The sequence below is a fragment of the Myxine glutinosa genome, chromosome 6 (genome assembly GCF_964187855.1).
Source record: "Myxine glutinosa chromosome 6, kmMyxGlut1.1, whole genome shotgun sequence".
NCBI lineage: Eukaryota > Metazoa > Chordata > Myxini > Myxiniformes > Myxinidae > Myxine > Myxine glutinosa.
Window position 1 is genome coordinate 28891719 of NC_136266.1, and position 144179 is coordinate 29035897.

The 144179-nt window shown below is 43.9% G+C and overlaps 1 long non-coding RNA gene across 1 annotated transcript; it reads left to right on the forward strand.

Moving 5' to 3' along the window:
* Window positions 1-13578: 13578 nt before the first annotated feature.
* Window positions 13579-108186, forward strand: LOC144892498 (uncharacterized). The gene is made up of 2 exons (XR_013623704.1): window positions 13579-13916; window positions 108088-108186. It is a non-coding gene; the product is annotated as an uncharacterized LOC144892498 (long non-coding RNA).
* Window positions 108187-144179: the final 35993 nt, after the last annotated feature.

Genomic DNA, 144179 nt, shown 5'->3' on the forward strand with positions numbered 1-144179 from the left:
CGTGGGTGTGAAATTGTGCTTTGTTGTTCCATCTCTTTGTCCTTATGAGGATTGATGACGAATTGGGTGATGGCAAATTTTGGATAGAGGGATTGTGGAGACGAATTTGGTGTAGAAGGGAAATATGGGGAAGACGTGACAGTAGCGACGAATTTGTAAATGTGTAGATTTTGTAAATATGGGGTAAGGGCAAGGGTAGTGTAGGTGACAGGGGGGGGTGACGTACGGTAGGGACGAGCTTTCTCATTTCGCCCTCCGTACGCATTTCGCCTTGCATTGCCTTATTGATGTGTACCCTTGTGACCTTACCCCTCGCTCATTTGTCTCTTTTGTCTCCCACATGACCTGTGCGCCATTGGGCGCCGAGGGGAGCGTGCGTGAGTCCTCCATTGTGCGCCCGAAATTCCCAGAACCAGCTGTCTGCATCGATGCACCACATTATGGACCACATGCCTGTGGCCGAGCACCACGTATGGACCCCATGGGTTGGGGCATGGCCCCTCTGCTGGAACCGGCCATGAGGACCCGAAATCTTGCTGGCGGACCTTGGCCACAGGGCACCGATGCCCCACAGGTGAACCACACTAGTCGGCCCTGTGGGCCATAAATAAATAAAAATGGACACGTTGGGTGCATTTCATTTTATGCTCAAATAGGCCGCCAGTAAGAAAATGAAAGAATGACAACAACTGGAAGAGATAATAATAGCCAGCAGAGGGAGCCGAAGAGCAAGAGATCACCTGCAGGGTTAGGGGTTGTTGATTTATTTTTATTATTGAACATGCATTGAACACTGATGAACTGTGGTGACTGCACCGATTGGTGCTTAAGGGTGTGTTGGTGCGTTATGGGTGCTTTCATGGTGCGTCGATGCAGAGCAGACTGTCTCCCCCCCAGAAAGAACAATTACAGGTCCTGGGTTAGTTTTGTAAATAAAAGCAGAGTCATTGTAAATAATGCTCCCCACCGTCAGTGTGTAGTTTGAAGACCATTCCGCAATTCGGTTAACTGTGGGCGTAAGTCTGTTAGGCAGGGTGCAATGGAGCAGCGGGACACATTTATTTATGTTTTAAAAACTGTCGCACTCAGGGTCAGGTTAAAAGTAGAGGGAACTACACCTACATGTCACACTAAATAAAAGTTGTAGGCCCGGGATGTGCCTAAGAGGAGGAGGGTGCAGTGTTGCGGATATGAGGACTGTATTTTTTTTATTGTGTGTATTATTATTATTGTTATTCTGCGCCTCCTGCCTCCGGAGCTGTGTAAAGGTCAAAGGGCGTCCCATAATTAGTCCATAAAGCATCCACACCACAGCTAATCATAGAATACCCCTGTTCGATAGCTTATATCTTATTATGTGTTTTAGGGTAAGGCTGTGTCTCCCATTAATTGAAATACTCCATTGCACCAGTGAAAGAGATAGATTCCCTTCATTCCCATTCCCAAAACCTCCATTCCCCCTTTTCATCAATTGCCATTCGCATTGCCAACTGCATTTTGGGCGGTTTTCTCTTCATCTGCCATTGACCACGAGGCAGGGTTGGGGAAGAAAGGCGGGTCCCCACCTCGTCATAGAGGGGAGGAGTGAGTCAGCCCCACTCAACCAACCACGAACAAGGGGTTGGACTTGGAGAGGGTGTGGAAAGAAAGATCGAGGAGGTTCGCGAAGGTTGAGGGGCGGGGCCTATATAACCCGCAGGCAGGGCGTTTCCCAAGTGCAGAAGGGAGATGAGCTTTGACACAGAAACGAGAGGGAGTCCAAGGAGTTGAGTCCGAGAGAAGTCCAGAGTTGAGTTGCAGATCGAGCCACCGAAACTGGACTTGCTGCAGCTGGAGCCACCGAAACTGCAGCCACAGCAGCGTGAGGCCTGGACGGCAGTTTGGAGCAGGGCCGCGAAGGAGCGGCGGCTGCCCACGAGTCGATCGGCTGCAGGACCAGTTGGACCTCCCTATCCCGCCATCCATCCATCTCCCGCCAGTCCTATCATCATTCCCCGCGTGAGTCTGTCCTTGTTGTTCTGTCCCTGGGTTAATTAAGACTGTAGGTAAGCTAGCGTTGCACTGTGTATCTAATCTCGTCTGTAAATAAACGTGACTGCTTTCTTCCTACTTATATGTGTAAATAATAAATCCAATTACCCTTTTCTCGTCTTATTCCTTTTCCTCTTTGCATTCGGTCGCTTTAGAGTTTTCCCGATTGAATAGCGGTGGCGCGATCCGGCCAAAGTTTGGGGCAAATCGGGTATTAGTCGGGGAATAACTGTTCGGTCGCGGTAATACCACCGCTCGGTCAAAATAACATCTTAACCGCGTCCGTAACAATATATATACAGACTTGGCATTTAATATGGAATATTTTTTTTGTTTGTGTTCGTGCAGTTCGTGTATATATATATATATATATATATATATATATATATATATATATATATATATATATATATATATATATTTATATATTTATATACAGAGCGTATCAGAAAAAAGGTAATCCGAATTCAAAGGGTTAATATGCAAAAGTTATTTCGTTTGACAATTTACATGTGGTTTACCAATTATGAGGAGGTCACAATCCCTGGTGTTGGACTAGCGGCTAGGGTGCCAGCTTAGGATCCTAGGATCCTGGGTTCGAATCCCGGTCGATCGCTGAATTAACGCCAGGGGGGTTGACTCAGCCTGTCATCCTTCCGAGGTCGGCTAATGGAGTACCAGTTCATTGGTAAATCCCTGTTTGTCGTAAAAAGGCGACAAAAAGGGTTGGCGGCAGGAAGGGCATCCGGCCGTAAAACATTGCTTCAAAAAGGGGACCAAAAAACAACAACAACCACGGTCCCCGAAAAAGGCCAACCCCCGCTTGCGGGGGAAAATGGCCTCTGAAGGTTTTTTTTGTTTGTTTTTTTTTTTTTTTACCAATTATGAGGAGATCCTCAGCTTTCCATTGATGCCTTTCATGCATCATTGCTTTCACAAATGACCGAGTACATGTTCATTGAAAATGACAAGTTCAAATCGCATTTTTACAAGTTTGGCTAATCGGTGCAAGACAGTTTTAAATGGACGCATTACTTGTCGACTGCCAAGTTGATTATGTAAAATTGTTAAGCTGGTCTGGTAATCGTCGGTTGCGTCATCCTTTGTTTAAGATGGGTATTTAAGATGGGCCTACAGTGTATGGGTTTAGAGACAGTCTGAGTCATTGAAAAGATGGTTCAACTTACGACTGAACAGCGGACCTTCGTGGTGACAACCTTTCACCAAACTGGAAGTTTGCAGCGAACTCGTGATGCGTTCAGGGAACGTTTCCCAGAACGGGAGCCTCCAGCAGCCAAAACAATCTGGGCGAATGTTAGAAAATACCAAGAGCATGGCACGAGCCTCAACCGCAACAAGGGGAATTCTGGTAGGAGGCGCACTGGGCGATCGGAAATGAACATTGCAGCAGTAAGGCAGCATGTTTTGGAGCATTCTAGGGATACCAGCGCAAGCCGAAATAGGACGGGATTGCCTTCAGCAACATTCAACTGAACCACAAGACTGGACCTCCACCAACATCCATATCGGATTCACATCCGGCATCAACTTACACCAGGGGATTTTGCCAGGAGGCTGGTGCTTGCCAGATGGTTGATAGCACGTTGCGAAGCAGATGTCAATTTCCTGCGGTATCTCGTTATCGGTGACGAAGCTGCTTTCGCCATGGATGGAAAGATCAATACCCATAATGTTCTTGAATATGCACCGACAAGACAACCCCCGGAATTTAATTTTGACACCAACATGAATCGACAAAAGTGGACTGTTTGGTTGGGACTTTGTGGAAGTGGTCAGGTGATCAGACCATTTTTCTTTCAAAGGAATGTCATTGGTAAGAGGTATCTGCAGATGATCAATGATGAAGTTTTGCCGCAGCTGGAGGAGAACTTTGAGCGTCAGGTTCGTGGTGTCTTCAGATATCTCTGGTGGGCCCAAGACGGCGCCCCAGCACATCGTCTTATCGCTGTCCGAGATCGACTGAGGGAACTCTTTGGAGACCGAGTCATCGCCCTCAACCATGCAGTGGAATGGCCGCCAAGATCACCTGACCTCACACCAAGTGATTATTTCCTTTGGGGACATTCAAAGAACAAGGTGTTTGTAACTTCTCCCCGTGATCTTGACGAATTGCAGGGCCGTATTCGACATGAAGTGGATGCTTTGTGCAATGACCCGGCTATGGCGAGTCGAGCAGTTCAGGGCATGCTCCGCCGCTGTGAGCTTTGTGTTGAAAGGGGAGGTCGACATGTTGAAGGTGTGGGTGCATAAAGGCCAATCATTCCTGAGAAAAGTTCACATCTGACGTTCATTTTGCACCAATTATCCTGACTTGCATCAATTAGCCAAACTTGTAAAAATGCGATTTGAACTTGTCATTTTCAATGAACATGTACTCGGTCATGTGTGACAGCAATGATGCATGGGAGGTATTAATGGAAAGCTGAGGATCTCCTCTTAATTAGTAAACCACATGTAAATTGTCAAAATAAATAACCTTTGCATATTAACCACTTGAATTAGGATTACCTTTTTTTTGATATGCACTGTATATATATATATATATTTTTTTTTTTGGCCGTTATCACTCAATGGTGAAGAACCACTTAAAAATCTCATATCTGGATCTGAATTCGGATCTTCACCAAAATCTAATCAATTCTTCCTTTTCACACACCCAACCTGTCCACCACGTTTCTTCCGAATCCGTCCATAACTTTTTTGAGATAACCTGCTCACAGACAGACAAATAAACGAATATACAGGGGTGAAAACATAACTTCCATCCACTTTCAGTGGCGGAGTTAAATATAGAAAGATTCATTGCAGACTTCAGGTAGAAATTTTGGTTCTGAAGTTAATTTTTTGAAAGAGAGAATGTATTCAAAGCTGGGATTTGAAATGGCAACATAAGGAAACCTCTATAATTAGAGATGTTCATGTTTGGTATTTATAAATATATAAATATATAAATATTATGAAGAAGTGGAGCAAATATTGTTATACTCTTTCTCAGTAAGCCATCTTTTTCTCATCTTTAATCCATGTGCCTGATGTATCCAACAGGACAATGACCTGAAGAAAACAAGCGAGGAAAGCAATAGGATTCAGCAAACCTATGGCCACTACTTTGACGTTACCATTGTCAACGAAGGCCTTGACGAGACCTTCAAGAAGCTGCTGCAGGTGTTGAATCATCTCACCGTGGATTACCAGTGGGTTCCTGTGAGCTGGGTTTACTGAAACAGGAAAAAGAGGAACAGAACATTTCTTTCTACATTTGTCCACGAGAACGTTTCCTGCCATTGGACCAGACACAAAGACACAAAGCTGGGTGAAGAACACCGATACCCCGACATGCTCTTGTGATGGGAATATCCTGTTTCCTCTTCATCAGCAAGCACGTTGCACCAAATATGCATTTTTATTTATTTATTTATTTTCCTCCTGCGCCATCTTGTGCTGATGCTGATGATGACAGTTAGACGAAAGTCAGGGCCCAATCTGCTTTGCTAGTTTTTTACGGTGAAACCATAGCTGTGAGATGATACGCCAACTGGAAATGAACACTTTCCGATCAGCAGACAATTGGAATCCAGGAATCCAGAATGGATATCGTGGATATATATATATATATATATATATATATATATATATATATATATATATATATATATATATATATATCCACGATATCCATTTTTCCGTTCTCCAACCTATAGCTTTGTCTTTAAAAACTCAACGTTTCGGCCAGCAACCCAGCGTGCGCCGAGCCTCCACTAGCCTTCATCAAGAGAAGTTCCCTTGTTCACCTCCTCCCAGATATATCTGGGGGGAGGGGTGGGCCTATTCTATCAACCAATCACAAAGCTGCGTTGCGAGACCTCGTGACCATGGACCCATGCTCGGCTTATGTTGCAAGTGTTTTGTGCGTGTTTGAGCGGTGTATTGTGTTTTGTTGTCCGTGTTGCCTTTGTCGGCTATGTCCCACTTTGTCTTTGTCCTCCTCCACGCATCGGTATGTCTCTGGTGTATTTATGCATGAGAGGTCCGTATGCCTGTGGTAACGCCACAGTCTCCTCTGTCAATGGTGCCCGCGTTTGGCCAGTGTGCCAGACCTCCAGTATTCGCCTCCTGGCCCGGTTCGGGGATGCTGCCAGCACGTTCACATTGTCCCATAGAGGAACATGGCCCGCCCTTATTCCATGCTTGGAATGAACAAGGGAACTTCTCTTGATGAAGGCTAGTGGAGGCTCGGCGCACGCTGGGTTGCTGGCCGAAACGTTGAGTTTTTAAAGACAAAGCTATAGGTTGGAGAACGGAAAAATGGATATCGTGGATATAATTCCCAACCGCCGTTCATTACTTGATATATATATATATATATATATATATATATGTATATATATATATATATCTATCTATATATATCTATATATATCTATATCTATATATATATATATATATATATATATATATATATATATATATATATATATATATATATATATATATATATATATATATATCTATATATATCTATATATATATATATCTATATATATCTATATATATCTATATCTATATATATATATATATATATATATATATATATATATCTCTATATATATATATACTGTATATATATATATATATATATATATATATATATATAATGTTGCGAATATGGAATTTGGCCTCCATATCCGCTTGTAAATATTCCCCTATTTTCTCCGATACTCCCCAACTCTCCCTTACCCCATTCCCTAGTCCCATTGTCTGTAAACAACACCCATTAGAGCCGATCTTCCCCTTCATCCCCCCATTAAATGTCGTGCCCAGGTCCCCCGCACCACACGTAGACAATTATAGGACATCTTGCTAGTTATTCTTAATCTATGTCAGTTAAGGACTTGTTTCCATTAATTATGACTCTTCGTTGCACCAGAATGTGATTATATGGCACCTGTTAGGAAGTTTAGGACCTCCCCATACCTCTCCGCATCTCTTCCCCATGAAGAAGCGCCAACTACAACAACAACAACAAAAGAGGGGGGCGGCGCGGTGACGGCATGGGGAGTGGGCGTCCTCCTTCCGGCTCGGTTAGCCACCATTGACCACGCGCTCCACGGGGTTACCACGAAGGGGCTCCCTGTCGGCCCCTCGTCAAGGGCGGAGCCGGTAACCCCCGCACCCAATGAGAAGCCATGGGCCGATGCCATCTGGGGCGGCGCTAACGAGCCGAGGGCGTGTCACTCCCCGCCGGATATACGCGGCCCCGCGCCGGATGTGACGTCAGATGCGCCCCCAGCTTGAGACGACAAGACGCCACCTCGAGCGCTGAGAGACCTCCTGCATCTGTTGGGCCGCGCCATCCTGTCCCTGAGCACAAGGTGCACCTTGTGCTGGCCATCGAATACCCGCTTTCCTAGCCATCAATCCCCGTGTGAGTCAGTTTTTGTCCTGTTTCTCTGTGGTCTGTCGGGAATAATATAAGGTTGTGTCTAAGTGCCCACCTTCCTATGTTTCCCTCTTGTCCCTGTAATCTAACCTTCCGCCTTAATATAACCTCCTCCGGAGGTCTTGAGAACTGAACCCCTGGTGTCGTATTGTGTCATTATAACCCAGCCGGGTGTCTTCTTTTTCCTTCATTGGTCTAGCATAGCGCGATTAGTCAACCCCGGGTGCAATCGGGGTAACTTGTACGGATACGGCGGCCATCCCGCTCGGCCCACCATACCATCAAAGTCGTATCTGTAACAATTGGTGTCAGGAGTGGGATTGGACCCGGAGCGCGTTTACGCGCTCGAAATTATAACAGCGAAATTTGATTGTGTTTTACAAAAAAAAATAAAAATAAAAACCCGAATTTTGAAAGTCGCGCTATGGCGGGTCAAGACGGCTGGGGTCCGGTAGGGGAGAGTGAAGCAGGGTCGATCCAGGACCAAAATGAGGGACAGGAGGAGAGCGAAGCAGTGAGGGCGGCAGGTTCGCAAAATAGCGCCGTCACGCACGAAGAAGCGGGCGCGCAAAATGGCGCCTCGCTGATCACCGCGCCAGCGACCGTGGCAGCGCCCCCGGTGGATTGGAATTTGTTTTTTATGCAAATGAAGGCCCTTATGGACAAGAATAATGAAGAAATGGAAAGCAGAATAATGATGGGAATGAGGGCTGATAGGGAACAAATGGGGAACCGGATGGATGCTCAGAGTGAGCAATTGGGGGTAATGAGGGACGAAGCGAGGGGTACCAGTGAGGGGTTAGACAATAATTTTGAGGAGTTAGACAAGAAATTTGGGAAGATAGACAATAATTTTGAGGGGTTAGACAACGGGATAAAAGAAGTGAAAAATGGGTTAATGGGGGTAGAAAATAGAATGGCTGCCCAGGAGAATCAGATAGAGGGAGTGAAAAATGGGTTAGAGGGGTTAGAAAACAGTATGGAAGGCAAATTGAGGGACATGAGGGACCAAGCGGAAAGGGAAGTTAAACAAATGGAGCAGCAGATAGAGGGGGTCAGAATGGGGGTAGAAACCAAACTGGATGCTCACAGGGAGGAAATGGAGCAGATGAGGGTGGCATCTGGGCAGGAGATGCAAGTGATGGGAGAGGAGATCAGAAGAGGAGTGAGTGAGGAGGTCGGAGGAGTGCGCGAGGAGGTGAGGCACTGTAAGGAGCGCATGGAGAAAGAGGTGAGAAAGGGGACTGTAAAATTGCAAGGTGGTATAGAGGAGTTGACGCTGGGAGTAGAACAACTGACAGTGGGACAAAAGGAGTTGGAGGACCAGGTAAAGAAGAACACAGCGGTAATAGAGGGTTTAAAATCGACACAGAAGGAGATGAAAAAGGACGTAGGGGTAATTAAAAAAGAGTGTCAGACGGTACATGAGGACCTGACGAGGAAAATGGACAAGGTGGTAGAGGTAATGGAGGTTAAAGAGCGGGAGGTGCGGGAGCACATAGAAAAAAATAAAGTGGAGTTAGAGGAAGAACTTAAAGGGGCGCACGAAGAGATGAAGGAGATGAAGCAAAAATTAGAAGAAGTGGAAGAAGGGGTGAGCGAAATTAAAAAGCGACGGAGAGAGGATAAGAAAGAGATAAAAGAGGAGGTAAAAGAATTGGTCCAGAGTCTGTGTTCGGATCGTGATGATGTGCTCATTAACCGGATGAGGGATTCGCAGGTGATGGAGGAGAAGCGAAGAGGAAGAGGACCCGGTGTAAGTGGTGACCAATATGGTCGTGCGTATGATGCGCCAGGGGATTTAAGAAGCTTGGGGGTCGAGATGGACCCGGGTGTTCGTGAGAGGCCTTTGGTGAAGTGTGCGACAGGTCTGGTGTGCGAAAAAGGAGGTCAGCGAGAAAGTCCGACTCTGGGGTGTGTGAGGAAAAAGTGCGTGCCAAGGAGTGAGTGTGCTGGCGAGAGTGAGTCGGTCGTAGCGCGTGTGCGAGGGAGCACATGGAAGCGCGGTGTGGTGAGTGTTACAGAGGGTGTAACGGGAGAGTGTGCGCGAGAAAGGGGTGTGACCGACAGGTGCATGAGGAAAGAGTGCGCTGTCAGAAGTAAGGAAGAGTGTCCACCTGTGGTGAGTGTTACAGAGGGTGTAACGGGAGAGTGTGCGCGAGAAAGGTGTGTGACGGACAGGTGCATGAGGAAAGAGTGCGCTGTCAAGAGTAAGGGTGAGTGCGCTGTCAGGAATGGAGGTGAAAGTAGTGAGAGTGACATGGAGCGTGAGGTAGTTGTGACAGGTGAGCGAGGATGTACACCTGGGATGGAAGGATGCACACCTGGAATGGTAGAGCGTGAGTGGGAATGCACGCTGGAATTGGTGGTGAGGCACGTGGTTGGGTGTGCGAATGAGAGCACACCTGTGATTGTCACAGAGGAGGTGACTGAGGAGGGGGCGCGAAGAGGTGTTTTGGTGAGGTGTGCGAGCAACGAATGTGTGCCAAGGTGTTCGGTGGTCAGGTGTGTGACCAAGGCTGTGAGTGGAATGAGAGTACCGAGGTGTGTAAGGAAAGGTACGACGAGGAGCATGGAGACGGCTGGATGTGTGAGCAAGGAACGGGCTGCGGGGTGTAAGCATGCAGGTGAAGCATCGACGTTAGACGGGGTAGAGTTTAGAACGACTTATAGCCGAATCGGGCCCTCGGTGCGTGCTGGGCCTCGCTTTGAACGGCCGCGTCCGTGCTCCACCAGGCGGAGCGGGCGGCAGGATAGGAAGGGTCGTCATGGCGACCACGTTTTGTGGAGACGTGCCGGCAGGTCGAGATCGGGACAGTGGATGGCTCCACGCCGAAGTGGTGCGTGGGATCTCGGCCCGGGTAAGCCCCCGTCCCTGCACCGAGTGCCGGACGCATCCAGCCGCTGGCACAAAACAACCAGCATCCATTGCTTGGCTTCACGAAGCCGGGCTTTGGACAGGGATTGGCGCACCGAGAGGTATTAGTGAGTCGACTGGGTGATGAGGTTAGTGTTTTGGACCCAAAATTAGAGAAAAACAAAATTTGATGATTGGCAAGGGATTGGCAGTAGTGATTGGCAGATGATGGGCAGTGATTGGCAAATTTTTAATTTGTTGCAATTTGATGTGCGAAATTGGTAGTGAGAGACCCCCGATGTGGTGGGATGGCAAATCCACCATCCTTCCCATATGGGGGGGCAAAGGAGCACTAGATTATGGGGTGTATGGCAGTGAAAACTAGCCCGGGTGGGTTAGGATATGGCGTGTAGGGATCTAGCGAGGATTGACATTAGGTAACGTTAAGATTAGTTAGTGACTGATACCTGTAGTGGGGACGCAGGTAGATTAGTATGGATGATAATGACGAGGGAGCGCAATAGTTTAAAGGGACGACTGGGAAGCGCAAGTTTCAGAAGGGAGTAGTTAGCTGAGATGATGCTGTGTGTGTGAGAATTGAACAGGTGTGATTGCACAGGTGTGCAACTGGACAGGTGTGTGGAGCAGTGTATGAGTAGTGAGTGTGTGGATCAGCGCGAATGCGCTTGGGGAGAGAAGGGTGCAGGTGGCACCAGGTGTGAGAGCACAGGTGTGCAGGTACAGGTGTGTGGAGAGAGTTGGAGTAAGTGGTACGGAGTGGTGTGCATGGTGCGAAGGTGTGGATGGGGGAAGAGTGGACCCCTATCACGGATACCCGGGGCGGGTAGTGTAAGTGTTAGGTAGAGGGTGCAGGTAAATTGTGGTTGGATATTGGCATTTGTGGTGCGGTTGCAGAATGGTGTTGTGAATGGGTGCATTAGTGTTGTGGAAATGGCTGGGCGTGTAGCCTGTTAGTGTGTGTAGTTGGTTGGGCACTCCACCACTGTGAGGATGTCGGCCAGGTGAGGCCGCAGGTGGGCTCTGGGAGCCGGTAGTTGTGAGTGGGTGCCTGAGGATCCCGGGTGTGGATCGGGCAGCCCAGTGCCAGAGAGGGCACGGAGTGGGGAGAGAGCCAGAGGGCCTTCCCCAGGTAGTTAGGTTAGGGTGAGGAGCAGGTAAGCTCGGAGGCAACTGCAGTGGTGGAGGTGTGCAGGTGGGTAGACCCACTGGGAGAGGTACACGCCACAGCCCAGAAATTGTGCGAGGGCACCGGGAGATGAATCGGGGGAGTGAGACCCCAAATTGAAGAGCACCACAGTTTGGCCAATGGGAATTGGTTTTTAGAACCCATAGTGTAAGAGGGCCAATGGTTTGGCCGGAGAGAGACCCCGGGTAGTGTAAAGTTGTTAAAGTCATTTAGGAAATAGTTAGGATTAATGAACCTGTCGCACCATACGCAGCCACTTACCTGTGGTGATGATGATGACTCCACACCTGTGTTTTCTTTGTTTTGTGCAGGAAATGAGAATTGCTGTGAGGATTTGTGAGACGCATCACGACGTGGATGAGACATTGGGGTGATTCCATCTCTCCCTCCCTAGGAGGGACTGATGATGAATTGGTAATGGCAAATTATGATGTTGAGTTGGAGATGGCAAATTTTGATGAGAGTTGAAAATGGCAAATTTGATTGGTTAGGAGGGAGAGAAGACGAATTTGGTTTATGGGAGGAACGGGGAAGACAGTAGGGATGTTTGTTGATTTGTAAAGTAGATGTTTATGAGTAGTGTTGTGTTTTGTGGATACAGTAAGGGGTAAGGGAGGGGCCATGTAGGTTACCTGGTGGGGGGGGCGTACGATAGGGACGTACCTGTCTCACCTGGTTCCCATGTGCCCCCAGTGTGCATCACCTTACATTGCGTGCACTTTTGCGCCCTTACCACCTTACTCACTTGTTTCTTCTTTTGTCTCCCACCTCCGAGGATCTGGCTTTGGGGTAGAGAGAGAGGAGAGAGAGGTGCTGGCTGCGCAGTTGTGGGCCTGCACTTTCGCTGTTTGCTGCCGGGATCGATACACCATATGGACCGCAATGTTTGTGGCCACCCACAATGGACCGCAGTTCGTTTGCGGCCAAGCACCACCCGGGGATGGACCTATGGGTCAACGTGGCACCTATGCCATAAAGGTGAACCACTGTTAATTAACACCAAGTGCACCACAAGAAGAGCAAGAGACACCTGCAGGGTTAGGGGTTGTCGAATTTATTTTTATACCAATGAACAATGGTGACTGCACCGGATGGTGCTGACTGTGTGGTGGGGTGGTGCTTTTGATGCTGGGAAAGGGTGCTCTGCACGTTATTAAAGGCCGTCGGCCACAGAGCACTCGTGGGTTGGTGTATCGATGTTGGCAAGCGCGCTCTCTCTATGCATAACATCTGCATGTGTTCCTCCAAAAACAGGTCCTGGATCGTAGTGTAAATAGCAGCGTAGTCTTGTAAATAATGCTCCCTACCGGCTGTATGTTTAGTTTGAGAATTCTTTCCGGATTCGGTTATCCTGTGGGTGTGTTTCTGTGAGGAGAAGGGTGCAACGTCGCAGGGGGACATATTTACTCATTTGTGAATATCTGTAAAACTGTCGCACTCAGGGTAGAGTTAATAGTAGAGGGAACTACATTGCGTGCCACACTAAAGTAGGTAAAAATTTATCGGGTCGGGACGCCCCGAGGGTAGAGAAGGGTGCAATGTTGCGAATATGGAATTTGGCCTCCATATCCGCTTGTAAATATTCCCCTATTTTCTCCGATACTCCCCAACTCTCCCTTACCCCATTCCCTAGTCCCATTGTCTGTAAACAACACCCATTAGAGCCGATCTTCCCCTTCATCCCCCCATTAAATGTCGTGCCCAGGTCCCCCGCACCACACGTAGACAATTATAGGACATCTTGCTAGTTATTCTTAATCTATGTCAGTTAAGGACTTGTTTCCATTAATTATGACTCTTCGTTGCACCAGAATGTGATTATATGGCACCTGTTAGGAAGTTTAGGACCTCCCCATACCTCTCCGCATCTCTTCCCCATGAAGAAGCGCCAACTACAACAACAACAACAAAAGAGGGGGGCGGCGCGGTGACGGCATGGGGAGTGGGCGTCCTCCTTCCGGCTCGGTTAGCCACCATTGACCACGCGCTCCACGGGGTTACCACGAAGGGGCTCCCTGTCGGCCCCTCGTCAAGGGCGGAGCCGGTAACCCCCGCACCCAATGAGAAGCCATGGGCCGATGCCATCTGGGGCGGCGCTAACGAGCCGAGGGCGTGTCACTCCCCGCCGGATATACGCGGCCCCGCGCCGGATGTGACGTCAGATGCGCCCCCAGCTTGAGACGACAAGACGCCACCTCGAGCGCTGAGAGACCTCCTGCATCTGTTGGGCCGCGCCATCCTGTCCCTGAGCACAAGGTGCACCTTGTGCTGGCCATCGAATACCCGCTTTCCTAGCCATCAATCCCCGTGTGAGTCAGTTTTTGTCCTGTTTCTCTGTGGTCTGTCGGGAATAATATAAGGTTGTGTCTAAGTGCCCACCTTCCTATGTTTCCCTCTTGTCCCTGTAATCTAACCTTCCGCCTTAATATAACCTCCTCCGGAGGTCTTGAGAACTGAACCCCTGGTGTCGTATTGTGTCATTATAACCCAGCCGGGTGTCTTCTTTTTCCTTCATTGGTCTAGCATAGCGCGATTAGTCAACCCCGGGTGCAATCGGGGTAACTTGTACGGATACGGCGGCCATCCCGCTCGGCCCACCATACCATCAAAGTCGTATCTGTAACAATATATATATATATATATATATATATATATATGTATATATATATATTTTTTTTTTTTTTTTTTTTTTTATAGATATATATATATATATATAGATATATATATATATATATATATATATATATATATATATATATATATATTTTATATATATGTATATGTTTGACTCTGGCCTTGCTCCTCCTGGCCTATTCAATATTCAACCTCTCCACTCCTGAAGCCACACCAGGTATCACACACATTCCTCGAGAAACCTTCCCAAAGTCCAGACTGATTCCCCACCTGCATTAATTTGTTTAAATATTGTTACGTGTGTGGGGGTAGGTAATGAAATACCTTAGTCGAGAGAGAACTGTATACAGTCACGTGAAAAAGTAAGTGCACCCCATGTAAAGTTTTGACTTTTTCAACATATTTCAACATACAGCTATTTGATCTTCATTTCAACAATATTGATAGATAAAGGTGATATAATATAACAAATAGCATGAAACATTTACATTTTGTAGTCCGTTGTATAATTTAAATAAACATAAATGCAAATTTCGCATGTGGAAAAAGTAAGTACACCCTTGGCTCTAATAGGTGGTATTGCCCCCTTTGGCAGAAACAACCTCAAGTAGGCGTTTCTTATAACTGTCTGCCATTCTCTGACATCGACTGGGAGAAATTTTTGCCCACTCCTCCATGCAGAATTCTTTCAGCTGTGCGATGTTTGAGGGGTTTCTTGCATGCACAGCTCGTTTCAACCCCCCCCCCCCCCCCCCCCCCCCACAACAAATGTGATTTAGATCCAGGCTTTGACTTGGCCATTCCAGAACTCTCCATTTCTTTCTTTTCAGCCATTCCTTGGTGGATTTACTGGTATGTTTAGGGTCATTGTCATGTTGCAAGGTCTACCTTCGGTTGAGCTTCAACTTTCCGACAGATGGCCTCACATTATCCTCAAGCACCCTCTGGTACAATGAAGAATTCATAGTGGATTCTATGATGGTGAGCTGCCCAGGCCCTGATGCAGCAAAGCTGCCCCAAACCATAATATTTCCACGACCATGCTTTACAGTTGGTATCAGGTTCTTGTGGTCAAATGCTGTCTTTGGTTTTCACCAAACATGTCTTCTGGTACTGTGGCCAAATAGCTCTACCTTTGATTCATCTGTCCAGAGCACATTGTTCCAGAAGTGCTGGTCTTTGCCTCGGTGCTCATTGGCAAACTTTTGTCTTGCCCTGATGTTCTTTCTGGACAGTAAAGGTTTCCTCCTGGCACACCTCCCATGTAGATCAAATTTGTGCAGCCTCTTTCTAATGGTAGACTCGTGCACTTTGACATCAACAGTGGCAAGAGCTACCTGTAGGTCCCGTGATGAGATTCTGGGGTTCTTATAGACTTCTTTCAGCATCTTGCGGTCTGCTCTCGGGCTGATCTTGCTGGGGCGGCCTGGCCTGAACAAGTTGGCAGGTGTTTGGAATCTTCTCCACTTGTAGATGATCTTCCGGACAGTCGAATGATTGATTTCAAATTGTTTGGAGATCTTTTTAAATCCCTTCCCAGACTCGTAGGCATCTATAACCTTCTTTCTGAAGGCCTCAGAGAGCTCTTTTGATCTAGGCATGGTGACGCCGCACACTTCAACAACAAAGAGCAAACCAAACTAAATGTCTGAGGTTTAAATAAGACAGGTTCCTCCAAGATCCTCTCCAACGATGTTCTAATCATTTGCACCTGAGCTGGTGCACCTGATTCTAATTTTAGGTATTTGAAGTAGTGATAAATGTTGGGGTGTACTTACTTTTTCCACATGCGAAATTTGCATTTATGTTTATTTAAATTATACAATGGACTACAAAATGTAAATGTTTCATGATATTTGTTATATTGTATCACCTTTATCTATCAATGTTGTTGAAATGAAGATCAAATAGCTGTATGTTGAAATATGTTGAAAAAGTCAAAACTTTACATGGGGTGTACTTACTTTTTCACGTGACTGTATACTTTTCCAAAATAAATAATAAATCTCTGTTTTTTACTGAGCAATTTCCAGCTTGGTATTGACAGCTTTGTCTAATGATGGCAGCCATAAACACTTCAAAGATAGACATCTTGTCCAAATATCTAAGAGTATTTATTTGAGGATTTTTGCTGTCTTTATTTGTCATACATTAGAGTATGTCATAATATTTCATAATTGTCAAAATATCTCACACTTTAAGAAAAGAATATTTAATAATTCAGAAAGTGAGAAACTGTCACTGAAGTCATGTGAAGATGGTAATAATTACACCTTAGGGTATAATCAGAACATTTTAGATGAAGAGATGGAAACGGTTTGATAATAGTGTGAAGATCCGGTGATTGATATATAAGAATTGAAACTTACCATCACGGGAGAAGCTGACGTTTATCACAAACATACAATTTGTGAACAGCAGCTGTACTTTCACGTGTATTACTTATTGCTTGTGTTAAATATTTTTGAAAATTTTTTGTCCTGTTCTTCTTCTTTGTTCGTATGCTGCACAAGGCTGCGGGGTGGCATCATTGGCTGAGGGCGCAGCTGGGTCGCTGATGCAATGCTCTCTGCTGGTTACTCTTTGCAAAGGACATCATGAGATATTTAACGTCCACCAACTAATGCCGGCAGACAGACGCCCAGTTTAACATCCAACGGCACACCCATTGATGAATCACCCTGCCTGTGAAACACCAGGATAAAGATTTATAGCTGGGTCAGGATTCGAACCCAAGCTAGACAACTTAGAGGAGAGTGTACATAGCTCTAGGCCATCCTGTCAGCCCAGTCCTTGTCTGAAAATGTCTCTCAAACATGCACAGTTCATTTCCTGTGTTTATTCACTTGTGTAAATATCAAGAATATTTAACTAAGGGTTGGTTGTTGCTGTCTTTTATTTGTCATACTTAGAGCATGTCATAAGACATAAATAGTATAATTGTAAAAATATGTCATAAAGTTGAAGTAAATAATATTTAATACTGAAGTCATGTGGCGAGGGTATAAATTACACCTTCGGGTATAAATCACAACATTTGAGATGAAGAGATGAATAGTAAAGATAAATATCCTGTAACTAATTTCAAGTCACAGTGGAGCCATTGAATCATCTATGGTTTCCTTAAGTTCCTCTAGTCTAGAAGACCTCTCTGACTGTATATTGGTTGCCAGGGGCAACCCAAATTTTTTTTAAGGGGGGTTCACTTGAGGTTAAGATGTTCATAGATCACAAAATCTACCCAAAGCCTTATTCAAGTGAATGTATTTACAACAACGATGTAAATACACAAAATGTTTCCGATACAAATCAATAAAAACATTGAGCGGACATGCACAAAATGCAGCAAAAAGAACCCGAGCACCAAAATTAAACTCGCCATCATCAGAGCGTCATAATAAACGAGTCAATTGTCCAATGATAGCTCACAGGGCAGACGAGAACGGATACCTCCGCAAAGATGAACAGTCTAGGTTTTGTGCACCACTGATAGGCCGGATCTGGATTCCGACTTTAACCAAAAGTTAATCGGCTTCTTCTTGTCACCTAACCAACTCATTCACCAAGTTTTGTCATAAGTCATCCACAACTTTTTGAAATATCATGATATATATCATTTTTGGCCCCATCTCTCAATTTTTAAGAATCACATAAAAATTTTAAAAAATCCTCGTATCTGTATCTGGATTCGGATATTCACCAAAATTTAATCACTTTGTCCTCGTCACACACACAACCTCTCCACCAAGTTTCGACCGAATCCGTCCACAACTCTTTGAAATATCTTGCTATGCATGGTATTTTTTTTTTGGCCAAATAGAAGCCTGGTGTTGGCTTAGCGGTTGGGGTGCCGGCTTGGGATCCTAGGATCCTGGGTACGAATCCCGATCGAATCACTGAATTAATGCAAGGTGGGTTGACTCAGCCTGTCATCCTTCTGAGGTCGGCAAATTGAGTACCAGTTCACTGGTAGTTCTCTGTGTGTCGCTCTCGCAAGAGGCGACTAACAGGGTTGGCATCAGGAAGGGCATCCGGCCATAAAACGTTGCTTCAAAAAGGGGGCCATGGTGCCCGACAAAGGCCAACCCCTGCTCTGCGGGGAAAAATGGCCTCTAAAGGTGGTTGTGTCGTTTTCACCAAATCACACTCAAAGTGAAGAATCGTTTTTAAAATTCTTGTATCTATCTCGTATTTCGTATCCGGATTCGGATCTTCACCAAAATCGAATCAATTCTTCTTTGGCACACACTCAACCCTTCCACCAAATTAAATCCAAATCCATCAAGAACTTTTTAAAAGATATCCTGCACACAAACAAACTGACAGGGTTGAACACTTTACCTCCGTCCATTTTGAGATGGTGGAAGTAAAATGGTAGCGGTGGAGGGAGGGTGAGGTGAGGATTGAGGATGGAGAGGGGGTCAGGTGCACCCAGTGAATCCTCACCACTGGATCCTCCCCTACATTCCATCACCAAAACACTGACCCTTACATCCGCCGATTCCGTCGAATTTACCTTCAAAAGAAACATTTAACTTCACTCCTCTCAAAACTTGAATACCATATATTTTATTGTGGCTAAAATATTTCCCCGAATTCTCAACAGCTACTGAATCCAGGCCTTAAATTTCCCCATCTGTATTTTTTAATTTGGTGTACAAGTACTGCACAAGAATAAACATCCCAGTGACCCTCTCGGAATACCCACATTGCATAAGTCCCAAGAGCATAAATGAAAACTCGCAATTGTTTGTCGGGCAATATGGCATGTTTCTTTTTCCCCCATGAAGGTACATGACATTGGGAAAGTAAGTACCATTTTTTTTAGCCTATAAGTCGATGTGGAGTATAAGTCGAATTGGCTAATTTTCCCATTTTTATTTCCTTCGTTCATAGATAAGTCCATTTGGAGTACAAGACAAAGAGAGATCAACTGCAGAAGTTAGCAAAATAGTCAGTTGGAACAAGAGATGTTATTTCCTACCTGTCATGGTCACAAAGCATTGCTGCCGACAATACTTCCAGGGTCATGAATATTAATGAGCTGTTTTGTGCATGTTATTTCTGTTTTGTTTATTCCTGTGCAGCTGTTATTATATGTGCAGTACCTGTCATTCTCTTTGGCCTGAATGCAAAGTGCTACATCTGGAGGAAACTGAGCACAGCTCATTACCCATCTAACATCATCCCTACCATGAAGCATGGTGGTGGCAGCATCATGCTATGGGGATGATTTTCAGCGGCCAGGACTGGGAGACATGTAAGGCTAGAGGGAACAAAGAATGGAGCCAAATACAGGCAAATCCTTGAAGAGAACCTAAGCTTGGTGTTGGCTTATCAGTTAGGGTGCCAGCTTGGGATCCTAGGATCCTGGGTTTGAATCCCGGTCAATCTCTGAATTAACGCCAGGGGGGTTGACTCAGCCTGTCATCCTTCCACGGTCGGCAAATGAGTACCAGCTTACTCGGATGAATGTGCCATTTAGTATCCTGCTTCGGATTGCCGACCGTCCAGGATTGTGCCCAATGGCCTAGAAACTGCTTCGGCAGCTCGATGCATCTGAATATGCACAAAGGAGTGGTCATCATCATTTCCCCGATGCTCTGATGGCACCCTCTTGCGGCACATCAGTGTCGACTTCTCCGCTCCGGATTCACCGTGGCCCATTTTTAGCTATATCAAAGATTTCTCGATTCCAAAGCCCCCAATATAACACTACGTCTATGGGAAATTAACATCTCGTAACGTCGTTTTGTTTAATGTCGCACTTTCTCGGAACGCATCCATGATGTTAAGTGGAAACTTGCCGTTGTGTGTTTTGAAGAAATAATTATAGAATTTATTTCAGAAAATATCACACTTTGCATTTTTTTATGCCTCCGCCGACAAAGTCGTGGAGGCATTATGTTTTTGGGTTGTCCGTCCGTCTGTCCATCCGTACAGGCTAAACCGCGTTTTTCTCAGCAACCATATATCCGATTGAAACAAAACGTTCAGGGTAGGAGTGACACCCATGCAGAATGATTTTATAATACTTGTGACATCATAGGTCACGTGGTATGGCAGCCATCTTGGATTAAAAGCAGATAATTTTAAAAATATTTTTCGGAAACCGCTGAATGGAAAAATTTGAAACTTGGCACATTGTCAAGTGCTCCCAATGCAGAACGAAAGCATTATAATGATGACATCATAGGTGAAGTGGTATACCAGCCAAAATGTTTATTTTTAAAAATCCCTTCTCTGAAACTGCTTCACTGATCGATGTGAAACCTGTCATGGCTGGTGAAAATGTGAGATTTGAAAACAGCTGAAGGGATTTAAATCAAACTTTTTTATTTTTAGGACAGCGAATGATGGCATCCACCCATTGTGGGACTATGTGTTGGCATGTTGGCGACACAGTCGCATTGTTCTCGTTTTCATTTATGCAATTCAATTTCTTAAACCACAGATAAGTCGATTCTGAGTACAAGTCGAGTTCCAGAGTTCTGGGAAAAAAGAGTGATATGCCTAAAAAGAAGGTACTTAACTGGAGCATGACGTGACTTTTTGGAGCATGACGGATCTACAAATACCAGAGGATCTCTAACATCTACAGTGCAAACAACACAGTCAGCTTAAAGTTCCTTCAGAATAACATCATCACATTTATCAGACAACAGTTTTAAGTGAGATTTAATTATTTAGCAGGAAACGTCTCGACTCAACATAGGTGCACGTATATATTACCTTCATAAGGGGCACGTATATGTTATGATGATCCAGTAATTGCATGAGATTGGCAATTTTTCATCCTCTTATGTTTTAACTCATTAACGTGTTCCGAAATTATCCCTGGAGGAGCAACCAGGTAACTTTGTTGTAAAGCCTCACAAATGTTGATTGTATGCTAGTATACTCGTGGTACACAGAAAACTAATATCTTACTAAACATGGGCAATGTTGGTGACTCCAATTTTCTGTCGACAGTTGCAATATGATCCACCAGAATATCTGCAAGTGATGTGAGAGTAGTCGACCATCTCAAAATACTGCAGCTCAACCAGCAGGACTGCCTACAACCAGCAGCTCAGTGCTTTCCTACAGTCAAATACATCAGGTTAGTCCAATAGATAACAAGCAATTTAATATCCTTACACCATGTGACCATTTACATCAAATCAAAATTAAGCATATAATAGAAGGTCAGGCTTTATGTTCAAGGAGGCAGCTAAGACCTGGGACACTCTTCACTTATTACATTTGAAACACAACTTTAACTACAACGACACTCGGTTGAGCGGATATCTCCGCCAGGCTGAACAATGTATGTTTTGTATCCCACTGATAGGCCGAATCTGGATTCGGACCTGAACCAAAATCGAATCGGCTTGTTCTTGTCACCTATCCAACTCATCCACCAAGTTTTGTCATAACCTGTCCATAACTTTGTAACATATCATGCTACATATAGTTTTTGACCCTATCACTCAATTGTGAAGAATCACTTAAAAAATGATCATATCAGGATCCAGATTCGGATCTTAACCAACATGGAACCGATTTGTCCTTGTCACACACACACACCCTGTGCACCAAGTTTCATCCGAATCCGTCCATAAGTTTTTGAGATATCGTTTTATTTATATATATATATATATATATATATATATATATATATATATATATATATATATATCGGTTTTAGAAATATCACTCAATTGTGAAGAATCACTTAAGAAAGTCTCAGATCCAGATCCGAATCCGGATCTTCACCAAGTTTTAATCATTTCATCCTTGTCACATACCCGACCTCTCCACCAAATTTCGTCCAAATCCGTCCATAACTGGTTTCACAAACAAACAGACAGGGGTGAAAACATAACCTTCGGTTTGTGGAGGTCAAAATGAAAGACCTACACTTTAATTAATAAATCAGCAATTATTTATCCAGTCACTCATCCTGCTATTATTCTGTAGGCGACCCCTTTGGGGTGGCATGTATAATTTTGTTGTTGACAAATGCTTGCCATCCAACAACACGGACCCAGAGGGGCTAGTAGTCTTTGGCACATGTTTGCTCTGGAATTACCACAATCACCCCCGCAAGTAATGTCTGAGTGTGCAAAGAGACGACTGATTTAATGGGACATTCTCAGTCTGAAATAATTTGTCTGTTCATATTTACACATACATGACATGTCAGTCTTTGTGGCAAGCATATAGATGCTAGCAGGATCAACAAAGGAGCAAAGAGGGGCAAATGTACTCATAGACCATGCTCTCCCAGTAATGATGGAAAGCAACAGCCATGTGATACTCACAAATGGATCAATAACGGAGAATAAGAGAACTGGCAGACAAGGAGGGGAAAAATTGGACATGGAATTAACGTGATGGAAATATAACGAGGGACCTATGGACATTATAAGGGAACAGGCAGGAAACTGAAAAAGTGTGAGTAAAAGTGGAAAGGTAGGGATAAGCTCAAGAGGAAAGTTAAAGGAATAGGGGATGTCAAGAGATTGCAATGGTGAGACATCTTCAAGGAGAAGAAGAGGAGTGAAGAACATGTCTGGACAGACTCCGGAAGACAATTTCACCGTAGGACAAATATGGACAAAATAGTAAGCAGTTAGCTGAGATTTTGGGAAAGCAACACCATTTGGATTTCTGGCTGAGCGAGAGTGAACTGATGGGGCTTAAGGATGAAAAAGGCTGAGATGGCAAGTGAGACAAGACCAGATATGAGGCGATAGAAAACTACTAGTCCACAAACTTGTCTGTGATCAGAATGGAGCAGGCCTCTCACTTCAGCCCCCATGCCAGGTCATTCCAATTACCCACCGGACCTTGGATTTCACCGTTCCCATGGGCACAAGGTGGGATCTAGCCGGCACCAGCCCACAGAAGTGAGTCACACTCCATGGTAATGCAGTTGAATGCAGCTTGCCATCTCACACTCCATGGCAATGCAGTTTGGGACTTCCGCGTCCGGTCTTGCCGGCGAGGTTACGTTTTTTCGCAGCTGTCCATGCTCTCCACGCTATCGAAGTTAAGTAATTGTTCCCATTTGTATTTTCGTCAAAACTGTATTTATTTTATGGTGTGTGTACCTACAGTGGGTCCCTAGGAAAATTATCGGTGTAAATCTTTCATACCTGTATAGAAAATCGTGTTAATTCATGTCGTGTCTTTTGAGGCCTTGTACCGTGTCCTACCTTGAGGCTTTGTTTTTCTGTCAGCGGTCCGTCGTTTGTGCTCCAATAACTTTCGTTCTCTGTTCTTCCCAGTCTTTTCACCCCATAGCCTACTTCCTTGTTTAAAATCTCAACTCAAAAAAACAACAACAAAAAAAAAACATTTCCTTCTCTGTTCTTATTCGTTGTCCTTATTCGTTTATTCGTTGTTCTTATTCATTCGTTCGTTCTTCGACCACGTGTTTCTCCCCCATTTCCCCAGATAGTTTTCACTGTTAAACTTTAAAATGTTTAAGCTTTCCCCTGAAGTACTGTATTCTGTCGTATATTATAACACGTTTTTCTTCTTCTTCTTTAAAAGGTTGCTTTCGACTTGCTCACCAAATCTATTCATCCCAAAAAAAAATTCCATCTCTTACAGTGCCTCTTTCATACATTCCCTAAACTCTCCTGCAGTCCACCCCCCTCCCCCCTCCAGCATCCTTAAACGTATTTTTAACTCGAAGGTTACAAGAAACTCATTTTGCAAAAAATGTTCGTTTCCCATTAATCGTACACTTTCCAAAATCCAATCTGACCCCTCCCCTCCAAATCTTCCCCATCACCCCTCCCCTCCAAAACTTCCCCATCACCCCTCCCCTCCAAATCTTCCCCATCACCCATCCCTTTCAAACCTTCCCCCTTGCCCCTCCCTTCCAAATCCTCCCCATCACCCATCCCTTTCAAATCTCCCCCCTTGCCCCTTCCCTCCTAAACTCCCCCCACACCCCTCCCCTCCGAGACTCCCCCTCACCCCTCCCCTCCTAGACTCCCCCTCACCCCTCCCCTCCTAGACTCCCCCTCACCCCTCCCCTCCTAGGCTCCCCCCTCACCCCTCCCCTCCAAATCTCCCCCATCTCCCATCCCTTTCAAATCCCTCCCCTTGTCTCTTCCCTCCTAAACTTCCCCCTAACCCCTCCCCTCATAAACTCCCCCCTCGCCCCTCCCCTTCAAATCTCCCCACCCTCATTTCTTCTCCATTTCCCCCCTCTCACCCCTCCTCCCCAAATGGGTTATGGGCCCCGCTTCTTCCCCCTTCCAACTCTCACCTCCATCTCCCCCATCCTTCTGCATCGCTCCTCCCCCTCCTCAAATAACACCTCATTGTGCCTCACCCAATCACCATCAAACCTTTTGTCCACCCCATCCTTCCCTTTCTCCGAGCTATTCTGAAATCTCTGACACACCTTCAACAACTCTCCCTACCTCTTCCTCCTCTTCCACATCTTACCCAACCCCTCCTCCCCCCTGTTCTGTATCCGATGCTCCCCCTTCCTCTTCATTAACGGTATGGACCTCAAACATCCGGGGCCTTTGTTCAAACTTCACTGATCTCTCCATACAGGTTGCTTCTGACAAACCAGACATGATCTGCTTAACAGAAACTTTCCTCCTTCATGATGTCTCTGATTTCTTAGTATCTCTCCTGGGTTACTCCCTCCTCCGGTATGATAGACCTGAGCCTCGTCCTGGAGGTGGGGTTGCTATCTTTATCAAAAACTCTCTTTCTCACTCGCCCTGCACTGCCCTCTCTCCACCTCATCCCCAGGAATACCTCTGGCTACGGCTTCCCCTTCGCTCCCACCTCTTGTTCATATGTGTGTTGTACCGTCCACCAAACAGTGATAACTCCATCTACATCTCGCTGTCTAATAATATGGACCAACTTCTATCGACTCATCCCAACTCTCTCTTCCTCATATGTGGTGATTTCAATTGTCACCATGCCAGTTGGCTGGGTGTGGGTACCTCTCTCACGAGCCATGGCTCCTCAGCAAAGGACTTCTGCGACTCACTGGGACTGACACAATCTGTCAATTTTCCGACCTGGATCTCAGTCAACGGAGCATCTTCTCTTCTGGACTTGGTTATGACTAACTTCCCTGAAAATGTCTGCTGCTCTTCTTCTGCTCCAATCGGCTCATCTGATCATGTGCTTGTTAAAGTGGACATCTCTCTGACCATTCTCAGGGAGCCTCCTCAGCATCGACGAGTCTGGCATTTCACTCAGGCCAACTGTCACGGTCTTCAAGCAGCCATCATTCATCTGGACAGGTCTCCCATCTCTACCACCTCTGACATCAGCTCATCCTGGGAATTCTTCCAAAGTAAATTGCTCTCTCTCATGCACAGATTTATCCCATCTCGTCTTCAGTTGTCATACCCTTCCTCCCGTCCATGGTACACGGAATCTTGTGTTGAGGCTGTTGCCCCGAAACAACTTGCCTTCGTCTCCTGGAAAGCAAATCCAACGGAAGGAAATCTCATTTCCTTTCACAAAGCCCGAAACAAGTGTGTGTCCACACTCAGGAGAGCCAGGAAACAATATCTCTCCGTTCTCAAGTCCGAACTCTCTTATCTGTCTCCCTCTTCCAAATCCTGGTGGCGTCTGGTCAAATCTGTTTCTGGTGTTTGTTCCCCCTCCATCCCCTCCCTTACCTCAAATGGCTACACTGCTGACTCCGCACATGAAAAAGCTGAATGCCTCAACTCTGTGTTTGCCTCTAAATCTTGTGTCCCAAACCCATCCCTCTCTGTACCCACCGTACCTAGTCGTACCCAGCTACTCCTGGACTCTGTGTCCTTTCCTCCTGACAAGGTGGAAAAGTTTCTGTCAACCCTCGACTCTGATTCTGCAACTGGACCTGACGGCATCAACCCACGGGTCCTAAAATCCTGTTCTTCCGCTCTTTCACTCCCTCTCTCTGTTCTCTTCACCCTCTCTTTTGCTCAAGGTCATCTGCCATCTGCTTGGAAATCAGCCAACATCACCGCTTTACACAAAAAGGTGCAAAAACAGATCCTAGCAACTACAGACCAATCAGCCTTCTCCCAATTATCAGCAAAGTCATGGAATCCATCATTGCTTCGGATATGAAATCTTTCCTCTTCTCCAATGGCTTGATCTCTGATCATCAATTTGGTTTCAGACCAGGTCACTCTACTCTGGACATGTTGCTTCTGCTGTCTCAACAATGGATGGAGGTCCTCAATGCCAAACAGGAAATTAGAGCTGTCTCCCTCGACATATCACGTGCCTTCGATACGGTCTGGCACCCCGGTCTGCTCACCAAACTCTCCTCCTTTGGTATCCATGGAAATCTCCACGTATGGCTGGCGGACTTCCTCTCTAGTCCTAGTCAACGTGTGGCCCTGAATGGGTTTCTCTCATCTCCTCTTCCTGTTCAGGCTGGAGTTCCCCAAGGCAGTGTTATGGGCCCTGTGCCTTTTCTGGTCTTCATCAATGATCTCTCCGACTCTCTTGAAAATCCTCTCTATCTCTTTGCTGATGACTCCACTCTCTGCCGCTCCATTCCTCATCCCTCAGATCGGCAGTCTGCAGCCTCTTCACTCTCTGCAGACCTTGCCAAAATCACTGACTGGGCAAACAAGTGGAACATGTCTTTCAATCCTGACAAATCTCACACTCTTACGATGTCTCTCCGAAAAGACCGACTGGATAACCCTCCCATCCACTTTCTGAATAATCCTCTCCAAGAAGTTCTGTCACTCAAGCTTTTGGGTCTCACTATCTGCCATGATCTTTCCTGGGAAAACCACATTTAAAATCTGGCCTCCAAAGCCAGTCGCCGACTGGGCATCCTCCGTCGTGCGAAGTCCTTCCTTGGCACACCTGAGCTCCTCACCACATACAAGGCTTTCATCTGCAGCTCAATGGAATACTGCTCTCCCCTCTGGGCTGGTGCTCCTGCCTCACACCTAGCTCGTCTTCACGCTGTTGAAACCAAAGCGTTCAGAATCATTGGAATCTCCCGTGATGAAGCTACCTCCGAGGGCCTTTCACTTTCTCACCGCAGGCAGGTTGGTGGTCTTTCTGTCTTCTCACGACTCCTCTCCGGCTTTGCTCCTCCAGCTCTCTTTGGGCTATGTCCCCCAAATATTCCTTCAGGTCGCACAAGATCTGCCTGCAACCTTCTTATGGTTAAACTGCCAAAATCAAGACTCTCTGCTCACCTTCACTCCTTCATTCCTCTTTTCTCCCGCCTCTGGAACAAACTCCCTCACTCTCTTCAATCCCACTCCTCCCTCCAGGTCTTTAAAACAGCTGTTCACCACCATCTCTTATCTTCCCCCATCCAAAACCTTGATCTTTTCTACCACCGCTAATTTCACCCCAAATCCACTTTTTTGAAATACCAACTTCTTTCCTGGAAGTCCTTGGTGTCCTTGTGTTTATACTTCCACCCCCCCCCCCCTTCCCACGCCACCTCCCCCCAAGCCCTCTCCCTCCCACACATTCCCGATGTCCCTGCTCTCAAATGTTGTGTTAATGTGCTTCCCCTTCTCTCCCCATCTTGTCTATCATTCCCCTTTTTATATACTTTGTTTGTTTGTCTGTTTGATTTGTTTGTGTGATAAATGTTAGCTCTTTCACGAGCCTCGATTCTGTATACAAAAAAAAAAAAAAAAAGTCGTTGTGCACGCTTTTAGAAGCTTAGAACAGACTATTAATTATTTTGCTTTGTGAAGAGTTATTTGATGCGTCCTTGCCCAGGATGCAACATGAAAGCTAGGCCCAGGAAAGATCATGGAAGCTTGTTTTTAGCTAGGAGCTGCAAAGCGTGCACTTCTGCCAGAGGTTGATTGGAGTCATAAATTGGAGGGTTTGCCATGTACTCCATATGCAGAAAAAGATTGATGTGTGAGAATTGGAGGCATTATTGAATGATATAATCCAATGTGATTGACCAGGTTCTTGTCTTCTCCAGGTTGGCAAACAAGGATGCATCGTTGGTTTGAGGCACAGGACAGAGTAGATGTGGTGCTTGGTTTGAATGATTGGCCTACCAGTCATGTGGTGTGAGGGCTGTTTCAGCACATTGCGGAATATGGAAAGCCATCAACAATGTCCATCATCAATGAATGTCCTCGTGATTCTTGTAAAAGTACAATGAGGCTCCCTATTCTTCCCACCCTAAATGTGGAGTAGCAAACTCCTCAATAAGCCTTAGACACTGCAGGATAAAAGGAAAGCACAAGATTAACGCTGCCATGTGTGATATTCAATACTGACCTGTACTGCTACATTTATAACAAGACAGAGCAGTAAAAATTTGTCATCCAGTAAGAAGAAAAAGATTTCAGATGTATCCATTCAACTCAAATAAGTACTCCCTGAGGTTTGACACACGGACATCCATAATTTAATGGAGAGACAATAAATCTCATTCACATTGTATTTAATATCCAAGATGTCTAATCTTTGCAATGCAGGAAACTTAGGCAATAATAAATGTACCATGCCATAACGATGGAGTACATCGAAAGTGATGTGTGTTATTAATACCTCCGCTTCAAAAAGTCTATTTCTCTGGCAGTTTGGTTAATGTACTCATTTTCACTTTCAAGGGCATTGCACTTCATAGTGGTGGGGTCTTTATCATTCTGCAGAAACAAGTAATTCTACAAGACAAAAATACATTTCAATCCCTAAAAAGGAAAACAAATAGATATTGCAATACTGGGATGACATGAAAGTGTACAATTGTTTAATGCTGTCTGCTAATTTAAATTACATCATGAGCTTTGGTGGGATGTTTCAGACTGCTGGGAAACAGTAGGCTGTGCCTATGGCAGAAGCAGTTTGCTTATTTGATAGCTGGTGCAGAGAGACATCAAGAGCACCAATGAAAATCATATTTTAAAAAACTATGTTTAAAACAAACTTTATCTCTGGAGTGTTAAATAAAATGATTACAATCCAGAATCAGAAGTTTTCTGCTATTTTTTTTTTTTTTTTTTTTTTTTTTTTTTTTTGTATACAAGATCGAGGCTCGTGAAAGAGCGAACATTAATCACACAGAAAGACAAACAGACACATAAAACAAATAACATCGGGAGCGGTAGACAAGATGGGGAGAGAGGGGGAAGGACACAAACACAACATTTGAGAGCAGGGACCGAGAGACATGGAGACATCGAGAGATCTGTGGGGGGAGAGGGCTTTGGGGGGGAGGCATGTGAAGGGGGGGAGGCATGTGAAGGGGGGGGGGGGGTGGGAGAGGTATAAACATATGGACACTGCCAGGATTTCCAGGAAATAAGTTGGAATTTCAAACAAGGTGGATCTGGGGTGAATTAGTGGGGGTAGAAAAGATCAAGGTTATGGATGGGGGAAGATAAGAGATGGTGGTGAACAGCTGTTTTAAAGACCTGGAGGGAGGAGAGGGATTGAAGGGAGTGTGGGAGTTTGTTCCACAGGCGGGAGAAAAGAGGAATGAAAGAGTGAAGGTGAGCAGAGAGCCGAGATTTCGGCAGTTTAACCATCAGAGGGTTGCTGGCAGATCTTGTGCGACCTGTAGGAATATTTGGGGGACAGAGCACAGAGAGAGCTGGGGGAGCAAGGCCGGAGAGGAGTCGGTAGAAGACAGAAAGACCACCTACCTGCCTGCGGTGAGTGAGTGAAAGGCCCTCAGAGATAGCTTCATCGCGGGAGATTCCAATGATTTTGAAAGCTTTGGATTCAACAGCGTGAAGCCGAGCCAGGTGTGAGGCAGGAGCACCAGCCCATAGGGGAGAACAGTATTCCATAGAGCTGCGGATGAAAGCCTTGTATGTGGTGAGGAGCTCAGGTGTGCCGAGGAAGGACTTCGCACGACGGAGGATGCCCAGTCGGCGACTGGCTTTGGAGGCCAGCTTGGAAATGTGGTTTTCCCAAGAAAGATCATGGCAGATAGTGAGACCCAAAAGCTTGAGTGACAGAACTTCTTGGAGAGGATTGTTGAGAAAGTAGATGGGAGGGTTGTCCAGTCGATCTTTTCGGAGAGACATAGTAAGAGAGTGAGATTTGGCAGGATTGAAAGACATGTTCCACTTGTTTGACCAGTCTGTGATTTTGTCCAGGTCTTCAGAGAGTGAGGAGGCTGCAGACTGCCGATCTGAGGGAAGAGGAATGGAGCGGCAGAGAGTGGAGTCATCAGCAAAGAGATAGAGAGGATTTTCCAGAGAGTCAGAGAGATCATTGATAAAGACCAGAAAAAGCACAGGGCCCAGCACACTTCCTTGGGGAACTCCAGCCTGAACAGGAAGGGGAGATGAGAGAAATCCATTCAGGGCCACACGTTGACTACGACCAGAGAGGAAGTCCGCAAGCCATGCATGGAGATTTCCATGGATACCATAGGAGGAGAGTTTGGTGAGCAGAGCTGGGTGCCAGACCGTATCAAAGGCTCTTGATATGTCAAGGGAGACAGCTCTGATTTCCTGTTTGGCATTGAGGACCTCCATCCATTGTTGAGACAGCAGAAGCAGCATGTCCAGAGTAGAGTGACCTGGTCTGAAACCAAATTGATGATCAGAGATCAAGCCATTGGAGAAGAGGAAAGATTTCATATCCGAAGCAATGATGGATTCCATGACTTTGCTGATAATTGGGAGCAGGCTGATTGGTCTGTAGTTGCAAGGATCTGTTTTTGCACCTTTTTTGTGTAAAGCGGTAATGTTAGCTGATTTCCAGGATGCTGGCAGATGACCTTGAGCAAAAGATAGGGTGAAAAGAACAGAGAGAGGGTGAGATAGAGCGGCAGAGCAGGATTTTAGGACCCGTGGGCTGATGCCGTCTGGTCCAGTTGCAGAATCAGAGTCGAGGTTTGACAAAAACTCCTCCACCTTGTCAGGAGAGAAGGACACAGAGTCCAGGAGCAGTTGGGTTCGACTGGGAAAGGAGGGAACAGAGAGAGATGGGTTTGGGACTAAGGATTTCGAGGCAAACACAGAGTTGAGGCATTCGGCTTTGTCACGTGCGATGTCAACTGTGTGGCCATTTGAGGTAAGGGAGGGGATGGAGGGGGAACAAACACCAGAAACGGATTTGACCAGACGCCACCAGGATTTGGAGGAAGGAGACAGGTTTGAGAGTTCATTCTTGAGTGAGGAGAGATAGTGCTTCCTGGCACTCCTGAGGGTAGACACACACTTGTTCCGAGCTTGGTGGAAGGAACTGAGATTTCCTTCAGTTGGATTAGCCTTCCAAGAGGCAAAGGCAAGTTGTTTCAGGGCAACTGCCTCACCACAAGATTCAGTGTACCATGGACGGGAGGAAGGGTAAGACAATTGAAGGCGAGATGGGATAAATCTGTGCATGAGAGAGATCAGTTTGCTTTGGAAGAATTCCCAGGAAGAATTGATGTCAGCGGCAGTGGAGATGGGAGACCAATCCAGACGATTGATGGCTGCTTGAAGACCGTCCCAGTCGGCCTGAGTGAAATGCCAGACTCGACGACGCTGAGGAGGCTCTCTGAGAATGGCCAGAGAGATGTCCACTTTGACAAGCACATGATCAGAAGAACCGATTGGAGCAGAAGAAGAGCAGCAGACATTAGCAGGGAAGTTTGTCATAACCAAGTCTAGAAGAGAAGATACTCCATTGGCTGAGATCCGGGTCGGGAAATTGACAGATTGTGTCAATCCCAGTGAGTCACAGAAGTCCTTTGCTGAGATGCCATGACTAGTGAGAGAGGAACCCACACCCAACCAGGTGGCATGATGACAGTTGAAGTCACCACATATGAGGAAGAGAGAGTTGGGATGAGTGGATAGAAGTTGGTCCATGTTGTCAGACAGTGAAATGTAGATGGAGTCATCACTGTTTGGGGGACGGTACAGAACACATATGAACAAAAGGTGGGAGCGGAGAGGAAGCCGTAACCAGAGGTACTCCTGCGGGTGAGGAGGAAAGAGAGCAGTGCAAGGAGAGTGAGGAAGAGAGTTTTTGACAAAGATAGCCACCCCACCACCAGGCCGAGGCTCAGGTCTATCATACCGGAGGAGGGAGTAACCAGGAAGAGATATTAAGGAATCAGAGACATCTTGAAGGAGGAAAGTCTCTGTTAAGCAGATCAAGTCTGGATTGTCAGAAGCAACCTGTATGGAGAGATCAGTCAGGTTTGAGCGAAGGCCCCGGATGTTTGAGGTCCATACCGTTAATGAAGAGAGAGGGGGAGCATCGGGTACAGGACAGGGGAGGGGAGGAGTAGGGTAAGATGAAGGATGAGAGGGGGAGGTAGGGACAGCAGTCGATAGTGTTTCTGATGTTGCAGAAGAGTTCCAAGAAAGGGAAGGATGAGGAGGATGAAAGGTTTGCTGGTGAAGGGATGCGGCACAGTGAGGGGTTGTCCGAGGGGGGGCAGAGGATAGTAGAAGGTTTGGGGGGGTGGAGGTATGAGATAGAAGGGAGACGAAGTGGGGAGGAGGCAGCCCGGAGGAGGAGGGGGGAGGAGAGAGAACTGGAGAGGAATGGTATGGGGGGAGAATTGAAAGGGAGGGATTGGGGGGGAGTTTTGAAGGGGAGGAGTGAGGGGGGAGTTTAGGAGGGGAGGGGCAAGGGGGGAGTTTTGGAGGGAAGGGGAAAGGGGGGAGATCAGGAGTGGAGGGGCAAGGGGGGAGATTAGGAGGGGAGGGGCAAAGGGGAAGTTTAGGAGGGGAAGGGCAAGGGGGGAGTTCAGGAGTGGAGGGGCAAGGGGGGAGTTTAAGAGTGGAGGGGCAAGGGGGAAGTTTCGGAGTGTAGGTGCAAGGGGGGGGATTTGGATGGGAGGGGCAAGAGGGGAGTTTAGAAAGTGGATGATTAATGAAAGACGAACATTGATAACAAATTGGGTTTGTTGTGATTTTCAAGTTAGCAATCCGGTTCAGAACGATGGAGGAGGGATGGAATGAATGTGAATTTAGACCATGTAGTGAGGGAGACGTATAAGATATTGAATTTCTTTTTTTTGAAGTGGAATGAGTTGGAGAGGAAATTGAGAAAAGCCTTTTAAATAGGAAGAAAAACAGCGTGTTGTAATATACCACTGAATAAAAAACAGAAGGGGAAAGGTTAAACATATTTAAAAATATTTAAACAGAACTATGAACAATCTTATATGCACAAAAATACCAACGGGGGGAGAGCCGAGAGGGACCACCACGAGTCACGTGAACAGGGCAAACGGTGGATGGCAAGGAGATAATGGGGGTGGGGCGAACAGCACACCTGGACAGAAAATACAGGATGAGACAACAGTACACGTGGAGAAAAGAAAATAAATGTTTTTGGTTTTTTTTTGTTTTTTGGGGGCGTGGGGGGGTGGGGGGGGGGGGGTGGGGGGTGGGGATTTAGAACGTTAGACAGTATTATGTTCGGGGTAGAAGGGAAAAAACCAAGAGCCAAGCAAAACACACTTAAGTTAACAAAACACCGACGGGGGTACAACTACAAGGCCACACACGAGGAGCAGAAAACGATTAATTAATTACGAGTTACAGGAAATTCAAACCAAAACTAACTATAATCAAACAATATCACATGGACGATAAAATAACGAATTGAAATTTGACAATCTATCTGGGGAAATGGGGGAGAAACACGTGGTCGAAGAACGAACGAACGAATAAGAATGAATAAACGAATGAGCACAGAGAAGGTAGTCTTTTTTCTTTTTTTTTTTGAGTTGAGATTTACATAAGGAAATAGGCTTTGGGGTGGAAAGACTGCGAAAACAGAGAATGAAAGTTATTGGATCACAAACGAACAGGCGCTGAGAGAAAAACAAAGCCTCAAGGTTGTACAGTGCACACTGTACAGGGCCTCGAGACGACACGAATTAACGTGATTTTCAATACAGGTATGAAAGATTTGCACCGAAAAATCTTTGACGGGACAATAAACGTACATACACCATAAAAGAAATACAGTTATAACGAAAATACAAATTGGAACAATGACTTAACTTCGATTTCGATGGAGAGCGTGGAGACCTACGAAAAAACGAACCGTCGCCAGCAAGACCGGAAACGGAAGTGAAATTTGCTATTGCCAAAGCAATTGTAAGTTCAGCCGAATTGTCAATATCAAAATCTGCCCGAAGCGACAGCTGAGCATTCATTTTCTTTGTGTATTTGTATGTTCATATTTTCCATTTTCTCCTTACACGCAAGTGCACTTTTATTTACATTGCCTTCAGAAAGTATTCACACCCCATGACGTTTTCACATTTTGTTGTGTTACGGACTGAATTTAAAATGGAATTAATTGAGTTCTTTTTGTCACCGATCTACACATAATACCCCATTAATGTCAAAGTGGATTTCTTTTTATTAGAAAATTTTGCAAAATAATTACAAATAAAAAAGAGAAATATCTAATTTACATTAAGTATTCAACTCCCTGAACCAATACTTCATAGAAGCACCTTTGGCAGCGATTACAGCTTCGAGTGTTCTTGGGTATGTCTGTATAAGATTTGCACATCTGGATTTTGGGAGTTTCTCCCATTCTTCTTTGAAGATTTGCTCAAGCTCTGTGAAGTTGGATGCGGAACGTCGGTGAACAGTAATCTTCAAGTCTTTCCACAGATTCTCAAAAGGATTCAAGTCTGGACTTTGGCTGGGCCACTCAATGACTTTCACATTCTTGTTCGAAAGCCATTCTGGTGTTGCTTTGGCTGTATGATTGGGGTCATTGTCCTGTTGCAACATAAATCTTCACCACAGTCTAAGGTCTTTTTGCACTCTGAAGCAGATTGTCCTCAAGGATTTGCCGCATTTGGTTCCATTCATTGTTTCCTCTATCCTTCCAAGTCTCCCAGTCCTTGCTGCTGAAAAGCATCCCCATAGCATGATGCTACGACCATCATGATTCACGGTAGGGATGGTATTAGATGGGTGAGGAGCTGTGCTCAGCTTCCACCAGACGTAGTGCTTTGCATTCAGGCCAACGAGTTCAATTTTCATCTTATCAGACCACAGAATATTTTGCCTGAAGCTTTCAGTCTTTCACGTGCCTTTTTGCAAATGGCAGACGTGCTGTCATGTGCCTTTTTCTCAGGAGTGGTTTCCATCTGGCCACTCTCCCATAAAGCCAAGATTTGTGAAGTGCTGCAGAGACTGTTGTCCTTCTGGCAGGTTCTCCCATCTCAGCCAAGGAACTCTGTAGTTCTGTCCAAGTGGTCATTGAGTTATTGGTCACCTCCCTGACCAAATCAAGTCCTTATTGCCTGGTTGCTCAGTTTGGTCAGATGGTTAGTTCGAAGAAGAGTCTATAGTTCTATATTGTTTCCATTTCCTAATGATGGAGCTCACTCTGCTTTTGGGAACTTTCAACACTAGAAATTGTTTTATACCCTTTTTTTTGTTTGTTTTTTGTTTTTTTGTATACAAGATCGAGGCTCGTGAAAGAGCGAACATTTATCACACAGAAAGACAAACCGACAAACCGACACATAACCGACAAACCGACACATAAAACAAATAACATCGGGAGCGGTAGACAAGATGGGGAGAGAGGGGGAAGGACACAAACACAACATTTGAGAGCAGGAACCGAGAGACATGGAGACATCGAGAGATCTGTGGGAGGGAGAGGGCTTTGGGGGGGAGGCATGGCAAAGGGGGTGGGAGAGGCATAAAACATATGGACAGTGCCAGGACTACCAGGAAAGAAGTTGGAATTACAAACAAGGTGGATCTGGGGTGAATTAGTGGGGGTAGAAAAGATCAAGGTTTTGGATGGGGGAAGATAAGAGATGGTGGTGAACAGCTGTTTTAAAGACCTGGAGGGAGGAGTGGGATTGAAGGGAGTGTGGGAGTTTGTTCCAGAGGCGGGAGAAAAGAGGAATGAAAGAGTGAAGGTGAGCAGAGAGCCGAGATTTCGGCAGTTTAACCATCAGAGGCTTGCTGGCAGATCTTGTGCGACCTGTAGGAATATTTGGGGGACAGAGCACAGAGAGAGCTGGGGGAGCAAGGCCGGAGAGGAGTCGGTAGAAGACAGAAAGGCCACCAACCTGCCTCCGGTGAGTGAGTGAAAGGCCCTCAGAGATAGCTTCATCGCGGGAGATTCCAATGATTCTGAAAGCTTTGGTTTCAACAGCGTGAAGCCGAGCTAGGTGTGAGGCAGGAGCACCAGCCCATAGGGGAGAACAGTATTCCATTGAGCTGCGGATGAAAGCCTTGTATGTGGTGAGGAGCTCAGGTGTGCCTAGGAAGGACTTCGCACGACGGAGGATGCCCAGTCGGCGACCCTTCCCCAGATCTATGCCTCCTCACAATTCTATCTTGGAGTTCTACGGACAGTTACTTGCCTTTCATGGTTGAATTTATGTTCTGACATGCACTGTCAACTGTGGTACCTTATACAGAAAGGTATGTTTCTTTCTAAATCAGGTCCAATCAATTGAATTGGCCACAGGTGTACTCCAATGAAGTTGGAAAGATATCTCAGGGATGAGTAAAGGAAATTGGATGTACCTGAGCACAATTTGGAGTGTCATAGCAAAGGGGTTGAATACTTATTGAATAAAGACATTTGAGATTTTCATTCTAAATTATTTTGTAGAAATTTATTTTAAAAGCCCATTTTGTCATTATGGGGTGTTTTGTGTCGATCAGTGAAAAAACAAATCTCAATTTAATCCATTTTTAATTCAGCCTGTAACACAACAAAATGTGAAAAAGTCCAGGGGTGTGAATACTTTCTGAAGGGATTCCATTACTTACTATTGCTTTTCTGAGAAAGTTTACAAAAACAGCTTTAATACACTTGCTTGAATATACTTGACAATGGGCATCCTCATCAGGCCAAAGCTTTACTCGTGTCTGCACTTAAGTCCCAGAATTGATGCCATGTGCTAGCTTCCTTTCCACCACTCACCATATTATCTTTCTTGTCCAAATGTAAGCATGATGATTAATGCCCCAAACATGACGGTGAATACTGAATACCCTTAAAATCTCGCCCAGCTGCTCAGCCCAGGTATTGCAGCTGGCTGACCAGGTTTGAAAATATGAAATAAGTATGAAAAATGGAATTGGCTCAGCATATCAACAGAGATATAAATTCTAATATTGGTACTTATAGTTGTTTCCCACGATACTTATACTTATAGTTATACCACAAGATGCATATAGTTGGTAGCATGTTTCCCACGACCTTGGATTAGTTCCCCAATGGAGTCCATTCCAACTGAAACAAGTCATTATGGTCAAGTTCCAGGAAGGTGTGCCGCATCGATAGAAAAGTACTTAAATTACACATCTTTTTAGAGGTGGGTATGCAACCACTGAACTATCCTCGTGAAAACATGGAAAATAAGAGAGTAAATATTGCAGAAAATGTTGCAGTTATAAATTCATTATTATTTGCATGCGTACTCATTATCTGCAGGATAAATAAATCAAGCAAGTGTTTCAATAGCCAGCAGCTGAAGCAATAATGTAATTCATTGCATGGAGTTATCATTATCAGTAAGGAAAGCATTGGATATTTGTTGGATTAAATAATTTCATTTATATTCAGTTGCTCTGAGCAGCTGATTAGCTTTGACTGAGAAAATGGCAAGTTTACATGAGATCTGAATTAAGCATATGCAGCGGAGTCTGGGCCAAATGGAAAAGCCTATTTCCTGCCTTAAATGCCAAAATATGTAAATTAAATGCATACATTAGCATTAACTTCTTCCCCCTCCTCAAACACACCCCACAGTATCCAATTATATCTTTCTATTTTTAATCGTGTTCTCTCTCTCTCATTTTCTTGCATAATTTCTGTTCAATGCCATTCGGTCTGACTATAGAGTCTCTTCAGAAAGTATTCACACCCCTTGACTTTTTCACATTTTGTTGTGTTGCAGCCTGAATTTAAAATGGATCAAATTGAAAAGAAAATTGTCACTGATCTACACATAACATGTCAAAATAGAATATATTTTTTAGAAATATTTACAAAATAAATAAAAATGAAAAGCTCAAATGTCTCGAATCAATAAGTATTCAACCCCTTTGCTACTACACTCCAAATTGAGCTCAGGTGCATCAAATTTCCTTTGATCATCCTTCAGATGTCTCTACAACTTGATTGGAGTACACCTGTGGCCAATTCAATTGATTGGCCATGATTTAGAAAGAAACACACCTTTCTGTATAAGGTCCCACAGTTGACAGTGCATGTCAGAAGAGAAACTCTACATGAAGTCCAAGGAACTGTCCGTAGAACTCCAAGATAGAATTGTGAGGAGGCATAGATCTGGGGAAGGGTATAAAACAATTTCTAGATTTTTGAAAGTTCCCAACAGCAGAGTGAGCTCCATCATTAGGAAATGGAAATAATATAGAACTACACAGACTCTTCTTAGAACTAACCGTCTGACCAAACTGAGCAACCTGGAAAGAAGGACCTTGGTCAGGGAGGTGACCAATAACTCAATGACCACTCAGACAGAACTACAGAGTTCCTTGGCTGAGATGGGAGAACCTGCCAGAAGGACAACGATCACTGCAGCACACAAATCTAGGCTTTATGGGAGAGTGGCCAGATGGAAACCACTCATGAGAAAAAGGCACATGACAGCACACCTGCCATTTGCAAAAAGGCACGTGAAAGACTCAGAAAGCTTGAGGCAAAATATTCTGTGGTCTGATAAGATGAAAATTTAACTCCTTGGAAATCATCATGCTATGGGGATGCTTTTCAGCAGCAGGGACTGGGAGACTTGTAAGGATAGAGGGGACAATGAATGGAGCCAAATACTTGAAAATCCTTGAGGAGAACTTGCTTCAGAGTGCAAAAGACATTAGACTGCCGCAAAGATTTACGTTCCAATAGGACAATGACCCCAAGCATACAGCCAAAGCAACACTGGAATGGCATCAGCTACCCTGGTAAAAACCCTCCATCTTTGTTTTTCTCTACAAGACCAGCAGGAAGCTAATTATGAACACATTGGTTCACAGCTGCCGATCTTTCAAATGCCATGACTTGATCTTGTCGAGAAAACCGGGTTCCAGGGAAGAAACCACATCAAGACGCATCTTGTAGACCAGTGGATGTACAATCTAATATTCTAATGGATAACAGTAGAGTAGATATGAAGGACTGTTTTCCAGCTTCTTGCAGTATTACATGGCATATAGAGACCTGAAAAGTTTTTTTTCATATTTGCTGATTCAGCGCGGGACTCTGTGAACATAGATGCAATGAGATGTTTCAATGTCTCTGGAGCACGAGCTTCTAGTTTTTACAGTTGTGTACTTGAAGGTGCTGGATACAACATCTGTTGGTTGATCTATGTTCTGTAGATTTTGCATTTTGTTGGACCCAACCAATTTTGCCATCCTGAAGTTTTCCTCACCATTAACTGCATCACTGGCTGACTCTGCATAGGAGTCATGTAAATGCCTTCAACCTGTGCGATTGTCACCTCTTTTCCGAAGTGTTGCAAGAGGTGGCGTTTTAGGTGTTTTATGCTGTTTGCTGGAACATCATTAGGCAAATAAAACGTCAGTTTTATGCATAGATGATGTAGTGTGAATTGGCAGTTTTGTTGTTCTGGCTTGATTAACCACACACAGAGACTACTGAATGCCTCACCATTGACTGTGTTGAGCTTCTGACATTTCTTCTTGGATCATCTGTAAAACATGAAATGTTGCTACCAGACATGAATGCCTGCATGCACACTTGATGATATTTGGCCTCACCAGTCCGAATATATCATCTGTACGAGGTGGGAATGGGGGGGGGAGGGGGGTGATGAGGCATCCCGATAGTTATACTTGTGCAATGTTTTGTGGTGAGGTGTATTTCTTGTAACAATTATCATGTACTATGGACATAATATTTCTCTGAAGATGATAGCTTGAGATGGAACTCATCCTCACGGTCTTTGTAAGCCTGTATCAGCGTTGAAAGTCCTTTTGACCCAAAACTCTACCGCTGCCACTGGCAACATCACACAAATTGCACAACTTGCACAAACAGATTGCACAAATATATTTGCTTGGGGCAGCCATGATTGCCAATTTATAATCTGCAACAAACAAGAAAACAATTCATTCGAACATAGAACAATAAGACAAAGGTAATGTAAACAAAAAGTGTACAGGACTGTACTCGGATAGGCACACTCTCCTGCATATCAAAATATTGGACAGTAATAAATGGGAAGTTGGTGTACAAGTTAAAGGGACAATCAACAAAACAAATCTAGATTTACACTCACAGAAAGACTTATACGAACACCATTTTAACATGCTTATTTCATAATTTGAGTGAGATTTATGGTTAATAATTTACACTCTATAACTTCCAATTTGTCATAGGCCATCGCATATTAAAACAAGAAAGAACAATCAGATTGCAGAACCTCGTCAGGATGTGTTTTCAGTGTTGTTTTTTTGTGTTTAAAACAGGCTGGTATAAGAGTGGCTTTTGTGTTAAAACAAATATGGTGGCCGAACCTCGTGACTGATAACGTCATCGTTATTTTTTTTTTCTCCACCAATTTATCCCGAGATGATGTTTTTCGGTTTTTTCAAGATGTCGGCCGACTATGACGTCATCATTGTCATTAAAAAATTCTGCAGTTGGAGGTGCACCTATGGTGAAAATTTCCTGCCAATCGGACGAACGGGGAAGGTTTTATTCCTCCTTCGGGCCTGCAGGGCCTAGTCTAGTCCCATGACGAGGCAATTTAGGCTTCAACGAGGCCTACAATCATCCTGCCTGACTCAACGCATTATTTGTTTTCTTTCTAAACACTGGAAAGGGCCTATGCTTTACATTGAATAAGAAATAACTAACGATAGGAGGCTACATGTTGTGGTGTAACTAACTATAGGGCGGTTGCCTTTATTTGCAAAACCGCAACAGTATGTAAACTTGAACTTTAAAAATTGTCCACACTTGATCATGATGGAATTATGACCATATGTAGTAAGTGCCAGAAAGATTAAGCAGTAAATGCAACAAACTGAATTTATCATTAATTTTTGTGGATAAAGTCATATTTTAGGCATTTGTGGTTCCTTGTGGGTTTTGAAATACAATTGTATTTCACAACTAATTCGACACCCAACAATGACCTAACTTTGCTGCATCCACGGAACAAAATGGGGAATTCAGTAAGTGGCATCTTCTTTGTCTAATCATACATTTTTAATGTAAGGATGCAAATTAGTGTCATTTTTTTAAAGGAAAAGTAAAACTTACAAGGTGACAACCTGTAACCTGAACTAATTATATTGTAATTCAAATGGAAATGAAACAATCCAGGATCAAACACAACATGAGACTTTCCTTTAGCAGTTAAATCAGTGTTTCTTTGTGAAAGATCAAAAGATCCATGCAGAGCACAGACCTTCATCTATTTTCCTTTCACAGAACTAACAGAGAAAAGGAAGCACAGACAAAATGGAATGTACCAGAATATACTTGTAATATACCTGTTAGTATACATACTTGTCATACATGTAGGTGAAGTTGAGAACATGAGAGAAGAGAATAGAGGATACCCATTCCAGGATGTCTTGGACTGCTAAAGCAGATATTTGAGCAAAGAAATAAACTGGCAGATTTGCCATTGTCCTCCCAATGGTAGTTGTTTGGGCAGGAATTTGGAAATTTGCCAAGGTGCCTCAAGAATCACCTGTACTTGGTAAAAGACAACGGAGAACCTTTACCATCGACCGGCTAATATTATCAGAAGAGTTCCCAACTGGATGCCCATCTGGGAGATGGCGCACACATCGATATAACTCCCTTCTTGCAAAGCACCAGCTTATAATCAGGTCGGGAATCAAACCCAGGATAGAAAATATAAAGGTAAGTGCGCTATGGTTGCACCATCCTGTTGGACAAGAAAACTGTGAGTTTTTAAAATCATAATGATGATGAATATTAAGATTTTTTTCTGAAACGAATATCACAAATACCATGAGAATTGAAACTAAATTTGTATTTTCATGTATTTTGTATTTTTTTGTATTTTTGTATTTTTGACATTTTTTGTATTTTTTTGTATTTTTTTTTGTATAATTTGTATTTTGATTTCATATGATGACATCCTAGAACCTGTCCATATTTTTAACACAATATTCCTTATTTCCTATGATGACATCCCAAATCCTGTCCATATTTTAACACAATATTCCTTATTTCCTGTGATGACATCCTAGAACCCATCCATATCTTTAACACAATATTCCTTATTTCCTGTGATGACATCCTAGAACCCGTCCATATCTTTAACACAATATTCCTTATTTCCTGTGATGACATCCCAAATCCTGTCCATATTTTAACACAATATTCCTTATTTCCTGTGATGACATCCTAGAACCCATCCATATCTTTAACACAATATTCCTTATTTCCTGTGATGACATCCTAGAACCCGTCCATATCTTTAACACAATATTCCATATTTCCTATGATGACATCCGAGAACCCGTCCATATTTTTAGCACAATATTCCTTATTTCCTATGATGACATCCCAAAGCCTGTCCATATTTTTGCACAATATTCCATATTTCCTATGATGACATCCGAGAACCCGTCCATATTTTTAGCACAATATTCCTTATTTCCTATGATGACATCCCAAAGCCTGTCCATATTTTTAGTACAATATTCCTTATTTCCTATGATGACATCCTAAAACCTGTCCATATTTTTAGTACAATATTCCTTATTTCCTATGATGACATCCTAAAACCTGTCCATATTTTTAACACAATATTCCTTATTTCCTATGATGACATCCTAAAACCTGTCCATATTTTAAACACAATATTCCTTATTTCCTATGATGACATCCTAAAACCCGTCCATATTTTTAGTACAATATTCCTTATTTCCTATGATGACATCCTAAAACCCGTCCATATTTTCTTTTTTCTTTTTTTGTGTACTGAATCGAGGCTCGTGAAAGAGCTAACATGTATTTCACAAACAAATCAACCAGACAAATAAAATATATAAAAAGAGGGAGCGGAAGACAAGATGGGTAGAGAAGGGGAAGCACACAAACATAACATTTGAGAGCAGGGAGATGTGTGGGAGGGAGAGGGCTTGGGGGGAGGAGGCGTGGGAAGGGGGTGGGGTGGGATTTTTAACACAATATTCCTTATTTCCTATGATGACGTCCTAGAACCCGTCCATATTTTTAACACAATATTCCTTATTTCCGATGATGACATACGAGAACCCATCCATATTTTTCGCACAATATTCCTTATTTCCTTTTCATGGACGAGATAGTTGATTATTAAAATAAATAAATAAATACATAAACAAGCAAATAAATTAAGAAAACAAGAAATCTGTCATGCACAGCACGATACTTGTGAAATCCCTAAAATAAATTGTTGACTTTTTGGCCGATGTTGACCTCAAAAATAATTGGTGGTTGAATTTAATGACCTGATTTGCATATACTATTTAAATTTCAAGTCAATTGGATGAAAATTGATGATTCTATAGATTTGACAAAGTTGTTGACCTTTGGCCTATGTTGACCTTTTGACCTCAAAATCAATAGGCTTTTGCCTTATGACCAACTGTACTATTTGGTGAAGTTTTTTAAAGATCGGTTTAAAATTGTGACCTGTAGGTGATTGACATACAGACCGATAGACAGAATAACGCACAAGACAAACCAATATACTTGAAAAATCTTCGATGTTCGCAAGTAACAAACAAACAAACTAACAATCCAAGAAATGCATGTTTGGGGAAGTTCATTGCACCCTCACTTGACCCAATCCGTTAATAGACCACAACATACCTACAGCAAGCCATATTCCCATGCAAGTCACAATTGCACGCCCTGCTGAATTTTCAGGGCACTCCATCCCTGGATCAAAGCTAATGTGCCATTTTACAGCCAAGACGTGAAGCTACTGCCGAAAGGGAAACATATTAAAGTGCAGGATGGAACGTACTGGTCCTTTGAGACCAAAGTGAAAGTCCAAGCACTTCTTTCTGAATATGTGAAGATCATGATGGAGAGTGACAATGAAAGAGCATTGTTGAGTGGTTCAATAATGAACCATGAAACTAATGTTCACTCAATATGTTCTTCCACACCCAGCTTGATGTATAATTCACAGTGGCACACACTCCGACATCACTGAAAAGGGAATTAGAGCCGCAGCTCTACAATCTGCGGCTGCATCATTTCTGCTAAAGGGATGGGATTATTTCAGGTAATGAATACATCCATGGATAAAACATTGCAGATAATAAACATGGCTGAGTGTGTATGTGTTTTGTATGGTGAGTGAGTGCATTGCATCAACATCCAAGGAAGCACATAATTCCATTCGATTAAAACGATTCTCTGTATCCCTCTATTTTCTCAAACAGGTATCTATCTGGAATCATCCATCACAACTCTCTGTTCCTCATATGTGGCAATTTTAACTGTCACCTTGCACCACAATTTTAACAGTTCTGCAATAACCACCATGGCATTGCAGCTAAGGCCTTCTTCAACAATGTGGGTCTGACGCAATCCGTAAAATTCCCAACCCACATTCTTTTACAACTGATACATGCTCCATTCTGGACCTGGTTATGATTAACTTTCCATCCAATTTCTCCCGTTCCTCTTCTGCTCCTCTTGGCTCCTTTGACCATGTTCTTGTCAAAACCCTACATCTTTCAGGTTATACTACAAAAGAGCAAACAATATGGCTGTTCGAACAAGCCAACTGGCAGTGATGCAATCTGCCCTCTCACAAAAAGATTGAGCTGTCATCTCCATCGGATCTGATATGATTCCACCTGGGAATACTTTCACAAACCCCTCTTTCTCTCTAGTTTATTCCATCCCGCTGTAGCTATCTTATCCGTCCTCTATGTTCCAACGCGCGGTGATCTGTGTGGAGGCAGATGCGGTCAAATAGCTTGCTTTTCAACATGTGAAATAAACTGTACTAAGAATAACTTTTGGTGACTCGGTCAGAATCACATAAAGTTTGTCCATCTGGATGTAAGCCAGAACATATCAGATTTTGCAAATCTCAAGGCTGAACTAACTACTCTTCAACCAGTCTACTTCCAAAAGGTCATGATGATGACACCTTGTTAAATCAGTCTCTCGTGTATGTTCCCCAATCCATTTCATCCCACACCAAGAAAGGGCATATCTACAGATTTTGCCTGACATAAGGAATAATGTCTTAACTCTGTGTTTGCCAGGTAATTGGCAAATCATTTTTCAGAATCATTGGAATCTCCCGCGATTAAGCTACCTCTGAGGGCCTTTCACTTACTCACCGCAGGCAGGTTGGTGGTCTTTCCGTCTTCTACTGACTCCTCTCCGGCCTTGCCCCCCCAGCTCTCTCTGGGCTCTGTCCCCCAAATATTCCTACAGGTCGCACAAAATCTGCCTGCAACCCTCTTATGGTTAAACTGCCAAAATCAAGACTCTCTGCTCACCTTCACTCCTTCATTCCTCTTTTCTCCCGCCTCTGGAACAAACTCCCTCACTCTCTTCAATCCCACTCCTCCCTCCAGGTCTTTAAAACAGCTATTCACCACCATCTTTTATCTCCCCCCATCCAAAACCTTGATCTTTTCTACCCCCGCTAATTTCACCCCAAATCCACTTTTTTGAAATACCAACTTCTTTCCTGGAAGTCCTTGGTGTCCTTGTGTTTTATACTTCTCCCACCTCCCTCCCCCCCCTTCCCACGCCTCCTCCCCCCAAGCCCTCTCCCTCCCACACATCTCCCGATGTTCCTACTCTCAAATGTTGTGTTTGTGTGCTTCCTCTTCTCTCCCCATCTTGTCAACCGCTCGCTCTTTTTATATATTTTGTTTGTCTGTTTGATTTGTTTGTGTGATAAATGTTAGCTCTTTCACGAGCCTCGATTCTGTATACAAAACAAAACAAAAAAAATCAACACTGGGCATGCTGCTCCTCTCTCAGCAATGGATAGAGGCTCTGAATCTCAGACAAGAAGTCAGGACCATTTTACAAGACATAATTCAGGCCTTCGCCAGTCTGACGTCCTGCTTTGCTTGCCAAGCTTCCTGCTTTTGCATACCAGGCCTTCTTTATTCCAAGATTACTGACATACTCCACACACACAGTCAATGTGTCGCTATACATTGAACCCTCTCCTCTCCTAATGGGGGCTGGAGTGTCTCAAAGCAATGTGTTTCACTTGTCCCCTCCCCTTCTGCAGTATGTGATATTACCAGATCGAGGATACTATACCAATGGCTTCAACAAAATGGCAGTACTGAGTCAATCGACAAGAGAAAGCATAAAGTCTCCTCCTATCGGGATGTACGAAAACTCATGTCAGAATAGCTCTACACACAAAGGCACAACAAAGTATGTAGAGTAATCCACTGACACATCCGCAAAAAATTCAACATCCCAGTTTCAGAAAACTCATGGAAACATGTACCAAAAGCAATATTTGAAAACATAGAAGTAACGCTCACATATGACCTGATGATCCCATCGAGTGTGAACATAGAAAAGAAAGCACTGAGACTGGAAAAAGGACTCAGATACAAAAAGGAAAAGAAGGCATTGCTAATTGAGGTGTCAGTACCCAGCAATCTTGCCCTAAATAATGCAAATATATAGAAAATTACCAAATACCAGGATCTCAAAAATGAAGTCAAAAGATCCTGGAAGTTTAAGAGCACCGAAATTGTTCCAGTGATAATATAAAGAAGAACCTTATGGAGATCCTACAAACCATCCCTGGGAACATTACCACAAACGAGGTACATTTGGAGGCTGTACGGGGCTCAGTGACGATCCTGAAAAGAGCCCTCGGAACAAAACTCTGAGAACAACACAAATTCACAATTTAGCCCATGAATCGAGATCCTTCACCGAAACGGAGGTGGTACTCCGTTCAAACTTCTGATACCCGAATATGGAGATAACAACTGATCACACACACCACTTAAAGCCCCCAATTATTCCCACTTTCTTATGGGGCTTATCAGGGAAGGTTTTTTGGCCCAAGACTTCCACAAAACAGCTAGACATTAGACTGAAGATGCTTTAGGGAAGAATTTGTGATATTTGTTGAGGGTGCCAGTAAAAATTTTCCTTCTCTTCGCGAATGTCCTCATAGGAGCTTTAACAACCATAAACTAATGGCAGCAGGGACACCAAGATTAGCATATATCTGAGTGATGGCCCATGTTGTGATGTGACACACTGCCTGTGATTTACAAAACAGCATTCCAACAATTTATAGTCAGGGAAATAATCAAACCTCGACTATATTATATCGAGGTATGAAGAAATCGAGAGAAATGCCATAAATCCAATCTACATGAAGAGGAACTTGTATTGCATCGGTTCCTCTGATGGCATTATGTTACGTTAGTTATCTCATGTGATGCGCACTGAACTTATGTGTCATGTGATGCAATGTATTAGATTTGAGGGTAGACAAATCGCAAGGTAGCGAGGCCCCCTCTCTCTATAAAGAAATATGTTGTTAACTCAGAGTTACCATGAGATAACAGTTCGAATGGAATGCACTTAACTTTCTTACCCTTACAATCGCAGAGACATAACAATCATATGCGCAGTCATGTCCACAATATCTTAAGTAGCAATGTATGACTCTCACTGTACTCATACAATGTACCTGCTCTACCAGTATCATAGGTAACCTCTCATCCAAACATTTTGAACACTGACAGGTTGATCGTTGTTATCATTTCTTAGCAGAGCATATAGCCTGGTGTTGGGCTAATAGTCCAGTCAAATGGTGCCTTGAGCCACCACTAATTGGAAAAAAATGTTTCTCTGTTGGATTCTCCTCTGATATACCCCAGGAATACCATATCAGAAATAGAGATGAATTGGAGGGGTGGAAGGGGTCTAAATATGCTAATTTATGTTAATTAGGTCCGAACATCAAAGGAATAAGCTAAACAAGAGGAAATCTTGCATTCGTGTCAAGAATAATCAATTTAATGCTACCCAACTTCATCAATAGTGTTGTTAGAAATGATAGAAACTCAAATTAGGTACCTACTTGGATTATTACCTGATTATGTAATCATAATTATGCTAATTCTGAAATTCTGAAACCAAAGCTTTGGAGATCTCGCGAGATCTTGGAGACGGCGGCAGGGATTTTCGAAGCTCCACACGGTCTCCACGTTTTTCGAAGTTAAGTCTGTTCACAATTGTATTTTGTCGAAACTGTATTTATCTTTCGGTGTGTGAAGTTATTGTGTGCAACTTTGGTTGTTTCTCGGTGTTTGTCTTTCATAAATTGATCGTCTGTTTGCCGTGTCGCGAGCAAGGCCTTGTACAGTGTGCACTCTACAACCTTGAGGCTTTGTTTTTCTCTCAGTGGTCCGTCGTTTGTGATCCAATAACTTTCGTTCTCTGTATTCCCAGTCTTTTCACCCATAGCCTACTTCCTTGTGTAAATCTCAACTCAAAAAAATAAAAAATAAAAAAATAAAAATAAATAAAACATTTCCTTCTCTGTTCTCATTCGTTTATTCATTCTTATTCGTTCGTTCGTTCTTCGACCACGTGTTTCTCCCCCATTTCCCCAGATAGTTTTCACTCATTAACCTTCAATGTTTACACTTTCCCCTGAAGTTATGTATTCCGTCATATTTTATAACACCTTTTTCTTCTTCTTCTTTAAAAGGCTGCTTTCGACTTGCTCACCAAATCAATTCATCCCAAAAAAAATATCCATCTCCTATAGTGCCTTTTTTCTACATTCCCTAAACTCTCCTGCACTCCATCCTCCATCCAGCGTCCTTAAACGTATTTTTAACTCGAAGGTCACAAGAAACTCATTTTGCAATAAATGTTCGTTTCCCATAAATCGTACACTTTCAAAAATCCAATCTCACCCCTCCCCTCCAAATCTTCCCCATAACCCCTCCCCTCCAAATCTTCCCCATCACCCCTCCCCTCCAAATCTTCCCCATCACCCATCCCTTTCAAATCTCCCCCCTTGCCCCTCCCTCCTAAACTACCCCCTCACCCCTCCCCGCCAAGACGCCCCCTCGCCCCTCCCCTCCTAGACTCCTGCCTCACCCCTCCCCTCCAAATCTCCCCCATATCCCATCCCTTTCAAATCCCTCCCCTTGTCCCTTCCCTCCCAAACTCCCCCCTCACCCCTCCCCTTCAAATCTCCCCACCCTCATTGCTTCTCAATTTCCCCCCTCTCACTCCCCCTCCTCAAAGCGTCCTCCCCTCTTCTTCCCCCTTCAAACTCTCACCTCCATCTCCCCCAACCTTCTGCCTCGCTCTTCCCCCTCCTCAAATAACACCTCATTGTGGCTCACCCAATCACCATCAAACCTTTTGTCCGCCCCATCCTTCCCTTTCTCCGAGCTATTCTGAAATCTCTGACACACCTTCAACAGCTCTCCCTACCTCTTCCACCTCTTCCACATCTTACCCTACCCCTCCTCCCCCCTGTTCTGTATCTGATGCTCCCCCTTCCTCTTCATTAACGGTATGGACCTCAAACATCCGGGGCCTTCGTTCAAACTTAACTGATCTCTCCATACAGGTTGCTTCTGTCAAACCAGACGTGATCTGCTTAACAGAAACTTTCCTCCTTTATGATGTCTCTGATTCCATAGTATCTCTCCCGGGCTACTCCCTCCTCCGGTATGATAGACCTGAGCCTCGTCCTGGAGGCGGGGTTGCTATCTTTATCAAAAACTCTCTTCCTCACTCGCCCTGCACTGCACTCTCTCCACCTCACCCCCAGGAATACCTCTGGCTACGGCTTCCCCTTCGCTCCCACCTCTTGTTCATATGTGTGTTGTACCGTCCACCAAACAGTGATGACTCCATCTACATCTCGCTGTCTGATGATATGGACCAACTTCTATCTACTCATCCCAACTCTCTCTTCCTCATATGTGGTGATTTCAACTGTCATCATGCCAGTTGGCTGGGTGTGGGTACCTCTCTCACCAGCCATGGCTCCTCAGCAAAGGACTTCTGCGACTCACTGGGACTGACACAATCTGTCAATTTCCCGACCCGGATCTCAGTCAACGGAACATCTTCTCTTCTGGACTTGGTTATGACTAACTTCCCTGAAAATGTCTGCTGCTCTTCTTCTGCTTAACAGAAACTTTCCTCCTTTATGATGTCTCTGATTCCATAGTATCTCTCCCGGGCTGCTCCGATCGGATCATCTGATCATGTCCTTGTTAAAGTGGACATCTCTCTGACCATCCTCAGGGAGCCTGCTCAGCGTCGACGAGTCTGGCATTTCACTCAGGCCAACTGGCACGGTCTTCAAGCAGCCATCAATCATCTGGACTGGTCTCCCATCTCTACCACCTCTGACATCAACTCATCCTGGGAATTCTTCCAAAGTAAATTGCTCTCTCTCATGCACAGATTTATCCCATCTCGTCTTCAGTTGTCATACCCTTCCTCCCGTCCATGGTACACGGAATCTTGTGGTGAGGCTGTTGCCCAGAAACAACTTGCCTTCGTCTCCTGGAAAGCAAATCCAACGGAAGGAAATCTCATTTCCTTTCACAAAGCCCGAAACAAGTGTGTCCACCCTCAGGAGAGCCAGGAAACAATATCTCTCCGTTCTCAAGACCGAACTCTCTTATCTGTCTCCCTCTTCCAAATCCTGGTGGCGTCTGGTCAAATCCGTTTCTGGTGTTTGTTCCCCCTCCATCCCCTCCCTTACCTCAAACGGCTACACAGCTGACTCCGCACGTGAAAAAGCTGAATGCCTCAACTCTGTGTTTGCCTCTAAATCTTGTGTCCCAAACCCATCCCTCTCTGTACCCACCATACCCAGTCGTACCCTGCTGCTTCTGGACTCCGTGTCCTTTCCTCCTGACAAGGTGGAAAAGTTTCTGTCAACCCTCGACTCTGATTCTGCAACTGGACCCGACGGCATCAGCCCACGGGTCCTAAAATCCTGCTCTGCTGCTCTATCTCACCCTCTCTCTGTTCTCTTCACCCTCTCTTTTGCTCAAGGTCAACTGCCATCTGCTTGGAAATCAGCCAACATCACCGCTTTGCACAAAAAAGGTGCAAAAACAGATCCTAGCAACTACAGACCAATCAGCCTTCTCCCAATTATCAGCAAAGTCATGGAATCCATCATTGCTTCTGATATGAAATCTTTCCTCTTCTCCAATGGCTTGATCTCTGATCATCAATTTGGTTTCAGACCAGGTCACTCTACTCTGGACATGCTGCTTCTGCTGTCTCAACAATGGATGGAGGTCCTCAATGCCAAACAGGAAATTAGAGCTGTCTCCCTCGACATATCACGTGCCTTCGACACGGTCTGGCACCCCGCTCTGCTCACCAAACTCTCCTCCTTTGGTATACATGGAAATCTCCACGCATGGCTGGCGGACTTCCTCTCTAGTCGTCGTCAACGTGTGGCCCTGAATGGGTTTCTCTCATCTACTCTTCCTGTTCAGGCTGGAGTTCCCCAAGGCAGTGTTCTGGGCCCCGTGCTTTTTCTGGTCTTCATCAATGATCTCTCTGACTCTCTCGAAAATCCTCTCTATCTCTTTGCTGATGACTCCACTCTCTGCCGCTCCATTCCTCTTCCCTCAGATCGGCAGTCTGCTGCCTCCTCACTCTCTGAAGACCTGGACAAAATCACAGACTGGTCAAACAAGTGGAACATGTCTTTCAATCCTGACAAATCTCACACTCTTACTATGTCTCTCCGAAAAGATCGACTGGACAACCCTCCCATCTACTTTCTCAACAATCCTCTCCAAGAAGTTCTGTCGCTCAAGATTTTGGGTCTCACTATCTGCCATGATCTTTCTTGGGAAAACCACATTTCCAAGCTGGCCTCCAAAGCCAGTCGCCGACTGGGCATCCTCCGTCGTGCGAAGTCCTTCCTCGGCACACCTGAGCTCCTCACCACATACAAGGCTTTCATCCGCAGCTCAATGGAATACTGTTCTCCCCTATGGGCCGGTGCTCCTGCCTCACACCTAGCTCGGCTTCACGCTGTTGAAACCAAAGCTTTCAGAATTATTGGAATCTCCCGCGATGAAGCTATCTCTGAGGGCCTTTCACTCACTCACCGCAGGCAGGTAGGTGGTCTTTCTGTCTTCTACCGACTCCTCTCCGGCCTTGCACCCCCAGCTCTCTCTGTGCTCTGTCCCCCAAATATTCCTACAGGTCGCACAAGATCTGCCAGCAACCCTCTGATGGTTAAACTGCCGAAATCTCGGCTCTCCGCTCACCTTCACTCTTTCATTCCTCTTTTCTCCCGCCTCTGGAACAAACTCCCTCACTCCCTTCAATCCCACTCCTCCCTCCAGGTCTTTAAAACAGCTGTTCACCACCATCTCTTATCTTCCCCCATCCAAAACCTTGATCTTTTCTACCCCCGCTAATTCACCCCAGATCCACCTTGTTTGAAATTCCAACTTCTTTCCTGGAAGTCCTGGCAGTGTCCATATGTTTTTATACCTCTCCCACTGCCCCCTTCCCACGCCCCCCCCCCCCCCCCAAAGCCCTCACCCTCTCTCAGATCTCTCGATGTCTCCATGTCTCTTGGTCCCTGCTCTCAAATGTTGTGTTTGTGTCCTTCCCCCTCTCTCCCCATCTTGTCTACCGCTCCCTATGTTATGTTTTATGTGTCGGTTTGTCTTTCTGTGTGATTAATGTTCGCTCTTTCACGAGCCTCGATCTTGTATACAAAAAAAAAAAAAAAAAAAAAAAAAAAAAAAAATTAAGTGTTGTCACCATTAATGAAAAACCTTTTTTTTTGAAATAGTGAACCAAAAATTATAAGAATGGTGTCAAAACCTGGGTTTTCATGGTCAAGGTGTTCAATGGTACGAGCCAGAACTTCATGAAGTTATTATTATTATGCAAGTTATCCAAATTATGCAAATAAGGCCCTTACCAAGAAATATATTACAATAAAAAGTAATTGCTCATACCGGGTAAGACAAATAGAGGAGGCAAACCTACATGTAAGTCTCCAAAACACTTGTTTAGCTGTGCGGTCGTTCAGTCATCAATTTCAGCCTCAACAACTTGTGGGTCCATTGAATTAGTGCAACTTGTACCTTTGCACTCACCACAAGCAAATGTGCATTCAAGACCGTGCCTCCGACAAGTGCATCTCAGAGTGTTGCAGCCAGTTTTACAGTTACAGTGAATAACTTCAAGTAGGTCATCAGGAGCCGGAGGCAGGTCTGTTTGTTCTGGAATGAATTTGCCATCCTTCGCCTTCCATCCCCAGTCAGTGGCATTTAGTCTGGAACATTCTCCTTTCCATTCATCGATTTGGTAGAAAACACGTCGGGAGTGGTACTTTGCCGCAGCTGAGGTTGGAGGCAAAACCTGTGCCTGAACCGCCTTTGAACACCTGACAACTTTTACTTTAAACCGCTGGCATCTAAGTGTGTCCAGGCTGTCATTTTCCCCTCCATTATAGAGGCACACAAGTGCATTCTCACCAGCTTCAATAATTTGATTATGCGGGGTATCTGGACCAGCCAAAAAGATTTCTGCGTGCTTCCTGAACTTAGAATTGTTAAGCAGCTTTTTGAACGCAAGTGGTTTTCCAACCCCGAACAGTCAAGAAGTTGTGTCGCAACCTGAAATGGCATGTGCAAATAGAATGTTTTCATGTGCACATAGAATGTTTTCATGTGCACATAGAATGTTTTCCTGAAATGGCATGTGCAAATAGAATGTTTTCATGTGCACATAGAATGTTTTCATGTGCACATAGAATGTTTTCCTGAAATGGCATGTGCAAATAGAATGTTTTCCTGAAATGGCATGTGCAAAGAGAATGTTTCCATGTGCAAATAAATGTTTTCATGTGCAAATAGAATGTTTCCATGTGCAAATAAATGTTTTCATGTGCAAATCGAATGTTTTCATGTGCAAATAAATGTTTTCATGTGCAAATAGAATGTTTTCATGTGCAAATAGAATGTTTTCCTGAAATGGCATGTGCAAATAGAATGTTTTCATGTGCAAATATAATGTTTTCCTGAAATGGCATGTGCAAATAGAATGTTTTCATGTGCAAATAGAATGTTTTCATGTGCAAATAGAATGTTTTCCTGAAATGGCATGTGCAAATAGAATGTTTTCATGTGCAAATAGAATGTTTTCATGTGCAAATAGAATGTTTTCATGTGCAAATAGAATGTTTTCCTGAAATGGCATGTGCAAATAGAATGTTTTCCTGAAATGGCATGTGCAAATAGAATGTTTTCATGTGCAAATAGAATGTTTTCCTGAAATGGCATGTGCAAATAGAATGTTTTCATGTGCAAATAGAATGTTTTCCTGAAATGGCATGTGCAAATAGAATGTTTTCATGTGCAAATAGAATGTTTTCATGTGCAAATAGAATGTTTTCCTGAAATGGCATGTGCAAATAGAATGTTTTCATGTGCAAATAGAATGTTTTCCTGAAATGGCATGTGCAAATAGAATGTTTTCCTGAAATGGCATGTGCAAATAGAATGTTTTCATGTGCAAATAGAATGTTTTCATGTACAAATAAATGTTTTCATGTGCAAATAGAATGTTTTCATGTACAAATAGAATGTTTTCATGTACAAATAAATGTTTTCATGTGCAAATAGAATGTTTTCATGTACAAATAGAATGTTTTCATGTACAAATAAATGTTTTCATGTGCAAATAAATGTTTTCATGTGCAAATAGAATGTTTTCATGTGCAAATAGAATGTTTTCATGTGCAAATAGAATGTTTTCATGTGCAAATAGAATGTTTTCATGTGCAAATAGAATGTTTTCATGTCCAAATAAATGTTTTCATGTGCAAATAGAATGTTTTCATGTGCAAATAAATGTTTTCATGTGCAAATAGAATGTTTTCATGTGCAAATAGAATGTTTTCATGTGCAAATAGAATGTTTTCCTGAAATGGCATGTGCAAATAGAATGTTTTCATGTGCAAATAGAATGTTTTCCTGAAATGGCATGTGCAAATAGAATGTTTTCCTGAAATGGCATGTGCAAATAGAATGTTTTCATGTACAAATAAATGTTTTCATGTGCAAATAGAATGTTTTCATGTACAAATAAATGTTTTCATGTGCAAATAGAATGTTTTCATGTGCAAATAGAATGTTTTCATGTGCAAATAGAATGTTTTCATGTGCAAATAGAATGTTTTCATGTGCAAATAGAATGTTTTCATGTCCAAATAAATGTTTTAATGTGCAAATAGAATGTTTTCATGTGCAAATAAATGTTTTCATGTGCAAATAGAATGTTTTCATGTGCAAATAGAATGTTTTCATGTGCAAATAGAATGTTTTCCTGAAATGGCATGTGCAAATAGAATGTTTTCATGTGCAAATAGAATGTTTTCCTGAAATGGCATGTGCAAATAGAATGTTTTCGTGAAATGGCATGTGCAAATAGAATGTTTTCATGTGCAAATAGAATGTTTTCATGTGCAAATAGAATGTTTTCATGTGCAAATAGAATGTTTTCATGTCCAAATAAATGTTTTCATGTGCAAATGGAATGTTTTCATGTGCAAATAGAATGTTTTCATGTGCAAATAGAATGTTTTCATGTGCAAATAGAATGTTTTCATGTGCAAATAGAATGTTTTCCTGAAATGGCATGTGCAAATAGAATGTTTTCATGTGCAAATAGAATGTTTTCCTGAAATGGCATGTGCAAATAGAATGTTTTCCTGAAATGGCATGTGCAAATAGAATGTTTTCATGTACAAATAAATGTTTTCATGTGCAAATAGAATGTTTTCATGTGCAAATAAATGTTTTCATGTACAAATAAATGTTTTCATGTGCAAATAGAATGTTTTCATGTGCAAATAGAATGTTTTCATGTGCAAATAGAATGTTTTCATGTACAAATAAATGTTTTCATGTGCAAATAGAATGTTTTCATGTGCAAATAAATGTTTTCATGTGCAAATAGAATGTTTTCATGTCCAAATAAATGTTTTCATGTGCAAATAGAATGTTTTCATGTGCAAATAGAATGTTTTCATGTCCAAATAAATGTTTTCATGTGCAAATAGAATGTTTTCATGTGCAAATAGAATGTTTTCATGTGCAAATAGAATGTTTTCATGTCCAAATAAATGTTTTCATGTGCAAATAGAATGTTTTCATGTGCAAATAAATGTTTTCATGTGCAAATAGAATGTTTTCATGTGCAAATAGAATGTTTTCATGTGCAAATAGAATGTTTTCATGTGCAAATAGAATGTTTTCATGTCCAAATAAATGTTTTCAGGTGCAAATAGAATGTTTTCATGTGCAAATAGAATGTTTTCATGTGCAAATAAATGTTTTCATGTGCAAATAGAATGTTTTCAGGTGCAAATATAATGTTTTCATGTGCAAATAGAATGTTTTCGTGTGCAAATAAATGTTTTCATGTGCAAATAGAATGTTTTCATGTGCAACTAGAATGTTTTCATGTGCAAATAGAATGTTTTCATGTGCAAATAGAATGTTTTCATGTGCAAATAGAATGTTTTCAGGTGCAAATAGAATGTTTTCAGGTGCAAATAGAATGTTTTCATGTGCAAATAGAATGTTTTCATGTGCAAATAAATGTTTTCATGTGCAAATAGAATGTTTTCATGTGCAAATAGAATGTTTTCATGTGCAAATAGAATGTTTTCATGTACAAATAAATGTTTTCATGTGCAAATAGAATGTTTTCATGTGCAAATAAATGTTTTCATGTACAAATAAATGTTTTCATGTGCAAATAGAATGTTTTCATGTGCAAATAGAATGTTTTCATGTGCAAATAGAATGTTTTCATGTACAAATAAATGTTTTCATGTGCAAATAGAATGTTTTCATGTGCAAATAAATGTTTTCATGTGCAAATAGAATGTTTTCATGTGCAAATAGAATGTTTTCATGTGCAAATAGAATGTTTTCATGTGCAAATAGAATGTTTTCATGTGCAAATAGAATGTTTTCATGTCCAAATAAATGTTTTCATGTGCAAATAGAATGTTTTCATGTGCAAATAGAATGTTTTCATGTCCAAATAAATGTTTTCATGTGCAAATAGAATGTTTTCATGTGCAAATAGAATGTTTTCATGTGCAAATAGAATGTTTTCATGTCCAAATAAATGTTTTCATGTGCAAATAGAATGTTTTCATGTGCAAATAAATGTTTTCATGTGCAAATAGAATGTTTTCATGTGCAAATAGAATGTTTTCATGTGCAAATAGAATGTTTTCATGTGCAAATAGAATGTTTTCATGTCCAAATAAATGTTTTCAGGTGCAAATAGAATGTTTTCATGTGCAAATAGAATGTTTTCATGTGCAAATAAATGTTTTCATGTGCAAATAGAATGTTTTCAGGTGCAAATATAATGTTTTCATGTGCAAATAGAATGTTTTCGTGTGCAAATAAATGTTTTCATGTGCAAATAGAATGTTTTCATGTGCAACTAGAATGTTTTCATGTGCAAATAGAATGTTTTCATGTGCAAATAGAATGTTTTCATGTGCAAATAGAATGTTTTCAGGTGCAAATAGAATGTTTTCATGTGCAAATAGAATGTTTTCATGTGCAAATAGAATGTTTTCATGTGCAAATAAATGTTTTCATGTGCAAATAGAATGTTTTCATGTGCAAATAGAATGTTTTCATGTGCAAATAGAATGTTTTCATGTGCAAATAGAATGTTTTCATGTGCAAATAGAATGTTTTCATGTCCAAATAAATGTTTTCAGGTGCAAATAGAATGTTTTCATGTGCAAATAGAATGTTTTCATGTGCAAATAGAATGTTTTCATGTCCAAATAGAATGTTTTCATGTGCAAATAGAATGTTCTCATGTGCAAATAGAATGTTTTCATGTGCAAATAAATGTTTTCATGTCCAAATAAATGTTTTCATGTGCAAATAGAATGTTTTCATGTGCAAATAGAATGTTTTCATGTGCAAATAGAATGTTTTCAGGTGCAAATAGAATGTTTTCATGTGCAAATAGAATGTTTTCATGTGCAAATAAATGTTTTCATGTGCAAATAGAATGTTTTCATGTGCAAATATAATGTTTTCATGTGCAAATAGAATGTTTTCATGTGCAAATAAATGTTTTCATGTGCAAATAGAATGTTTTCATGTGCAAATAGAATGTTTTCATGTGCAAATAGAATGTTTTCATGTGCAAATAGAATGTTTTCATGTGCAAATAGAATGTTTTCATGTGCAAATAGAATGTTTTCATGTGCAAATAGAATGTTTTCATGTCCAAATAAATGTTTTCATGTGCAAATAGAATGTTTTCATGTGCAAATAGAATGTTTTCATGTGCAAATAGAATGTTTTCATGTGCAAATAGAATGTTTTCATGTGCAAATAGAATGTTTTCATGTGCAAATAGAATGTTTTCATGTGCAAATAGAATGTTTTCATGTCCAAATAAATGTTTTCATGTGCAAATAGAATGTTTTCATGTACAAATAAATGTTTTCATGTGCAAATAGAATGTTTTCATGTGCAAATAAATGTTTTCATGTACAAATAAATGTTTTCATGTGCAAATAGAATGTTTTCATGTGCAAATAGAATGTTTTCATGTGCAAATAGAATGTTTTCATGTACAAATAAATGTTTTCATGTGCAAATAGAATGTTTTCATGTGCAAATAAATGTTTTCATGTGCAAATAGAATGTTTTCATGTGCAAATAGAATGTTTTCATGTGCAAATAGAATGTTTCATGTGCAAATAGAATGTTTTCATGTGCAAATAGAATGTTTTCATGTCCAAATAAATGTTTTCATGTGCAAATAGAATGTTTTCATGTGAAAATAGAATGTTTTCATGTCCAAATAAATGTTTTCATGTGCAAATAGAATGTTTTCATGTGCAAATAGAATGTTTTCCTGAAATGGCATGTGCAAATAGAATGTTTTCCTGAAATGGCATGTGCAAATAGAATGTTTTCATGTACAAATAAATGTTTTCATGTGCAAATAGAATGTTTTCATGTGCAAATAAATGTTTTCATGTACAAATAAATGTTTTCATGTGCAAATAGAATGTTTTCATGTGCAAATAGAATGTTTTCATGTGCAAATAGAATGTTTTCATGTACAAATAAATGTTTTCATGTGCAAATAGAATGTTTTCATGTGCAAATAAATGTTTTCATGTGCAAATAGAATGTTTTCATGTGCAAATAGAATGTTTTCATGTGCAAATAGAATGTTTTCATGTGCAAATAGAATGTTTTCATGTGCAAATAGAATGTTTTCATGTCCAAATAAATGTTTTCATGTGCAAATAGAATGTTTTCATGTGCAAATAGAATGTTTTCATGTCCAAATAAATGTTTTCATGTGCAAATAGAATGTTTTCATGTGCAAATAGAATGTTTTCATGTGCAAATAGAATGTTTTCATGTCCAAATAGAATGTTTTCATGTCCAAATAAATGTTTTCATGTGCAAATAGAATGTTTTCATGTGCAAATAGAATGTTTTCATGTCCAAATAAATGTTTTCATGTGCAAATAGAATGTTTTCATGTGCAAATAGAATGTTTTCATGTGCAAATAGAATGTTTTCATGTCCAAATAAATGTTTTCATGTGCAAATAGAATGTTTTCATGTGCAAATAAATGTTTTCATGTGCAAATAGAATGTTTTCATGTGCAAATAGAATGTTTTCATGTGCAAATAGAATGTTTTCATGTCCAAATAAATGTTTTCAGGTGCAAATAGAATGTTTTCATGTGCAAATAGAATGTTTTCATGTGCAAATAAATGTTTTCATGTGCAAATAGAATGTTTTCAGGTGCAAATATAATGTTTTCATGTGCAAATAGAATGTTTTCATGTGCAAATAAATGTTTTCATGTGCAAATAGAATGTTTTCATGTGCAACTAGAATGTTTTCATGTGCAAATAGAATGTTTTCATGTGCAAATAGAATGTTTTCATGTGCAAATAGAATGTTTTCATGTGCAAATAGAATGTTTTCATGTGCAAATAGAATGTTTTCAGGTGCAAATAGAATGTTTTCATGTGCAAATAGAATGTTTTCATGTGCAAATAAATGTTTTCATGTGCAAATAGAATGTTTTCATGTGCAACTAGAATGTTTTCATGTGCAAATAGAATGTTTTCATGTGCAAATAGAATGTTTTCATGTGCAAATAGAATGTTTTCATGTGCAAATAGAATGTTTTCATGTGCAAATAGAATGTTTTCAGGTGCAAATAGAATGTTTTCATGTGCAAATAGAATGTTTTCATGTGCAAATAAATGTTTTCATGTGCAAATAGAATGTTTTCATGTGCAAATAGAATGTTTTCATGTGCAAATAGAATGTTTTCATGTGCAAATAGAATGTTTTCATGTGCAAATAGAATGTTTTCATGTGCAAATAGAATGTTTTCATGTGCAAATAGAATGTTTTCATGTCCAAATAAATGTTTTCATGTGCAAATAGAATGTTTTCATGTGCAAATAGAATGTTTTCATGTGCAAATAGAATGTTTTCATGTGCAAATAGAATGTTTTCATGTGCAAATAGAATGTTTTCATGTGCAAATAGAATGTTTTCATGTGCAAATAGAATGTTTTCATGTCCAAATAAATGTTTTCATGTGCAAATAGAATGTTTTCATGTGCAAATAAATGTTTTCATGTGCAAATAGAATGTTTTCATGTGCAAATAGAATGTTTTCATGTGCAAATAGAATGTTTTCATGTCCAAATAAATGTTTTCATGTGCAAATAGAATGTTTTCATGTGCAAATAGAATGTTTTCATGTGCAAATAGAATGTTTTCATGTGCAAATAGAATGTTTTCATGTGCAAATAGAATGTTTTCATGTGCAAATAGAATGTTTTCATGTGCAAATAGAATGTTTTCATGTCCAAATAAATGTTTTCATGTGCAAATAGAATGTTTTCATGTGCAAATAAATGTTTTCATGTGCAAATAGAATGTTTTCATGTGCAAATAGAATGTTTTCATGTGCAAATAGAATGTTTTCATGTCCAAATAAATGTTTTCATGTGCAAATAGAATGTTTTCATGTGCAAATAAATGTTTTCATGTGCAAATAGAATGTTTTCAGGTGCAAATAAATGTTTTCATGTGCAAATAGAATGTTTTCATGTCCAAATAAATGTTTTCATGTGCAAATAGAATGTTTTCATGTGCAAATAGAATGTTTTCATGTGCAAATAGAATGTTTTCATGTGCAAATAGAATGTTTTCATGTGCAAATATAATGTTTTCATGTGCAAATAGAATGTTTTCATGTCCAAATAAATGTTTTCATGTGCAAATAGAATGTTTTCATGTGCAAATAAATGTTTTCATGTGCAAATAGAATGTTTTCATGTGCAAATAGAATGTTTTCATGTGCAAATAGAATGTTTTCATGTCCAAATAAATGTTTTCATGTGCAAATAGAATGTTTTCATGTGCAAATAAATGTTTTCATGTGCAAATAGAATGTTTTCAGGTGCAAATAAATGTTTTCATGTGCAAATAGAATGTTTTCATGTCCAAATAAATGTTTTCATGTGCAAATAGAATGTTTTCATGTGCAAATAAATGTTTTCATGTGCAAATAGAATGTTTTCAGGTGCAAATAGAATGTTTTCATGTGCAAATAGAATGTTTTCATGTCCAAATAAATGTTTTCATGTGCAAATAGAATGTTTTCATGTGCAAATAGAATGTTTTCATGTCCAAATAAATGTTTTCATGTGCAAATAGAATGTTTTCATGTGCAAATAAATGTTTTCATGTGCAAATAGAATGTTTTCATGTGCAAATAGAATGTTTTCATGTGCAAATAGAATGTTTTCATGTGCAAATAGAATGTTTTCATGTGCAAATAGAATGTTTTCATGTGCAAATAGAATGTTTTCATGTCCAAACAAATGTTTTCAGGTGCAAATAGAATGTTTTCATGTGCAAATAAATGTTTTCCTGAAATGGCATGTGCAAATACGAAATGATAATAATGAGCGGAGCATATGTTTTCTAAATCGCACCATTCAACACCAGAACCTTTTATGTTTTGGATAAGGAGTTCCACAGAAGCTAGCTTATCTCTGAACATTCCATGTTTTACAATCTTCAGTTACATAAGTATTCAAACCTACTCGAGCACTTATTCAAACAGGGCATGAGGATTTGCTTTCACCTTTCAGAACGTGTCTTGATTTTTTTTTTTTTTCTTACATCACCTGGCTTGAACACAGTAGATTTCACACTGATATGCTGATCCTCACAAGTTTTGATGAAATTCTGTTTCTTTTGAACTCTATTTTGCACCATCTCCTCTCCGAAGAAAGAAGTAATCTTAGTTGTTCCTGCAATATCTTACAGCTCAACCACAGTATAGCTATGTGGAGTAAATCTACACAGCTAAGAGATTGCATACAAAGTTAACAACGAGGCAGGTGTGTAATTTCGGCAGTTTGCCCAGGTGTATTTAATAACCTATTTAATTGTTTGATTTCATCATTGCCTTTGGATGATAAATGGTGGCATGTGAATGTTTAATACCTGTTTCAACAAGATAGGCAGTAAACTCATAAGAATCAACTTATGGTCTGACCATGATCTCATCTGGAAATCCTTCGACTATAAACAGAGGTGAGAAACTATGACAGTTTGAGTAGTAGCAGATTGAGTAAATGTAACTTCTGGCTATTTACTGTAATCTATAATAATCAAAGGCAGAGTGTGTGTGTGTGTGTGTGTGTGTGTGTGTGTGTGTGTGTGTGTGTGTGTGTGTGTGTGTGTGTGTGTGTGTGTGTGTGTGTGTGTGTGTGTGTGTGCACGTATCTCACCAATAACTCCAAAACCATTCAACCTAGTGGCCCCAAACTTTGCATGCATACTTCTCAACACAAATGAAAACTGGGTGTTTGTGCGTGTTCAAACACCCTTTTTGAAGATGATTAACGGGGTGCTCATAACAAAAATGAATGAATGAATGATCGTTTTAAGGCCATTTTCCCCGCTAGAGCAGGGGTTAGCCTTGCGGGCCCCATGACAATCATGGTTCCCTGTTTGAGGCAATGTTTTTATGGCCGGATGCCCTTCCTGACGCCAACCCTTGGTCACGCTCCTACGATGCGCAGGGAAACACATAACAAAAAAAACAACAAAATAAGCCTTTCCAAAATAGCAGTGTGCCACCTTGGTCAGCCCTCTGTGACATCGCTGGGTTCTTAAACCGCCATTTTGTTTTGGCCTATTGAAATGTGCCTTGGCTTGGAAACACTAACTACTCTCGCAGACTAATTAAAGCATATAATTGAAATCTGGATTTAGTAATTTAGTCCATGCAGTAGAAAGGAAGTAGAACTGGTTGCAGAGCACCATTATGACAAGTACCAGTCTTACCATTCATCTGACAAACATAACAGTTTTGAATAGCATCATGAACCTGGGTGTCCATTTTTGTTCATTCTCAATCCAGGTCTTGTGTGAACAACGCATTAATGTTTGACATTTCCAATGTCAATCAGTCTAGTAGTAAGATAATTTGGGATAAGAACTCGAACCCCACGGAATGTGACATCATTGTGAATTGACAACTCATCATGAATGTGGAAGTACGGTTTCACAGTGTCATCGACCATTATAGACTGTGACGGCCAACCATTTTGAATGCACCATTTCACTTGTGCTTGAGTATTGTCAGTGCTAATTGTTTCAACTAACTCATCATGAGAAATGCAAGTGTCTTGCAGCAAGACGTCACAGACATGGTCAACATCATAGTTCGCGTCAGCGCTGTCTTCAGTCACATTGTCAGCATTATTAGTAGGTAAACGAGATAAGGCATCAGCAACTTTATTCTGAGATCCTGGCTTATACTGCAGCATGGTGTTGGCTTAGCACTTAGGGTGCCAGCTTGGGATCCTAGGATTCTGGGTTCAAATCCTGGTCAATCGCTGAATTAACGCCAGGGGAGTTGACTCAGCTTGTTACCATCCTTCCGAGGTCGGCAAATTGAGTACCATTTCACTGGTAATTCCCTGTGTGTTGCAAGAGGCGACTAGCAGGGTGGGCGGCAGGAAGGGCACCATAAAGCATTGCTTCAAAAAGGGGGCCATGTTGCCCGAAAAAGGCCAGCCCCTGCTCTGCGGGGAAAAATGGCCTCGAAAGGTGGTTGCATCGTTTTTGCCAAATCACACTCAAAGTGAAGAATCGTTTTAAAAATTCTCGTATCTATCTCGTATCTCGTATCCGGATTCGGATCTTCACCAAAATCGAATCAATTCTTCTTTGGCACACACACAACCCTTCCACCAAATTTAATCCAAATCCATCAATAACTTTTTTGCACGAGCAAAGCCAATCGAGGGATGAGTTTCATGGAAAACGTGGCCATTCCAATGGAAGATCTTACTTGTTCAGGGCTGGTAGGTGTAGAGACATTGTCAATGAAATATCCCAAATTTGGATTCCGTCAGACACTATTTCGTCCACGAAATCTTCCGCCCAAGCACTTTTATGCGAGGCACACTAAATATGCACTTCATATTCAATTTTATACCAGAGTCAGACAAGCATTGCAGTACGGCTCGTAAGTTTGAATCATGCTCAGATTGTGTTTTTCCCAAGACAAACATGTATCAAAGTAAAAAGTCACACCGAGAACGTTGCGAAGAAGCATGTCCATTATCTCTGAAATGAAGCAGGGAAGGAAGCAGAACCCAAAGCAAACTAAACTAGGCCAAATTTCTGGAAAAGACTCATTTGAAACTTATTGGGGCATTTTTGAGTAGAAGCCAGAAAGAATACTTTTTGCTCATTGAGTTTAAGTCGAGGGTGCTGATTATGAAAACAATAGGACACTAAGCTGAAATATTGGCTTTTGACCCTCAATTTCTTGGAATCTCTCAACTTTTTTCTACTTTCGGAGGCTTTCAAAAGAGTTTAATCTATAAAACCCAAATCGCCTTTTTGGCAAAATATGCATAAAGTCCACTGATGATGGTCTTTCCAAAGTAGCTACAAGGTCCATCACCAGCATCAATAACAGTCTGAAAAATGAAGAAAAAAAATTTAATGTTAAACTTTTTTTTATGTCTACCTTCTACCTTCAGCTATCTTCAACTCACACGTTTTTTTTTTGTTTTTTTTTGTATACAGGATCGAGGCTCGTGAAAGAGCTAACATTTATCACACAAAAAAATCAAACAGACACACAAAACTTACAATAAGGGAAGCGGTAGACAAGATAGGGAGAGAAGGGGAAGCACAAACACAACATTTGAGAGCAGGGACATCGGGAGATCTGTGGGAGGGAGAGGGCTTGGCGGGAGGAGGCGTGGAAAGGGGGGGAGGGTGGGTGGGAAAAGTATAAAACACAAGGACACTGCAAGGACTTCCAGGAAAAAAGTTGGTATTTCAAAAAAATGGATCTGGGGTGAAATTAGCAGGGGTAGAAAAGATCAAGGTTTTGGATGGGGGGAGATAAGAGATTAGAGACCTGTTTTAAAGACCTGGAGGGAGGGGTGGGATTGAAGGGAGTGGGGAAATTTGTTCCAGAGGTGGGAGAAAAGAGGAATGAAGGAGTGAAGGTGAGCAGAGAGTCTTGATTTTGGCAGTTTAACCATAAGAGGGTTGCAGGCACATCTTGTGCGACCTGTAGGAATATTTGGGGGACAGAGCCCAGAGACAGCTGGGGGAGCAAGGCCGGAGAGGGGTCGGTAGAAGACAGAAAGACCACCAACCTGCCTGCGGTGAGTAAGTGGAAGGCCCTCGGAGTTAACTTCATCGCGGGAGATTCCAATGATTCTGAAAGCTTTGGTTTCAATAGCGTGAAGCCGAGCTAGGTGTGAGGCAGGAGCACCGGCCCAGAGGGGGGAACAGTATTCCATTGAGCTGTGGGTGAAAGCCTTGTATGTGGTGAGGAGATCAGGTGTGCCAAGGAAGGATTTCGCAGGACGGAGGATGCCCAGTCGGTGACTGGCTTTGGAGGCCAGCTTGGAAATGTGGTTTTCCCAGGAAAGATAATGGCAGCTAGTGAGACCCAAAAGCTTGAGTGACAGAACTTCTTGGAGAGGAATGTTCAGAAAGTACATGGGAGGGTTGTCCAGTTGGTCTTTTTGGAGAGACATAGTAAGAGTGTGAGATTTGTCAGGATTGAAAGACATGTTCCACTTGTTTGACCAGTCTGTGATTTTGTCCAGGTCTGCAGAGAGTGAGGAGGCTGCAGACTGCCAATCTGACGGATGAGGAATGGAGTGGCAGAGAGTGGAGTCATCAGCAAAGAGGTAGAGAGGATTTTCAAGAGAGTCAGAGAGATCATTGATGAAGACCAGAAAAATCCCAGGACCCAGAACACTGCCTTGGGGAACTCCAGCCTGAACAGGAAGGGGAGATGAGAGAAATCCATTCAGGGCCACATGTTGACTATGACCAGAGAGGAAGTCCGCAAGCCATGCGTGGAGATTTCCATGGATACCATAGGAGGAGAGTTTGGTGAGCACAGCTGGGTGCCAGACCGTATCGAAGGCACGTGATATGTCTTGGGAGACAGCTCTAATTTCCTGTTTGGCATTGAGGACCTCCATCCATTGTTGAGACAGCAGAAGCAGCATGTCCAAAGTAAAGTGACCTGGTCTGAAACCAAATTGATGGTCAGAGATCAAGCCATTTGAAAAGAGGAAAGATTTGATATCTGAAGCAATGATGGATTCCATGACTGTGCTGATAATTGGGAGAAGGCTGATTGGTCTGTAGTTGCAAGGATCTATTTTTGCACCTTTTTGTGTAAAGCGGTGATGTTGGCTGATTTCCAAGCTGATGGCAGATGACCTTGAGCAAAAGAGAGGGTGAAGAGAACAGAGAGAGGGAGTGAAAGAGCAGCAGAACAGGATTTTAGGACCCGTGGGCTGATGCCATCAGGGCCAGTTGCAGAATCAGAGTCGAGGGTTGACAGAAACTTCTCCACCTTGTCAGGAGAAAAGGACACAGAGTCCAGGAGCAGCTGGGTACGACTGGGTATGGTGTGTACAGAGAGGAATGGGTTTGGGACACAGGATTTAGAGGCAAACACAGAGTTGAGGCATTCAGATTTTTCACGTACGGAGTCAGCTGTGTAGCCGTTTGAGGTAAGAGAGGTGATGGAAGGGGAACAAACACCAGAAACAGATTTGACCAGACACCACCAGGATTTTGGAAGAGGGAGACAGGTTTGAGAGTTCAGTCTTGAGAAAGGAGAGATATTGTTTCCTGGCTCTCCTGAGGGTGGACGCACACTTGTTTCGGGCTTTGTGAAAGGAAATGAGATTTCCTTCCATTGGATTTACTTTAAATATGACTACCTTCGGCTAATAAGTTAGTAATTCAGGTATTCAGCTGCAGATATTTGGTATAAAATGCATTCATTTAAAATGTATAATGCATAAACCATTAAATTGCGAATGCAATTTCACCAATAAAAAATATGGGGTGCAGAAGAGAAAAATGACTGCTCCCTTAAGATCTGTCGAATGAGAGTTATCTACCCTGAATATAAGCCGACATTTGTGTGAGTGCTTTTATGCCAGACTGTCACATTTAACATAAGAATTATGTGTTTAACTGTATAAGTTATTGCCTGATGTCTTTAGAAAGAACATTAAATGTTATATATTCATTAATTTATGACTCAAGAAGGCAGAATACTTGCAGATAATTTATCCACAGTTTGATCTGACTCAGCCAGACCGCCATTAGTAGGAAAAGAGACCGCTCATAATATTATTAAAATCTTTAAAAGTTAAAAATCAATAAAATGGAACATTATAACATTACTTATTTCATTATCGATATTTTTTCGGCTATAATAACACATGTCTAAAAGTGTAATACTGACAATATATTAGAATATTACAAACTCGTTTATTTTTATTTTTAAACATTATTTTTAAATCATTGTCAATTATTTGGTAACAGGACCTTTATTGTATCTATGTATTAACATTCATTATATGTACTGTACATGGAAAAGTACAAAATTTTATTTAAAAAAAACACTCGCAACATTAAATGTTGATTGAAATATTCAAAAGTTAATATTATTGGCCTATAAACGGCATTTTTAGCTCTTTTGCAAAGAAAAAAAAATCTTATATAGAAAATAAACAATCACTTGTATAAAACATAAATCACAAGGATGCTTATCCAACTAAGATAATCCAGTTTTGTATTTTTAATTAATTTTCAGGATTTTGTAGAATGTTTTTCACTTAGAATTTGTGGGTTATGATGTGTAAATAAAGGTGGAAAAAGTGTGATTTAATGCAATTTAATTCCAGTCTGTAAGGCAACAAAAGGTGAAAATGTTGAAAGGGGGTGTAGACTTTCTATAGGTACTGTATATGGAGCCGTAGCAACTAAATCAGCAATTGCTATGTAATTTTTGTTGAGGTGTGAATAAATCAAGAGAAACACCATAAATCCACTCAGCATGAAGAGGAACTCTTATTGCATCTCAACTTAAGAATGCCTCACCTGGTTGCTCGGATGACACTCCAAAACGTCATCTCGGCAAATGTGCACTGAACATAATCACGTGATGAGGTTTAATTAGATTTTTTTTTTTTTTTTTTTTTTTTTCTTTTCTTTTCTTTTCTTTTTGTATACAAGATCGAGGCTCGTGAAAGAGCGAACATTAATCACACAGAAAGACAAACCGACACATAAAACATATAACATCGGGAGCGGTAGACAAGATGGGGAGAGAGGGGGAAGGACACAAACACAACATTTGAGAGCAGGGACCGAGAGACATGGAGACATCGAGAGATCTGAGAGAGGGCGAGGGCTTTGGGGGGGGGGCCATGGGAAGGGGGCGGTGGGAGAGGTATAAAACATATGTACACTGCCGGGACATCCAGGAAAGAAGTTGGAATTTCAAACAAGGTGGATCTGGGGTGAATTAGTGGGGGTAGAAAAGATCAAGGTTTTGGATGGGGGAAGATAAGACATGGTGGTGAACAGCTGTTTTAAAGACCTGGAGGGAGGAGTGGGATTGAAGGGAGTGAGGGAGTTTGTTCCAGAGGCGGGAGAAAAGAGGAATGAAAGAGTGAAGGTGAGCAGAGAGCCGAGATTTCGGCAGTTTAACCATCAGAGGGTTGCTGGCAGATCTTGTGCGACCTGTAGGAATATTTGGGGGACAGAGCACAGAGAGAGCTGGGGGTGCAAGGCCGGAGAGGAGTCGGTAGAAGACAGAAAGACCACCTACCTGCCTGCGGTGAGTGAGTGAAAGGCCCTCAGAGATAGCTTCATCGCGGGAGATTCCAATAATTCTGAAAGCTTTGGTTTCAACAGCGTGAAGCCGAGCTAGGTGTGAGGCAGGAGCACCGGCCCATAGGGGAGAACAGTATTCCATTGAGCTGCGGATGAAAGCCTTGTATGTGGTGAGGAGCTCAGGTGTGCCGAGGAAGGACTTCGCACGACGGAGGATGCCCAGTCGGCGACTGGCTTTGGAGGCCAGCTTGGAAATGTGGTTTTCCCAAGAAAGATCATGGCAGATAGTGAGACCCAAAATCTTGAGCGACAGAACTTCTTGGAGAGGATTGTTGAGAAAGTAGATGGGAGGGTTGTCCAGTCGATCTTTTCGGAGAGACATAGTAAGAGTGTGAGATTTGTCAGGATTGAAAGACATGTTCCACTTGTTTGACCAGTCTGTGATTTTGTCCAGGTCTTCAGAGAGTGAGGAGGCAGCAGACTGCCGATCTGAGGGAAGAGGAATGGAGCGGCAGAGAGTGGAGTCATCAGCAAAGAGATAGAGAGGATTTTCGAGAGAGTCAGAGAGATCATTGATGAAGACCAGAAAAAGCACGGGGCCCAGAACACTGCCTTGGGGAACTCCAGCCTGAACAGGAAGAGGAGATGAGAGAAACCCATTCAGGGCCACACGTTGACGACGACTAGAGAGGAAGTCCGCCAGCCATGCGTGGAGATTTCCATGGATACCAAAGGAGGAGAGTTTGGTGAGCAGAGCGGGGTGCCAGACCGTGTCGAAGGCACGTGATATGTCGAGGGAGACAGCTCTAATTTCCTGTTTGGCATTGAGGACCTCCATCCATTGTTGAGACAGCAGAAGCAGCATGTCCAGAGTAGAGTGACTTGGTCTGAAACCAAATTGATGATCAGAGATCAAGCCATTGGAGAAGAGGAAAGATTTCATATCCGAAGCAATGATGGATTCCATGACTGCTGATAATTGGGAGAAGGCTGATTGGTCTGTAGTTGCTAGGATCTGTTTTTGCACCTTTTTTGTGCAAAGCGGTGATGTTGGCTGATTTCCAAGCAGATGGCAGTTGACCTTGAGCAAAAGAGAGGGTGAAGAGAACAGAGAGAGGGTGAGATAGAGCGGCAGAGCAGGATTTTAGGACCCGTGGGCTGATGCCGTCGGGTCCAGTTGCAGAATCAGAGTCGAGGGTTGACAGAAACTTTTCCACCTTGTCAGGAGGAAAGGACACGGAGTCCAGGAGCAGCAGGGTACGACTGGGTATGGTGGGTACAGAGAGGGATGGGTTTGGGACACAAGATTTAGAGGCAAACACAGAGTTGAGGCATTCAGCTTTTTCACGTGCGGAGTCAGCTGTGTAGCCGTTTGAGGTAAGGGAGGGGATGGAGGGGGAACAAACACCAGAAACGGATTTGACCAGACGCCACCAGGATTTGGAAGAGGGAGACAGATAAGAGAGTTCGGTCTTGAGAACGGAGAGATATTGTTTCCTGGCTCTCCTGAGGGTGGACCTGAGGGTAGATTAAATTAATTAGATTAATTCGATTTAATTAATTATATTTCAGTATTATATTTGATTATATTTATTGAGGCTAGACACCACAGATGAGACAGATCAAAGCTAAGTGAATTACCTCTGCCCCATCTTGTCATATAGCTGGACAGTTAAATACACCGCTTACACAAAGTTAGCTGCACAGCATTTCTATTTCACTGGTTCTAAAAATGATTTCATATCTTCATCGGAAGTACTTTCATTTGTAATTGTATTGTCCTTGCTGCAAAGTCATTGCCCTTCGAACCGTGGTAGGTGCAGGTGATCCCAACCAGAATCGAATGAATGCCCCAAAGGTACACCTGCCGGTTTTCTCATGCAAGGCAACGGCCGCACGTGCACAACATTCAACACATAAATTTTCTGTCACAATTTTACGAAAGGGCTTCAGTCTGACACTACAAATCAAAATATCTGAAAGGGGATTCCGAAGAGGATCAAATAAAAATGGTCTATGTGTTGGAAATGGTTGCAAGTCCAGCAGTTCTTGCACAGACATTTGGCATCACACTGTTTATGATCCGTCAGGTGTGGACGAAGTACAAGCAGACTTGTCTGACATCTGATCGACCGAGACGCCAGTGTTCCAAAAGTGACCGGTGACAGACAGGATTTGAAACTTGTCAAATTTGACATTCAGGAATCGCACGAGAAATTGAACTCAATTGTATCTTCACAAATAATTAATCGGGAATTGATAAGAAGTCATGGTTTGTATCCACGATGGCTCTACATTCCGCTTACGATGAAGAATCGTCATCCTCAGGTTTACTCCGATGGTGTTGTGACCATGTAAAGGGGAAACAGCAAGTAAGGCCTACATTGTCTAGTTAATTAAACTTTCATCTAACCAGGTCAACTTGACATAATAGCTTGATAATATTCACCAATAACAACAAACTTCTGCAAAGCTATAATGTGTAATTCGCTCTGTATATTTCTTACATTCAATTTTTTTTAAACAATACTGTAAGAAGAAAACAACAAATGTATAACTAACTGCATTAAATACACTAGTAAATGTCATTCTGGTTATTAAGGCTCCACTTCATTAAGTCGGATTCCTGTTCCAGCTAAGGTTACAAAAATAACACTCAAAAATTACATTTAAAATAACACTCAAAAATAACACTAAAAATAACACTAAGAAAACACTCAAAAATAACACTAAGAAATAACACAAAAATAACACTCAAAAATAACACCCAAAAATAACACTTAAAAAATAACATTTAAAAAATCACTCAAAAATAACACTAAGAAATAACACTAAAAAATAACACTTAAAAAACACTAAAAATAACACAAAAAAATATCACTCAAAAATAACACTAAAAATAACACTCAAAATAACACTCAAAAATAGCACTCAAAATAACACTCAAAAATAACACTCGAAAACACTAAAAGCCACTAAAAATAACACTAAAAATAACACTAAAAATAATACAAAAATAACACTCAATAATAACACTAAAAATAACACTAAAAAATAACACTCAAAATAGCCCTCAAAAATAACATTAAAAAATAACACTAAAAAAAGAACACTCAAAAAGAACACTCAAAAATAACACTAAAAAAATACAAAAATAACACTCAATAATAACACTAAAAAATAACACTCATAAATAACACTAAAAATAATACAAAAATAACACTCAATAATAACACTAAAAATAACACTCAAAAATAACACTAAAAATAGCCCTCAAAAATAACATTAAAAAATAACACAAAATTGCCTTTCAAACTCATATATTATAAGGCCCTCATCAATTCATATCCAGCTCTGACTTTTTCTTCCCCAAACTCTGGATTGATATTCCACAAAGACATTTGGCAGTGAGCTGCTGGAAGGTGAACACTTTGTTAAAAGAGCGGCCGTTTTTCACAGGCACCTCACACTCGCAGACAAGTTTGAACGCCATGCCGACACTACAACGTGCAAATACGTTCATTCTCAGCATCTATAAATAAGTATACCTCCATGGGTAAAAAAAAGGCACCTTACTTTTAAAGTGGCGAAGCCGTTTCAATATTTGGCTATGTGGACATAGCCGTCCGTCAAAGAGAAAGAGGAAGAACCTTTCCAAAACTCTTTAATTCTAAAGGGTTCTAAAAGGGAATTTGAATAGGTATTCCAATGGTAAATCCTAAATGGTAATTCTAATGGGAAATTATGTAATTCTTATTAATTATTCTAATTATTCTCCCGCTCCCCTGCGCTCACGAAGCGAAAAGCGAGGTTAAGCATTCATGTGCGTACGTGTGCTGTATATAAATTCATTTTCTCGGCAACAGTTGGTCCGATTGACATGAAATTTTCACCATAGTAGGGCCTCCTCCTGTAGAATATTTTAATGAGTATTATGACGGTATATGTCACGTGGCACAGGCGCCATCTTGGAAAGATTTCGCACCTCTATATCTCTGAAACCACTCCATGGGAAAAATTGAGACCTTGTAGCGGCTGCCGCTGGGGTTTCACAATCGCCTTGCACCTATCAAGGACGCGGAGCGATCACCATGCCGGGCTCGTCCAGGACGCCCGGGCAGGCCCGCGCTCAACTTGCCAGGCCTCGGTCGGGACGCCCGGGCATGCCCGGGCATGCCCGGGCAGGCTCGCCCTCAACTTGCCAGGCCGCAGCCAGGACGCTGGGCCACGCCCCCTGGCGCCGGGCCTGGGCAAACCCCCTGGGTTAATAGATATATATTGCTGACCGATAAACGGGTTTTCAGAGTGCCTGAGTGTTTGATTTCAATAAAGCAACTCAGATGAATTCCAGCTTTTTGTCGCGTCCATTCTTCTGATCGACGTGGGAGCCCCAGCTCCTTCATTGGTGACCTATCGACATGGACACGGCAGTCGCCCTTAAACTGCCTACCTTCTGGGAGGCTCACGCGGCGGTTTGGTTCGCACAGGCGGAGTCCCTGTTCGCCCTGCGAGGCATCACGGCCGACGACACCCGCTTCCACCATGTGGTAGCTGCGCTCGGGTCGGCTACAGCGGCCCGCGCCCTGAGCCTCCTCGAAAGCCCGCCAGCCGCTGACAAATACGGCGCGATTAAAAAGCTTCTCCTCGATGCTTTCGCCCTCCCATCGGCGGAACGCGCACGGCGCCTGCTCGAACTGCCTGAACTCGGCGACACGCGCCCTTCCGAGCGAATGGACTACATGCTTTCACTGCTCGGCGAGCACTCTCCGGCATTCCTGTTCCGGGAGCTGTTCCTCCGTCAGCTGCCTAACCCGGTACGCCTCGCCCTGGCAAGCACGACGATCACAGATCCCCGGGCCCTTGCCAGAGAAGCCGACAAGATCTCCGCTGCAGGACGGCGCATCGCAGCGGCGACATGGGACCCACCGCCGTCCGACGCAACAACCATGGCGCCCGAGCACCCGGCACGGTCGACGGCCGAACTGCCGACGCAATTGGCGGCCGCTCTACCGTGCCGACCACCTCCACCCGACCAAGCGTGGTGTTACTATCATGCCAGGTTCGGACAAAAGGCCCGGACATGCCGACCCCCGTGCACCTTCGGCAGGCCGGGAAACGGCCGGGCCGGCGTTCATTACCAGCCATGAGCGCCGGCCATACGGGCAACTTACTGTTCATCACGGATAAAGCGTCCGGACAGCGCTTCCTGTGCGACACCGGCGCCCAACTGAGCGTCATACCCGCCTCTGACCAGGACAGGCAATCCGCGGTTTGCGGCCCCTCCTTAGTTGCGGCCAACGGATCGACTATCCGCCCCTTCGGCCCGCGCAACGTCACCCTCTGCTTCGGCGGCCAACGCTTTGCTTGGACGTTTGTAACCGCCAACGTGCCCGTGGCTCTGCTAGGCGCCGACTTCCTCTGCGCACACGGACTGCTGGTGGACGTCCAACGGCGTCGTTTAATCAACGCTGAAACCTTCAGCTCCCTGGTATGCACATTGAGCAGCTCCGCGCTGACCGAGCTGGCATGCACCGTCCCGTCGGCGAACGAGTTTGCTCGCCTGCTCACGGAGTTCCCGGCCCTCACGCGGCCGACGTTTTCGGCCGTCGCAGTACGGCATGGGATCGAGCACCACATACCAACCACGGGCCCGCCGGTCTACGCCAGGGCCCGCCGCCTCGACCCAGCCAAGCTCGCCGTAGCGAAGGCCGAATTCGACGCGTTGGAGCACCTCGGCATCGTGCGGCGCTCCGATAGCGCGTGGGCCTCGCCACTGCACATCGTGCCAAAGCCGGGGGGTGGATGGCGCCCGTGTGGCGACTACCGCCGTCTGAATGACGCTACCACCCCCGACAGGTACCCGATCCCGCATATCCAAGACTTCTCTGCCCGTCTGGCGGGACGGGTCATTTTTTCGAAAATTGATCTCATACGGGGATATCACCAGGTACCTGTCAGGGCGGCCGACGTCCCTAAAACGGCAGTCATCACGCCGTTCGGCTTATTCGAATTCTTGCGGATGCCGTTTGGTCTCAAGAACGCGGCTCAGGCGTTCCAGCGCTTGATGGACGGCGTGCTGCGTGACCTGCCGTTCCTTTTCGTTTACCTGGACGACATCCTCGTCGCCAGCACGTCCCGGGCCGAGCACCTCCTCCACCTCCGAACACTGTTCGAGCGCCTCAGCGAGCACGGCCTCATCGTCAACCCGGCCAAATGCCACTTCGGCACGACGGCCGTTGATTTTTTGGGCCACCACATCACCAGGAACGGGGCCGTGCCGCTGCCAACCAAGGTCGAGGCCATCACCACGTTCCCGCGTCCCCGCACCATAAAGGCCCTGCAGGAATTCCTGGGAATGGTGAATTTTTATCACCGCTTCGTGCCCCGCGCTGCTCACCTCATGCGGCCCCTCTACGACGCCCTCCGGGGCAAGCCGGCCAAGCACGACATCGCCTGGTCCGCAGCAATGGATGCGGCCTTCCAACGCTCAAAGCGGGCCCTCGCCGACGCAACACTGCTCGCTCACCCGGTGCTCAACGCTCCCATCGCCCTCACCACGGATGCCTCCGACTACGCGGTGGGCGCCGTACATGAGCAATGGGTGAACGGGGTTTGGCAGCCACTCGCTTTTTTCAGCCGGCAGCTCCGGCCGAACGAGCTCAAATACAGCACGTTTGACCGGGAGCTCCTCGGTCTACACCTGGCCGTCCGCCATTTCCGCCACCTCCTGGAGGGCCGACCTTTCACGGCGTTCGTCGACCACAAGCCGTTGATTTACGCCATGGCCAAGGTCACGGAGCCATGGTCGGCCCGCCAACAGCGCCACCTCTCCGCCGTGTCGGAGTTTACCACGGACATCCGGCACGTCGCCGGCAAAAACAACGCCGTGGCCGACTGTCTTTCCCGGGCCAGCGCGAACGCGGTCCACCTGGGCGTGGATTTTGCGCTTATGGCGGCGGACCAAACCACCGACTCCACGGTGCAAGCCCTCCGGGCGGCGGACACGGGCCTCCGCCTGGCCGACATCCCCTGCGCGGACACTGTCCTGCTCTGCGACGTCTCCCAAGGCCAGCCTCGCCCCATCGTGCCCGTCACCTGGCAACGCCGCATCTTCGCCTCCCTCCACGGCCTTTCCCACCCGGGCCGGAAAGCTTCCCAGAAGCTGGTGTCGGCGCGTTTCGTCTGGCACGGCCTTCGTCGGGACGTCCGCGATTGGACCAGCGCCTGTACGGCCTGCCAACGGGCCAAGGTCCACCGACACACCCAGGCCCCGCTGGCACCTTTCACCGTGCCCGAACGACGTTTCGACCACGTCAACGTGGATCTGGTGGGCCCCCTCCCCCCGTCACGGGGGTTCACACACCTGCTCACCATGGTGGACAGGACCACCAGGTGGCCGGAGGCCGTTCCCCTCGTCTCCACCACCACCGCCGACGTGGCGCAGGCTTTCATCGCCACCTGGGTCGCCCGCTTCGGCGCACCGGCGGACATCTCGTCAGACCGCGGACCACAGTTCACCTCCGAGCTGTGGGGCGCGGTCGCCCGCAACCTGGGGGTCAAGCTCCACCGTACTACGGCCTACCACCCCCAAGCAAACGGGTTGTGCGAGCGATTCCACCGCTCCATGAAGGCCGCGCTCATGGCCGGCCTTCAAGACGGCGGTTGGGCCGACCGGCTGCCGTGGGTCCTTTTGGGCCTTCGCACGGCCCCCAAGGAGGACCTCCAGGCATCCACCGCCGAGCTGGTCTATGGCCAGGTGCTACGCGTCCCGGGCGAATTCGTGCCCGACGCTACCAGTCCCTGGTCCGCAGCTCACCAGCGCTTGGACCTCCAGGAGGCCGCCCGACGGTTTGCCCCCGTGCCGACATCCCACCACGGTGACTCCCAGTCCTACGTCCCCCCAGCACTCCGCACAGCGGAGTATGTTTTTGTGCGTCACGACGCACATCGGTGGCCACTCCAGCCGCCGTACGACGGGCCCTTCCGGGTGCTACGACGGGACGACAAGTCGTTCGTCATCGACATCGGCGGCAGGTCGGACCGGATTACAGTGGACCGCCTCAAGCCGGCGCACGTGGACGTCGACCACCCACCACGGGTGGCCCTTCCGCCGTGGCGAGGCCGCCCCCCGTCCACGGGGCCCCCCACTCGACCGCCCACCACCTCACCGGACCCCCTCCCACGACCCGCCAGGGGTCGCTTCGGCCGGGTCATCAGGACCCCCCTCAAGTTGACCCTGCCGGTGCAAGTCGATTCTGGGGGGACGTGTGTAGCGGCTGCCGCTGGGGTTTCACAATCGCCTTGCACCTATCAAGGACGCGGAGCGATCACCATGCCGGGCTCGTCCAGGACGCCCGGGCAGGCTCGCCCTCAACTTGCCAGGCCGCAGCCAGGACGCTGGGCCACGCCCCCTGGCGCCGGGCCTGGGCAAACCCCCTGGGTTAATAGATATATATTGCTGACCGATAAACGGGTTTTCAGAGTGCCTGAGTGTTTGATTTCAATAAAGCAACTCAGATGAATTCCAGCTTTTTGTCGCGTCCATTCTTCTGATCGACGTGGGAGCCCCAGCTCCTTCAACCTGACTATTGTTGCGTCTGTTTCTGTGAGATAATGAGATATGTATGAGTATGTAAATCCCCAATGGGAACCTTATAACCATTTTAAGAAAGGAAATAAAACACAGGAGTCGACCATCAGGCGATCATCCTGCCAAGACAAACATTTTGAACGAAGAGGAAGGAGGAGATGACATCAGTAAGTGAGTGAGCTACAATAAGTGCTGTTTAAAGTATGATAAGTAAGCAGTAAATCGAGCACGAATTAGACTGAAAGAAAGAGTTACAATGTTCGAGCAAGAACACCAATGTGATGCACAAGAGTAAGAGCAGGTAAGAGTACAAATTTATGTTTGATTGTGAGTGAAAGTGCAAAAGTAAGTGTGTGGTGTGTGTTACAATGTGAGAGTGAATCAGAATTCGGTGTCGTGGATACATTTTAAACTTCTGCTCCCATTTTGCAAACTTACTTATTTGTCGCGGTTTCTGGACTGATGGGGGCATGGGGAGTGACAATGACGGAGTAAATTAAATTACCCGGCGCCGAGCTTGGGTACCCAAAGCATGGGTGATGAGCAAACGCCAATCAAATTTAATTTCACACAAATAATATACATTGGACATTAACGACATAATAAGGACACTTGATTAACGAATTAATAATCAATTACTTCATCGATTACTGCGTTAATACCCATGTTAGCTTACAATTAGGGCCTCTCAGGACAAGCAAACAAGGAGGCAGTCAAAGGCAGATTTTCATTTTATGATTTGATGTCCCATACTCTTTACAGAGCGTTGCTGCTGGCAAGGCAGTTTCTTGGCAAGGGTTCTACTGGAGGGTTTGCCATTGCCTTCCCAGCATTGCTTGTCCGTGCTCTGCCCTTCTCCATGCTGAGCGTCAAACAAGGAAGCAAGTAAAGTCTATGGTATGATTCGGCCGGGATTGAACCATTGACATCCCAGACTTTGAGCGGACGCTCTAACCATTATGCCAGAGTCAAAGGCCAATATAAATAAATAAAAAACAGAACGACGACGGTAAATCCTATTTAATAATTATGACGTCACTGTCAAATTATTCCTGAATTCCAGCACATATGGCGCACTCTTACAAAGAATCTTGTGGATCTTGTGAAAGATGTTTAACATTCATGTGAGAGAGAGCAAGTAAATGTTTAACAGAATGCTTGCTCCCACAGGATGTACCTGTCTCCTTAGTCTCTCTCTCTGGTTATTGTATCCTCTGCTTTGAAAGACCTGAACCCCGTCCTGGCGGCGGAGTCACACTGTACATCAAGGACTCCATTGCTCACTCTCCGTGAACTCCTCTTACATTCTGAAACTCCAGGGGTAGATTTGACTGTGGCACTCACTCCGTTCCCACCTCTTGTTTGATAGTGTATTGTACTCCCCTCCAAAGAGTGGTGACTCCATTTACATCTCTCTCCCTCTCTCTCTCTCTCAATTGACATGGATATGGACCAACTTCTAACCACTCGTCACAACGGCCTCTTCCTCATATGTTGATCATTTGTCACCATACCAATTTCTGGGTGTTAGTACCTCACTCACCAGCCATGGCAGCTCAGCAAAGGACTTCCATGACTCCATGGGACTGACTTAATCTGTAAACTTTCCCACCTGAATTTTCCCCAATGGCAAATCCTCCCTTCTGGATTTGGTTATGACCAACTTCCTGCGAACGCCTCCTGTTTTTCCTTTGCTCCAATTGGTTCATCTAATCACGTGCTTCTGAAGGTCAACATCTCTCTTGCCATTCTCAGAGAACAGCCTCAGCGCCGGTGTATCTGGCCATTCACTCAGGCAAACGGGCAAGGACTGCAAGCAGCGATTACACTTCAGGAATGTCTCCTATATCTACCGCCCTTGATATTATCTCAGCCTGGGAAGTCTTCCACAGAAACCTACTCTCCCTTATGCCACAGCATCTTTATTTATCACACCCATCCTCCTGCCCATGGTACACTGAATCCTTTGGTGGGGCAGTTGCCTTGAAACAACTTGTCTTCACTTCCTGGAAGGCATATCTGACTGAGGCAACCACAGGTCATTCCACAAAGCCCACAACAAATATGTGTCCATGCCCAGGAGAGATCGAAAACAACATCTGTCCAACCTGAAGACTAAACTTTTAACCTTGTCTCCCTCCTCTAAAACCTGGTGGTGCCTTGTTAAAAGTCTGTCACTAGTGTATGCTACCCATCCTTCCCTTCCCTCACTTCAAATGGCACAGCAGTCGACTCCGCTTGTTAGAAGGCCCAACGCCTCAATTCTATGTTTGCTTCCAAATCTTGTGTCCACAAATCCCTCGCTCTCTGTACCCACCCTCCCCAGTCACACCCGAATGCTCCTGGACTCTATGTTTTGCACCTGAGAATGTGGACAACTTTATGGCATCCATCAACTGATTCTGCAACTGGACCAGACTACATCAGCTTTTGTCCTAAAAACCTGCTTGCACATCCTCTGTCTACCATTTTCACCCTGTTATTTGCACTAAGTCATCTTCCATCTGCTTGGAAACCAGCCAACATCACTGCGTTACATAATGAAGGTGCAAAAGCCAATCCCCTTAACTACAGACGTATCAGCTTGCTTCCAATCGTCAGCAAAGTCATGGAATTAATTATCCCATTTCACATAATATCCTTCCATATCTCCATCAAGTTCATATCAGATCATTAATTTGGAATCAGACCTGGTCACTCTACCTTGGACATGCTGCTTTTAATCTCCCAACAATGGATGGAGGCCCTCAATGTCAGACATGAGATCAGGGCCATCTCTCTAGGCATATCTCGAGCTTTAGATACAGTCTGGCAATCCGAAGTGCTCTGCAAACTCTCAGCCTATCAAGGCCAATTCAACTCTTGGGGTACAGACATTTCCTTTTTTTGTATACAAAGTCAAGGCTCATGGAGGAGCTAGAACTAGCACACTGAATGGATCAGGATGAAACAGAACAAAAGAACAGCAGAGAGAGAGGGGGGGGGGGGGGGTGGCACTGACAGTGGAGCCAAAGGATGAGACAGAGGAAGACCTGCACAAGCAATGGGTGTGGGGAGGAAGAGAGGCATGAAAGAATGAATGGGGTGGATAAGATGGAGACAGAATGAAACTCTCAGGAAGGAAAAGCTGGAAATTTGGAAGGAGGATGGCTTAGGGTGGGGTGAGGAAGGGACGGTGGGTGAGCGAAGGTAGAAAGGATTATGTTTTTTGATTGGAGATGATCTGAGATGGTGGTGAACAGCTGTCTTGAAGACCTGGAGGGAAGAATCAGATCGAAGAGAATGTGGAAAGGCGTGCAGTGATCCTGGATTTTGTAGTTTCTCACTCTCCAGTGATCCTGGATTTTGTAGTTTCACCAGAAGTTTGTTGATGTTGGACCATGTGCACCCTGCAGAAATTAGACGAGGAACAAAGTAAAGAAAGCAGAGGGTGCAAGACCAGAAAGGAGAATAAAGAGAGACCACCGACTTCATCCACTCTCATAGCCAAAGTGTAGCTCTCAAAGGAATTCTTTCATCTCATCTCCCTGTCAAGGCTGGAGTGCCCCATGGCAATGTTCTGGGCCCAGTCCTATTCCTCATCTTCATCAACGATCTGTCTGACTCTCCAGAAAATCCTCTTTATCTATTAGCTGATTAATCCACCCTCTGCCATAACATGTTTTATCTTTCTGATAAGCAGGAAGCAGCTTCTTCCCTCTCTTAATACCTTGATTAAATCACGACCTGGTCAAACACATGAAATATGTCTTTCAATCCTGACCAAATCTCACACTCACTCTCTCTCTCTCTCTCTCCAAAAGGTCCGTCTGGGAACCCTACCATCTACTTCCTTAAGAATCCTCTTGAACTAGAACGCCACTCAGTAGAGTGCATACTCCCGCCGTGGGTCAAGTTGGAATAGTACGATTTCACAAAAGTTTGAGGGAGTAGTTCAGTAACAACACAAGACAAGACAACACAAGACAGACACTGCACAGATATATATTTAGAATATATAGAAGATAATGTTTAAAAAAACAAGACAATTTCACTTACATTTTCGGATTCAGCGTTCAATTCCATATAGATGAGTGTATTTTGAGGCATGTGTGACTTCAAATAAAATTGTAAGCCAGAAAAACGTTCGTTTCATTCCTTAGGGATACAACATGTAAAACTGGCCCAAACGTCAAAACAAAACTCGCTCATTTCAAGTCGTACAAGCTAATGCGACCCCTCATTCTTCTGGGAAGAATCCCGTGCACATGCTGGTCACACTTATACTCACCTAAGTCTTTATAAGTTCATCAAATACTGACACCGCGATTGACATTCGCTGAGGTAAATGTTGATGTCTCTTCTGTTCTGAGGTTAAAAAGAAAAAAAAGAAAAAAAAAAGAAACCCAGTTTTAAAGCATTATACGTATCAAACGATACATTTTATGAAACGGGGAAAACTAATACACACTCTGGTGCTTTTAAAATGACAGAATATGTCGTTATTAGAAAAAAATAAAAGAACCTTGAAGACGACGCTGCTAACAAAATACACCGCTTTAACGCATAACCACGAGTTTAAACTACATTTTCAACAAATATGAAAACTATTTTCATATCACAGTTAAATATAGAATATATAGAAGATAATGTCAAAAAAAAAATGAGCCGTGTCTTCCAATGGTAAACAATCCTTCAAAAAATTCCTGGATCCGGAATTAATATCCTGAGCTTCACCAAAAACTAATCAATTCTTCGTTATCCCAAGGGCAATCATCCCACTAAAGCGCGGCGTTACGCGCGCTGCTTGCGAGCAAGGAGGAAGCGGACAAGCGGTAACTTATAAACGTCTTTATTTCAGGAGCTCACTGTAACACTGGCCCGCTCCGGGCTGGGCGCCCGGTGTATATCATGAGGCCACGCCTACCCCTCGGGCGTGGCCACCGCCCACTTGGTGCGCGGAATGATGTCACCACGCCAGTGGGCTTTTGTGTCCGCCACACGTGCCCCCCCAGAATTCCCGCGCACCTGGAGGGCCAGTTTGCGGGGCAGACGAATGACCCGGCCGAAGCGCCCCCTGGCGATCGGCGGCGTCCGGGGTGCAGGGATGCCAGGTGGGATGCCCCTGGCTGCCCCTGGGATGGGTGCAGGACCGGGGGGCGGCGTGGCGGCGGGGCTAGGCGGTGCCGGGGGTCCGCCCGCAGGAGGGCGGCCCCGACGTGGGGGTCGGGCCACTGGCGGTGGATGGTCCACATTGAGGTGGGCCGGCTTGAGGCGGTCTACCGAAACGCGGTCAGGAGTACCGCCGATGTCCAGGGTGAAGTGCTTCGCCCCGGTCTCCAGCACGCGGAAAGGCCCATCGTACGGGGGCCGCAGTGGTGTCCGATGGGCATCGTGGCGGACGAAGACGTACTCCGCCGTGCGAAGCTCCGGGGCGACGTGCGTCGGTGGGTGCCCGTGGCATGCCGTTGGCACCGGGGCGAACCTCTGGGTGGTCTCTTGCAGAGCGGAGCGCTGCTGTGCCGCGGACCATGGTGCCGTGGAGTCGGGGAGGAACTCGCCCGGCACCCGCAGCGGTTGCCCGAAGACCAACTCCGCCGCGGATGCGCGCAGGTCCTCCTTGGGTGCCGTCCGGAGGCCCAGCAGGACCCAGGGGAGCCTGTCGACCCAGCCGCCGTCGCGGAGGGTGGCCCGGAGCGCGGCCTTCAATGAGCGGTGAAATCGCTCACACAGGCCGTTAGCCTGGGGGTGGTAGGCCGTGGTTCGGTGCAGCCGGACCTCGAGCCCCTGCGCAACCGCCCCCCAGAGCTCCGAGGTGAACTGGGGGCCGCGGTCGGATGAGATGTCTGAGGGGGCGCCGAACCGGGCGACCCAGGTGGCGATGAAAGCCTGCGCGACATCGGCCACCGTTGTCGACGCCAAGGGCACGGCCTCCGGCCACCGGGTGGTGCGGTCCACCATGGTGAGGACGTAGGTGAAACCCCGCGAGGGGGGCAGAGGTCCCACCAGGTCCACGTGGACGTGGTCAAACCGGCGTTCCGGCACCGTGAATGGGGCCAACGGGGCCTGGGTGTGCCGGTGCACCTTGGCGCGCTGGCACGCGAGGCACGTCCTGGCCCAGCCGCGGATGGCCTTCCGGAGGCCATGCCAGACGAACTTGTCGGCGATCAGCCTTTGGGAGGCCCTCGCGCCCGGGTGGGACAGGCCGTGGATGGCGTCAAACACCTGGCGCTGCCAGCCCGCGGGCACGATGGGGCGAGGACGCCCGAGGGAGACATCGCACAAGAGGGCCGCGCCCGTGCCGTCGAACGGCACCTCGGTGACGCGGAGGCCTGTGACGGCGGTCCGCAAGGCCTGGACGTCGGGGTCAGCGGCCTGGTCCGCTGCCATCCGGGCATAGTCGATGCCGAGGTGGACTGCGTGGGCGACGGCCCGGGAAAGGCAATCCGCCACCGGGTTGTCCTTCCCCGCGACGTGCTGGATGTCCGTCGTGTACTCGGACACGGCCGAGAGGTGACGCTGCTGCCGGGCCGACCACGGCTCGGTGACCTTGCCCATCGCGAAGATCAGCGGCTTGTGGTCGACGAAGGCAGTGAACGCACGGCCCTCGAGCAGATGGCGGAAGTGCCTGACCGCCAAGTGAAGTCCGAGCAACTCGCGGTCGAAGGTACTGTAACGGCGTTCGGGCGGGCGAAGCTGCCGGCTAAAGAACGCCAGCGGTTGCCAAGCTCCACGCACCCATTGCTCGTGCACCGCGCCCACCGCGTAGTCCGAGGCATCGGTGGTGAGGGCGATCGGTGCATCGGGCGCCGGGTGCGCGAGCATGGTGGCGTTAGCCAAGGCGAGCTTCGCGCCCGTGAACGCCGTGTCCATCTGCTCGGTCCAGGTAACGTCGCCTTTGCCCGGCTTACCTCGGAGAGCTTCGTGCAGGGGGCGCAGGAGCTGGGCGATACGGGGCAGGAACCGATGGTAAAAGTTCACCATGCCCAGGAACTCCTGCAGCCCTCTGATCGTGCGGGGGCGCGGAAACCCCTTCACCGCCTCCACCTTGGCCGGCAGGGGGACGGCTCCGTGCCTGGTGACACGGTGCCCCAGAAAATCGATGATGGCGGCGCCGAACCGGCACTTTGCGGGGTTCACAATCAGGCCATGCTGGCCCAGGCATTCGAAGAGCGTGCGGGGGTGGTGTAGGTGCTCTTCGCGGGACGCGCTGGCGACGAGGATATCGTCCAGGTAGACGTAGACAAAATCCAAGTCGCGCAGGATGCTGTCCATCAGTCGCTGGAACGCCTGAGCCGCATTCTTCAGACCGAAGGGCATGCGCAGGAACTCGAAGAGTCCGAATGACGTGATGACCGCCGTCTTCGGGACGTCCTCCGGCCTGACGGGGACCTGATGGTAGCCGCGTATGAGGTCCACCTTCGAGAAGAAGGACCTGCCCGCCAAACGGGCGGAAAAGTCCTGAATGTGGGGGACGGGGTAGCGGTCGGGAGTCGTGGCGTCATTGAGACGGCGATAGTCCCCGCACGGTCGCCATCCCCCGCCGGGCTTCGGCACGATGTGCAGCGGCGACGCCCAAGCGCTCTCTGAGCGCCGAATGATGCCGAGTCGCTCCAGGGTAGCGAACGCCGCTTTTGCCACCGCCAGCTTCGTCGGCTCGAGGCGGCGTGCCCGGGCGTAGACCGGTGGCCCGACGGTGGGGATGTGATGGGCCACCCCGTGCTTGACGGCCCCCGCCGAGAAGGTGGGCCGCGTGAGGGCCGGGAAGCCGGCGAGGAGGCGGGTGAATGCGTCCGCTGCCGGAAGCGTACAGACCAACGTGGCCGGAACCGCACCGTTCGGCAGGCCGCTTGGCAAGCTGGTTGAGCTGGGCAACGCACAAGCGAGCGAGCTGAACGTCTCGGCCTGGACAAGACGTCTGCGCTTGACGTCGACCAGGAGCCCATTAGCGCACAGGAAGTCCGCGCCAAGCAGTGCCATGGGCACGTCGGCGGTGACGAATGTCCATCGGAAAACCTGCCCTCCAAACCGCAGAGAGAGGCAGCGTTTTCCGTACGTACGGATGGGCGTCCCGTTCGCGGCAAGCAGCGCGGGGCCCCCACCCGCGGCGTGCTTGTCTGACGTGCCGGCGGGAATGACACTCACCTGCGCTCCCGTGTCGCACAGGTAACGGTGCCCGGAGAAGGTGTCCGTTATGAACAGCAGGCTGCTCGAACGGCCGGCGCTCATCGCCACTATTGAGCGCCGGCCCGGGCGTTTCCCGACCTGTTGAAGGAGCATGGCGGATGACACTGCCGAGCTTCGTGGCCGAACTTGGCGTGGAACCAGCACCAGGTGGTGGAGCTGGAGGAGCACGGCTGGCTCCGCCAGGCCGGTGGAGTTGGCAGGTTTCCCCACGGTGGCGGTTTTCGCCGCGGCGGTGGGCGGGGCGTGGCGGCGTTCACGAGGTGCGTATCAGCATGCTGCGTATGCTGTAGAAGCTGATGCTGTGGAACAGCAGCATCAGCAGCATCAGCAGCATCAGCCTCGAGGGCCGTGACGGCCACGCCGACTCTCGCCCGCGTGTCCGAAGCGGCGAAGTACCTGTCCGCCTCGGCTGCCAATGCTCGGGGTTCCGTTAGCCCGGTCCCGGCCAACGCGAGGCGAACCTGCGCTGGAAGTTGGCGACGGAAAAGCGCCTGGAATAGAGAACCGGGGGCTTCGTCGCCCAACAGTGACAGCATATGGTCCATTCGGACCGACGGGCGCGTGTCACCGAGCTCGGGGAGATCCAGGAGGCGGTCGGCCCGTGCGTCGTCCGTGAGGCCGAACGTGGCTAGGAGTAGCCGCTTGAGTGCCTCGTACTTGTGGCCGTCCGGTGGGTGGCGAAGGACGGACACAACTCGAGCGGCCGTGCCGGGCCCGAGGGAGGCGACGACGTGGCAATAGCGCGTGTCATCGCCGGTGAGGCGCCGAAGGTGAAATTGGGCTTCGGCCTGGACGAACCAGACTTCGGCCTGAGCCTCCCAAAATTCGGGAAGTTTGACGAAGTTGGCCATGGCAATGGCGTCGCGTGTGGAAGGATCGCACCGGCAGATCCAACGTCGAGGGGGTCACCAGTAAAGCGCGGCGTTACGCGCGCTGCTTGCGAGCAAGGAGGAAGCGGACAAGCGGTAACTTATAAACGTCTTTATTTCAGGAGCTCACTGTAACACTGGCCCGCTCCGGGCTGGGCGCCCGGTGTATATCATGAGGCCACGCCTACCCCTCGGGCGTGGCCGCCGCCCACTTGGTGCGCGGAATGATGTCACCACGCCAGTGGGCTTTTGTGTCCGCCACACCACCAACTTTCATCCAAATCCGTTCAGAACTTTTCCAGATATCTTGTTCACAAACACACGAACACACACACGCACACACACACACACACACACACACGGACACGATCGAATGCATTACTCCCTGGCGGGGGTAATAAGTTCAGTCTCCAAAACCCATCTAACAGAATTATATATTCGCATCAGACAGACCGTTAACATGGACCGACTAAGCGTGGGGTCACCCCTGTGATGACCATTATTGATATTACACTGCATTCAGAATATTGTCAACACTGTGGCGGTTACCTTATGTGCAGGTAACCATTACCTTATTTGGGCATAATACACGTGCACGGGCCTGTTGGACTTTTGGTTGTGCGGACGTGACGCACGCGCGGTTGCCGGAGCCATGCCCTCGGAAGAGGGCTTTTGGCTTTATATAAGCGTGCCGACTTCCGTTCGAGTTTAGTGTGCTGGATCTTGCTGTTTGAATAAACCAACTTCGAACCCTACGAATGGCCTCGTTCTCTCGCCTCCGCGACTCCTAAAACACTACGTTTCCCCAAGGATCACCCAAGTTAAGCCGAACCTGGAAGTATTCGTGTGGGAAGGCAGAAAACCGAGAAAACTTTTCTTATAATTAAAAGGGGGTTTATTTGCCAAAGTATTTGAGGAAAAGGGTAGACTCGATGCTGGGCATCCTCCAGCATGCAAAATCCTTGCTTGGCATGCCTGAACTCTGATCCACCTACAAGAACTTCATCCGCAACTTGACGGCATACAGTAATGCTCTCTTCTCAGGGCTAGCACCCCTGGCTCACACCTTGCTCAACCTGACGCCCTTGAGAACAAGACATTCCAGATTATCGTAATATCCCATGATGAAGATGAGTTTATGGGCACATCATTTTGCCAATCACACACAGGTCGGTCTTGCCTCTGTAGACACCACCTCCTTTCTGGTTTTTCACTCTCCTCTCTTTCCATAGTTTGTCCCCCCCCACCCCCCCTAGGTTTCTACAGGGCACATGTGGTCCACCATCACCCCACCCCTCCCCTTCTGGTGAAACCCTCAAAATCCAGAATCACTACTTACCTCCACTCATTCATTCATGTTTTTTCTGACTGTGGACCCAGTTTCCACATTCTCTTCAATCTTCTCCTTCCCTCCAGATCTTAAAGACAACTGTTCATCAACATCGCAGTTCATCTCCCCAAACCACGACCATGATCTTGTCCCCCCCCCCCCCCCCATAAAGTCCCCCACTCCTTCAATCTTTTCCCCAGTCTTTCCTTTTTGAGAGTTTGCTCATGTATCCATCTTGTCCACCCCCTGTATCTTCCCCTGCCCTCCTTCTTACCTGTATCCCTTGATTGTCCATCTGTCTATTTTCTTCTCTCCGCCCTGCTGCTGGTGTGCGCCCTCCTCCTCTTTCTCTCTCTCACTCTCTCTTTCTGCTGTTCCTTTTGTTTCTGTTGCTTCCTGATCCATTCTGTGTTCTAACTCTTTCACGAGCCTTGACTTTGTATACAAATAAGGATATCATTTGAAGTGCTCTCTTAGAGCAATGCTTTTCCAATAGGTTTCCATGAGAAAGTATTACAGGATCTGCAAAGGAAATTGGATAAAAAAACAAATTAAAAAAAACCAAGAGAGATAGAAGCATTTATTTATTACAAGTAAAAAGACCGTCAAAAATTACGGGTTGGAACAGTTTATTTGACGCTACAGCCTCGTGCATCTGCCAAAGTGTGAAGCTTCGGCCTCGTGTCAGGTATGCTGATATCTTCTTTATTTATTAGACATCATACGGATGTAAATAAACACTCGTTTCACTTTGCACACGTTGCACATCACGTGCAGCAAATTTCACCGACCAGCACCTTGTATTTGTCGTTGTTTTTTTTGACGCTTTTGTACACCGCCATTGAGGCTCGGTTTGCAAGCCACCGTCTACAATTCCAATAGAAGAGACATAATTACTCTTTTATGGAAAACGTTTTTCAGGTTTGTTTTATCCTCAAAAAATAGACCATATTGTACACATTCATGTTAAAAGATTGGCCTTTAAAACCTACCCTTATGAAGGGGACAGACATCTGTACAAACACACAAACCGACATTGTGTTTCATATGGAAGATATTCATGTGCATCCGTTTTGCAATGACCGAAAAATGAGCGATCATACCTGTTTTATCTTGTCAATTACCTTTATGAATACATCTTGTTTGTGTGTGTGACTTTCGTAAGCAATAAAATGAACTACATCTGACTGGCTAAAAGTGAGGGAGACACACAAGGTTTAATGTGTAATTGATATGGTTATTCAAAATTCAGTAGTGCTTAATGTTCGTTGGACTGGAATTGAGTTCCGGTACAGTGCGCATTAAGGAATGCATCGTGGGAAATGCGTAGTGTTGTTTATAGTTGTTATCAATACCACTACTGTCATGGCCCCAATCAATTCCAGCTTCTTGGAGAAGTCAGTTACATGAGTTTTCCCTCACCACACTCCTCCAGCTATCCTGAACATCTTTCTGCATCCTGACATCTCTCATGCATACTGGATGATTATTCCTGAATGAAGCCCGAAAATGATAATGGTGGGAGAGGGGAGGGGGGTTGGGGGGAGGGGTTTGTGCAAATGTCAAAGTGCACATTTTATGTTTAGAAATTTTTCCAAAATAATTAAAAATGAAACGCTGAAATGTCTTGAGTAAATAAGCATTCAACACCTTTGCTATGACACTCCAAATTGAGCTCAGGTGCATCCGATTGCCTTTCATCATCCTTGAGATGTCTCCACAACTTGTTTGGAGTCCACCTGTGGCCAACTCAATTAATTGGACATGATTTAGAAAGAAACGCACCTTTCTATATAAGGTCCCACAGTTGACAGCGCATGGCAGAGCAGAAACTCTAACATGAAGTCCAAGGAACTTTATTATTTATTTTTTTGGGGATCCAGAATAAAGGCTCATGGAAGAGCTAACATCACATTGAACATGAAAACATGCACAGACACATAAAACATACAATGAAGGGAGCGGGAGACAAGAGGGGGAGAGAGAGGGAAGCATACAAGCACAACAACAGTAGAGAACAGGCATGTCAGTAGATCTGTGGAAGGGGAAGAGGGAGAGGTACATGGTATAAAGCAAATGAACACTACTAGGAATTTCACTACTCGGAATTTCAGGAAATAATTTGGGGATTGAAAGAGGCGGATTTGGGGTGTTTTAACGGGGGTAGAAAAGATCAAGGTTTTGGATGGGGGAAGATAAGAGATGGTGTTAAGCAGCTGTTTTAAAGATCTGGAGGGAGGAGAGGGATTTGAAGAGAGTGAGGGAGTTTGTTCCAGAGGCGGGAGAAAAGAGGAATGAAAGAGTGAAGGTGAGCAGAGAGTCTTGATTTTGACAGTTTCATCAGAAGAGGGTTGCTGGCAGTTCTTGTGCGTCCTGCAGGAATATTTGGGGGACAGAGCACAGACAGAGCAGGGAGAGCAAGGCCGGAGAGGAGTCGGTAAAAGGCAGTAAGACCACCTACCTGCCTGCAGTGAGAGAGGGAAAGGCCCTCAGAATCATCTTCATTGCGGGAGATTCCAATGATTCTGAATGCTTTGGTTTCAACCGAGTGAAGCCGAGCTGGGTGTGAGGCAGGAGCACAGCCCAGAGGGGAGAGCAGTCTTCCATCAAGCTGCGGATGAAAGCCTTGTATGTGGTGAGGAGCTCAGGTGTGCCAAGGAAGGACTTCGCACGACGGAGGATGCCCAGTCGGCGACTGGCTTTGGAGGCCAGCTTGGAAATGTGGTTTTCCCAGGAAAGATCATGGCAGAAAGTGAGACCCAAAAGCTTGAGTGACAGAACTTCTTGGAGAGGATTCTTAAGAAAGTAGATGCGAGGGTTGTTCAGACGGTCTTTTCGGAGAGACATAGTGAGAGTGTGAGATTTGTCAGGATTGAAAGACATGTTCTACTTGTTTGACCAGTTTTGTGATATTGTCCAGGTCTGCAGAGAGTGAAGATGCTGCTGACTGCTGATCTGAGGGTTGAGGTAATGTGCGACAGAGAGTGGAGTCATCAGCAAAGAGATAAAGATACACAGTTGGTGCTTGATTCTCCATATCAGATGTGTCATTTGATGAATCAGACTCGTCTTTTATATATATATATACGAGTATAAAGCCCATCAAAAATGACGGGTTGGAACAGTTTATTTGACAGTGCAGCCGCATGAGCGTGCCAAAGTCTGAAGCCTCAGCCCAGTGTCAGGTGTGCTTAAATCTTCTTTATGTATTAGATATCTTCCAGACGTAAATGAACACTCGGTTTACTCTGTGCACTTTGCACGTCACGTTCAGTGAATGTCACCTCCCTGTGCCTTGTATTTATTGTGATTAGAAAAAAAAAAACGCTTCCATACACCGACGTTGAGGCTCGGTTTGCAAGCCACCGTCTACAATTCCAATGTAAGAGACATAATTACTCTTATTTTATGTCTTTGGAGTCCTTGGGGTTTTTTGGGTCCTCTGGTTCATTTGTGACTTTTGGTTGTTCAAGCTCTTTTGCATCCTTGGGATATTTTGGGTCTTTTGTGTCCTCTGGGTCATTTGGGTCCTCAGTGTCTTTTGGGTCATTTGAGTCTTTTAGGTCCTCTCGATCTTTGGGGTCCTTGGCTCTTTTTTGGTCATCTGGGTCTTTGGGGTATTTTGGGTCTTTGGGGTCCACTGCACCCTCAGGGTCTTTAAGGGTATTTTTGGTGTTTTGGATTGACATGCTACAGACGTAAAAGAACACTCAGTTTACTCTGTGCACTTTGCACATCACGTTCAGCGAATTTCACCTCCCTACTCCATGTATTTATTGTAATTTTTTTAAACCCGCTTCCGTACACCGAACATGAGGCTTGGTTTGCAAGCCACCGTCAACAATTCCAATGTAAGAGACATAATTACTCTTCTTTTGGGTCTTCAGAGTCCTAAGGGTCTTTTGGGTCCTCTGGTTAATTTGGGTCTTTTGGGTGCTCAAGGTCTTTTGCATCCTTGGGATCTTCTGGTGAATTAGGGTATTCAGGGTCTTTTAGGTCATTAGAGTCCTTTGGGTCCTCTGCATCTTTGGGGTCCTTGGGTCTTTTCAGTCATCTAGGTATTTGGGGTAATTTGGGTCTTTGGGTTCCACTGGGTCCTCAGGGTCTTTTTGGTGTTTTGGGTTGTTTGGTTCTCTGGGTCGTTAAGGGTCTTCAGGGTATTTTGGGTTTTCAGGGACTTTTTGGTCTTCTCGGTCTTTTCGATTCTTTTTTTGGTCTTTCGGATATTTTGGGTCTTTGGGTCTCTTGGAATCTTTCCCTTTAATCCCATATGGCTGTCATGCCTTGTGACCTATGATATCAATCAATAAAACATTCCCCGTGGGGAGTCCATCCTACATTTAAATTTTTGAGTCGATTGGACAAGCTGTTTCAGAGAAAAAATTATTTAAAGCGAAAAAAATATATATATATATATACATATATATATATTTATATATATGCACACATGTACAAACATATACACATACACATGCACATACATATACATATATACACACACACACACACACACACACACACACAAACACACGCATGAAGGTGGATACTTTGAGACCTGGGAGGGCTCCGTTCCACCTTCTCAAGCTGGCATATGGAGCTGGCATACACGCACGCGCACAGACAGCGGCATTGCAATGGCCTCGCAACCCCGATGGGGCAAGACTAATGAGCGAATACATTTTGCCAAATCAACATGGACTATGTTTGGTCTGCCGTAAGATGACAGTGATGATAACGAATCGATTACAAAGAGATGGGAATATCTCGGAAAAAAACAATATGAAGCAGATGTTCTGAAATTAAGAATACTAGGGCATGCCCGTACTATATATATATCTAAAATTATATCCCCCCCCCCCCTCTATTTACATGAAATGGTTTGGTCCATTCGCAAAGCCAAAGCGAACGGCTTGCGAGTACGGTGACAATCCCCCCCCCCCTCTATAATTTGAAGGTCAACACGTCTTCACAACAGAATCCCCTCGCCTGATAAACATCGCTAATGGTGATCTTGCAACTAAGGGGTCGATAAAGAAACTAGCACTTTATAGTTGCTTGAGCACAGAAAGGCGGATTAACAAACTAGTTAACTTCCAAAGGGTTATACACAAAACAAAAAGCAAAACCTTAAAATCATTGTTCACGATTAGCAACACAAATACTCCAGCACTGGACACCAAAACAACACAAATAAAGGCTGACCAATATTTGTTGTGCTGACCTGATGTCTCAGTTGAATGAAGACGTGCTATAAATTTGGATAACCTTCTTCAGGAAGAGCTCAGTCCTGTGCCAATATCTATGGTAATTGCTGATGGGTCTCTGAGATGAACTAACAAATCGCAACTTGCTCAAATCCTGGAAGGAAGAAGTGTTACTCGGGCCTTGCCAGATTCAACTCTTATCTCGTGTATCATGGTGATGGCCTTGCTTTGGTAGTTTAGTGAATGCCATCGGAAAAACTCCTCGGAGCGAAAATTTACATTTCCACTAAATTTATTACATATGTTGTATTCTACCTTAATGATGACTTATTTAAATTGTAGTATTCTTGCTTGGGGCAACTCAACTAGATAAAAAGTACAACTGGATAAAATCTTAATTATTCGGAAATGAGTTATGAGGATTATCGCTACTCGGTCAAGCACTAATCGATTAACTTTTGAAAATATGATTTTGAAAGTAGAGGATATATATTTGTTGGAACCCATCTGTGGATCGGTCCCATCGGCCGATGGGTCTGACCCATCTGTGGATGCATGAGAAATGACAATGCAGACCCATCGGCCGATGGGTCTGCGCCATCTGCGGATGTGTTGTTCACCTTGAAGGAATGTGTATGCATCATAATTCATCTCTGTTAAATTCTGTTTAACGTATTGTATCCGTATTCCGTAAATTGTATCCGTAATTGTATCCGTAATTGTATCCGTAATTGTATCCGTAATTGTATCCGTAATTGTATCTGTAATTGTATCCGTATTGTATCCGTAAATTCTGTTTAACGTATTGTATTGTTTGTGTTAAAAATCATCTCTGTTAAATTCCTACCACATGTAATTCCAATTACTGTGTACCTGATTGAAGAGCACCATTCTGTCAACACATTCCTTCAAGGTGAACAACACATCCACAGATGGGTCAGACCCATCGGCCGATGGGACCGATCCACAGATGGGTTCCAACATATTACTTTCAACTGAGTTTTTCATGTTCCAATTGAGTACAAATGAACTGCCTCGGGCGTTAATGTCAATGTTTATCAAAAACCATGATTTGCATAAATATCCTTCCTTCAAGACGAACATTTTCGTACCATATTTTACGGACGAGAACACAAAACTCTCATTTATACTGGACCAAAATATTGGAATCCCCTTGACCCAAGCATTAAACGACCAATACGATTCGATGTATTCAAACGTAAGCTTAAGTTGCATTTGTTACATGCCGACTCCAAAGATTGATTCCATGCATTGTCATTATCGAGATAACCTTCAAATAATTATTTGCTGCATTAAATTTGTATATAAACAGTATAAACGAGAACGGCACTCAGTAGAGAGTATCCCTCCGCCTGGTTGACCATATCACTCAATGGTGAAGATTCACTTAAAAAATTAAATAATTCTCATATCCGAATCCATATTCATATCTTCACAAAAATCCAATCGATACTTCCTTGTCGCGTACACAACCTGTCCACCAAGTTTCGTCCAAATCCATCCATAACGTTTTGATACATCCCGCAATGTATAGTTTTTGGCCCGATCTCCCAATGGTGAAGAATCACTTAAAAATTAAATAATTCTCATATCCGAATCCATATTCATATCTTCACCAAAATCATATCGATTCTTACTTGTCCCACACACAACCTGTCCACCAAGTTTCGTCCAAATCCGTCCATAACTTTTTGATATATCCCACAATGTATAGTTTTTGGCACTATCTCCCAATGGTGAAGAATCACTTAAAAATTAAATAATTCTCATATCCGAATTCATATTCATATCTTCACCAAAATCGAATCGACTCTTCCTTGTCCCACACACAACCTGTCCACCAGGTTTCGTCCAAATGCATCCATAACTTTTTGATATATCTCCCAATGGTGAAGAATCATTTAAAAATAAAATAACTCTCATATCCGAAATCCATATTCATATCTTCACCAAAATCGAATCGATTCTTCCTTGTCAAGCACACAACCTCTCCACCAAGTTTCGTCCAAATCCATCCTTAACTTTTTCAGATATCCCGCAATGTATAGTTTTTGGCCCTATCTCCCAATAGTGAAGAATCACTTAAAAATTAAATAATTCTCATATCCGAATCCATATTCAGATCTTCACCAAAATCGAATCTGTTCGTCCTTGTCAGACACCCAACCGGTCCACCAAGTTTTGTTCAAATCCGTCCATAACTTTTTGAGATATCCTGCTATGTATCGTTTTTGACCCTATCACCCAATAGTGAAGAATCACTTAAAAAATTAAATAATTCTCATATCCAAATCCATATTCAGATCTTCACCAAAATCGAATCTATTTGTCCTCGTCAGACACCCAACCGGTCCACCAAGTTTCGTTCAAATCCATCCACAACCTTTTGAGATATCCTGCTATGTATCGTTTTTGGCCCTATCTCCCAATGGTGAAGAATCACTTTAAAATTCTAGTAGCCGGATCCGAATCCAGATCTTCACCAAAATCTAATCATTGCGTACTTGTCACAAACGTTACATATCTGCAAAATTTCGTTCGAATCCGTCCACAACTTTTTGAGATATTTTGTTCACAAACAGACAAACGGACAAACAGACAGGGGTGAAAACATAACCTCCATCCACCTTTGGTGGAGGAGGTAATCACTAGTAATCCATTTGAGTACAATACAAAACATCTGTCGATAATTATAGTACACGTTCCGATAATCGTCCCCCTGCTACATCCTCACCTCTTTGTCTTTGTACTCATGTAATTTACATTGGAAACTACAGCTGCAGATTCCATTATCTTATCTGTTCCTACATTTTTAACCCATGCATGTGAAGCAAAACGTGGGGTTAAGCAGTTGGGTCCTTCTGTCTGTCTGTCTGTCTGTCCTTCTGTCTACAAACGTCAGTTTATGATCGAGGAAGAACTTAATTTCAATTGAATGTTATATTTTGAACACAAATCGCAACATAAATCATAAAATTAACTCGTAGTTTCGAAGTACTTTGGCTCTGAATTCATCCCGATCGCAAATGTGCAGAGAGGAGTGAGATCATTTTTAAGCGGTGAATTCGCTTCAATATTTGGTTATGTCCTTTATTCAAGAATAGGTTATTACGGACAGATGGTTATGTCCATCCGTCCGTCAAAGGAGAACCTTTCTAACCCATTGTGTTTCTAAAGGGTTTCTTTAATTCTAAGGGGTGTTTTATCTAATTCTAAAGTGTAATTTGAGAGTGTTCAAAAGGTTAATTCTAATGGGTTCTAAAGGATAGTTCTCAAGGGTAATTCTAAAGAGTAATTTTAAAGGGTAATTCTAAAGGGTGATTCTAAAGGGTAATTCTAAAGGGTTCTAAAAGATAGTTCTAAAGGTTAATTCTAAAGAGTAATTTTAAAGGTTAATTCTAAAGAGTAATTTTAAAGGGTAATTCTAAAGGGTGATTCTAAAGGGTAATTCTAAAGGGTTCTAAAGGATATTCTAAAGGGTAATTCGAAAGGGTAATTCTAAAGGGTGATTCTAAAGGGTAATTCTAAAGGGTTCTAAAGGATAGTTCTAAAGTGTAATTCTAAAGAGTAATTTTAAAGGGTAATTCTGAAGGGTAATTCTAAAGGGTGATTCTCGAGGGTAATTCTAAAGGGTAATTCTAAAGGGTGATTCTAAAGGGTAATTCTAAAGGGTTCTAAAGGATAGTTCTAAAGTGTAATTCTAAAGAGTAATTTTAAAGGGTAATTCTGAAGGGTAATTCTAAAGGGTGATTCTAGAGGGTAATTCTAAAGGGTTCTAAAGGATAGTTCTCAAGGTTAATTCTAAAGAGTAATTTTAAAGGGTAATTCTAAAGGGTGATTCTAAAGGGTAATTCTAAAGGGTTCTAAAGGATAGTTCTAAAGGTTAATTCTAAAGAGCAATTTTAAAGGGTAATTTTAAAGGGTAATTCTAAAGGGTGAGTCTGAAGGGTAATTCTAAAGGGTTCTAAAAGATTGTTCTAAAGGTTAATTCTAAAGGGTAATTCTAAAGAGTAATTTTAAAGGGTAATTCTGAAGGGTGATTCTAAAGGGTTCTAAAGGATAGTTCTAAAGGGTAATTCTAAAGGGTAATTCTAAAGGATGATTCTAAAGGGTAATTCTAAAGGGTTCTAAAGGATAGTTCTAAAGTGTAATTCTAAAGAGTAATTTTAAAGGGTAATTCTAAAGGGTAATTCTAAAGGGTTCTAAAGGATAGTTCTAAAGTGTAATTCTAAAGAGTAATTTTAAAGCGTAATTATAAAGGGTAATTCTAAAGGGTTCTAAAGGATAGTTCTAAAGTGTAATTCTAAAGAGTAATTTTAAAGGGTAATTCTAAAGTGTAATTCTAAAGGGTTCTAAAGGGTTCTAAAGTGTAATTCTAAAGAGTAATTTTAAAGGGTAATTCTAAAGGGTAATTCTAAAGGGTTCTAAAGGATAGTTCTAAAGTGTAATTTTAAAGGGTAATTCTAAAGGGTAATTCTAAAGGGTGATTCTAAAGGGTAATTCTAAAGTGTAATTCTAAAGGGTAATTCTAAAGTGTAATTCTAAAGTGTAATTCTAAAGGGTAATTCTAAAGGGTAATTCTAAAGGGTAATTCTAAAGGGTAATTCTAAAGGGTAATTCTAATGGGTTCTAAAGGATAGTTCTAAAGTGTAATTCTAAAGAGTAATTTTAAAGGGTAATTCTAAAGGGTAATTCTAAAGGGTGATTCTAAAGGGTAATTCTAAAGTGTAATTCTAAAGGGTAATTCTAAAGTGTAATTCTAAAGAGTAATTTTAAAGAGTAATTCTAAAGGGTAATTCTAAAGGGTAATTCTAAAGTGTAATTCTAAAGAGTAATTTTAAAGGGTAATTCTAAAGGGTAATTCTAAAGGGTTCTAAAGGATAGTTCTAAAGTGTAATTCTAAAGAGTAATTTTAAAGGGTAATTCTAAAGGGTAATTCTAAAGGGTGATTCTAAAGGGTAATTCTAAAGTGTAATTCTAAAGGGTAATTCTAAAGGGTAATTCTAATGGGTTCTAAAGGATAGTTCTAAAGTGTAATTCTAAAGAGTAATTTTAAAGGGTAATTCTAAAGGGTAATTCTAAAGGGTGATTCTAAAGGGTAATTCTAAAGTGTAATTCTAAAGGGTAATTCTAAAGTGTAATTCTAAAGTGTAATTCTAAAGGGTAATTCTAAAGGGTAATTCTAAAGGGTAATTCTAATGGGTTCTAAAGGATAGTTCTAAAGTGTAATTCTAAAGAGTAATTTTAAAGGGTAATTCTAAAGGGTAATTCTAAAGGGTGATTCTAAAGGGTAATTCTAAAGTGTAATTCTAAAGGGTAATTCTAAAGTGTAATTCTAAAGTGTAATTCTAAAGTGTAATTCTAAAGGGTAATTCTAAAGGGTAATTCTAAAGGGTAATTCTAAAGGGTAATTCTAAAGGGTAATTCTAATGGGTTCTAAAGGATAGTTCTAAAGTGTAATTGGAAAGAGTAATTTTAAAGGGTAATTCTAAAGGGTAATTTTAAAGGGTTCTAAAGGATAGTTCTAAAGGGTAATTCTAAAGAGTGATTCTAGAGGGTTCTAAAGTGTAATTCTAATGGGTTCGAAAGGGTAATTCTAATAGATAATTCTAAAGGTTAATTCTTAAGGGTAATTTTAAAGGGTTCTAAAGGGTAATTCTGATGTGTTTTGTTCCCTTCTAGGCTCTGCCTATTTCATATTAAAATTCCAAACTGAACCGCTTCCTTTTGACATGGATGTAATTTTTTTACTCTGTCTGTGTGACAATCAAACAAAATTGCAAGTCATTCCAAACAGGAAACGTACTGTTTTTAAGGACTTTAAAAAGGACACAAACAACAAGCACCAATAAATGAATGAAACTGTTAAATAAGGTGATGTAATAGCCACTGTGTCGACTGTGCTTATTTTTTCTATGACCTTTAAATTTTATTCAATTGAATTATATACAGGTACTTGAATACTGTAGAATACAAATCACCTTGTAGCACTTTCAAAATCCTTCCGATTAGCAGGACTTGGACAAAATACTATGGCATTTTATGTCATCACAACCAATCAAATTTGCGGCTTGTAGACCCCGCCCACATCCTTGTTTCTCAAGATAGCGTGGGATAACGTTATGTGTCTATGAACTCTCTAGTTTTGTCTTCTGTATTAATACTAGTGTTTGTTTGTGATTTTGTCTATTCTCTTCTATTGATTGTTTCTTACTCTTCAATTCCTGCAACTTCACAAAAGGACCGAATCTTAACAAGCATTTGCTAATCTTTTGGTCCCCCCACAACCACAATAATGTGCACGCACTTATTTGGTGTTAATTTCTTGATAATTTCAATGCTTCCTTTATGTGAGCATGATTACTTTGTATTATGAAAGTACATGCACATATAAATATTACCACGAGCTCGTGAAGCAAAAAGCGGGGTAAAGCTATCGAGCGCATACATACGAGTCTGCATTTTGTTAAGAGCGTACAGCGAAAACCGTTCAACGGAGGAAATTGAAACTTCACCGCATGTTACATGACCATTTGATATAGCGCATATTGAGCGTACATCGAAAACCGTTCAACGGAGGAAATTGAAACTTTACCGCGTGTTACATGACCATTTGATATAGCGCATATTGAGCGTACAGCGAAAACCGTGCGAAACGAAAATCATTGTAATCGCCTCAATCTTGCTCAGCAAGTGAAAAAAAGCAAAGAAGTAAAATTTGGCGTTTTAACGATCTCCCGATTTATACTTTAGCGATCTATTCTGGCGTCTTTATCAGCCTTGGTAGTTACGAAAACACTCGAGAACGAGAATAAGAGCTACTTTGTAAAGGTTTATGAATGTACTCTATAATTTATAGCAGACTTTTCAAAGTATAATTTGTACACATTTACCTCAGATGTGTAGATAGATGCAATTACAAATTTGTAAGACTGCACAGGGAAATAATTATATGAATACCATCTAGTTGCTTTGAAGAAATATGTGGAAAATAAATAAATAAAATTCAAACTATAAAGCATCTGAAAATGCAAAGCCCATCCACGTCCATTTGTATTTAGACGTCTTCTTCTTTTTTTCTTCTTCTTCTTCCTCTTCAGTATGCTAAATATGACGAAAACAAAAAAGATTTTTAAAAATGCAAAATGAAAATTGACTACTTTATGCAAACTTGACCTTTGACCTTTTGATCTTAAAAAAAAACATACGGCTTCTAGCTTTTAATTGGTGAATAAATTCAGTGACCCAATATGCAAATTATTTAATTTTCAGATCAATCGAGTGAAAATTGGCGATTTTATGCAACCTTGACTTTTGACCTTTTGATATTAAAAAACATACGGCTTCTAGCTTTTGATTGGTGAACCAATTCAGTGACCCAATATGCAAATTCTTTATTTTTCAGATCAATCGCATGAAAATTGGTGATTTTGGGCAACATTGACCTTTGACCTCTTGATCTAAAAAAAAAACATATGGCTTCTAGCTGTTGATTGGTGAACCAATTCAGTGACCAAATATGCAAATTCTTTAAATTTCAGCTCAATTGGATGAAAATTGACGATTTTCTGTGATGCTGACCTTTGACCTTTTGACCCAATTATTAATTTGCCTTCTCCATGTTCTCATAATAAAGCTTTGTTGAAAATTAGATGCCAACACTCAAATAATGCAAAATTGAAATTTCAGGTCAATTGGATGAAAATTGATGATTTCATGTGATATTGACCTTTGACGTTTTGACCTTTTGACAAAATTATTAATTTGTCTTCTCCATATTCTCATAAAAAGGCTTTGTTGAAAATTTTATGACAAAACTCAAATGGTAAAAAAAGTTACGGCCCGGACAGACACACAGACACACAAGTCATTGCAAAACCCCATCTTCCGCTGAGCAGAGGACGGTCCAATTAATTTGGTGTTTTGGCTGATGCTATCACATCCACAGAGGCTTGTCATTTAAACGACAACTGTACGAGGGTAGATATTATTTTTGATCCTTATGGAAGCTTCTACTGTATATCTCTTTCAAAGGCTTATCAAATTTTTCAGAGATACAGATGTTTTACTTCTGCTACTAGCATTCCTGGAAGACATCAATGCAGAACTTTAGATGGAATGTGGAACTTGTCAAAAGGCCAAATTTCTGAGAGTGCATGGTGTCAGATAAACCTCTAGACAAACACTGTATTTCCATGCTCTAAATGTTTTGATAGCACCTCACAGTTCACTTGTATTGGAAAGAGAACAGCATGGACATTGGACAGCAACCTTGATGCTGAACAGTGAACATCTGAGCTCCCCTGAAACAAGATCCAAAGCAGAAGATTTTATTGCAATCTGTACAAGCCGACATCGACCACGTGAAGCATTCAGAAACTCAGGTATTCAATGCTTAGAACATCCAAGAATTCATTGGAATCTTTGCCTCCGGCACAAAATGTACTTGTCCTTATGCCCCATATCTGATGAGCTCACTATAAAGCTCCTCTCTGGCGGAATACTTGGTGGCCCAGGTGAACTTGCATCCTCCACTTCTCAGTGACTGGAAGAATGACAATGACAGACTGGCCCCAATATTATGGCTCAATAGGCGGTACCTGCAAACTATTTGAAGATACCTTCGCCAGGCTGAACAGTTTATGTTTTGTATCCACTATCTTGTTGAAAGCACACAATCTCTAGAATATCATTGTATGCTGTAGCGTTAAGATTTCCCTTCACTGGAACTAAAGGGCCTAGCCCGAACCATGAAAAACAGCCTCAGACCATTATTCCTCCTCCACCAAACTTTAATATGCATTTGGGCAGGTAGCGTTTTCCTGGCATCCGCCAAATCAATATTCGTTAGAAAACCGTTGGACTGCCAGATGGTGAAGCATGATTCATCACTCTAGAGAACGCGTTTCCACTGGTCCAGAGTTCAATGGTGGCGAGCTTTACACCACTCCAGCTGACGCTTGGCATTGCACATGGTGATCTTAGGCTTGTGTGTGGCTGCTCGGCCATGGAAAATCATTTCATGAAGCTCCCTATGAACAGTTGTGCGGACATTGCTTCCAGAGGCAGTTTGGAACTCGGTAGTGAGTGTTTCAACCAAGGACAGATGATTTTTACGCCCGACACGCTTCAGCATTCGGCAGTCCCGTTCTTTGAGCTTGTGTAGCCTACCACTTTCCGGCTGAGCTGTCGTTGCTCCGAGACGTTTCCACTTCACAATGACAGCACATACAGTGGACCAGGCAGAAATAGATATATATATATTGTTGCGGATATGAGGATTGTATTTTTTTTATTGTGTGCTTTATTATTATTATTGCTTTATTCTGGCCCCTCCTGCCTCCAGTGTTGTGTAAAGGTCAAAGGGCGTCCCGGTAGTTAATTCCATAACGCATACATTGAAGGACACTATAAAACCCTTGTTCAGTAGTTTATTTCCTTATTATGTGTATCAGGTTAAGGCTTTGTCTTCCATTAAAATGACACTCCATTGCACCAAGTGAAAAAGATAGATTCCCTTCATCTTTCATTCCCATTCCCAAAACCTCCATTTCCCCTTTCGTCAATTGCCATTTGCATTGCCAACTACAATTGCTGCCATTGAACATGTGCTCGGGTTGGGGAAGAAAGGCGTGCCCGCCCGTCGTTATCAAGGGCGGAGCCAGAGGGTCGCGCGACCAACCATGGCCGAGGTGAGCACACCGATGGGCGTGTCCTGAAGGCCGGCGGCTTAATTGCCGGAGGCGTTATAAAAGTGCGCGCGCAAGAGTGACAAGAGAGCAAAGCGGAGTAGGAGGTCCAAGAGAGAGCTGAGTAAAGAGGTCCATGACAAAGAGAGGTCCATGACAAAGAGAGGTCCATGACAAAGAGAGGTCCATGACAAAGAGAGGTCCATGACAAGAGTGACGGTTGCATCCACAGCAGCTTGAGCCACCGAAACTGCATCCACAGCAGCTTGAGCCACCGAAACTGCAGCCACAGCAGCGTGGGGCCTGGACGGCAGTTTGGAGCAGGGCCGTGAAGGAACGGCGGCTGCCCAACGCGCCGATTGTGCTGCAGGACCCGTTGGACCTCCCTATCCCGCCAGCCATCCACCTGCCATTCCTATCATCATTCCCCGTGTAAGTGTGTTCGTAGTCTGTCTTTTGTCTTGTCCCTGGGAATAAGTTAAGCCTGTTAGATAAGCTAGTATTTTCACTGTCTCTAAAAGCTTCTGTAAATTATTTTCTTATCTTTCCTTCTCCTTGGTTTCTTTGAGCCTGTAAATAGTAATAAATAGTAATCGTATTTCAAACCTTTTTTTTTGCCTTCGTCTTCCTCTTCTTCACTTCCGTGTCGTCTTTGTCTTTTCCCTCATTGAATAGCTGTGGCGCGATCGGGCCAACGTTCAGGGAATCGGGTTTAGTCGGGAAAAAACTGTTCGGCCGCGGTGCCTCCGCTCGGTAAACAACATCTTATCCGCGGACCGTAACAATATATATATGTATATATATATATATATAAATATATATATATATATATATGTATATATATATATATATATATATATATATATATATATATATATATATACATATATGTATACATATATATATATATATATGTATATATATATATATATATATATGTATATATATATATATATATATATGTATATATATATATATATATATATGTATATATATATATATATATATATATATATATGTATATATATATATATATATATATGTATATATATATATATATATATATATATATATATATATATATATATATATATATATATATATATATATATATATATATATATATATAAATAAATACAGTCATGTGAAAAAGTAAGTACACCCCATGTAAAGTTTTGACTTTTTCAACATATTTCAACATATAGCTATTTGATCTTCATTTCAACAATATTGATAGATAAAGGTGATATAACATAACAAATATCATGAAACATTTACATTTTGGAGTCCATTGTATAATTTAAATAAACATAAATGCAAATTTCGCATGTGGAAAAAGTAAGTACACCCTTGGCTCTAATAGGTGGTATTTGGCTCTAATAGGTGGTACACCCTTGGCCCTTTGGTAGAAACAACCTCAAGTAGGCATTTCTTATAACTCTCTACCAGTCTCTGACATCGACTGGGAGAAATTTTTGCCCAATACTCCATGCAGAATTCTTTCAGCTGTGCGATGTTTGAGGGGTTTCTTGCATGCACAGCTCGTTTCAAATCCCCCCACAACATCTCGATGGGATTTAGATCCGGGCTTTGACTTGGCCATTCCAGAACCCTCCATTTCTTTCTTTTCAGCCATTCATTGGTGGATTTACTGGTATGTTTAGGGTAATTGTCATGTTGCAAGGTCCACCTTCGGTTGAGCTTCAACTTTCCAGCAGATGGCCTCACATTATCCTCAATAACCCTCTGGTACAATGAAGAATTCATCGTGCATTATATGATGGTGAGCTGCGCAGGCCCTGATGCAGCAAAGCTGCCCCAAACCATAATATTTCCACCACCATGCTTTACAGTTGGTATCAGGTTCTTGTGGTCAAATGCTGTCTTTGGTTTTCGCCAAACATGTCTTCTGGTACTGTGGCCAAATAGCTCTACCTTTGACTCATCTGTCCAGAGCACATTGTTCCAGAAGAGCTGGTCTTTGCCTAGGTGTTCATTGGCAAACTTTAGTCTTGCCCTGATGTTCTTTCTGGACAGCAAAGGTTTCCTCCTGGCACACCTCCCATGTCGATCAAATTTGTGCATCGTCTTTCTAATGGTAGACTTGTGCACTTTGACATCAACAGTGGCAAGAGCTACCTGTTGGTCCCGTGATGACATTCTGGGGTTCTTAGAGACTTCTTTCAGCATCTTGCGGTCTGCTCTCGGGCTGAACTTGCTGGGGCGGCCTGGCCTGAACAACTTGGCAGTTGTTTGGAATCTTCTCCACTTGTAGATGATCTTCCGGACAGTCGAATTATTGATTTCAAATTGTTTGGAGATCTTTTTAAATCTCTTCCCAGACTCGTAGGCATCTATAACCTTCTTTCTGAAGGCCGCAGAAAGCTCTTTTGATCTCGGCATGGTGATGCCGCACACTTCAACAACAAAGAGCAAACCAAACGAAATGTCTGAGGTTTAAATAAGACAGGTTCCTCCAAGATCCTCTCCAACGATGTTCTAATCATTTGCACCTGAGCTGGTGCACCTGATTCTAATTTTAAGTATTTGAAGTAGTGATAAATGTCGGGGTGTACTTACTTTTTGCACATGCGAAATTTGCATTTATGTTTATTTTAAGTTATACAATGGACGACAATATGTAAATGTTTCATGATATTTGTTATATTATATCACCTTTATCTATCAATATTGTTGAAATGAAGATCAAATAGCTATATGTTGAAATATGTTGAAAAAGTCAAAACTTTACATGGGGTGTACTTACTTTTTCACGTGACTGTATATACAGTGCATTCAGTATATATACAGCAACAACCATCACTGCAACACTCCACCGATCTGGGCTTTATGGCAGAGTGGTCAAACGGAAGTCTCTCTTCAGTGAAAGACACATGAAAGCCCGCTTGGAGTTTGCAAAAAAGCACCTAAAGGACTCTCAGACTGCGAGAAACAAGATTCTGTGGTCTGATGAAACCAAGATTGAACTGTTTGGCTTCAGTCTGGCCACTCTGCCATACAGCCCAGATCGGTGGAGTGTTGCAGTGATGGTTGTCCTTCTGGAAGTTTCTCCCATCTCCACACAGGATCTCCGGAGCTCAGCCAGAGTGACCATCGGGTTCTTGGTCACCTCTATTACCAAGGCCCTTCTCCCCCGATTGCTCAGCTTGGCCGGGCGGCCAGCTCTAGGAAGAGTCCTGGTTATTCCAAACTTCTTCCATTTAAGAATTAATGGAGGCCACTGTGCTCTTGGGAACCTTCAATGCAGCAGAGGTTGTTTTTTTTAGGCTTCCCCAGATCTGTGCCTCGACACAATCCTGTCTCTAAGCTCTGCAGGCAGTTCCTTCGACCTCATGGCTTGGTTTTTGCTCTGATATGCATTGTCAGCTGTGAGACCTAATATAGACAGGTGTGTGCCTTTCCAAATCATGTCCAATCAATTGAATTTACCACGGGTGGACTCCAATCAAGGTGTCGAAACATCTCAAAGATGATCAAGAGAAATGGGAGGCACCTGAGCTAAATTTCAAGTGTCATAGTAAAGGGTCTGAATACTTATGTAAATGTGATATTTCCGTTTTTTCTTTATAATAAATTTGCAAAATTTTCTAAAATCCTGTTTTCTCTTTGTCATTATGGAGTATTGAGTGTAGATTGATAGGGAGAGAAATGAATTTAAACGATTTCAGTGTAAGGCTGCAACATAACAAAATGTGAAAAAAGTAAAGGGGTCTGAATACTTTCTGAATGCACTGTACATGTATACACATCATATCATGTTTGGACTCATCTCTCAGTGGTGAAGAATTACATAAAACGTTATTGTTGCCGGATTCGGATCTTCAACAAAATCGGAAAAATCCTTCCTTGTCACTCGCCCAACATGTCCACCAACTTTCGTCTGAATCTGTCCGCAACTTTTTGAGATGTTGCACTACATATTGTTGCGAATATGGAATTTGGCCTCCATATCCGCTTGTAAATATTCCCCTATTTTCTCCAATACTCCCCAACTTTCCCCAATCCCCCATTCCCTAGTCCCATTGCATGTAAATAACAATCAGTAGAGCCGACCTTCCCCTTATTCCCCCATTAAATGTCGTGCCCAGGTCCACCGCACCACACGTAGACAACTTTCGGACATCTTCCTAGTTATTCTTATTCTATGTCAGTTAAGGCCTCGTCTCCATTAATTATGACTCTTCGTTGCACCAGAATGTGATTATATGGCATCAGTAGTGAGTTTAGGACCTTTCCCATACCTCCTTCCATCTTCTTCCCCAACAATTACAACAACAACAGAGGAGATGGCGGCGGAGCGGGGGAGGATGCGTCCTCACACCGGCTCGATTAGCTCCAGACCATGCGCTCCACGGGGTTACCACGAAGGGGCTCCTTGTCAGCTCCTCGTCAAGGGCGGAGCCTGGTAAACCCCCCGCACGCACCCAATGAGAAGCAACGTGCCGATTCCACGAGGCGGAGCTAACGAGCCGAGGGCGTGTCACTCCCCGCCGGATATACGCGGCCACGCGCCGGATGTGACGAGAGATGCGCACCCAGCTTGGAGAAGGAAAGCCACCTGCGAGCGCTGAGTCAGATGCGCCCCCAGCTTGAGCAGACAAGACGCCATCCGAGCGCTGCGACCTCCCCGCATCTCTGGACCGGACCGAGTCGATTCTGACCTTTGAGCCCAGGTGCACCTGGAGCCATCGCTACCTGCCTTTCCTTGCCATCAATCCCCGTGTGAGTCAGCATTTTGTCCCGTTTATCTGTCGTCTGTTGGGAATAATATAAGATTGTGTCTAAGTGCTTGTCTTTCTATGCTGTCCCTCTTGTAGTTGTAATCTAACCTTCCGCCTTAATATAACCTCCTCCGGAGGTCTTGAGAACTGAACCCCTGGTGTCGTATTGTGTTATTGTAATCCAGCCGGGTGTCTTCTTTTTCTTATTGAGCCAGCATAGCGCGACTAGTCAACGTTCGGGCACAATCGGGTAACTTGTGCAGACGTGGTCATACCATAAAACCGCTCGGTAAATAACATCCAAGCCACGTCTGTAACAATTGGTGTCGGGAGTGAGATTCGAGGCCCGACCAAATTTTGAAAAAAAAAAACGAATAGAGGAAAAAAAAAAAATTTGGTCAAAATTTGGAGCGGCCGAAATTCGTTTTGTTTTACAAAACCCGAATTTTGAAAGTCGCGCTATGGCGGATCAAGACGGCTGGGGTCCGGTTAGGGAGAGTGAAGCAGGGTCGGTCCAGGACCAAATTGAGGGACATGAGGGACATGAGGAGAGCGAAACAGCGGGGGTAGCAGACGCGCGAAATGGCGCCTCGCACATAGCTACGGCGGCCGCACCCGCTGCACAAGTGGGAGGGATGGCCCAGATGCAGGTCCTCATGGAGCAATTTATGGCGCAAATGCAGGCGTCCCTCAAACTGCAGAGTAACCAATTGGGGAACCGGATGGATGCTCAGAGTGAGCAAATGAGGGTTGATAGTGGGCGATTAGAGGGCCAAATGGGGGTAATGAGGGACGAAGCGAGGGCTCGGAGTGAGCAATTGGGGGTAATGAGGGACGAAGCGAGGGCTCGGAGTGAGCAATTGGGGGTAATGAGGGACGAAGCGAGGGGTACCAGTGAGGGATTAGACAATAATTTTAAGGGATTAGACAATAATTTTAAGGGATTAGACATGAAATTTGAGAAGTTAGACAATAATTTTGAGAAGTTAGACAAAAATTTTGAGGGGTTAGACAATGGGATAAAAGAGGTGAGACATGGGTTAGAGGGGGTAGAAAATAGAATGGCTGCCCAGGAGAATCAAATAGAGGGAGTGAAAAATGGGTTAGAGGGGTTAGAAAACACCATGGAAGGCAAATTGAGGGACATGAGGGACCAAGCGGAAAGGGAAGTTAACCAAATGGGGCAGCAGATAGAGGGGGTCAGAATGGGGGTAGAAACCAAACTGGATGCTCACAGGGAGGAAATGGAGCAGATGAGGGTGGCATCTGGGCAGGAGATGCAAGTGATGGGAGAAGAGATCAGAAGAGGAGTGAGTGAGGAGGTCGGAGGAGTGCGCGAGGAGGTGAGGCACTGTGAGGAGCACATGGAAAAGGAGGTGAGAAAGGGGACTGTAAAGTTACAAGGGGGCATAGAGGACCTGACGCAGGAGGTGGAGCAGCTGACGGTGGGACAGACGGAGTTAGTGGAGCAGGTTCAAAGGAACACTGCGGTATTAGGAGGTTTAAAAGCGACACAAAACGACATAAAAAACGACTTGATAGCGACAAAGAGGGAATGTCAGATGGTACGTGAGGGACTGACAACGAGGTTGGACGAGGTGATAGAGGTAATGGAGACGAAGGACCGGCAGGTGAGGACGCACATGGAAACGGTCAAGGTAGCCTTGGAGGACGAGCTTGAGGAGACGTACCGGGGAATAAAAGAGGTGAGGCACAAATTAGAAGAAGTGGAAGAAGGGGTGAGCGAAATTAAGAAGCGACGGAGAGGGGATAAGAAAGAGATAAAAGAGGAGATAAAAGAATTGGTCCAAAGTCTGTGTTTGGATCGTGATGATGTGCTCATTAACCGGATGAGGGATTCGCAGGTGATGGAGGAGAAGCGAAGAGGAAGAGGACCCGGTGTAAGTGGTGACCAATATGGTCGTGCGTATGATGCGCCAGGGGATTTAAAAAGCTTGGGGATTGGTTTGGATCCGGGTGTTCGTGAAAGGCCGTTGGTGAAGTGTGCGACAGGTCTGGTGTGCGAAAATGGAGGTGTGCAAGAAAGTCCGACTCTGGGGTGTGTGAGGAAAAAGTGCGTGCCAAGGAGTGAGTGTGCTGGCGAGAGTGAGTCGGTCGTAGCGCGTGTGCGAGGGAGCACATGGAAGCGTGGTGTGGTGAGTGTTACAGAGGGTGTGACGGGAGAGTGTGCGCAGGAGTGTGCGCGAGAAAGGTGTGTGACGGACAGGTGCATGAGGAAAGAGTGCGCTGTCAGAAGTAAGGAAGAGTGTCCACCTGTGGGGAGTGTTACAGAGGGTGTGACGGGAGAGTGTGCGCAGGAGTGTGCGCGAGAAAGGTGTGTGACGGACAGGTGCATGGGGAAAGAGTGCGCTGTCAAGAGTAAGGGTGAGTGCTCTGTCAGGAATGGAGGTGAAAGTAGTGAGAGTGACATGGAGCGTGAGTTAGTTGTGACAGGTGAGCGAGGATGTACACCTGGGATGGAAGGATGCACACCTGGAATGGTAGAGCGTGAGTGGGAATGCACGCTGGAATTGGTAGTGAGGCGCGTGGTTGGGTGTGCGAATGAGAGCACACCTGTGATTGTCACAGAGGAGGTGACAGAGGAGGGGGCGCGAAGAGGTGTTTTGGTGAGGTGTGCTACCAACGAATGTGTGCCAAAGTGTTCGGTGGTCAGGTGTGTGACCAAGGCTGTGAGTGGAATGGGTGTGCCTGGATGTGTGAGCAAGGAACGGGCTGCGGGATGTAAGCATGCAGGTGAAGCATCGACGTTAGACGGGGTAGAGTTTAGAACGACTTATAGCCGAGTCGGGCCCTCGGTGCGTGCTGGGCCTCGCTTTGAACGGCCGCGTCCAGGCTCCACTAGGCGGAGCTGGCAGCCCGATAGAAAGGGTCGTCATGGCGACCACTTTTTGGTGAGACGTGCCGGCAGGTCGAGATCGGGGCATTGGATGGCTCCACGCCGAGGTGGTGCGTGGGATCTCGGCACGGGTAAGCCCCCGTCCCTGCACCGAGTGCCGGACGCATCCAGCCGCTGGCACAAAACAACCAGCATCCATTGCTTGGCTTTACGAAGCCAGGCTTTGGACAGGGATTGGCGCACCGAGAGGTATTAGTGAGTCGACTGGGTGATGAGGTTAGTGTTTTGGCCCCAAAATTAGAGAAAAACAAAATTTGATGATTGGCAAAGGATTGGCAGAGTGATGATTGGTAATGGTACAGTGATTGGCAGTGATTGGCAAATTTTTGATTTGTTGAAATTTGATGTGCAAAATTGGTAGTGAGAGACCCCCGATGTGGTGGGATGGCAAATCCACCATCCTTCCCATGCGGGGGGCAAAGGAGCAATAGCTTATGGGGTGTATGGCAGTGAAAACTAGCCCGGGTGGGTTAGGATATTGTGTGTAGGGATCTAGAGAAGATGACCTTAGGTAACGTTAAGGTTAGTTAGTGACTGATACCTGTAGTGGGGACGCAGGTAGATTAGTGTGGATGATAATGACGTGGGAGCGCAATAGTTTAAAGGGACGACTGGGAAGCGCAAGTTTCAGAAGGGAGTAGTTAGCTGAGATGATGCCGTGTGTGTGAGGATGGAACAGGTGTGATTGCACAGGTGTGCAATTGGACAGGTGTGTGGAGCAGTGTATGAGTAGTGAGTGTGTGGATCAGCGCGAATGCGCTTGGGGAGAGAAGGGTGCAGGTGGCACCAGGTGTGAGAGCACAGGTGTGCAAGTACAGGTGTGTGGAGAGAGTTGGAGTAAGTGGTACGGAGTGGTGTGCATGGTGCGAAGGTGTGGATGGGGGAAGAGTGGACCCCTTTCACGAGTACCCGGGGCGGGTAGTGTAAGTGTTAGGTAGAGGGTATAGGTAAATTGTGGTTGGATATTGGCATCTGTGGTGCGGTGGCAGAATGGTGTTGTGAATGGGTGCATTAGTGTTGTGGAAATGGCTGGGCGTGTAGCCTGTTAGTGTGTGTAGTTGGTTGGGCACTCCACCACTGTGAGGATGTCGGCCAGGTGAGGCCGCAGGTGGGCTCTGGGAGCCGATAGTTGTGAGTGGGTGCCTGAGGATCCCGGGTGTGGATCGGGTAGCCCAGTGCCAGAGAGGGCACCGAGTGGGGAGAGCGCCAGAGGGCCTTCCCCAGGTAGTTAGGTTAGAGTAAGGAGCAGGTAAGCTCGGAGGCAACTGCAGTGGTGGAGGTGTGCAGGTGGGTAGACCCGCTGGGAGAGGTACACGCCACAGCCCAGAAATTGTGCGAGGGCACCGGGAGATGAATCGGGGGAGTGAGACCCCAAATTGAAAAGCACCACAGTTTGGCCAATGGGAATTGGTTTTTAGAACCCATAGTGTAAGAGGGCCAATGGTTTGGCAGGAGAAAGACCCCGGGTAGTGTAAAGTTGTTAAAGTCATTTAGGAAATAGTTAGGATTGGTGAACCTGTCGCACCATACGCAGCCACTTACCTGTGGTGATGATGATGACTCCACACCTGTGTTTTCTTTGTTCTGTGTGCAGGAAATGAGAATTGCTGTGAGGATTTGTGAGACGCATCACGACGTGGATGAGACATTGGGGTGATTCCATCTCTCCCTCCTTAGGAGGGACTGATGATGAATTGGTAATGGCAAATTTTGATGTTCAGTTGGAGATGGCAAATTTTGATGAGAGTTGAAAATGGCAAATTTGATTGGTTAGGAGGGAGAGAAGACGAATTTGGTATATGGGAGGAACGGGGAAGACAGTAGGGATGTTTGTTGATTTGTAAAGTAGATGTTTATGGGTAGTTTTGTGTTGTGTGGAGACAGTAAGGGGTAAGGGAGGGGCCATGTAGGTTACCTGGTGGGGGGGGGGGCGTACGATAGGAACGTACCTGTCTCACCTGGTTCCCATGTGCCCCCAGTGTGCATCACCTTACATTGCGTGCACTTTTGCGCCCTTACCACCTTACTCACTTGTTTCTTCTTTTGTCTCCCACCTCCGAGGATCTGGCTTTGGGGTAGAGAGAGAGGAGAGAGAGGTGCTGGCTGCGCAGTTGTGGGCCTGCACTTTCGCTGTTTGCTGCCGGGATCGATACACCATATGGACCGCAATGTTTGTGGCCACCCACAATGGACCGCAGTTCGTTTGCGGCCAAGCACCACCCGGGGATGGACCTATGGGTCAACGTGGCACCTATGCCATACAGGTGAACCACTTTTAGTTACCACCAAGTGCACCACAAGAAGAGCAAGAGACACCTGCAGGGTTAGGGGTTGTCGAATTTATTTTTATACCAATGAACAATGGTGACTGCACCGGATGGTGCTGACTGTGTGGTGGGGTGGTGCTTTTGATGCTGGGAAAGGGTGCTCTGCACGTTATTAAAGGCCGTCGGCCACAGAGCACTCGTGGGTTGGTGTATCGATGCTGGCAAGCGCGCTCTCTCTATGCATAACATCTGCATGTGTTCCTCCAAAGACAGGTCCTGGATCGTAGTGTAAATAGCAGCGTAGTCTTGTAAATAATGCTCCCTACCGGCTGTATGTTTAGTTTGCGAATTCTTTCCGGATTCGGTTATCCTGTGGGTGTGTTTCTGTGAGGAGAAGGGTGCAACGTCGCAGGGGGACATATTTACTCATTTGTGAATATCTGTAAAACTGTCGCACTCAGGGTAGAGTTAATAGTAGAGGGAACTACATTGCGTGCCACACTAAAGTAGGTAAAAATTTATCGGGTCGGGACGCCCCGAGGGTAGAGAAGGGTGCAATGTTGCGAATATGGAATTTGGCCTCCATATCCGCTTGTAAATATTCCCCTATTTTCTCCAATACTCCCCAACTTTCCCCAATCCCCCATTCCCTAGTCCCATTGCATGTAAATAACAATCAGTAGAGCCGACCTTCCCCTTATTCCCCCATTAAATGTCGTGCCCAGGTCCACCGCACCACACGTAGACAACTTTCGGACATCTTCCTAGTTATTCTTATTCTATGTCAGTTAAGGCCTCGTCTCCATTAATTATGACTCTTCGTTGCACCAGAATGTGATTATATGGCATCAGTAGTGAGTTTAGGACCTTTCCCATACCTCCTTCCATCTTCTTCCCCAACAATTACAACAACAACAGAGGAGATGGCGGCGGAGCGGGGGAGGATGCGTCCTCACACCGGCTCGATTAGCTCCAGACCATGCGCTCCACGGGGTTACCACGAAGGGGCTCCTTGTCAGCTCCTCGTCAAGGGCGGAGCCTGGTAAACCCCCCGCACGCACCCAATGAGAAGCAACGTGCCGATTCCACGAGGCGGAGCTAACGAGCCGAGGGCGTGTCACTCCCCGCCGGATATACGCGGCCACGCGCCGGATGTGACGAGAGATGCGCACCCAGCTTGGAGAAGGAAAGCCACCTGCGAGCGCTGAGTCAGATGCGCCCCCAGCTTGAGCAGACAAGACGCCATCCGAGCGCTGCGACCTCCCCGCATCTCTGGACCGGACCGAGTCGATTCTGACCTTTGAGCCCAGGTGCACCTGGAGCCATCGCTACCTGCCTTTCCTTGCCATCAATCCCCGTGTGAGTCAGCATTTTGTCCCGTTTATCTGTCGTCTGTTGGGAATAATATAAGATTGTGTCTAAGTGCTTGTCTTTCTATGCTGTCCCTCTTGTAGTTGTAATCTAACCTTCCGCCTTAATATAACCTCCTCCGGAGGTCTTGAGAACTGAACCCCTGGTGTCGTATTGTGTTATTGTAATCCAGCCGGGTGTCTTCTTTTTCTTATTGAGCCAGCATAGCGCGACTAGTCAACGTTCGGGCACAATCGGGTAACTTGTGCAGACGTGGTCATACCATAAAACCGCTCGGTAAATAACATCCAAGCCACGTCTGTAACAATATCATTATTGGCTCTAGCTCTCAATGGTAACGAATCACTTTAAAATTCTAGTATCCGTATCCAGATCTGGATCTTTAAAAATATATAATATATTGGTCCTCGTCACACACTCAACCTGTGCACTAAATTTCATCCTAATCCGTTCACAACTTTTTGAGATATCCTGCTCACAGACAAACAAACACAGACAAACAAACAGAGACAAACAGGGCTGAAAACATAACCTTCATCCACCTTTGTTGTCGGAGATAACTATAACAGCACTCTGTAGAGAACATACCTCCACGAGGCTGAACAGTTTACGTTTTGTATCCCACTGACAGGTATTCACCTGGGAGTGCTACAATTTCTCCACAGGTGGCCACTCAAGGGAAGATAAAGGTGATGTCATTGGTCGACATCGTGTACCTGAGTTCATTGTAATCCTTGAGTGTGATGACACCGTCGCCCATTAGCCGGCATATTATAGTGATACATTTTGCTACCATGGTTACCAAAATTCACCTGGCTACCACGCTGAGGAGGGGTTGGGCTTTATAAACACACACACACACACACACACACACACACACACACACACACACACACACACACACACACACACCAGATTTAACTTTTTGCTGGCCCAATCCCGATATCTACATCTTCTCTTCCATCTCACTTTTACCAATAACACTGTTTTCCAACATCTATCTTTAGTTCTCCACTTTTACAAACTGTCCTGCCATGCAAGCATTGCATCCTGAAATACCTCCTCAGAGTCTGACATGTCATCATTTCATCTGCCAACAAAGTCCAGGGTCCCTTCTTGTTCCTCAACTCTACACATTCATCATCACCACACCAGAAAGAGAAAAAGACCAAGAGCTGACCCTTGATGTAGACCGACCTTTACCTGAAAAGCCTTTGAACGACCATTCCTATTTGTAACTGTTATTAGTCCCCACTGGACTTAGTCCAAAACGGGAGCTTATGGATTGGATCTCGTCCGTCCATCCGTGGATGCGTCCGCAACCATATCTTGGAGATGTATGGATCGATTTTGTTCATAATAGGCACAGACAATACATGATGGTACACATATGCACATCATTGTGTTTTGTAATGCGATCAAAGATGGCCGACTGGCGGCCATTTTAGTTGTAAAAAAACCATATGTTGAACACGTCCTCATCCTCAACCATCTCTCGGACATGCATTTACTGATGTTGTTCGAACTTGGCAACAGAAAATGAATGATGGATTGCATATGCGCGTCATTTTCTTTCGAGATCAGATCCAAGATGGCCGACTGGCAGCCATTTGTTACGTAATCGTGTCCCCAAATATTTATTGAGAATGCATGGTCCAATTTTGTTCAAACCTGGCACAAGCAAAATACATGATGGCATACACATGCACCTTACTTTATTTTGCGATCTGATCAAAGATGGCCGACTGGTAGACTGGCAGCCAATTTAGATGTAAAAGACCCGATATTGAACATGTCCTCAACCATTTATCGGACATGCATTTTCTGATCTTGTTCAAACTTTGTACACCGATAATGAATGGTGGCTTACATATGCACGTCATTTCTTTTCGAGATCAAATCCAAGATGGCTGACAGTCGGCCATTTTGTTACTTAAACATGTCCCCAACCATTTCTGAGATATGCATGGTCCGATTTTGTCCAGCTTTGGCACAAATACAATACGTGAGAGATTACATAAGCAGAAGATTTTGTTTTGTAATCCGACGAAAGATGGGCGACTGATGACATTTTAAACTCCGTACAGCAAAATTACTAAAACCACGGGGGCTATGACATTTTATGTCCTTTTTCTTCTTGTTAAAAAAATAATTACCATACATTAATATGGCATATCCAGATGGATGTGCATATCATGAGCACTCCTAGAAACCACCACACATGCTTTGCATGGAATCTGTGATACAACCATCAGACCAATCTATGATCAAGAGGAAGGACGAACCAAGCAAAACAGCACAAAATACAGAATAAATAAATAAATGATTAAATAAGTGAGAGTGCAAATGGATGTGCGATTCGTTCTGTGTTGTTTTGAAGCTTTAATGTCAAAGGTATAATAAAATATGAAGAGCAGTATTTGAAATTTCATTTCATTTCTACAATAAGAAATGGCTCCAGTGGAGAAGAACCGGCATGGTGGAATGAATTTCGGGTGGCTTCACATTCACTTTAAAATAACTCGATATTTTTTGAAATTTTTTGCACTTAATGGAAAAGAAAAAAACAAGAGAATGTGTTGAAGAAATATTTTCTTGGACGAAGAAGGTTTTGGAACGCGGTCCGTGCTTTGGCTCTCTCTGTGCTGAAGGTGTCCAGATATGCCAAAAGGAGAATACTCCACATAACGCAGAACAAAAACGATTATTATTGCAGTTAAGCAATTGTTTTTCTATTTTGGTTACGGGGATTGTGGGTCGTGCTGGCTTTTCATAGAAAGGATTTTCGTTCTCATACAAATTTTCCCAAAGGGCATCAAGAGCCAAAATAAAAAAAATCCTGACAACAAAAGAACCCACATCAGGTACGGCAGATTACCTCCTCTGAGAAGTGTTTTTACCAAGCCAGGCTTTCAGAAACTTAAAATCCAAATCCTTCATACTGTTGCCTCGAGCTGGATTCGAACTGATAACCCCTTAGATGCTAACATCATGTTATCACCGTTAGCAGGGCCGCAATTGAAGCTTGCAGCGAACAACTGCATTTCATGATGGCCGACATGGAAAATAAAACACTACACCGAAAACCTTTCTCATTTCTGCAGGAATGTTGTGGGAGAATGTGAGTAGAAATAGAATTTCAGGTGACAACAGTTAACTTGGAAAAAAAATAGAAAATGAAGACCGTGACCACCCTTCCACCACAATGACATCTCAGACAGTTATGGAGCCAGAAGATAAACTTCCAATAAGTTTATTATGATGATGATGATTCTGATGATGATGACAATGATGATGATGGTGATGCTGATGCCGATGATGATGGTGGTGGTGATGAGGATGGTGATGAGGATGGCGATGATAATGATGACAATGATGATGATGATGGTGATGCTGATGCCGATGATAATGATGATGATGATGATGATGATGTTGGTGATGCTGATGCCGATGATGATGGTGGTGGTGATGAGGATGGCGATGATAATGATGACAATGATGATGATGATGATGATGATGGTGGCGATGCTGATGCCGATGATGATGGTGGTGGTGATGAGGATGGCGATGATGATGATGGTGATGCTGATGCCGATGATGATGGTGGTGGTGGTGAGGATGGCGATGATGATGCCGATGATAATGATGACGATGATGGTGATGCTGATGCCGATGATGATGGTGGTGGCGATGAGGATGGCGATGATAATGATGACAATGATGATGGTGGTGGTGATGAGGATGGCGATGATGATGCCGATGATAATGATGATGATGATGATGATGGCGATGATGATGCCGATGATAATGATGACAATGATGCCGATGATGAAGAGGGTGACTATGATGATGCCGATGACAATGATGCCGATGATGAAGAGGATGACTATGATGATGATGACGATGATGATGATGATGATGATGGCAATGATGACGATATAATGCTTATTATGCTATGTAGCATAATGTTTACAAAGAGTTGGTGCTGCCGAAGCAGTTTCTTAGCATGGGTTACACGAGGTGGTTTGCCATTGCCTTCCAAGCAGTCAGTCTGGGCAGAGGGATTTGAATTTGCCCAGTGTGATAGCTCGCCTATACTACTCGTGAAGGACACCGTGAAATCGTTAACGTCCACCAACTAATGCTAAGAGATGGTACAAGCAGTTTAGCATACATCCACGGACATTGAGGAATGGCCCTGCTTGTGGAACACTATGATGACAGTTCATAGCTGGGTCGATATTCAAACCTAGGGTAGACAGTTCAGAGGTGAGTGTGCATACCTCTAGGCCATCCTGCCAGTCCAAGTTTATTATAGCATAACATAAAACGTTCATGAATGCTACAAGCCTCAGTTGAGCATGCAGCGCTGCAGATGGACATCCCTACAAAACAGCACGCAAAAGGATGACATTCCGCTCGTCGCAAAGAGAGAACTTTTCAAACGCTTTCAATGATGGAAGACCATGTGTTTGCAGAAGCGGCATCATGCAGGCATTAACACTCATCTGTCATCACAAGAAACAAACAAATAAATCAATAAAATAGGTTGTTTCCAATTTCAAAATATGTTCTGTATTCCAGCGCAGATTCTGCCAAAAACTTTATCCAAAAAGTTTCCGATGAATGTCGTCTCCGGATCCATGTATAAAATTACAAGTTATCTCTCGAGCGTGCAATGCCGTCACTTTAAGTATGGATTTGGTGCACTTAGCCCGAGCTGGCCAAATGAAATCCCCCCTGTGAGTTATCCCCCAGCCCACGAGTGTTATAATGAGGCAATTTATCATTTCCATTCATCATCGTTTTATTATGGCTGCATTTCTGCAGCATGTAATTAGGCAATTACTGCTCAAAGCAGCAATGTGTGCTGGCAAACTCCAGCGCTTTGTTCCAATTAATTTGCAAATATTCGACCTGAACATGAACACGAAAAGTCAAAATCTTTACACTTGCTGAAAAGCATTTGGAAAATTGCGAGTAAATTGTAAGATGAGTGAATGCACAAGTATACCGAGACATTTCTGGAGGCAAGGATTTTTTCATAGTTGTAATTTTTACAATGATTCAAGGCTCATTCGGAGTCCATATTGTACATAAATCATACGCAGGACAAAGCCTTTAGCAGACAATGAACAAACACCTGGTATATGGTATTTTAACCCATATATGGGGTCCTGACATGATGATGAGCCGAGAACACTAAAATGTTGTTGTGGTTATTGTTGCCTCAACACCGAAGGCCTCCACACGCAGGATGGGAAATGTTCTCACATCTTCAAGCAGGATTGTCATTTACGCACTTATCCACCCTCACCACCTCTATCCCTCACCCCTCCCTCCTTTTCCCCCCACCCCTCTCCCCCCTCCTCACCCTCCCCCTCCCCACAAACCATCTTTGCTGGCAGTCGTTGGGCATAACCTCCTAGTTTCAGCACAGATGCTATGGTATATACCAGTGACCCTGTGGCCTATATGTATATACAATACACTACTGACTCCTGTGCTCTTATTAAAGGAAGCAGCTACAATGTCTTGGCAATGGCATAAATAAATTGATAAAAAATGTTATTTAATGGAATTTTCAGTTGCTCTACATGAATTACACATGAAAAACATTAATTTCATTCATTACAAACAAAAAACATTGAAAAAAACATTAATTACAAATAACAAAACTTATGAAAAAACAAACCACAAAGTCCAATTATTGGCATCCCTTACCCTGTCAACGTCCAACTGACATCGCCTACCCGACCAAAGCGCTCTTTGACAGCCATCAGCCTGCCCCAGCTGCTCACCCATTTACATCCCTCCTGGGAACGCTTAGACTGGCATACATTTATCATCCAACCACCTTCTCAAATCCAACATGTTGGTTCCAAATCGTACATTTCTTACTTTCCAACCTTTAGAATGTCATTTTTAATGTTACCAAGGTTTACCTCCAGAGCATCGAATAACTTTGTTATTTAATATTGTTATGTTGGAGGGGGTACGTATTTGGTAGATGATAAGTTAGGTGGTCTGTGTACTCGAGTAGCTCGGAACATTCTTTTGTAACAGGGATTTGTTAGGAAGAAACGTCTGCCGTGAAAGGGGCACTGGGGCTGCAGTGTTGACATTAACAAAAGGTAGGAAAGTGTTGTTAATTTTCGTTTTCTTTGCAAAGCAGGTGAGGTGCCAGGATAAGAAAGAAGAACGGGGATATTTTGTGATGTTTCTATCCCATGTGGGCTGATAAAACTAACCTCCCTCTCTACTAACCTATCTCACTCTATTTTGTCCTTCAACTCCACTGTTGGTGTGCCCCCACCCTCCCTCTGCACTGTTCCTTTTACTCCGCTGTTGGTGTGTCCCCACCCTCCCTCTGCACTGTTCCTTTTATTCTGCTGTTGGTGTGCCCCCCCTCCCTCTGCACTATTCCTTTTACTCCGCTGTTGGTGTGTCCCCACCCTCCCTCTGCACTGTTCCTTTTATTCTGCTGTTGGTGTGCCCCCCCCCCCCCCTCCCTCTGCACTATTCCTTTTACTCCGCTGTTGGTGTGTCCCCACCCTCCCTCTGCACTGTTCCTTTTATTCTGCTGTTGGTGTGCCCCCCCTCCCTCTGCACTATTCCTTTTACTCCGCTGTTGGTGTCCCCCCCCCCCCCATCCTCCCTCTGCACTGTACCTTTTATTCTGTTACGTCCTGATCCATTCGGTGTTCTAGTTCATCCACGGGCGTTGACTCTACATCCAAATCAAATTGTCATCGGTTGGCAACCATTGTACAGACTTGATGAGCCGAATTGCGAATCTTTTTGTGTTTAAGTTCCCTGGAAGGGAAGTCATCTATTATATATTGTGAACCGTGGTGTCTGTTCGTGCGTTCGTCTGTCTCTCGCTTACGGCGGCCGCTCCCATGCTGCGTTTGAAAAGCTCAACATTCATTTTTTAAATGACGTAGGTAAAAGTAGCTCAGAGCTTTGGCTCTGAGTGAAACACCAGGAGTGCAACACAATTAACCTTTTCAAGTCCATTAAATAATTGAAATTGATAGATTATCTCAAAAAATTTCCGTCACTGGGGACAGATAAATAAGTTTGCTTTTCCTGTCACGACGGGACTGGTACTCTTCTTAGTAGCAAAACATTAATATTCTTACAAAACAATATGTACACTAACAATATCACCCCTCTAATAACTAACAATATCACCTATCACCCCAAGGGTATAATAGCTTATCGTGCCGGTTTCGTGGGAGCACGCCTATCAGAAGTAAAAAAATATATAAACCACCAACACGTATGATAACCTTTAAAACAGTCACTACTGCTGTTTAACACTAAACTGGAAGGGAGAGAACCCGATGTTCTTGAGGAATTATATGCTAATCACATCCACCACAGACCAACGGCCCGAGCCCAGATATACTGTAATCTATACAGTGCGTATCAAAAAAAAGGTAATCCGAATTCAAGGGGTTAATATGCAAAGGTTATTTATTTTGACAATTTACATGTGGTTTACTAATTAAGAGGAGATCTTCAGCTTTCCATTGATACCTTCCATGCATCATTGCTGTCACACATGACCGAGTACATGTTCATTGAAAATGACAAGTTCAAATCGCATTTTTACAAGTTTGGCGAATCGATGCAAGTCAAGATAATTGGTGAAAAATGAACGTCAGATGTGAACTTTTCTCAGGAATGATTGGCCTTTATGCACCCACACCTTCAACATGTCCACCTCCCCTTTCCACACAAAGCTCACAGCGGCGGAGGATGCCCAGAACTGCTCGTCTCACCATAGCCGGGTTATTGCGCAATGCATCCACTTCATGTCGAATACGGCCCTGCAATTCGTCAAGATCACTGGGAGGAGTTACGAACACCTTGTTCTTTAAATGTCCCCAAAGGAAATAATCACATGGTGTGAGGTCAGGTGATCTTGGCGGCCATTCCACTGCATGGTTGAGGGCGATGTCTTGGTCTCCAAAGAGTTCCCTCAGTCGATCTCGGACAGCGATAAGACGATGTGCTGGGGCGCCGTCTTGGACCCACCAGAGATATCTGAAGACACCACGAACCTGTCACTCAAAGTTCTCCTCCAGCTGCGGTAAAACTTAATCATTGATCATCTGCAGATACCTGTTACCATTGACATTCCTTTGAAAGAAAAATGGTCCGATCACCTGACCACTTCCACAAAGTCCCAACCAAACTGTCCACTTTTGTCGATTCATGTTGGTGTCAAAATTAAATTCCGTGGCTTCTCGTGTCGGTGCATATTCAAGAACATTATGGGTATTGACCTTGCCATCCATGGCGAAAGCAGCTTCGTCGCCGATAACGAGATACCGCAGGAAATTGACATCTGCTTCGCAATGTGCTATCAACCATTTGGCAAGCACCAGCCTCCTGGCAAAATCCCCTGGTGTAAGTTGATGCCTGATGTGAATCCGATATGGATGTTGGTGGAGGTCCAGTCTTGTGATTCGGTTGAATGTTGCCGAAGGCAATCCCGTCCCATTTCGTATTGCGCTGGTATCCCTAGGATGCTCCAAAACTTGCTGCCTTACTGCTGCAATGTTCATTTCCGATCGCTCAGTGCGGCTCCTACCAGAATTCCCCTTGTTGCGGTTGAGGCTCGTGCCATGCTCTTGGTATTTTCTAACATTCGCCCAGATGGTTTTGGCTGCTGGAGGCTCCCGTTCTGGGAAACGTTCCCTGAATGCATCACGGGTTCGCTGCAAACTTCCAGTTTGGTGAAAGGTTGTAACCACGAAGGTCCGCTGTTCAGTCGTAAGTTGAACCATCTTTTCAATGACTCAGACTGTCTCTAAACCGATACACTGTAGGCCCATCTTAAATACCCAACTTAAATAAAGGATGACGCAACCGACGATTACCAGACCAGCTTAACAATTTTATATAATCAACTTGGCAGTCGACAAGTAATGCGTCCGTTTCAAACTGTCTTGCACCGATTAGCCAAACTTGTAAAAATGCGATTTGAACTCGTCATTTTCAATGAACATGTACTCGGTCATGTGTGACAGCAATGATGCATGAAAGGCATCAATGGAAAGCTGAGGATCTCCTCATAATTGGTAAACCACATGTAAATTGTCAAACTGAATAACCTTTGCATATTAACCCCTTGAATTCGGATTACCTTTTTTTGATACGCACTGTATACCCCCAGAGATAATAACATGACCCTTCGTACCACTCCCACACGGAGCGGGTGTACTAGTTTAGAAAAATCATATTTTGAGAATTTACTTCATAATGTCTATCTATTTATTAGGCTTTGAGGAGGATAGGCTGTTTTATTAATCGACCGTATATTAAACGTGCACGAAGGTAACACAATACAGTGGCACAAAACAACACTTCTCTCTCACCCATCACAAATGTCAAAAACAAAGCTGTTTACCTCAACAGGTAACAGCATCTCAATGAAGCCATACTTCAAATATACTAGTACACCCGCTCACTACGGGAGCGGCAGGGGGACCCATGTTGTTATCCTTATTATTGAATGATCGTTTTAAGGCCATTTTCCCCGCGAGAGCGGGGGTTAGCCTTGCGGGCCCCATGACAATCATGGTTCCCTGTTTGAGGCAATGTTTTTATGGCCGGGTGCCCTTCCTGACGCCAACCCTTGGTCACGCTCTTACGATGCGCAGGGATACGGTGTACCTATTCTAAATTCGGGGTACACACCGTGATCATTCATCCCAGCAAGCTGGTACTCAATTTGCCGACCTCGGAAGGATGACAGGCTGAGTCAACCCCCCTGGCATTAATTCAGCGATCGACCGGGATTCGAATCCAGGATCCGAGGATCCCAAGCCGGCACCCTAGCTTATTATCCTTATTATTATTGCCAATTATTATTACTATTATTTATGTTAGATTAGGTCATTGAATGGATCAGAAAATGCTTGACAATATAACATGTTAGATCAGGTCATTGAAAGGTTCAGACCGTGCATGACATTATAACATGTTATATCAGGTCATTGAAAGGTTCAGACCGTGCATGACATTATAACATGTTATACCAGGTCATTGAAAGGTTCAGACTGTGCATGACATTATAACATGTTATATCAGGTCATTGAAAGGTTCAGACCGTGCATGACATTATAACATGTTATATCAGGTCATTAATATAATAATAATTCATTTATTTTGTATAGCGCTTTTCATGAAGCCCAAAGGCGCTTTACAGAGTGCAAATTGAAAGGTTCAGACCTTTCATTGAAAGGTTCAGACCGTGCATGACATTATAACATGTTATACCAGGTCATTGAAAGGTTCAGACCGTGCATGACATTATATAACATGTTATACCAGGTCATTGAAAGGTTCAGACCATGCATGACATTATAACATGTTATACCAGGTCATTAAAAGGTTCAGACTGTGCATGATATTATAACATGTTATGTCAGGTCATTGAAATGATCAGACTCTGCATTACATTATAACATGTTATATCAGGTTATTGATAGGATCAGACAGTCGATCTATGGTCGGCTCTCAAGAACATTGGGTGTGTGTTCATTTACAAAGTTTCTTGTGGAGAGATCTCCAAGTGGTTTAAGCATTTGAGCAAGCACTCCATTAAAAACCGTTAAGGAATGGCTGGCTTGGCAAGCGCTAGCTAGCAGCATGGTAAATGAGCACACCCCGGTTTTCCTCCCTTTCAGTTTAGTGTTAAACAGCAAGAGCGAGTTTCAAAAGGCCGTCACGAAAAACGCCCTGTTAGCGCCAGGAAGGGTGATGTTATTAACCGAACCGTTGTGGGGTATATAGAGCACAGTAGATCTTCGCTCAGTTCTGTATGTAAGACTGACCTAACGGATGCGGGATTCCTCCAAATTCCTTTGTTTAGTGTTATAAACAGCATTAGCGACTGTTTAAAAAGCTAATCATGTGTGTTTGTGGTTTATAATATTTTTACATCTGGTGGAGACCGTTTGGCCGTTGCTCCCACAGAAATGCCATGATAAAGCTAATTGAACATTGATATACACCTCAACATGCAACCCCATTGACGGCAATGGCGGTGAAAACCCGCTCGGGGGAGAAAACCCCCTTGGGGAGGAGGGCAAATGAATGCGCTTCAACATTCATTATGTAACCCTTGGTCATCCTGTCAAGTTTCGTTGAGATTGGATAAGTAAGGACGGAATGAATTGGCGTCCAAAATTCATCAGACAAACGGACAGACAGACACAAAATGGCGTATTTTTTTAGGATGATGATGATGATGATGACCCCAAATGTATTACAAATACGTATATCACTTCCTTTGTCCATATATACTATATTGTGGCATATTATTTTATGTGATTTCCTACTCTTTCTTCATCTCTCCAACAACCTGCACTCCCTTTGGCAGAACTTTAAAAGTTATTTTCCATCATATCATTCCTGTTGATGTGAAAAGTGGTCCAAGGTCACACCAATTCATTGATCCATCACCCTGTAAACCATTTTCCCCATTCTGAATGATAGAATCAATCATTGCAAAACATCTCAAGTTATTTCTGTTCTGGCACCTCCTGGTTTCTGATAATTGCTTTAAGGTATGCTGTGATTGCTTACAGCGATGGACATTTTGCTTCTATCGATGCAATCATAAATGGACATCCTGACCATCAAATAGGCGAACTAATATTATTTATTGGACATGTTCTGGATGCTTTTGGCATGGTATAGCTACTATAGAAAATAAAATGTCATTTTCTGTGTTTGTACAGATGTCTGTCCCCCTTCATAAGGAGTAGGTTTTAAAGGCCAAACTTTTAACACGAATGTGTGTTCACTTATGGTCTATTTTTGAGGATAAAACAAGCTCGAAAAACATTTCCCATAAAAGAGTAATTATGTCTCTTCTATTGAAAATGTAGACGGCGGCTTGCAAACCGAGCCTCAAGGGCGGTGTACAGAAGCGATTTTTTAAATATAACAATAAATACAAGACGCAGGGAGGTGAAATTTCCTGCACGTGATGTGCAATGCGTGCAGAGTAAAATGAGTGTTAATTTACGTCCATGTGGTGCCAAATAAATAAAGAAGGTATCGGCACACCTGACACGAGGCCGGATAGATATCCAAACTCTGAATAATATCCACGTGGCAGAGATAGTTTTGTTTGGCTGATGCCAATCACAATAACCAGCATCGAAGTGAAACGTTTGCGCAATTACCCTCAACCCTTGCTACAAAGGCTTCTGAACAAAATGACCTGAGCCACATTCTCAGCTTATTCTTTTTAAATGGTAATATCCTGCACTCCTCTATGGATGTTTGAACGACATCATATTTGAGGTCATGTCGCACGGAGAAAAAGGACTCTTTGTTATTTGCTTGTTATTTGTTTGTTATTTGCCAAATCGAAGATTTTTCGAGTATATTGGTCAGTTGCATGTGTGGTTCTGTTTGTTTGGCTGTTTGTTTGTCACCGGCCTACAGGTCACAATTCTAAACCGCTCGTCAAGAAACTTCACCAAGCTGTAGAGGTTGTCACCATTGAGAAGCCTATTGATTTTGAGGTCAAAGGTCATCTGGACATCTGACATTTCTAAAATCGCCATTTAAAATCCTATTTACTTGAAAATTGAACAGCATTTGTATATTGAGTCACTAAATTGGGAAACCAACTATTTTTGAGGTCAAAAGGTCAAAGGTCAACTCAAGGTCAAATTTCCAAAATCAGCAATTTTCATCTGAAAAACCGTCAATTTTCATCCGATTGAATTGAAAATTGAACAGCATTTGTACACTGAGACAGTAAATAGGGAAACCAACTATTTTTGAGGTCAAAGGGTCAAAGGTCAACTCAAGGTCAAACTTCTAAAATCATCATTTTTCATCTGAAAAATCGTCACTTTTCATCCTGTTGACCTGAGCTTTGATCAAGATCCTCAATTTTAATCTTGATAAAATGGACGATTTGCTGTATCAATGGAAACCTTTTTTGGTGGGGGAGGGGGGTTGTTTTTGCAAGTATCATGCTCTGCATGACGTCTTCTTGTTTGTTTGTCCGCACAGAATGAATATGATTTTCTCTGCAACCGTTGGTCCGATTGACAGGACATTTCACCATAGGTGCACCTCCACCTGCAAAATTGTTTAAAGATAATGATGACGTCATCGGTCACGTGATTCTGCCGCCATCTTGGAAAAAAACGAAAAAATTTGCACCTCAAAAAGCGCTAAATAGAAAAAATTGAGACATGACTCATTGTGAAGAATTCCATGGGGAATAACATGTTAATGATGATGTCATAGGTGCCTCCATTGTGATGTGATAATTCGACAAGTACAAAACTTCATCCGATGAAGATGAAATTTCTTGAGCATCATCTCGGGATAAATTAGTGGAGAAAAAAAAATGATGATGTCATCAGTCACGTGGTTTGGCCGCCATAATTGCTTTAACACAAAAGCCTTAAACACTACGAAAAAACACATCCTGGCGAGGGTCTGCAATCTTTGATTGCTCTTTCTTGTTGTTATTGTGGAGATGGGAAAGGTTAAAAATTGTCCACGACACATAGCACTAGTAAAAGGCATCCACAACGATCCTTGACCATGTTGTGTAACGTCGGCCAAGGCCCTCACTTTTCCTCACTTTTCACACACTTTTCACACTAGACCATATTTCCCCTCACTTTTCCTCACTTTTCACACACTTTTCACGCTAGACCATATTTCCCCTCACATTTCCACCTTTATTTGCTTTTAAATCATTTTCTCCACAATGGCTTGACACAGAACTTTCAGCATCGGAGTGCTTATAATGCCTGAAGAGTTTTTTTCAACAATATTACTTAATCATTGAATGGAAAATGTGGCTGCCATTCCAAAAAAAATCTGTTTTCTTGCAAGCATGGGTTTCAGGGTGTTTTACGTAGCAGAAATAAAGGGGCTTGACCTCGCTTTCCTCGGCCTCGGCCGAATTACAATATAAGAAGATCCTATTTCTTCAAAATGACCATTCGAGGCTTTTGTCATGATTGCTATCCTTATTATAATTCATGGACCTGTGTGTGTGTGTGTGTGTGTTATCAGTGCACAGGGGCACAGGGGTGTCAGTGCACAGGGGTGTTTCTATCTTTGCCGGCGGTATTGGGGGTGGGGGCCAAGACGCAAATTCTCTGTGTAAATGTATATCGCTTAGCGCCGCTTCAGGTGGGAGAGGGTATTACAAATCCCACCCTTTACAGTGCAATAATGTGTAGTGAGGCATTTTGAATTACACGTTTAAATCAGGATAACAGCATAACCCCCTTGAGCGCTCCGGTAGGGATCGGGTGCTTCTCGTCTCATCAAAACATGGAAAATATTAATTCCGTAAAGCTTATATAAAGCTGACTTCAGCCGAGGCCATTTCCACGTTGGCAATCATAGCCTTGTGGCACTTGTATAATTTCCATAGAAATTCCTCTCATGATATTTGTACACATCACCAAAAGATACGTGTGTTTTGCTGTTGAAGCCAATCAGGAAAAAGACGGAAGCTTGAAATGTCGGCTTTTACATCTTCCTTCAGAGGTAGTTCTTCATTCTTTGGAGAAATCTCACCACTCTGAGCTCGAATTACTTTCTTAACTTCGCTGTTGTTGGTGCAGAAAGAAGGCAGGGGACTTGACATTATTGGCAGGTACAAACAGGTGCTGCTTCCTCAACGCAAGCAAACAACAACCACCGATTTCCCTTATATCTGCCCTTTTCTACCTTTTTGCCAATTAACATGCGTTTACATGCATGCCACTATTATTTATTTTTCACCAAGCGTTGTGTAATGTATCTGTATGCATCCAAAATTGGGTTCGGGTCTTCCCAAGCGGCCAGACTGGAAAGAGGAGACACGGGTGGCACACGCAGCGGAACCAGGACTCCGAAATTGGCCAGCCTGCTACGTTTTCATATCCTGTTTCTTGTTCTGTGAAGACATTGAGTGCACCTCTAACCTCTGTGTATGTCTGATACTTAAAATGGCGATGAGGAAGGGATCGTGGAGTGCACATGGGAATTTGGTCACAGTTATTCCAGCCCTGCTGTAGGCCTACCTTCTCGTTACTCCATTGTCTACATCATGCGATCACCGTTGCCATGTCTTACTGGCATGTCCTTCAGTTAAATCTATGCTTTGGAATATGGGAGTTAAATCCATGCTCCCACTGAGTTATCATGCATGGAGGATGTTATTTCTGTTCTTCACTTCCTGGTCAGGAAGAAAGAAATCCTGATGTTCGTAATCCTGACGCAATCCGGACAGCGAGACATTTTATACTTTGAAGAATCTCATTTTCTAGTGTTAAGGGCCACGATGGATTTAACACACACAGAGCTTATCGCACCCAGCAAGGAGCACCGTGACCCCCACACCCTCTGTCACTGTGATTTGTTTCAACTTCTACATGTGTTGTCAGATTTAGAAACAGTCCATTTTAGCTTTCATAGATCAATTGAAAGAACTTTCCCAGCACTGCCAGTTTGGCGCTACATTCAACGACATGCTGAAGGACCTGTTCATCATGGGAGTAGGGCAAGGTCGAATTTGACCATGCTTATTTGCTGAACAGGCTGAATTTTGCCAGTGCAAAGGACATCACAATTGCTATGGAGTGTGCCAAAAGACAATTGCTATGGAGTGTGCAAAAAGACAATTGCTGTGGAGTGTGCAAAAAGATAATTGCTATGGAGTGTGCCAAAAGACAATTGCTATGGAGTGTGCCAAAAGACAATTGCTATGGAGTGTGCAAAAAGACAATTGCTATGGAGTGTGCCAAAAGACAATTGCTATGGAGTGTGCCAAAAGACAATTGCTATGGAGTGTGCCAAAAGATAATTGCTATGGAGTGTGCCAAAAGACAATTGCTATGGAGTGTGCCAAAAGACAATTGCTATGGAGTGTGCCAAAAGACAATTGCTATGGAGTGTGCAAAAAGACAATTGCTATGGAGTGTGCCAAAAGACAATTGCTATGGAGTGTGCCAAAAGACTATTGCTATGGAGTGTGCCAAAAGACAATTGCTATGGAGTGTGACAAAAGACAATTGCTATGGAGTGTGCCAAAAGACAATTGCTATGGAGTGTGCCAAAAGACAATTGCTATGGAGTGTGCCAAAAGACAATTGCTATGGAGTGTGCCAAAAGATAATTGCTATGGAGTGTGCCAAAAGACAATTGCTATGGAGTGTGCCAAAAGACAATTGCTATGGAGTGTGCCAAAAGACAATTGCTATGGAGTGTGCCAAAAGACAATTGCTATGGAGTGTGCCAAAAGACAATTGCTATGGAGTGTGCCAAAAGATAATTGCTATGGAGTGTGCCAAAAGACAATTGCTATGGAGTGTGCCAAAAGACAATTGCTATGGAGTGTGCCAAAAGACAATTGCTATGGAGTGTGCAAAAAGACAATTGCTATGGAGTGTGCCAAAAGACAATTGCTATGGAGTGTGACAAAAGACAATTGCTGTGGAGTGTGCAAAAAGATAATTGCTATGGAGTGTGCCAAAAGACAATTGCTATGGAGTGTGCCAAAAGACAATTGCTATGGAGTGTGCAAAAAGACAATTGCTATGGAGTGTGCCAAAAGACAATTGCTATGGAGTGTGACAAAAGACAATTGCTATGGAGTGTGCCAAAAGACAATTGCTATGGAGTGTGCCAAAAGACAATTGCTATGGAGTGTGCCAAAAGACAATTGCTATGGAGTGTGCCAAAAGACAATTGCTATGGAGTGTGCCAAAATACAATTGCTGTGGAGTGTGCAAAAAGATAATTGCTATGGAGTGTGCCAAAAGACATTTGCTATGGAGTGTGCCAAAAGACAATTGCTCTGGAGTGTGCCAAAAGACAATTGTTATGGAGTGTGACAAAAGACAATTGCTGTGGAGTGTGCAAAAAGATAATTGCTATGGAGTGTGCCAAAAGACAATTGCTATGGAGTGTGCCAAAAGACAATTGCTATGGAGTGTGCCAAAAGACAATTGCTATGGAGTGTGACAAAAGACAATTGCTGTGGAGTGTGCAAAAAGATAATTGCTATGGAGTGTGCCAAAAGACAATTGCTATGGAGTGTGCCAAAAGACAATTGCTATGGAGTGTGCCAAAAGACAATTGCTGTGGAGTGTGCAAAAAGATAATTGCTATGGAGTGTGCCAAAAGACAATTGCTATGGAGTGTGCCAAAAGACAATTGCTATGGAGTGTGCAAAAAGACAATTGCTATGGAGTGTGCCAAAAGACAATTGCTATGGAGTGTGCAAAAAGACAATTGCTATGGAGTGTGACAAAAGACAATTGCTGTGGAGTGTGCAAAAAGACAATTGCTATGGAGTGTGCCAAAGGACAATTGCTATGGAGTGTGCCAAAAGACAATTGCTATGGAGTGTGCCAAAAGACAATTGCTATGGAGTGTGCCAAAAGACAATTGCTATGGAGTGTGCCAAAAGACAATTGCTATGGAGTGTGCCAAAAGACAATTGCTATGGAGTGTGCCAAAAGACAATTGCTATGGAGTGTGCCAAAAGACAATTGCTATGGAGTGTGCCAAAAGACTTGCTATGGAGTGTGCCAAAAGACAATTGCTATGGAGTGTGCAAAAAGACAATTGCTATGGAGTGTGCCAAAAGACAATTGCTATGGAGTGTGACAAAAGACAATTGCTGTGGAGTGTGCAAAAAGATAATTGCTATGGAGTGTGCCAAAAGACAATTGCTATGGAGTGTGCCAAAAGACAATTGCTATGGAGTGTGCCAAAAGACAATTGCTATGGAGTGTGCCAAAAGACAATTGCTATGGAGTGTGACAAAAGACAATTGCTATGGAGTGTGCCAAAAGACAATTGCTATGGAGTGTGCCAAAAGACAATTGCTATGGAGTGTGCCAAAAGACAATTGCTATGGAGTGTGCCAAAATACAATTGCTGTGGAGTGTGCAAAAAGATAATTGCTATGGAGTGTGCCAAAAGACAATTGCTATGGAGTGTGCCAAAAGACAATTGCTCTGGAGTGTGCCAAAAGACAATTGTTATGGAGTGTGACAAAAGACAATTGCTGTGGAGTGTGCAAAAAGATAATTGGTATGGAGTGTGCCAAAAGACAATTGCTATGGAGTGTGCCAAAAGACCATTGCTATGGAGTGTGCCAAAAGACAATTGCTATGGAGTGTGACAAAAGACAATTGCTGTGGAGTGTGCAAAAAGATAATTGCTATGGAGTGTGCCAAAAGACAATTGCTATGGAGTGTGCCAAAAGACAATTGCTATGGAGTGTGCCAAAAGACAATTTCTATGGAGTGTGCAAAAAGACAATTGCTTTGGAGTGTGCCAAAAGACAATTGCTCTGGAGTGTGCCAAAAGACAATTGCTATGGAGTGTGCCAAAAGACAATTGCTATGGAGTGTGCAAAAAGACAATTGCTCTGGAGTGTGCCAAAAGACAATTGCTATGGAGTGTGCCAAAAGACAATTGCTATGGAGTGTGCCAAAAGACAATTGCTATGGAGTGTGCCAAAAGACAATTGCTATGGAGTGTGCCAAAAGACAATTGCTATGGAGTGTGCCAAAAGACAATTGCTATGGAGTGTGCCAAAAGACAATTGCTTTGGAGTGTGCCAAAAGACAATTGCTCTGGAGTGTGCCAAAAGACAATTGCTATGGAGTGTGCCAAAAGACAATTGCTATGGAGTGTGCCAAAAGACAATTGCTATGGAGTGTGCCAAAAGACAATTGCTATGGAGTGTGCCAAAAGACAATTGCTATGGAGTGTGCAAAAAGACAATTGCTATGGAGTGTGACAAAAGACAATTGCTGTGGAGTGTGCAAAAAGATAATTGCTATGGAGTGTGCCAAAAGACAATTGCTATGGAGTGTGCCAAAAGACAATTGCTATGGAGTGTGCCAAAAGACAATTGCTATGGAGTGTGCCAAAAGACAATTGCTATGGAGTGTGCCAAAAGACAATTGCTATGGAGTGTGCCAAAAGACAATTGCTATGGAGTGTGCCAAAAGACAATTGCTATGGAGTGTGCCAAAAGACAATTGCTATGGAGTGTGCCAAAAGACAATTGCTATGGAGTGTGCCAAAAGACAATTGCTATGGAGTGTGCCAAAAGGCAATTGCTATGGAGTGTGCCAAAAGGCAATTGCTTTGGAGTGTGCCAAAAGACAATTGCTCTGGAGTGTGCCAAAAGACAATTGTTATGGAGTGTGCTAAAAGAAATGCCTCAGATATTGTTCTTTGATTCTGTCATCCATGAACAGGGTGTAACAATGTCCAGCCATGAAAATCAATGCTAAACACCCAGTAACTGTTCGGGTGCTGGTGCAGGTAAAAAAAAAAATGCTGGTGCAGGTTTAAAAAGCAACATTCTGGAATCTAGAGCATGTGGGCAAAATCTAAACAACCCAGCCTGCAGAGGTCACAAGTCCTACTCACTACATACACTGACAAACCAATACAGGCCATGTGACGTATTGCCTGTATTGGTTTGCCGGTGTACAAACCTACGACAACTGCACCCACATATTACAAACTCTTTGTCATCCCTGGGGATATACCCCCTCAATGAGGACAAACCTGACTAGATGTCATCAAACTCAACCGGGAACATATCTACAAGCTGCAGGCTGCCACACAACCACAGATAATAGAGCATCTCCTAACGAGACAACCAGACATCTTCAGGGATAAACTTGGGGGCACTGGAGGGCTTCATTGCCAAACTAAACATTGAGACCAATGTGAAGCCAATTTTCTGCAGTTCCTCATGCTTTAAGAAAGTGGATGCCGAATTAGTCAGACTGGAAAAGCTGGAGATTATCGAGTCAGTCCAGTACTGCAATTGGGCCACTCTGGTAGTTCCTGTTATGATGATGGACATATCAATAAACCTATTTGGAGATTCCAAAATGTCGATCAACAAATGTTCCACTTCAGCCAAATACCCTATACCTAAGATCAATGACCGATAGAAAAAGCTGAGTAGAGGACTGTTTTTCAACAATCTTGACATTAGATAGGCCTCCCTACAAATCCTTCCGGATGATGATTCAGTGGGGTCTCCAAACACAACTGGCTTAGTTTGGTCTGAAATCAGCATGAGGAATTTACTAATACAGCAAAACTTCCTCCAACGCGGTTTCCAATTTACGCGCTGAATTAAATGCGTCAAAACCTCCCCAACGCGAGGGTGTGTTTCGCATTGACGCGATCGTGGCTGGTGTTTTCCCAAAGATTTATATTATTCTTATTCCTTGTTACTGTACTGTACTTTACTTAACCCTTGCACACACAAGGCAGGTGTTATTTGGCTAAATACAAGGCTAAAAAGACTCCCCTTGTGTGGACAAGGGTTTATTAATATTTAATTTATACATGCGATGATACGAGTCGCCACCTGCCGTCATTGTGATCGCAGTTCGATTTTACATTCTGGATTAATTGCGACAAAAACGGCTGTTACAGTCCCATGGAGAAGAACTGTCCACTGAAGAACTTGTGACCGAGACATCTCATGAAGAAGACAATGAAGAATATGATGAAGAGCCAGAAAAGGCAGACTTAACCACCAAACTGCTGGAGGAGCTCTTCAAGGCAACAAAAAGTGCCCAATAAATTTCTGTAAGGATCGATCCTTTTGTGGAATGAAGCCTGAAGTTCAAGTGGGCCATAGCGTCAGCTTTAAATCCCATTCATTCCCTGAAACTCTAGTTAACAATGGCAACCTTGCCGACCTTCAACACACCGAACCCACAGCACTTGCTCCTCCCTCATCTCCCTTGACAACTCTCCACCCTCCTCCAGGCTCCAAATATTCCTCTTTTTGCACTGATGAGCACAATAATGTTCATTAACCAGAATATAGAGAAATTTTACAGGTAATTAATTTTACAAACATTAAGAATTGGAATCTGCACTTTGTGATTCAACACAAAACCGTTGCGCTATTGTTGCCATGGTAGCAGCAATACACAAAACCGTTGCGCTATTGTTGCCATGGTAGCAGCAATACACAATGTGATTGTTGCGTCACAGGAGCCTCAGCAACGGACGTGTTTTGTGGAGCTCGTGTGTGTCGAGTGGGTAAAACTATTCACTTTGCTCTTGGTAACAAGCTTATACGTTTAAACTTCGTGGTGGAGACGTTTTTATTGTTGAAGCGAATACAAACTGCAGCATAATGGTGAGTTGAGACAACTATTACCGATTTTACAATGTATGACATCTTCTATGTAATCACACGCCAGTTCGTCCGTCGGTGTGTCACATTCCTGTCCACCTAGTGGTTCTGTCGAGGAATAATTACGGTTAGTTGGACAAAGAAGGACTTGGCATTTTATGTGGGGTGAAGAATTTCACCAATACATCTTCAGCCAGTACTTTGTGATTTACACTCCACCAACCATTTTTCAGTTTCTTTGGTCCTAAGAAAGCTACCTCAGACCTTTGAACACTTCGAATCAGACGACATTAGCTTTGACATTTGGCCTACGACTACGACATCATGTAACATACCTGGGTCCACAATTTCAAATGCCGATGCTATTGCTTTGATGCAATGATGGGATTTTTTGTATACATAGTCGAGGCTTGTGGAAGATCTAGTACACCGAACGGATCAGGACATAACAGACAAATGCAGGACACAAAACGTACATGCATGGGGTGGACAAGATGGAAACAGAAATACACGAACCTTCAAGGAGGGAAAACTGGAAACTTGGAAGGAGGAGGGATTGGGGTGTGGTTGGAGGTGTAGGGTTGATGAGGATACAGAATATGACAGTTTTGTATTGGGGATGGTGGTGAACAGCTGTCTTGAAGACCTGGAGGGAAGAATGAGCTTAAAGAGGATCCGGAAGTTGGTCCACAGGCAGGAAAAAAAGAGGAACAAATGAGTGGAGGTGAGCAGTGACCCTGGATTTGGTCGTACACCAGAAGGAGGTTCAAGTGGACCGTGTGAGCCCTACAGAAACCTGGAAGGGGGCTGGGGGGGGGGGGTTGGAGGGCGGGGAGGTAGAGGGGAAAGTTTCGAACGAAAGGAGGGTTCAAGACTAGAAAGAGGTGGTAGAAGACAGAGAGACCACCACCCTGTCTGCGATGGTGAAGTGATAAGCCGAGAGACACAGCTTCATAGAGATTCCAGTGCCGTAATAATGTCCCAGTTTTGTAACCGAGTCATCATCACAGGTGACGTCATGTCATTCCTGAAACTCTAGTTAACAATGGCAACCTTGCCGACCTACAACACACCGAACCCACAGCACTTGCTCCTCCCTCGTCTCCCTTGACAACTCTCCACCCTCCTCCAGGCTCCAAATTTTCCTCTTTTTACACTGATGAGCACAATAATGTTCATGAACCAGAATATAGAGAAATTTTACAGGTAATTAATTTTACAACCATGAAGAATTGGTATCTGCACTTTGTGATTCCACACAAAACCGTTGCGCTATTGTTGCCATGGTAGCAGCAATACACAAAACCGTTGCGCTATTGTTGCCATGGTAGCAGCAATACACAATGTGATTGTTGCGTCACAGGAGCCTCAGCAACGGACGTGTTTTGTGGAGCTCGTGTGTGTCGAGTGGGTAAAACTATTCACTTTGCTCTTGGTAACAAGCTTATACGTTTAAACTTCGTGGTGGAGACGTTTTTATTGTTGAAGCGAATACAAACTGCAGCATAATGGTGAGTTGAGACAACTATTACCGATTTTCAATGCATGACATCTTCTATGTAATCACACGCCAGTTCGTCCGTCGGTGTGTCACATTCCTGTCCACCTATCCGTTGGTCCACCTATCGTTCAAAATTGACATGTTTTGTGTGGTGAAGGGAAATCCAACTGTCAATCATCCTATAAATGCTGTAAAATTGTCCGCAACTGTTTGTGATATCAGCTGTTTAATGTGATGATGATGTTTCCTCTCAGGGAGCTCGCTGTTCCAGGGTCGGCAGAAGTAAAAGATCTGACTTGTCATCGCGACCGGATATTGAAGCTGCACCAGAAGTTCAAGTCGATCACAACGAACCATCGACAAGGTGTCAACGGCGTGGGGAGAAGGGAGTGCACGCTGAATGGGAAAAGTGTGTGTCGATACAAAAAACACAACGCGACAAGTACAGGTACATTCAATGTACACTGCCCCCATGGCAACGAAATAAATAACATCCGGGGAGGTGTACGATAACTGATGGATTAATTGTGAAATTAAAATAAAGATATTGTTACGTTTGTGGGAATGTTGGTCATTTGGGAGGTGTGTTGTTTGGGGTGTGTTGCATAGCGGTGTCAGTTCGGTTGTGGTTCCCCAAATAGGACATTTTCGTATTTATTTTTCCTTTTTCTTAACGTTTACCCCATACCGAATCACCGATTCCCTTTACGCCACGTGATTTTGACTGTTGGTGGTGTTGCACAAAAACAGCTTTGGGAAGGATTCAACCAATTTTCTGAGAAGCAAAAAAAGGGCAGGAAAAGTGAGAGGAAGAGGAAGAAACGCGGCCGGCGTCGAGGCTTTGCTGGTTTACCGTTTCCTGGACTTTGTGAGGCAGATTTGCCGTGTCCTACATTTTGTGAGGCAGATTTACCGTTTCCTGGACTTTGTGAGGCAGATTTACAAGGATCTAGCAAAAGTAGTGTGCCTGAAGAAGTCGCTGTTGTAGTCAGGTTCACTATGTTAACAAATATTATTTCGTTCAAAATTTTGGTAGATTAGCAAAACTATACATTTTTGAAATATTCAGAGCATGAGGAATTCCAAAAATTAATGTTTACATTTGCGTCGACACCTTTGCGAAAATGACACTCAGGACAGTGATGAAGATAGTCAGGTTCACTATGTTAACAAATATAATTTCTTTCAAAATTTTGGGATTAGCAAACCTGTACATTTTTGGAATCTTCAGAGCATGGAGAATCTGAAAATCAATGTTGGCATTTGCACAGACACCTGCATGGCCGCCATTTTGGATTTTGAAAATGGCCGCCATAAAATACATATTTTGCGCGATCTCAGCTTATAGTCAACCTAGAGACTTAATTAAATATGCTAATCCTATGTTTTCTGGGTTAAGGAATCCAATAAAGGCCTCAAAATAGTGCTCAGGATTATAGAAAAGCAACAAACAAAGGTGATTGAAAACCATTGTCTTTATATTTGTGATATAACTGTATCACATAATACATGATATTGCAAGTCCTTTTAAGTTATAGGAAGTTATAGGTAGTATCAGATTGAACTATAAGTCCTATACACAGGATCTACGAGGTCTATACCGTTCAGGAATATGCTTTTACAGATCTTCATCACTGTCCTGAGTGTCATTTTCGCAAAGGTGTCTACGCAAATGTAAACACTAATTTTTGGATTCCTCATGTTCTGAATATTCCAAAAATGTAGTTTTGCTAATCTACCAAAATTTTGAACGAAAAAACATAGTGAACCTGACTATTCCTCGGAAACCAAAAGCTGTTCCAGAAGGAATAGAAAGTGGGGGAGGATGGAGGAAAGAAGAAGAGCGGCTCTTGGCAGGGTGGTGAAAACGCGATCCTTGCTCGTGGAGGTTGATGAAAGGAGAGGGGGATTGCAGAACGTTGGTGAACCTTGGTTCCCGCCAATCCTGCTCTGACGAATGTTGAGTAAGCTGCTCTTCAAACAGACCTGAACCCCATTCCATCCTCAAATCACATTTTATTTAAATTCCCTGCGATTATTATTTTATTCCTTACCTTACCTTACCTTACCTTACCCAGATAGAGTGTTGTGTGTGGATGTTGTGTCGGCCTTTCATAATATGTATGTGGCGTGGCCACAAATCATATCAGTTGTATCTGTATGTGGCGTGGCTTGTGTTAATTGTTTCAGTCTGTCATTATGATTATTAATTAATTAAGTCTGTCATACTTATTACTTGTACTTATATGATTTGATTATTGTATCGTTTTGCATTATTTGAAGTGAATTGATTATTTCATTTTGTTTGATTGACCTTTTTCGGATCAGGTTGCAAACTCCCCTGAGCTGAATGTGGCAGTTTAAACTCCTTGCACGAAACCAAAAGTTCAAGCTTTCCCAAAACCGCTCGGCCAGCTTGCGGGCCTCGGCCCGGCGGGTTGGGGATAGGACTTGCCACGTCACTTGGGGTCGCTGACATTAGTCACCCTACAACACACTTACTCTTATTCGGGAGTCACGTTTGGGACTCAGGCCCTCATCCTCGATGCCCGTAACAATATAATAATCATAAAATAATTAATTTCTTAATCGGCTAATAGCATACCTCAACCACCAATGTTTCATCCTTAGGTGTAACTTTTTGAAAGGTAATTAAATCAATTAATCAAAAAATTAAATAAAAATTATTGATTAATCAATGAATAATAAATCGATTAATTGATCAATAAATCAAAGATATCCTTTATATCCACATCACATGGTCACTGTCGTGTCCAAATATCAGCTTGCTAGCTCAAAAGGTGCCTGAGATATTGCCCAGATGAGAAATTAAATAAATAAATAAATATTAATGAAAATAAATAAATAATAAATCATAAAAAATGATTGTGTGATTGACTGACATGACTTGTGTGACAATGACTTGTGTATTGAAACAGACTATCTCACTCCCTGTGGCTTTTAATGCGTAAATGAGTAACCATGCCAGAGTTAAGTTTAACACATAAGTTGCCATGAATTAGCACATTTGATCACATTTAATAATACTGATTGAAAACATCAAAAGTCATGTTGTTTGATCACATGACAATGTCCGCCTCCCTGAAGATAGATTGTCTGTACTCTCGTCCGTCATAACAGTAATGGCAGGTGACTTGTGGAGCTTCTCGCTTACGGATTTGTCAATTGTTGTGCAAATGGCATCCAGAAAACCACAGGCTGATTTATAACTCGCATATGTCACGGTTTCTGAGGTTTGGGAGATGGAATGTGGGGACAATGACAGGGAGATCAGGAGAAGTGGTGGAAGTATTGGTCAGAAGAAGAGTGGACATATGTTGTGTGCAAGAGACGAGATGGAAGGGAAGTGGTGTGAGAATGGTGAAGGGTAGGCAGGGACAGAAATACAAGTTTGTGTGGCAAGGGTGCCCGGAGGGCGTGAATGGTGTTGGTGTCCTGTTTTCTGAGTAGTTTGTAGACAGTGTGGTGAGTGTGACTAGAGTGAGTGATAGGTTGATGATGGTGAAAATGATGATTGGAAAGCTCTTGGTGAACGTCATCTCGGGATATGCTCCGCAGGTTGGTCGAAGCGATGAAGAGAAGGACAAGTTCTGGTGTGCGATAGAGAAGCTGATGGAAAACGTGAAAGATGAGGAAGTTGTTGTGGTGGGAGGAGACCTGAATGGACATGTGGGAAGGTGTATGGATGGTTTTGAGGGAGTTCATGGGGGTTACGGATATGGTGTGAGAAATGGAGAAGGTAAAAGGATTTTGGAGTTTGCTGATGGAGCTGATTTGTTGATTTGTAATACTCAGTTCCAGAAAGAGGACAATAAGCTTGTTACATACACGTCAGGTGGGTCGACGACAACCGTTGACTACCTGATGGTGCGTCGGCGAGATAGGGGGCACCTCCGAGACACAAAGGTGATCCCGGGGGAGGAGGCTGTTTCACAGCACCACTTGGTTGTCTGCGACATAAGGGTGAAAGGTGCGAGGAGAGCTCGGCGGATGAAGTACCAACCGAGAATGAAGGTGTGGAGGTTGAAAGAGGTGACAGTAAGGGAGGCATTAAAAGAGAGGCTGAGTAGGGTAGAGGATGATGTGGTTGAGCTTGAAAGTGGTTGGATGTCAATGAAAGCTAGTCTGTTGGGAGCCGTTGGTGAGGTATGTGGATGGACAAAAGGACCACCGAGGCACTCGGAAACATGGTGGTGGGATGTTGAGGTTGGAAAGAGGATTGACGAGAAGAGGAAGAAGTTCAAAGAGTGGCAGAAGGCGAAGGGTACGGGAGCAGAAACAGCAGAGCATGAAAGTTATAAGGCAGCCAGGAAGGCTGCAAAGAAAGAGGTAGCAAAGGCGCAGGAGGCATGTAGGAAAATGTTCGGAGAACGCTTGGATTCGGAAGAGGGTCAGAAAGCAGTATTCAGGATTGCAAAGCAGATAGCGAAAGAGAGGTGTGATGTGATGGGGGTGAGTTGCTTGAAGGATGAAGTGGGACAAATCGTTGTCGACCCAGATGGAATTAAAGGAAGATGGAAAAGATATATGGAAATGCTGTTGAATACAGAGAATGAATGGGATGGCAACATAGAGAGTAACCCAGTTTTAGGACCGGCAGAGAAGATAACTGAGAAGGAAGTTGAGGAAGCGATAAAAGCAATGAAGAGTGGAAAAGCGGGAGGGCCGACGGGAGTTGTGGGAGATATGTTGAAGGCAGCAGGAAGTTGGGGTGTGAAGAGAATGACAGAGATCTGTAATTTGGTGGTGAAAGAAGGCCGCATTCCATTGGATCTGAGTTCCATTGAACTGAGTACCCTCGTCCCTCTATACAAGGGGAAAGGTGACCCTCTGGAGTGTGGCTCGTACCGAGCGATAAAGTTATTGGAGCATGGAATGAAGGTATTGGAAAGGGTGTTGGAGAGGAGGATAAGGAAAAAAGTGAAGATCGACGAAATGCAGTTTGGATTTATGCCAGGAAGAGGAATGACAGATGCGCTTTTCATTGTGAGGCAGTTGCAGGAGAAGTACATGGATAAGAGGAAGAAGTTGTTTTTTGGGTTTGTTGATCTGGAGAAAGCATTTGATAGGGTTCCACGCAAAGTATTGACATGGGCATTGAGGAAGTTAGGAGTGGAGGAATGGTTGATCAGAGTAGTGATGGCAATGTACAAAAGAGCACGCACAGCTGTAAGGACGAAGGACGGGAACAGTGGTGAGTTTGAGGTGAAGGTGGGAGTGCATCAGGGGTCGGTACTAAGTCCACTACTATTTGTAGCTGTGATGGAGGTGCTGGCTCAGACCGTAAAGGAGGGTTTACCGTGGGAGTTGTTGTATGCAGATGATCTGGTGTTGATTGCGGAAAGTATGGATGGACTGAAGGAAAAGATGAACAAGTGGAAGGAATGTATGGAGACAAAAGGTCTGAAGGTGAATATCGGAAAGACAAAGGTGATGGCAAGTGGTGAGGTGGAAAGAACTGGGAAGTGGCCGTGTGCTGTGTGTAGGAAGGGTGTCGGGGTGAACTCCATTCAATGTACAATGTGTGCTGAGTGGGTTCATCAAAAATGTAGTGGTCTGAGAGGGTCATTAACCAGTGTGGCAGCTACATTCAAATGTAAGGTGTGCACAGAGGGAGCTGCAGATGGAGGAAATGTTGAGTTGGATCTTGGAGACGGCGTGAAGCTGGAAGGTGTGAAAACATTTTGCTACCTCGGAGACATGCTGAATGGAGAAGGTGGATCAGACTCGGCAACGGTTGCTCGAGTGCGATGTGCATGGAAGAAGTTTCGGGAACTGAGTGGCGTGCTGATGAGGAGGAGAGTGTCGCTGAAGCTGAAGGGAAAGGTGTATGCTGCATGTGTGAGAAGTGTTATGATTTATGGGAGCGAGACATGGGTAATGAACGTAGAGCAGCAACGAAGGCTGGAAAGGGTGGAAATGCGAATGGTTCGATGGATGTGTGGAGTATCGTTGAGAGAGAGGAAGACAAATGATGAATTGCGAAAGATGATGGGAATATTGCCTGTGATTGATGCTGTGAAGAGGAACAGGTTGAGATGGTTTGGTCATGTATTGAGGAAGGATGAAAGTGACTGGTTGAGAAGAGTGATGGAAGTTAATGTCGAAGGAAGTAGAGGACGGGGAAGACCGAGAAAGACTTGGCTAAAGATGGTGGAAGAAGAAATGCGGGCAAGGGGGTTAACAAGGAGAGATGCAGAAAATAGGGCAAAATGGAGAAGATTGTCATGGGGACCGCAAGGCTAACCCCCGCTCTAGCAGGGAACATGGCCTTAAAATGCATGTTGTTGTTGTTGTTGTATATGTCACACGTTTGTTCACTTTTAAATTCTCCAGATTTGGGGTATTAAGCTGTGACAACAAGGTCAGCAAGCTGTAATACTTAGGCAGGGCAATTGCTTCCTTCGACATCCAATGCACCACTTTCAGACACGTCAAAATACTTTCCTCTTCTTCTGATTTAGCCCCCTCAACCGTGAGCTGAAGATTTCTTCTCGCCAGTGGTGCTGCAATCGCTCGTTGGTGATCAGATGACGACATATGTCGGGTTATTGTAGTCGTTTTGAAATTATTTGTACCTTGACTTAGACTGTTGACTAACTTCTCCGATCTGCACAGTGAACAATACATTTTGTTGTGATCGGCATCATATCTCAGCCAGTCTCCAAATTTAAGGACCCAGCTGTCTTGAAACGTTATTAAAGTTTTGCCGGAAGTAGTTGTCTGCACTGTGGCGGCCCTGGCCACTGTCCCGTTTTCGCGCTGTACACGGTCACTCGCTGGATCATCCTGGTTGTCCTCACTGATAGAACCACTGCTGGTACCTATAAAGAATGGTTTTGTACTTTGCCCATCAGACTGTGGTTGCG